At 38.6% G+C, this 144,179-nt stretch overlaps 1 protein-coding gene and 3 non-coding genes across 4 annotated transcripts; 3 read left to right on the top strand and 1 right to left on the bottom strand.

Moving 5' to 3' along the window:
- Positions 1–99,321: 99,321 nt before the first annotated feature.
- On the bottom strand, positions 99,322–99,440 carry LOC120611521 (5S ribosomal RNA). The gene has a single exon (XR_005655219.1). It is a non-coding gene; the product is annotated as a 5S ribosomal RNA (ribosomal RNA).
- Positions 99,441–99,642: 202 nt separating this feature from the next.
- On the top strand, positions 99,643–99,749 carry LOC120611523 (U6 spliceosomal RNA). Its single transcript, XR_005655221.1, has one exon. It is a non-coding gene; the product is annotated as a U6 spliceosomal RNA (small nuclear RNA).
- Positions 99,750–112,334: 12,585 nt separating this feature from the next.
- Positions 112,335–129,536, top strand: PASD1 (PAS domain containing repressor 1). Its single transcript, XM_039873956.1, has 6 exons — positions 112,335–112,406; positions 114,502–114,591; positions 120,143–120,242; positions 120,669–120,779; positions 122,695–122,825; positions 129,450–129,536. The coding sequence occupies exons 1-6, from the start codon at positions 112,335–112,337 to the stop codon at positions 129,534–129,536; spliced, it is 591 nt and encodes a 196-aa protein (XP_039729890.1).
- Positions 129,537–143,066: 13,530 nt separating this feature from the next.
- LOC120611522 (U6 spliceosomal RNA) lies at positions 143,067–143,173 on the top strand. Its single transcript, XR_005655220.1, has one exon. It is a non-coding gene; the product is annotated as a U6 spliceosomal RNA (small nuclear RNA).
- The last annotated feature ends 1,006 nt before the right edge of the window (positions 143,174–144,179 follow it).

The raw sequence follows: 144,179 nt of genomic DNA, 5'->3' as shown, positions 1-144,179 counted from the left end.
AGTATGATGGCTTTGGGGCTTCAGCTGGTTCTCTAGCTATATATGCGTGGCTGCCATATCTCTGCCATATCTATGGCTGCTATAGTTCTAAGCACATGACAACGTCCAAACGTTGTGGTAGGGCCGGGGTGTGCGGGAAGGCAAAGGTTTACTTGCCTCGTGTGTCTCTCACTTTATAACAGGGAGGATATTCTTTCTCAGGAACTGTCAGCAGATTCCACCTTAAATCCCAATGGTCAGAAGTGGATCACAAGGCCATTCTGGGGCTGATTAATAGCCAGATTTGCTGAGTCCGGGGAAGGCTTCAGTTAGGAGAAAGGAAAGGATAGAGCAGCAGATGAATAGGCAACAGTACTTGCCCCAAGTATAAACTTAAAAATGAAAAGATTGGCTTGGAAGGGGTGAAAATGGATGTGGGGAGACCACTGGGGAGACCCAGCGGCCAGGGCCATCCATCATCCAGGAAAGAAATGATGAAATGATGGGGTCTTGGATGAGGGGCATTTCACGGAGTGGAGGTGGTTGCACTCTGGGTATATTTTGAAGGATGAGTCAGTGGACTTGACGTTGGAGAAACGAGTTGAATCAAGCAGGATGCCAAGATTTCTGGCTTGGGCAACTGGGTGTCATCCCAGGAGATGAGCACACACAGTTTCAGTGTAGAGGTGAGGAGCAAGTCTCGAAGTCCTCAGTTTCACTGTATTTCCAAGTAATAGATAAGAAAATAAAGTAAAAGCAATATTTTTGTTTAAAAGAGTTATAACTCAGTGTTATTTTTCTACTCTGAAGAAATAGAATCATTCATGAGTAAGTGGAACGATGTCACATGTGGGTCCAGCGTTTTATACTTTACAAAGTGCTTTCATACCCACTTTTTCATTTGACCCTCAACTCTAGAAATTGGCATGACAGGATTCCTTCTCATTCTACAGGTGAGAAAACTGGGATGCAGAAGGGAAGTCCAAAGGCTGGAATGGAAACGTGTGTCTTCTAGGTCAGAAGAGGGCTGTTGAAAGTAAGCCTTGTCTTTCACAGGTACCAGTTTGCTTTCGTTTACTTGTGTACACTCAGCTAAGACTCCCTTTAAAAAAACAGTCAAACTTGGCATTATTCTTTATTTTAAAATATCTTCCAATTATTTTAATGTTTCTATACCAAGCAACCAGACAGTAATTTGAGTTGTTTGCTTATTTTTAGACAATTGTACGTAAGTGTTTTGAATCATCTCTAAAAGCGTATTTCCACAGCATATAACAAAATTAATTAAATTGCTTTTTGAAGCAAGGCTGCTTTATTTCCCACTGAACCGATGACTCATGAGGTCCGACTAAGTCTCATTTATATTCCTCCCCCAGCAAGTAATTTAAATGTGAGTTAAAACTAAGGAAAAGAAAGAACAAGGAAAACGAACATTCAAAGAAAACTATCCCATGCTTGCCTCTTTGACAAGTTACCCTGGAATTAGAGTTATGCAGTAGAAGTTTGCCACATTTCTTTCAGTATCAAGCGTTCCTATTGACAGCAGCATCGACAGCTGTCATCTCCCTGTCCCGGGTTATGTAAATGATTCAGGGAAGGTAGATGTTGGCCCAATACAAGGAAACATTTTCTGATCTTCTGAGATGGCCTGCTTTGGAACCATCTGGCTTGAGTGTCAGTGAGCTTCTTGGTACATGGATGTGATCACCTGACAGAGAAGGCTGCTTAGTGGTGATGTATATGGGAGGTGGGAGAGTAAAGGACGTTTTACTTCACAGTGCACAGTCCTGGCATAGTGAAGTAATAGGAAGGAACCTTGACATTCTGAACCGCAGGAGACCAGGGCAAGGTAAGGTTGGGCAGTAATGTGTAGCAGAAGGATGGAGCTTCCTGAGTAGAAACAGTGTCCTGAACTAAGGGCTTGCTTTGCTGATCATTTTTCATTTTATAATAAGAACCTTTTCCACAGTTAGAAACATAGCATCTAGCACACAACAGACACTGAATGAATGAATGAATGAATGAATGAATGTACTTGAGCACGACAGAGTACAGTGAAAGGAAGACCAATGGGAGGGATTCGAGATGCCCTTACATAGACTTTCGAAGATGGGTTTTGAGCTTGGAGCCTGCATTCTATGTGACCAATGTGGCTTAGCTACAATTTGTGTCTTCTGAGTTATGGGCCAAGTGAGCATTTCACCTGGTGCTGCTTCTAGTGGCATTTGGAGTCAGGAGACTGTCCAAGCAGCCTTTCGATTTTTTAGTTTGTTTTTTCCAGAAAGCCAGCAAAACAGGTATACCGAAACATAGTACCATTCCCTTCTATCTGTCCCACCACCCCAAGTCCCTCAGCTCCCCCACCACCAACACACACATTGGGATTTGATGCCCACATCTGAAATGCAGTCAGTTCATTTTCTTGCTTTTTGTTGAGACATACTTAGCTCCTTGCTCCAATGATTTTGCTAGCAATTTCACTGATAGGGAAAAAGATGGACGGGTGATTCATAGGGGTGGGCACAGATAGCTCAATTTGTTTCAAAAAGCAATAGACATAAACAAACTCCTACTTAAAGATGTGATTCTCCTTCTTGATTGTCAGAAATACAAGAGTGGGTAGCGCCCAGGGACTAAAGCCTGATGGAGACAATTTGGGTACATTTCTTTTTTTCATTTTCAAGAGGCATGTCTCATGGAAAAGCAATAATATTAGGGAAAGTATATTACAAGTTTTGAGAGATGCTTTTGGCTCATTTCCATAAACACTCTGTGCCTTAATATCCACATAGGTGAGTAGAGACAATACCCACCTGTTGCACACAGATTTGAGCAAAGGCCAGCCAGATGACACTTATAAGTCGTTTTTACACTGCAGGAGTGAATTCAAGGTGCCCTTATTTAGATTATTACTCCTATTTCCTGAGTAATAGTGCTTACTTTAAAATTGATTCTGAAAAAAAAAATACTCAAACAAAATGAAAATCCACTCTGGTTGCTAGCATGGTCCACTTTGTGAAATCACAGATTTCACTCAAAGGCTACATTTTATAGAAAGTAACTACAATTTAAAAATATGAGCCTCCAATAGAACCGCCTTGGAGCCTGTACCAGCTTCGTTACCCTTCCAGCCACAGCACAATACCTCCTGAGCAGTTTAGTAACGTTTATTAATTGCAGGCCTAGGAACAGACAGATGCATACATGCAAGTCAGAATGTTCCTTACCAGGCCAAACACTCAGATGGTGAGTTGAAACCTTATTCTTATGGTTTATATTTGTCACTGCTCAAGCAAATTCTAAAAGAAACCCAACGTTTTCTGTTTCCACAGAAAACATTTCTTCCTAAGAGAGCCTTCTGAGCTTTCCTCCCATCTGTGTCTTCTGGCTAACAGCAACCCCTCTGTCTTCCCTGCCTGCATTTTCTTCTGCATAGCTACTGAGTTCCAGTGGGCCTGACATTGGTCTTTACCTAGTGAACCTGAGATGTGAATCCCATCACCACTCCAGGCCAAGTCGGGATACAAAACTGCCACCAAATATTAGGGATGAACTACAAAAGTTCCAGAAAGACCTTCTCATCTTTCAAAGCCCAACTATTTTTTCATACCAATTACCTACAAACAGTAAATAAAAGAATGATTCATAATATAATAACTACTCCCTCATTATTCCTTAATCTTTTATTAATCTCCCGATTATGAATTAGGGGAATATGCTAAAAAAGAAGATATTGTTCTTTTTGCCTCCATAATAAACAACAGTAATTATCTGGTGGAATGTATCCCCCTTCTCTACAGGGAATAACTATTTGCTCCAAGACCGAACAGAATGAGAAATTATGACATCACTGAATCCACTTTTAAAATTAATATAAACTGCTTGTCACAAAAATATGGATCTTCCCAATGGGCAAAAATGTGACTAATGTCAAGTGAATCAGAAATATGAAAGTGTCAGGCTGTCATTTACCTGAGCAGTTTGTTTGGGTTCTATACAAGGGAGCCTTGGAGCCAAGTGGCAGCTGTGAAAAGAAACAAGACCAAAAATCGAAAGAAAAAACAAACCGAAGAACAGTTGCCACCCAAATTCTTATTAGCTGACCATATTTACACTGACTTTTTATCTGAGCATGGAACCAACAAAGCTGCAGAAGAGATCCTAGAATCTTTGAGCTCAATGAGTCTAGAAGTTTCTTAATGTTCTTTAAAAAAAAAAAAACATTTTAAACAGAACATCTTTTCCTACCAAAATGTATTGTGGGAGGTCATTATAAAAAAAAGTGGTGAGCACAGCTACTCTGGTTGCAGTGTATGTGCGTGTGTGCGTGTGTACATGCACACATACACATATATATGAGATGGGGATCGAGAGATGTTCTCTTACCCCCACTACACCCACGTGTAGCCCCTGAGCGCCTGTTCTGGAAGCTCATGGCCTTGATGAGCTTCAAAAAAAGAGTGGCCTGTTCCAAATTCTGCTGGCGATGGAGGGCTCAGAGTCTCAGAGCTGGCTCAGGACAGGCCTGAGGTCACCGAGGCAAACCTGAGCCACAGCAGAGCTGAGCCCTCTAAGGCAGGCCCATGCAATCCAGGCAGGGCTCCTAAGCTGATCTGTGGCAATGTCCTTACGCTCACCTTTTTTCTTGGCCACTTTGCCTGAGGAAAATTTTCCTGGCCACTAAAGAGTATTGCTATCATTAGCCAGCCCCTCTTTCAGATGTTAAGAAATTTCTTTGCTCTAGTGTGCATGTGGATCCTGTCAGAATTAAGTCTTAGGTATGAACAAGCTATGATCTTTTTGTCCTTCATTAATTTTGTGACAGTTATTCTAGAGGGGAAACTTAAAAACTTGAAACATTCTTCCTCATTAATAAATTTTTCCTTTTAGAAATATAAACATAATTCAAGACTTGATTAAAATGTCCCAATTTTTTTCAGTAAGGAAAAGAACATTGATAATTCAACTTCGCCATATGTTCTTGTCCTAAATGGCTATCATCTCAATTAAATTGCTCATAGCCGTTTGGAATGTAGAAACTTTGGCCAAGTTGGGCAATCGTATTTCAAATCAGCATTATCTGATCTGTTTGTGTGGGTGCTGGTTAAAGAGCCAACTTAGATACTGGATCATGTGCTATTTTTAGTACATTTCTGAAACATTATTAATTGAAATCAGTCGATCTCTGCTTCGATTCAAGTGCTTAGCCTGCCAGTATTTAATTGATGAAACTTGGGACAGAACTGAAGCCTATCAAAATAAAGCTCAGGTTAAATTTGTAGGTCAGTCTACTGTCTTGAAACCAAACAGCAGGATTAATAACAACCCACCAATTCATTTCTCTTGCTAAGAGAACCACTAAAAAGGTACTGTGCAATGGCCTCTCCTTGATTCTGGGCCATTCCAAAGGAAGGTACCAGAGTCTGGTCCGGAAGCACAGCTGACTCACCCCACACCATCTGCAACGGCCTCGCTTCTCCCAGGACAGCCTTGAAGAATCATAATGGAACCTAGCCCATACACACCAGCTGGCTTGGCTGTAGGTGAGCAGTGCCTCAGTTCCATTAACAGACCACACTGAGTGCCTATGGTTTGCCAGACCCTATACAGCAACAGGGATATGCAGATAGAGACAAGATGCACTATCTGAGTCTAGTGAAAAGGGAAGGACAGAGGCATAGACAAGCAAGCCAATAATATGTACCACAGGAAGAATGGACAGGGCACTTTGGGTCCATGAAGGAAGCTAACTCAAGCTGGAGGGTAAGGGCAGCAAAATCGGGGATTGGGGAAGCTTCTGGGAGGTGGTGATGCCTGTGCTGAATCTTTTAGAAAAAAAAAAAAATATATAGTTTTTTTCTCATTATCACAGAATTACTATTTCCAAAAAGCACTACTTACATCTGAAGTATATCCTTTGTGTATCTATCATCTATATATACACATAAACGCTTTTGAAATATTCTTAATAGTGAGCGATTTATTGCTTCCTTTTTTAAAAAAAATCTAACTGTACGCAATGAATATTTTTTCATGTCATTAAGTATTCTTCTACATAATATTCTGTGGTACGGGTACCTTAATTTACTTAACTGATTTCTCTACTACAAAAATTTAAATTGCTGAAAAATTTTCACAATTATTAACTATGATGAATATCCTTACACAAATTTTTTGCATACCTCTAATTATTTTCTTAGGACAGATTCCTAGGATGAAAATTGCTGGGTTAGAGGTTATGTACATTTTAAGGCTAAATACCAGCTAGCAGTGTGTGAGAACTTCCATTTTCTCCCACCCTCACTGATACAAAGTAATTTCAAAGTATTGGCCATGTAAAACTATCTCTGGTAGCCAGACTGCAAGAAAGCCCCAGTGATCCTCACTGCTTGATGTCAAGCTGTGTGTGCCCTTTGTATGGTCCCCTCTCATAATAAATAGTGCTGTCCTGTAAGACCAATGCGATGTTGCAGAAGTGACAGGTATATACTTTCTTTTAAAGAATGAAATTAAATTAATTTTTTGGACATTTTTTTCTTTCTGGCTGTATCAAGGTAGAGTTAACAAATAGAAAATGCATGTCTTTAAGGTGTACAATTTGATGTTTGGATATACGTATACGTTGTATGTATCACTGTGTGATCATCACATGCAAGCTAATTAACACCTTCATCACCTCACATAGTTAGCTTTTTGTGTGTGTATGGTGAGATCACTTAAGACCTACCCTCTTAGCGAATTTTAAATATACAAGATAGTATTGTGAACTATAGCCACATTGCTGTACTTTAGATATCCAGAACTTGTTTGTCTTTCATAACCGAAATTGCACACTTTGACCCAGCATCTTCCCATCTCCCCCACACCCCAGCCTCTGGCAGCCACCATTATAGTCTCTGCTTCTTTAAGTTCAACATATAGATTCCGCATATACGTCAGATATTGTAGTATTTGTCTTTCTATGTCTAGCTTATTTTACTTAGCATAGTGTCCTCCTGGTTCATCCATGTTGTCACAAATGGCTGGAGTTCCTCCTTTTTCAAGGCTGCATCATATTCCATTGTATATATAAGGTATGTACTTCTGAGACTAGGTCATAAACAGCATTGCCACTTCTTTCTTGCTCTCTTCGGTTACTTGTTCTGGAGGCAGCCAACACCATGTCATAGGGACACTCAAACAACCCTATGGGTATCTATATGGTATGAAATTGAGGCCTCCTGCCAACCATCAGCACCAACTTGCCAGCCATGTGAGTGAATCACCTTGGAAGCAGGTCTTTTGGTTTCATTTAAGCCTTAAGATGACTGCAGTCCCAGCAGACATCTTGACACAGAGACCCTGAGCCAGAGCCACCCACATGAGCCACTCTCAAATTCCCGACCCACGGACACTAGTAGATAAACAATATATGTCTGTGAAAGTCAGTCAATTTGGGAGTATTTTGTTATGCGGCAATAGATAACTAATGCAATATATCACTTTTGCTGTAATTTTTCTTTGATTTTTTGTGAGGTTTATGTTCTTTTTTTCAAATATCTATTATCACTTTATTTTTCTTCTCTAGTTTATGTTCTTTGAACGTTTTTAGAGTATTGGCCATTTTTTCTATTGATTTGACAATCTTTGTATGTTAAGAATATTAACTTCAAATGCCAATTCAGTAGGTCAGGCCTGAAGTCCCCAGGTGATGCAGCTGCTGCCGCCCTGGGGACCACACTTTTTACAGCAAGGATTTAGAGGGATGGTTAGGGATAGTTTGTGGAGGAAATCTTGGAAAACAGCAAAAAGCAAAAGTTAAAATCACCTCTAGTGCCGTGATCCAGAGACAACAACTCTATGTTATATGAAATAGCTGGACCTCTGTCCTGAAGAGGGCAGGGAAGCATGGATATCTTAATTTATATTTTTTGAAAGTGATGCTAACAAGATTTGTTGCTGACTTGACTGCACTATGAAAGTGAGGGAAAGGAGGAACTGAGAGTTTTTGGTGTGGGCAACTGAGATTGTGATGACTAGGGGAAAAACAAGTGTTTCTAGGGGATGGGGGAGAGAATTCATTCTGCTTTAGACATTCACTAAACCTGAGGCATTTGCCAAGATATTGAGGAGGTGGGAAGATGCCCAGGAGGTCGTTGGCGGCTCTGGAGGTCAGGGGATAGGACAAACCTAGAAGTATAAATTTTGGCATCAAGAGCATAAGCTATGGTGGAGAGGTAAAGCTTGGGCGTTTGTGAACTCCCAGGATGACTGTGTAGACGGTGAGAGAAGAGGATCCAGGACAGGGCACCCGGCTTCAAGGGGCAGGTAAAGGCAGAAGAGTCCAGAAAGAAGTCCAAAAGGGATGAGAACCAGACCGTGTGCCTTCAAATATGTGTCCAACAATGTTTCAAGAGCTTTTAGGAGCAGGGCTAGAAAGTGGTCATTCCTCTGCACTCGGCTGGGATTAGGGTTGGAAGTCTGACTGGGAGAGAGACCAGCAGGATGAAATGCAGCTAGCTGGGTTGTAGAGGTGGGAGAGGGATGAGCAAGAAGCAGCAGGGGCTGAGGACCGGAAGTGGGAAATTCCATGTATCTTAGAAGTCGAGGACGTAGCTTAAATTTATTTTTCTCTGAGCTTCCATAATGTAAAGGTGACACAACTGATTTATCAGATAATAGACTAAATTTTATTACTTCTTATGAGAGAGCAGCTAATTAAATCAGACACTCTGAGCTGTTACTCCGTGCCAAGCGAAGTGTGCATAGATGCTCATTTTTACTCTCCCAACACACTGGGCGGTATGGCCTATTTTAAAAATGAAGAAATTAAGGGTCAAAGAAGAAGTCAAGCAGTTTGTCCAAGGTCACACAGCCAGTATGTGGCAGAGCTGAGGTTTGGGCCAAGGTATGGCTGACTAGAAATCCCTGCTCAAATTTTTAGCTATAGTATTCCTGGGAGCGCTCAGTAGTGCGAAACAGCCAGGGGTGGCAGCGGAACTGAACCGTACACTTAGAAATGCTTAAAATGGTAAATTTCATATTATGTGTATTTTAGTACAATTAGGGGGGAAAAAGGGAAAAAGGGAGTAACAGACTGATCTGTAGACCTCAGAGAGAGAAAACTGCATGAAATTGAGTGATAAATTTGACCTTTCATTTTATTATTAAAAGAGAAAGCTCAGTATATGTCCAAGTTATTATAATTTTCAATCACATTTTGTAATGGATGAGTTACCTCTCCTGATTTCCTCCTTCTATGTTTCTCTTTTAGTTTTGAAATGGATTTAAAGTGCACTTGGATTGGTGAAAGAACCTGTTTCAGTTGAACTCACTCTCAGATCTCATGGGTACCAGGAGTGGACGAGGGCAGGATGCAGGACATGGGGGAGGAAGGATGACCATTGAGCAATGTGGCCAGGAGTGCCCTCACCATAAGAGCAAAACTGTGGAGAGGCTCTTGCCCTGTGGCTTAGTCCTTGGGAAAGAATATTCCTTTTGCCATCTTCCCCATGGCCTCTGCCTCAGCCTTCTGGCACTTCCTAATAACAAGGTGGTGGCTGCAACTGAACCACTGACTTGTAAATTTGGACCAGTCTCTTGTGGAACTATATGGTCTCTAGGGGCCACTGTGATCCTGCAGTGTGGGAATGGTGCTTTCTCCAGGGACAAGATTACAGTTTGACAGATGTTATGGGTTGAATTGTGTCTCCCCAAAACAGATATGTTGAAGTCCAAGCTCCTGGTACCTCAGAATGTGACCTCATTTGGAGATAGAGTTTTAATAGAAGTAATCAAGTTAAAATGAAGTCTTTAGTGTAGGCCCTAATGCAATAAAAAAGGGAGAAACTGGACACAGACATGCACACTAGGAGAATATCATGTGAAGACACAGAGAGAAGGTGACTGTCCACAAGCCTAGGAGGCCTGAAACAGGTCCTTCCCTCACAGCCCTCAGAAGGAAGCAAACCTGCCCACACCTTGATATCGGACTTCTAACCTCCAGAACTGAGACAGAAGATTTCTGTTGTTTAAACCAGGGGGCCCTCACCTCCAGGCCGCAGACCAGTACCAGTCCGTGGCCTATTAGGAACTGGGCCTCACAGTAGAAGATGAGTGGCTGGCGAGTGAGCAAAGCTTCGTCTGTATTTGTGGCCACTCCCCAGCACTAGCGTCGCCGCCTCAGCTCCACCTCAGATCATCAGGCATTAGATTCTCATAGGAGCAGCGGTCTCTGGTGCCAAAGATCAGGGACCACTGGTAAACCATCCAGCTTGTAGTACTTTTAAATTTACAACACTCCAGAAAAATAATACAGCAGGTAAAGCAAATTTCCCCCAAATTTCCTTTACTAGGAGCTGACAGTGTGACCTATGGCTGTTCTTAGATACTGAGATCCCCTCTCCCAAAATTCCTTTCAGTTTCACCTCTGAGTCCCCCACGTAGCAAGCATTAGAGAGAGACTCCACAGAGTGTGAGTCATTCTACAGAGGAGACCTTCATCTCTGTGGTCATTCCTGTCTGTTTCTAACAGGCAAGTGCTAGAAATGGAAGAAGGAGAAAGAGAAGGCTGGTGACAAAGGGTTTCTTTATTAAAAGGCTTTAAACACCTTTCTTGGAACAGGGACCACATCAAGTGTCCTCACCTCAGTGATTCATCACCAGAGCCTACTTGGGAGAGGGTAACTTCTGAATTAAACAACCCCCGCCTTAATGCATTCTTGTCACTTACAAAGAGACGGAAAATTCAGTGCCGAGATGGAGGGGCTATTCTAAGGAACTTTAAGTGCTGAAGACTTAGTCATATGGACACTCAATGCTCCTTAATCAGTATCACTTAGCTACTGCTAAGGTTTTAGTAAGTCCATCAACAGCCTCTCACCTCATCTTAGATTATTATTTCATGCACTTAGAGTGCCTATTCTGGGAAATGTTACTGTCATTAGCAGCTTAAACATAAAATTATGCTTGGTAGATAGTTGGTGAAAGCACCTCCACTCATCTCATCATAATTTTTCAACTAGGACCAAGGAAATTACTGTCTGATTATTCTCTTCAGCCTCATCAGTTACAGAGCCCTTTCCAATCCAGTGTCTAAAGACTTTACAAAAATAAGTTTTTGTCTAAAAAGGTTGATCCTGACAAATAAGACGAAGAGCTGTTTAAAGTGGTTTAGAGAACAAACTTCATTTCGTCAAAGTACAGCATCTGCCTCACAAATCCTTTTTGGTTTAATTTTTCTCCAGGAAATTCTACTGCCTGAATTGGTGCAAAATGTATAGCAATTGTTGTAGCAAAGATGTCGTATTGGAAATTAAATCAAACGTGTTGATTTTCTACTGGGATCCTGGCATTTTTTCACAAAGATTTTTGCCCATTTTTATATATAAGAACTGTTACAGGGAAGCAGCAAGGAAGTGCTCTGTTTCCTAAGTTATCCTGTCCTCAGTGGCTAAGTCTTCCGTCTTTAAACTCACTCTGTCCTAGGCCATCATCTATACCTCAGTTACCATCTTTGTGCTGGTAATGCCCAAAGACTTTTCTCCAGTCCAGACCTCTCCTCTCAATGCCAGACCTGTAGAGCCACCTGCCTTTTGGACACCTCTACTCAATTGTCCCCCAAACTCCTCAAACTGATCCTGATCAGGCAAGTAAAAATGAAGACCATCGTCATCTTTTCCCCATCCAAATTTGCTTCCTCTTCACTACCTAGCATCTCAGGAAATGGCACCCACTGATTTGCCATAGTCTGCAACTCCTTTAATTCCTATCCTCAGTGATTTTCTCTTCCTCTCCATATTAGTAGCCAAACCTGTTAACTCAATCTTCTAAATCTCTTCTACTCACTCTGTCCTCACTATCTCCGGTTATGTAGTGTTGTCTGAACAAAGAGTTACCCATCTGAGATTCAAATTTGCTGTGGAAGATTTGCATAATGGCCCCATTCATGACTGGGTCTCCCTAAGTTTCTGTGGGAAGGCATCCCCCAGTGCTGTTCCTGGCATTTGTGAGGAATGGGCTTCTCTTCTGAAAGGGAGGTCTGGGGCAAAAGGCAGGGGAGAAGCTCTGCCATACAGCATGGAAGCGAGGTGGATGGTGTTGGTACACTGTACCTCTCCACCCCCAGAGCCTGGAACTCCACCAGGGGAAGATAGGGTAGGGGCCAAAATCCACTCTTCCTGCTTGGGAGGCATTTCCCATCTGCTATCTGGGAGAAAGTGTAGGAGGAAGGACAGGGCCTGAGCCTAAATTAGGAAGTAAATGGGATTTGTGTTTGGTGCCTCCCACCTTCCTTTCTTTATTCTCTTCTGAAGTCCTCTAGGTACTCAGTACCCTCATACTGGCTTTAGGTGCCCATGACCATTGATTGCTGCCTGAGCCACCTCTTCAAAGTAGTCCTGGATCCAAAATCAACTCCTTCACCTTCTCCATTATTCATTCCCTCAGTGGGATGGTGAGTGACCTCAGCTAGGCAATGGAGATCCACAGTGTGAGTACACCCAAGAACGGTCGTGGCAAAAGTCTGATTACTCACAGCGCTAGCAGGGGATGGTTCTTATTCAGAGGATAAGGGATATCACTTTTTTTGCTTACTCCTTCCCCAGCCTTAGTCTCCAGAGTTTGGGCTGTACTAGAGAAATGTTTGTGGTCAATGATGATGGTAATCGCACTGATGGACTTTGTTTCCAGGGATCTGTGTTCTGGTCTCAGCTCTACCCCAAGAGAATGCCAACAAGAAGGAGTTTGTCTCTTAAGTGGGGTGAGAAGATCTGGGCTGTCACCTGAGCTTACTTCTATTCAAGGCCCTAATGAAATGTAGTCCCAAGGGCTCAGCATTCCTATGGCATATTGTCAGTCTTCTATGCACATTGTCAGTCAAGCTTATTGGCAGATACCCAGGCTGGGTAGAGAGCAAGAATGGCGTGCCCCTCCCTCTCACTTGTTCTCAAACTCAGAGCTTTTGTACTGCCCTTCTCTTTTCTATCCCACCTGGTAATTTATTAATACTTTGGATTATTATTTTTTATTATATGATATGTCAGACATACGAATGAGCAGGAAAAAAAGATTAATACTGTACAGTCAATGCTTATACACTCACCACTCAGCTTAAGTAATTAAACATATAAATGCAATTGAAGTCCCTCCCCATCCCACCCTGACTTCATTCTGCTGCCTCGCTCCTTCCTTTGGTAATTGCTATTCTGAATTTAGTGGTTTTCATTCCCATGCCTTTCTCTATTCTTTTACTCAATATGTACATACCCATAAAAAATATGTAATCTTGTTTCACATTTTGAAGTTTCACAAAATGGTATCACAGTGTAAATTATGCTTTCTTCATTATCCATTCTTGAGATCCGTCCATTCTTGTATATGCGCTTTTGATTTATGTATTTTAACTACTGTTTAGTATTCCATTGTACGAATATAGCACAGCATATTTATCCATTCTCCTATTGATGGACATTTTGGTGTTTCCAGTTTTTTACTTTTACAAACATTGTGGCTCTGAACATTCTCATACATGTCTCCTGATGCAATATTTTCTCTAGGGCAGGTTTTTTTTTTTTCCTTTTAAGAACATTTTTATTTTGAAATAATTTTGGACTTACAGAAAACTTGCAAAAATAGTACAGAGTTCCCATATAATATTCACCCAGTCTCCCCTAATATCACATAACTATAGTACAATAATCCCCCCCACACACACACACACAAAATAACATTGGCAAAATAGTATTGACTAACCTACAGACTTTATAGAATTACAGCACTTAGAGCAGTGTTTTTCAAACTTCATGCTGTGTCAGATTAATGTAGCAGTTTTCAATTTTGGCTACACATTGAGATCGCCTGGGAACTTTAAAAACTGTTGATGCTGGGGCCTCACTCCCCAGATATTCTAATTGTTTGGGTTGTGGCCTTGGCAATGGAGATTTAAAAGCTCCCCAGATGATTGTATTATGTCACCAAAATTGAGAAAACTGCATTAGTGGATAATAAAATCAGTTAAATTAATCTTTGAGCATTAAAAAACAAAATGGAATAAAATAGAAAATGTCACAGGGCTTTGCATGCAGGATAAAAATTCTTGCAGAAAATTTTTGCTTCAATATAAGTATCCATTGTGATGCAATGTAAAATTATTTCATAGTGTGACTCATGACCAAAAAATATTTCAAGCTGCTATCTAGGTTATAAATCTGAGAGTGAAATTGTGTTAACTTTACTAGATGTTGCCAATTGCTTCCTAAGGTGTTTGCACTAAATGGCACACTACTAGCAGTGTATGAAACCTCAATTGTCCCATTTCCTTGCTAACATCTGATATTGTCAGACCTTTGAAATTTTTGCCAATTTGATGGGTGTGAAATGGTGTCTTGTGGTGTTCAGGCAGCTCTCAGATAACTAGGCTGGTTAAGTACCTTTTTACATGTCCATGGGTCAGGTTGTCTCTTTATATCTTTTGCCCATTTAAAAATATCTTTTTTAAAAAACATATCAACATATTATATATTCTGTATATCGATCCTTTGTCAGATACCTGTGCCGCGCATGTCTTTACACTTTTTAAAATGGTATTTGCTGCACAGAATTTTTATTTCAATGCAGTCGCATGTATATTAATCTCTATGGTCTGTGCTCCTTCTGTCTTTTTAATCTAAATCTTTCCTTACTTTGAGGTCATAAAGATATTCTCCTTTGTTTTCTTCCAAAAGCTTTAAAATTGTGTTTCTCACGGTCTTTAATGCCCCCTAGAACTTTAATTTTTAAAGAGATCATTGTAGATTCCCATGCAATTTTGGGAAATAATACAGAGGTCTTGTATTTGGGATCTGTCCAGAAATGCTGTCCATTTTCCCCAGTAGTAAAACTTTGCAAAATTATAGTATAACTTTACAACAAGGATATTGACACTCATGGGTGGAGTTCTGTATGAACATTAAAGTCTGTGGAAAAAATGTCCAAGAGGGCAGTTGCTGGGTTGTATGGAAGTTGCATGTTTAGTTTTATAAGAATCTGCCAACTTGCTTTGCAGAGTGGCTGTGGCGTTTTACATTCCCATCAGCAAGGTATGGGTGATCCAGTTTCTTGACATCCTCCCCAATATTTGATGGTGTCACTATTTTTATTCTAGACATTCTGATAGGTGTGCACTGATATCTCATTATGATTATAATTTGCATTCCTTGATGGCTAATGTTGTTGAGCATCTTTTCACATGCTTTTTGCAATCTGTATAACCTCTTTTGTGAAATTGATCTTCATGTCTTTTACCCGTTTTCTAATTGGTTTGTTATTTTTTTACTGTTTGACATTTGAGAGCTCTTCACATATGCCAGATATAAGTATTTTATTGGATATATGCTTTTAAAATATGTTCTTCCAGGCTGCAGCTTGTCTTTCAATCCTCTTCACATGGGCTTTTGCAGAGCAAAAGTTTTATCAAGTCCAATTTATTGATTTTTTTCTTTTACAGAACGTCTTTCTGGTGTCAAGTCTAAGAATTCTTTGCCTACTCCTAATTCTCAAAGATTTTGTCCTGTTATTTTTTTCTAAAATTTTTATAGTTTATTTTATGTTTTACCTTTAAATTCATGATCCATTTGGAGTTAATTTTTGTATAAGGTGTGAGGTTTTGGTCTATGTTCATTTTTTGCCTAATGTCCAATTTTTCCAACACTGTTTGTTGAAAGGGTTATCTTTCCTCCATTGGATTTATTTTGCACATTTGTCTAAACTCAATTGTGTGAGCCTCCTTAGGTTTTAACCCTTTGGGGGCTTTAACTGGCTCTAGGCCCCAATATGCATTGCTTTGATTTCCTTTGAGATATATAATAAGTGAATCATCATTTTGTAATGATACCAACATTATAATTAACAAGGATTTTGCAATAATATCTAATTAAACACTAATCGAGTTACCTTCTGCCTTGAAGATTTTACCTGCAATTTATCAAGCACACTAGGACAGCTGCTGTGTTAAGCACTTTACATTTTTCACTTCCTTTAATCCTCACAGTAACCTTGTGAGATAAGAGCGAATATCATCCCCATTTTATAAATGTGGAAACTAAGGCTTTGAGAGGTTAAGTAGCTTGGACAAGGTCACACCCTTGGTGTCTCTTTACCATCACATTACATTAATGGACATCTGTTTGAAAGACAGAATTCAGGTGATCAGAGGATCTTTCTTTGTTCTGGGCATTATATAACAGAGGATCATAATCCAATAGGATCAAGGGTACCATTTTGACAGGCAGAAGGAGGAACAGAAGCTAGATATACTTGTTAGCACTTTAGAGATGGAAAAGCTGAAGTTTAGAGAAGTTATATAACTTGCCCAAAGTCACAAGATAGTCCAGCACTCAAATCCATTTCATGAATAAGTCCAGTTGGAGACTCATCGATTATTGAGGATCTCAATTTTTTTTATTATTATTATTTGGGTTATATCTATTGCTACTTAACATAATAGAAATTGAAGCCGAGAAATTTTAAACATTTCTTTGTTCATTTAGAAATAACATTTTAATGAAAAAGCTATTTTCCAGAACAAAAATAATTTAGAAGAGTGGCATTGTTTTATATCTTTACAAATCTCTTTAACATTTGGCTTAATAGAAGACATCTGGATTTTCTCACCTTTTTCTCCACTCTATTGTGATATCATATGCCATGTAGCTTCTTGAAAACTCCACTATACACTCATAACAGAAAAAGAAAACAAATAATGCTTCAGTGCTATTGAGAAAGTAGTCTTGACCTAGTAGATTTCCTTAAAGGCTCTCAGGAACCCCCAGCAGTCTGGGGATTGCTGCTCTAGGGTATATATCTAACAAAGTAATTTCTGGGTCATAGGGTATGAATGTTTCTAACCTTGCTAAATGTCTCCAAATTACTCTCCAAAGTGGTCACAGCAATTTATAGAATCAGCAGCAGTGTTTGGGAGTTCTGGTTTCTCACATTTGAGTCAAACGTGGTATTATCAGACTTTTAAAAATTTACCAATCTAAGGGGTATGTTTTAAATTTGCATTTTCTTGATTATTAGTGAGGCTGAACATATTTTCATAAGTTTATTTAGGTTCCCTCTTCTGCGAATTCTTTACTTTTATTTTTGCACAATTTTTAATATATTTGTTTTTTCAGTATTAATTAATGAGTTTTTAATGTATTTGTTATATATTCTACTCCTTTGTCAGGAATAAGTGTCCTAAATACTTCCTCCATAATATTGCTTGACATTCATTTTTTCCCAAGATGACTTTTGATGCACAGAAATTTTCAATTTTAATGTAATCAAAAGTATCATTCTTTTCTTTCTTTTTTTTTTTTACGGGTTACACTTTTTGTCTTACTTGTTTAGTTCTTCCTTACCCAGAAGTTATAAAAATATTTTTATAAATTTTCTTCAAAGAGTTTTAAAGATTTTATTTTCATATTTAGTTCTTCAATCTGCCTGAAAATTGACAGATTTTTGGTATGATGTTAGATAAATATATGGTTTTATATTTTTATCTTTTATATGAAGATAACCAGTTGTCCTAAGATCATATAGCAAAATGCACTATCATTTCCTCCCATATACGTGAGGAGCTGTTTCCAGATTTTCTAATTTGTTTCATTAGTCTGAGTTCCCTCACTGTTTTTTTTTTTTTCCTTCAAAATATTTTGGTTGTTCTAACCCTTTACTCTTAGAAATTTATTATGAGACACATAATATATACAAAAATATATAAATTGTTCATGTACAGTTTAAATTATACAGTGAACACCCAACTAGTACCTTGGAAGGCCCTGTAATTCTCTACCCAATCACATCATTCTTCAACCCCCAAAGACTACAAGTATACACTGTTCTTAATGTTAGCTTAGTCATTCAGTTGCTTTTCGTTTTACTGTTTGTGTACCCCCACCATATATTGTTTAGTGTTGCCTGTTCCTTATATGAATGGAACTGCATTATATGTTTTCTCCGTGTTTTCTCTTGTGACTTGTTTCTTTCACTCATTATTCCTGAAATTTAGTTTTGTGAGATGCATGCAACTATAACTGATGTTTATGACTGCATAGTATTCCATTGTATGGCTAAACCACAATGCAGTAACTCTTAATAGACACTTGAGTAATCGTTTCAAGTTTTTGCACATTTCAAACAATACTACAATGATTGTTCTTTTATATACCTCTAGCTGCACATAGGAAAGAGTTTCTCCAAACTGTCAACAGAGGTTCTTAGTGCCAATTCAGCACCAACAAGACTCTCTAATTTGGGATGTGGTGAAGAAAAAAACTTTATTCAGTGTAAACCGCTCAATTATAAAGCAGCATGGCTCTGTGGAACAGCATACTTGTGAGGTGGCCCTGGGCCGAGGGGCACTGGGGTGAGTGAGGCCCCTCTCCAGCTAGACAGCTCTGCTCTGCTCTGGTCTGGTCTGCTGAGCTCCACATGTTTTAGTCCATCCTGCTCTGCCCTGCACTGCACCAGTCTGCTCCACTCTGCTCCTGCAGAAGTCTTTTTATATTTCAGCTCCAGTCAGGGAAAACACAGTCTCTAGTCTTACGTGGAAAGGGAAAGTACACTCCCCAAGCCAGAGAGGAGCTGATTTATTCTTTAATAGAGAGAAATCCCCATCCCGGGTCCCTGGTTGGTCTGTCCCCATGCAAATGAGGACTCCAAATCCTCGCAGTTTGATTGGTCCAAAAAGCACTGTCTTGATTGGTCAGAATGAAGCTGCTCTGGTTGGTCAGCAAAGATGCTAATGAGAATATAGCTGCGCAGCTCCAATTGGACAGGGAAAGTCTCAGTCCTATTGGTTGAAATAGGATTCTAGGAACTCCTTTATTAGGGCTGGCTCAGCCCGCAAGAACAGTGCAGGGAGGCAGTTCAGTGCAGCAGGCAGACTACTCAGTGCACACTTCTCCTTGAAACACAGCATGAGAAGCCTGTGTTAAGAAATGGGTGCTAGGCTGTTGCTTTGTTTTGTTTTCAATTTGAGCACAGTTAGCCATCAGGATCTCTGTAGGTATCTTCTTTTTCAAGGTCCAAAAAAACAAAGAATATATATATATAGTTGCTGGGTAACAGGGTAAGGGCATGCCAATTTCAGCAGATAATTCCATACTTTTCCAAAGTTGTTATTACATTACTCCCAGAGGTGGATGCAAGTTCCTGCCTCCCCATATCTTGTCAAGAAATATTCTCTCACTTTTTCACCTTTGCTAATTTGGTAGGTATGAAAGATCTCTCATTTTAATTTTAATTTACATTTTTAAAATTAAAATGATCTTAAGCATATGTTTATATGCTTATGAACCCCATGCAGTTTATTTCCTACAAAATGTGTGTTTCATCCAGTTTTTTTAAAAATTAGATTGTAATTTTCTTATTGATTTTGGAAATTCTTTATGTAGTCTAGATATTAATTCTTTGTTAACTTTATATACTTAATATCTTATTCCAGCATGTGACTTGTCTTTGTTACTTTTTTAGGGGTTCTTTTCATGAACAGAAGTCTTAATTTTAACACAGTCAAGCCTTCTATTATTAATATCTGCCTCCCCTAGACTGTAAGCTCCATGAGGACAAGGACTTTTCTTGCTCTCTCTTCTATTGCCTGTGACTAGCACAATGCCTGGTACATAATTGGTTCTTAATGAGTGTCCACTGAGTGAATGAATAGCACAATGGTCTTCTTGATGTAGAAAGAGTGAGAGAGAAACAGAGAAAGAAAAAGAAGGTGTAGTAGGGGTATAGATAAGTGGAAGGAGCAAAAATAAACAATGATCTAACATTAGAGTTAATAGAATTGATGTGAGTTATTACTTGATTGATGAAGAATAATAAAAACAGCATGGATACGCTTTATGGTGTACTTATTGTGATGGTCAGGCATAAAAACTTTAGTAGGGAAATCATGGATGTGTGTGGATGTGTGTGATTTTGTCCTGATAATCAAATGCTTGTTTTCTCTTTTAGTTCTAAGTTAAGTCAATTATTCACTTAATGAATAACCAGATTGAATTTTAGTCTAAATGCTGATTCTGGTTAATAATTCTTTTTTTAAATTGAGATAAAATCGACATATAACATCATATTAGTTTTAGGTATATAACAATGATTTGATAAATATATATCAAAATGATTAATACAGTTAAGTTTAATTTAAAAATATAGTTGAACTTATCATTTTTTTTATTTTGTGCTTTTTTTCGAGTTTGCCCTTCCTTCTCTAATCCAAGGTCATAAATTTGTACCCCTGTATGTGGTCTTCTAAATATTTTATAGTTTTGCATTATACATTTAAATCTTCAGTCCATGCATATGTGATTTTCATATGGTGTGAGGTAAGCATTTCTTTTCTTTTTTTCAATGCAGATAAACTGTTCTCCCAGAACCATTTGTATTATAGTCCATTCTCTTCGATGATCTGCAATTCCTTCACTGTCATCAATTAAGATACTGTGTGTGTGTGTGCATTTCTGGACTCTATTCCAATGGAGTTTCTGATTACTCATGAATTAAAACCACAGGGTCTTAATTACTATAGTTTTTTTCTCTTGGATTACTTTTATTAAGAAGATGTAAAAGAAACAAAATTATTTTTAGGCATCAGCGTAACATCAGGGAGCAATTTTCTCATCTTATAATTCTATTATTATGCTTTAATTGTTACCAGAAGTCAATCATAAACACACTGTTTATAGCACGTTATTTCTGTTGATTACTATGAATCTTGATATCTGGCAGTTTATTTTCCTATCTGGATCACTTTCTTTTGGACTGTCTTGGCTACTTTTGGCCCTTTGATTTTCAGCATCAATTTTAGAATTAACTTGTTAAATTCCACAAAGTAAAACAAAACAAAACAGAAACAACAATGACAACACAAAAACTTTTGGGAACTTTATTATATTTGAATTTAATATATAGATCCGTTTGGGAGAAAAATGATATTTTTAAAATATTGAATCTTCCTATCCAAGATCATGATATGTTTCTCCATTTTTTATGTACTTTAAAAGAGTTTTAATAAAGTTTTAAAATTTACTTCATAAAAGACTTGCACATAATTTGTTAGATTTATTACTAAGAGTTTTATTCTTTGAAATAATTTAAATGATATTTTTAACATATTAGAATTTATTTTTTAGAGCAGATTTAGGTTTATAGAAAAATTGAGTGGAAAGTACAGAGAGTACCTGTATGTGTTCTAACCTATCTCTCCCAAGCCCTCTAGTTTCCCCTATTATTAATATCTTTCATTAGTGTGGTACATTGGTTATGACTGATGAGCCAATATTAAAACATTATTATTAACTAAAGCCCATAGTTTACATTAGGGTTTACACTTTGTGTTGGACAGTCTGTGAGTTTTGACAAATGTACAATGAAATGTATTCACTATGGCAGTACCATATAGAATGATTTCACTGCCCTAAAAATCCCCTGGGCTCCGCCTATTAATTCCTGCCTCCTTCCCCCGTGAACCTCTGGCAACCACTGATCTTTCTGCTGTCTCCATTGTTTTGCCTTCTCCAGTAAATAATCTTTTCAGATTGGCTTCTTTCACTTAGCAATATGCATTGAAGATTCTTCCATGTCTCTTCATGGCTTGATAGCTCATTTCTTTTTAGCACTGAATAATATTTCATTGTACCACTGTTTGATGTACCACTGTTTTTTATTCACTCACTTGTTGAAGGGCATCTTGGTTGCTTCCACATTTTGGCAATTATGAATAAAGCTATAAACATCCCTGTGCAGGTTTTTGTGTGGACATAGTTTTTTACTCCTATGGTTATATTCCAAGGCATGTGACTGCTGGATCATATGGTAGGAGTGTTTAGTTTTGTAAGAAACTGTCAAACTGTCTTCCAAAGGTGCTGTACCATTTTGCATTCCCATCAGCAATGAATGAGAGTTCCTGTCGCTCCACATCCTTGGCAGCACTTGGTGTTGTCAGTTTGGATTTTGGTCATTCTAATAGATGTGTAGTGGTATCTTATTGTTGTTTTAATTGGCAATTCTTTAATGACATATGATGTGGAACATCTTCTCATATGGTTATTTGCTATCTGTATGTCTTCTGTGATGACGTGTCTGTTAAAATCCTTAGCTCAGTTTTTAATTCGGTCGTTTGTTTTCTTATTGCTGGGTTTTAAAAGATTTTTTTTGCATATTTTAAATAACAGTCCTTTATCACATATGTGTTTCATGACTACTTCCTCCCAGTCTGTGACTTGTCTTTTCTGCTATGGGTTTTTTATAGACGCCCTTTATTAGATGAAGAAGTTCCCTTTTGTTCCTAGTTTAAGTGTTTTTTATCATAAAAGGGTGTTGGATTTTGTCTGATGTTTTAATAAATCTACTGAGATTATTATGTAATTTTTGTTTTTTATTCTATTGATATGACGCATAACACAATTGCTTTTTCAACTTCGACTCCTGAGCAACCCCCACAATCCAGTGTGTGTGTGTGTGTGTGTGTGTGTGTGTGTGTGTGTGTGTGTGTTTCTGGATTCAGTTGCCTGTATTTTGTTAATTGTGCTGGTTATTTTTACATTCTTCCTGAACATTTTTTCCCGGTATGCAATTAGGTTACTTGGAATAGTTCGACCTTTTTTGGCCTTTCTTTAAACCTTTAGGAGGAAACAGAGCAGCATTTGTTCCAGTTAGTTATTTCCTACCACTGAGGCAAGACACTTCTGAATACTCTACCCTATGTTCTGTGAATTATGAAGTTTCCAGTGTGCTAATGGGGAGTGGTTCTATCCCCAGCCCTATTAGAATTCTACGAACAGATTCTCTCAAATTTGTGGACTAACCTTGGCTAGTTTTCTCATATGTATGTGCTGACAAGTATTCTACTGAATACTTGATAGGGTTCCTTGCGAATCTCCATAATTTTCTCTTTGTGTAGGTCTTTCCTCTTTGGTACTCTGCCCTAGCTAATTCTAGGTGCCTTGGTCTCTGCAGACTCTCAGCATCTTTCCTCATTTTCAGGGAAACGCCAAACAGTGGTGGTGTAACGGAAAGAGAACTATGTTGTGAGTCAAGAGGCCCAGTTTCTATCTAGACTCTGCCATAACATTGCCTCACTGTGTGACCCTGATCATGTATTTGCCCCTCTATGAGCCTCAAGATCTCACTATCTTTTTAACAAGAGAATCGTCTAGATGACTCTGCAGTTCTAAAGTACATAACAACATACATGTGTCCCACGCTTCACAATTTACAAATAACTCTCATATTCATTTTCTCATCTATTCCTCCACTAGATAACTCTGCATGGTAGTCAGGGCAAGAATCGTTATGCTATTTTCCAGGTGAGGAAACTGAATCTCAAGGATGTGATATTACAAGGCTAATAATAGTAGTATTTGGACTCAAACTCAGGCTTCGTTTCTCTAAATCCAGTGCCATTTCCACTTCGTATTTTAAATTCAATAATCCTAGAGTTTCATTTGCTCACTCAACCAATACTAATTGATTATGTGTTCCAGGCTCTGTATTTTAGGGGAAGCAGACAATTTCAAGAACATCCTAGTATTTACCAGAAAGCATCGCCAACCACATAAGTCATTTTTTAATATACGTTTTTTTATTTTTCAATTATGGTTGGCATACAATGTTATATTAGCTTCAGGTGCATGACATAGCGATTATACATTTACATAACTTATGAAGTGATCACCTGTAAGTCATTTTTTCTTGAAAAATTCTTTTGTATGAATTGACACATGGTCAGAAGTATTCATTCAGTGTGGTGGAAGGCTTCTCATATTTTTGCCATTTCGACTAAGATATCCATTGGATTAGCCTAGTCCAAGTGTTTATTTGGTTATTTGCAAGTTCTGGGCTGGTTGGCTCAGTGTGGTATTTACCTTGTCCCCTTGGAGGCACTGTACATACTGAATAGTTTTCTTCTTTTACAATTATTACTTGGAATACATTTGACATTGCAGTTCAAAAACGTCACTGGTACTAAAGATAGGTGCTATTTGCAGCATGGAGGCTAGACCTCGATGTAGATCAACCAGATGTCGCAGGGCCTGCCACTATGACAGTCAGAGACCTCTCTGATGTTCCCTCATAAGCTTAGTAGCAGTAGATTCTTGGCAGTGCCTTTCTCCAACTATCCAAATTGCACAGTTACTCTTCACATGATACTCAGGATGCTGCAGCTCATGAAAAACTTTATAAAGACCAGCTTGGAACTGAGTATTAGGAAACCGCTCACAGAGGACTGTTCTCGAGGAAGTTGTTTTGGTCACCCAGCAAATATTTGTCGAGTGCCTATTTTGTACCAGGCAGTGTGCTAGGTAGTTGAAATACATCGGTGAATAAAGCAAAGTTTCTTCCTTCCTGGAACATACATTCTTGCAGGGGAAGACAGATAAACATGATCCACACATGAATTTTATGATAATTTATTGGAAGGTGATAAATGTTTATAAAAATGAAAAAAATAGAACAGAGTAAGATCAAGAGTACAACGTACGTGTGTGGGAGATGTGGTGAGGTTGGGGCAGGATGCTGTATTAGTTTGGATGGTCTGGATAGGCCTCCCTGAGAAAGTGACATTTAAGCAAAGACTTGAAGGAGGTGAAGGAGTTTACCTTATGAAATTCTGGGGAAAGAACACTCTAGGAAGAGGGAACCATCAATTAAAGGCACTGACGCAGGAGTCAGAAACACATGTTTGAAGAACAGCAAGGAGACCAGTGTGGATGGAACAAAGAAAGTAGCAGAAGAGCAAAGAAAGTAGAAGAAGATCAGATGGGTAACAGGAGAAGGGACCAGATAGTATAGGGCCTTATAGGACATTTTAAGGAATTGGAGTTTTCTTCTGAGTGAGAGGGAGCAAAGGAGTGACTTGATCTGATTTAACATGTTAGAAGGATTTTTTTGACTGCTGGGTTGAGAATACACTATAAGGGTCAAGAACCAAAGCAGGGAGACCATTTAGAAGGCTAATGCAGTAATCCAGGTAAGAGATGAGGTTTACTGGATCAGGTTAGTAGCAGTGGATGTGGTGAGAAGTGGTAGGATTTGGGACGTATTCTGAAGGTAGAGCCATCAGAATTTGCAGAAAGATTGTTGTGGTATGAGAGAAGTGACAAGTTTGATGCAGATATTTTTGGCATGATCCACTTGAAGGATAGAATTGCCATCTATTAAGAAGGGGAAAGTCATGGATGGACAGATTGGAGAAAAAGATCAATACTTTAGTTTTAGACATGTTAAGTTTGAAATATCTTATGTTCACATAAAGCCCCATGTGTGAATGTGTGTAAAGACTTTATTCATAACTTTCAAAACTGGAAACAACTCAAATGGCCTTCACCAGATGAAAGGATAAACACATTGTAGTGTATCCATACAATGGAATACTATACAGCAATTAAAGAGAATAAACTATTGATACACACAACCACACTGATGAATTTCAAATGAATTACACTAAGTGGAAAAAAAAAACAGACTCAAATGGCTACATATTGCATAATTTCATTTATATAACTTTCTGCAAGAAGCATAACTAAAGGAACAGAAAACAGATCAATAGTTGTCAAGAAATGGGGTTGTGGGTAGGGACTGACTACACAAGGGCACAAAGGAATTTTTAGGGGTATTGAGAATGTTCTGTATCCTGATCGTAGTGATAGTTACACAAGTCTTATGTTCATCAAATCTTATAGAACTGTATACTAAAAGGGTGAATTTTATTGTATGTAAATTATACTTCAATAAATCTAAGTTAAAATATTATATAGTCCATTCTTCAGGTTGCTAGGGTAGAACACATATTAGTTGAATGAAAATAAATGAATCAATAAACATGAGGCAGTGTTTGTAGTAAGGAAGAGCAATTGTCTTTTGTGAATCAAGTTTCTGTTCCTAGGTCTCTTATAAAGTAGTAAAGACCTTTATTTTGATTCCAAATGCTAGTACCTAAAAGTGGTGACCAGTCTTGGCCACTACTGTCAAATGCACAATATGTGATCATGATAGACTCTTAGTGAAAAAAGAGCATGTGGATGAAAACAGTCACACAGAGCATTTGGCAGTAGGGGTATAATCAATGTTTCTTGGGTCTTTTCCTTCCTGCTGTGGGGTTTGTAGTTGCATTTCATGTGTAGAAGAGGACAGCTTTGAGCTGTGCCTGAATGGGAAATGGAAAATGAAAATCACTGGAAAGATTTTTTTTTTTAATTTGCCAATTGTACAGATTTAGCCAAACAGACTTTTCTTGATTTTTCTAAATAGTTTGCTCCAGTTTGCATCTGTGGGTTTTTGTTTAGAGAGTAGCTGTAGAGAATTATAGCTCCCAGCCTCAGACTTCCAGATTCTATCTTTGCACATTCTAAAATCAGTCACTGTTATTTTAGCGTCTTGCAGTTTGAGGGTTCCCCCAGAGCTCTTATGGACCCCATCAAAAGGAAACACCCTGCCTTGGCCTCTGCTCTCCTGCTCTGTTTTGGTTTTGCAAAATTTCAAGCAAATAAGAATTATGGTACCTTGTCAGACACAGAGAAAAGCTCCACATCTGTCCCAGGTCTTTAGAGCTCCCCGTTCTCATTATTAGCTTTGATAGAAACTTCCAGTGGGGCCTAGCTAGACGATAGCCCATACGCCATTGCCATTATATGGATTACAGTCACAAAAATCAGCCTTGGACTACGAGCTGCCTGTAGCTTATCTTAATACCACAGGGGCATTGAAACGAGTGCCTCTAATTAGCCAGCCATACGGCTTTGCTGCATACATGAGCCCTACCAAATACCGTAAATCAAAGTTTATGGGCATATTTCCATTCAGTCCCCAGTCTCATCTGCCCTTTCCCACCTCTGTACTATTGTTGTTGCTGCTCCCTCCACCTGGAATATTCTCTTGCTCTCAGCCCTCTCAGGTATGCCTCCTGAAATTCTCCCATTTTTATAAGGCCAAGTTCCCATCCTCTCTCCTCTGGGATGCCCTCCTGAAACTCTGCCTTGAAACAATTCTTCCCTCCATTGACCGTCTTGAGTGACACTTGTGTCCCTGTCTTAATACTCTTTCTAGACCACAAGTGATGGAAAGATAAAGACAGGGTTTAGTCATACCTATATCAGTCCCCCCTTCTCCCTTCCATACCCTCTACTCCACATCTCATCTCTGGATCTACCACAGTGCCCTGCTCAGAATGGGCTATCAGAAAATGTTTGCTATGGTGAACAGCCAGAAGTCAAAATGAGCAAATGATTGAAAGCTGCTCTCTGCAGTAGCCCCTGGGAAATCAGACAAGTTTTGAGTGTATGCCATGCAGCATCCAAATCTAATATTTTCTTTAACGGTTTAGAATTTCAATATATAAACCTCAGTTACAGTTAAGACTTCAAAACTCTATAGATTTCTTCCACCTCCACATGGAAATTTTTTTAAAAAAAACAACACTTCAACAAACAAACATGAATGTCTGCTTGAATTTGAGAAACTTGTGGATTCTGATTGTTTAAAGAAAATGTCAAAGCAGGAGGGAACTGAGCAGTATTTAATTTAAAGAGTTCACTTAATTACAGGTGAGACACACTATTCCCTATATAGATGACAACAAAAGGCTGCATTGTCAATTAGAGAAAGAAATACAAATCTGGAAGTTGAATTCATTCCTTATCTGATTTGAAACCTGAATTATTTACTGTTGAGATTTATATAATATTAAATCTCCCTGCTTAAACACTAAATCAAAGTTAACAGGAGGAGATATTGCAAATAAACAATGTTCTCTCAAATGGCGTTTTTAATACTTTCATCAAAAAGGAAATCTAGCTGAGCTTTTTATTGCAGATGTTGATGGCTCAATAAATTTTGATGAGCCATGTGCTAGAATTCATATACCTTTAATAAGAGAAAGTGCTCCTTGCCGATTTATGGATTCATCAGGGATTACAAAGCACTGGCTTAGTGTCCAAGAGGGTCTGGGTTCCAGTCTCATTTCTGCTACAGACTTGGGCAAGTTCCTGCTCCACCTGGGGCCTTAGTTCTCACCTCTAGAGAGAATTAAATTATGGTTTTATTTTCTGACAATGAACCTTGGACAATGAAGATAGTTAAGTTGCAGTTCTCCTACTGTTTTATGTCCTTGTTCGTTATTGAGTTTATTTGTAACCACACCTTATAGTTTTTAAGAACTTAACAACTTAAAAGTCTGACATGGTGTCAATATTTTTAAAATGTCTCTGGCATTTCATATCTCTGGATGCATTAACCTTATCATTGTGATGACTCAATGTTAAAGTCAAACGAGAAAATGTCAAACTTCTATCAGTTTCCTCATTTGCATTGAATGTATTATATTAAAACAATATCCCTTAGCTTCACTTCCTTATTCTTCATTTGAACCAGCATCTACTATTTAATGAATGCCTCTGCCACATTGTGGCAGTGAGAAGTCAAGAAGATGTAGTCCTTAACATACTGGGAAGCTGGGTTTCCAGCACTCAGAATCAGGCCATTATACCACTAATTTGAGCATTACTCCAAGCATGGATGCCTACAAGAGATCCATTTGCGGACCTCGACAAAATATGTGACACTCCCCTATTTTGGGATTTATCCAAGCGTGGCACGGTCACTGGGACTAGAAACAAGATCCTGGTTTGGGCAAATAAACAAGTAATCCAGCTGTCAGAGGAAATTACCTATCTCTTATCCAGATGTTTTGACTTTCTGTATTGGGCCTTATTAAAGTGGGATTTATTCATACTGCAAGGGCCCATTTTCTTGTTCCATATCAACTGACTGTCCAGAGACAGTTACCTTCTGAGGGATTGAGAATGTTAAGCTACCTGATGTCCAAGGTCCCATCCAGGAGAGAATCTCAGTACATATGGCCCGTAGAAACATAAATCTCCTGTCTGATGAATTAGCTCTGCTGTTCAAAGTCATACTTCTCCATCTCTCTCCCTAAGCATTTACATTATTACATATATAGGATTTCACTGGCTCTCCAAACTGCTTCAAGAAGGGAGGTAGAAGTGAAATAATTAAAAAAAAAAAACAAACCTGGCTACTGCTCTGCAAAGCAGTCGAGTGTAGACTGACACTGTTAGAAATTTTGACTGCAAAAATAAGTAATGAAATTTTCTTACTGCCTAGAATTATATTGACTTTAGTGATAAGGAATATTTTCTTTGCAAATATATTTTTTGCAGTTTTGGACTTTTTCTTCAGAGCTTCGCTTAATGCTATATATATATATATATATATATATATGTATATATATATATATATATATATATATTACACACACACACACACACACACACACACACATATTTTAATCAATGCTATTCTTTGAGGAACTCTCAGTAAAATTATAGAAAAAATGAAGGAATATTTTCTACCTTCTCCATTTTAAAAGAGATTATGATGATAAGGATAAGATTTCCATGATAAAACTGTTTTCGTCAGTACAACTGAATTGCTCAGTGAAGTATTGCTATGATTATTCTTTTATTATGAAACAAAATCCAAACGTTATCTACTTTTATGGCAGAACGTTATTCAAACTTTCTTCTGTTTTGAACTATATATACTGCTTTAAAAATAAAATTATATTTCTTTAGTAATCTTGATATCTCTAAGCTTCAAATCATCTTGAATATTTTCAACTTTGAAAATGTGAATGCAAAGTGATATTACTGTTGGTGCTATTACCCTTTTCATTGAATTCAACAAATATTTGTATCATTAGCAAGATATGAGGCGCCTTGTGTGTATTCAGCGGTCGATGACTATATCGGCCTTAAAAAGCAGGCAGGCTCTATGAAGCCCAGGTATACTGAGCAAAGGGCATGATTCTATAAAGTGGAACACACTTACTAAATGGCAAGTCCAAAGAAACACCTCTAAAGCACTCTCAGGGAGCCTACCCACTGAATAGCTGAGTTTATAAACAGATGAACATGCACGTGGTTTTACTCTTTAAGGAATGCCGGCTCCATTCATGTCTGCCCTATTCACTGCTGTGTTCTCCGGTGCCTAGAGCTGTGCCTGGTACTTAGTAGATGCACAATAAATATCTCTTGAGTGTGCTAATTATGGAAAGAACCTCCTCAGAATGAGTTGCTGTAGGCTCTTTTCAATAATATAGTCTCCCATCACATTTAAATGGAATCCAATTAAACAGAAATGCGTATTCAACCATTGTATTAAGGCTCATGTCTCAGGTAAAAAGACATACCTTTAAAATGTATGACTACTCGAGACCTTTCTCAGAATGAAGAGGTTACCTAGGTCACTGTTCTGTTCAAGAACTGCTATAAGTCCTTGACATCTGTCACTTCGATTTCTAGCGCTTACCATCCTTGGCATTTGAGTATCTCCATCAGCTGATCTTCCCTGCCTTTTTAAAGACTCAGGAACTCTCTGGTTTGGATTACCATGAAGGTTATCTACAGCAACCTTCCATGTGATGCCCGAATCTTCTCTCCAACATCCCCTCAAAATGTTCAGGCAACCTCTATGAATGACGTGTAGGGGAACCAGTGGGCCTGAGCTGTGCAGTCAAAGAGGCCTTCAGGTGAATCAGGGACAGGTCATTTCACCTGTCTGAACATCAGTAAAATAGGGACAATAAAACCTCGATTCCAAGGTTGCCACAATGATTAAATTCAGTGACATTTGTGAAAATAATGCACATGATCAAGACAACTCTGAGCAAAGAGTCAGGGGCCCCAGCGACAATGCTGAATTCTATTCTGCCTAGAGAACAGTCTTCCTCTCCTCCCAGTTGAAGCCACTGGTTCCCAGATGCTGAGACCCAACGTGCGACTCAGGAAGACTAGAACAACCTCCGGCCAGGATCTCAGGATGCTCAGCTACTAATTGCTCTGGCTGAGGCTCCCTCCCTTACCTTTCAGGACCTGCTTTTGTCGTTTTAACTTGCCTGGCATTTCAGTGCCTCCCTCTCGGTGGTCCAACCCCTATCCTGTCCTGGGGCTGAGGAGCTTCATCTCACCCTGATTCCCTCACACAATGACCCACTGGCCTCCATCTTCCCCTTGCGTTAGCCTTCAGATGTCAGGGGAAAGATGCCTCACCAGCTCCCCAGATACCCAGATTCATTAGCCCGATGTAGCGACTCTCCGCTGCCACCCAGCTCCTGTTCTACAGCAACCGTACCTTGGGAGGGAAAGGTCAGAGCCAAATTCCTTATTTCTCTCCCTATTCCAATACTGTAGTCTTCCTGAACTTTATGTAATGTTGCTGCAATATTTCTCAGGAGGATTAAGTTTGGGAAATGACTTCACGTCTTCACAGGGAAACAGGAAAATTTTTGAAAGTGAAATTGATCATTATAAAGCAATGAGAATTTTTTCCCCAAGGCTGAAAAATATCTGATTTCTCTTTTGTTTGATCTACAATTCAGTGCGCAATCAAATGTATGATAAAGACCCAATGGAAACTTGCAGACTAGATGGCGGAATAGGTAAATGCTGTACTCACCTCCTCCCACGACCACATCAAAATTACAAATAACTTTAGAACTATCATTATTGAGAATCATCTGAAGTTTAGCTGAACGGAAGGCCTATAACTAAGGACATACCGAAGAAGGCACCTCAAGGCTGCTAGGAGGGGCAGAGACATGAAACAGGCTGGCCCAACACCCATGTGTGGTGGTTAAAAGTCAGGAGAAATATCTCAATGCAGAGTTTCCCCCTGAAGAGTGAGGGGTTCCGAGTGGCACACCAGGCACCCAGCCCGGGGTTTTGGTGTTCGAGAGAGAAGTCCCCATTACTCTGGCTATGAAAACCGGCGTAGATTGTGGCTGAGTAGACAGAGGGTGGCCGGAGTATCAGGTATTCCTCTTAAGGGGCCTGCACACAGACTTACTGGATGAGGAACTCACTTTCTCTGAGCTCCAAGCTGGGGCAGTGGCTTGAAAGGCACCAGGGACATATGGGGAGGAACTGAAATGTCTGGCTTCAGGGTGAGTGATGGAGGGGCAGCTTTCTCCCAGGCAGATGTGCTGACAGAAACAGCCAGCCCAGGGTTTCAGTGTTGGAGAGACAAGTCCCCAACATGATTAAAACATAAGCCTGGTAGTATACCTACTGAGCTGTCAAGACCCCCACATTTGAAACAAGGCTAGGATACCCAGCAGAGCAAGATTGTTCATTGAAGACAGCCTGAAGGCAGTGATTTAAGACTAGAAAATAGAAAACTGAGCAGAGGTAAATGGACACTGGGAAAACAGAAAAATGAGCAGAGATACATGGACACAGAGGTGGATGGAAAAGTTCCCTGATAGTGGCCAATAATGGAATGGTATTCAAAGTGTGTAGAGGAATGTGTAAGAGGAAAATGAGATGATTTCCATCTCCACCTATTCTTAAATATGGTCACATTACCATGGATGGACTGAAGATAAGACCAAAAAAAGCCTTAGTAATGGTGAAGAGTGAGAGAAAACCAAATGTGCCTCTAAATAGGGTGGTTGTGGGGACAGGTTTGGAGGAGACACCCTCTCTCTGCCATGTGATCTACCAGAATTGACATGAGGACATGAAGAGGATGGCAGGTGAGTTTGGAAGGCACTTTAGGGGTGCTTAGATTATTTCCCCTATCTTTCACCAGAGCCTCATGGCCTTGCCAGCCTCTCCCCTCCCCCATGGCTATGTCAGGATGGTGCTCTGTGATGTGTCAGGGCCTCCAGGGCTGCTATTGGCTGGAGGACAGGCTTGCTGAGCAAACAAAGCTGAAGGGTGTGGCCCCTCGTTGACATGGGGACAGCATATATATAAGGGAGCTTGGGTGGCCCGAGCGAGACGACTGGCAGACAGCAACATGGCCAGGGTGAGTAAAAATCCTCAAGCATCTAGCAGCCATGGAAAATCTACCCCCAAAAAACCAAGGGGTAAAGAAGAAGAAGAACACGTGTCTCTTCAGGTCCAGAGGCAAAGACCAAGTGAGTTGACCCAACCAAACTCCTGCTCTTCTTCCCCTTTGACTCCATGCCCCCTAAACTCCTTCCCTGTCCTTGCCTGGCACATACCCACTCCGCAGACTGTACCCGAATCCCCTGTTCCCACCCATAGCCCATCCTCTTTCTCCAAACTAATGTCTTTCTGTGCTCATCCTGTTTTCTTTCCAGATGCTCAGGTCAAGATTAAGGGTAAAAAGACTCCTTTGAAGGCGTTAAAGAAGAAAGTCTGCGCTAAAACTCCCAGTCCTTCGAACAAGTCTAAGAAAGCTGGAAGTGTAACCTTATGCGACCATCATCACCGGCCTAATGAGGCACCGAATAAGAACGGAAATGAGCCAGAGCAAGAGCAAGAATTCGAGGAGAAGCCCTCCACTTCAAGCGACCCCCTGGGCGGCCAGAGCTATAGAGGGAAGCCAAAGACCTCCAAACTTTCTGTGAGGTTCTCAAGGCCTGGCCGTTGAGAAATGGCCAACTGCTTAGAGGCCAGACCACACAACAGGGCACACACACGCTGATGAATACAATAAAAACCGACCTGTTGTGAAGATTTATGTGTTTCTCTGTGAATTCTCTGGTGGTAGGGAGGGAGTAAGGGAGGAGGCAGGTGTGTGAGAAGGGGGAGAGTGGGGTTTTGTGGAGTTGGGGGTCAGACCAAAAGTGTACAAGCTAGACATCGGCAATCAGGACCTGGTGAGGCCTGGGCACTAAAGACAAATTACTTTCTTCCTTGACTCTGTCACACAGGCAGAGAGGGAAAGGATCTGGTGTGTCTGCCTGTGTTGGCAGAGGGGATTGTGGCGGGCAGAAACATCGGGGTGTAGACTGCAGGAATCTATATTGGTTAAAGCGTGTGGGATGGTAGGGTCGCCCTCCTCCAAAGGCAGACCGATGCATCACCTCTAGGCCGCTTACCTCACAATGGTGTTTGTTGTATCATGCGCTATGCTGTGGGCAACTCAAGGCCCCTCAAAGGACCCAGAATTTCACCCAACTAAAAGTCAATGACAGCAACCCCAAGGGCTGAATTCGTAGTGTTTGGGGGCTACAAACCCAACACCGATTAGAACACCTTGTTAAGAAAACTTGAGATGGAACCCTTGGCTTCTAAGGATGGGGCAGTGGGAGTGGGCCACCCCTGATGCAGGGAATAAGGGGGAGCATTGTCTGCCGACAATTTTTTAATTAAAGTTTTTAGATAATCGTAGATTCGCAGGCAGTTGTAAGAAATAATACAGATAGATCTCATGTGCCCTTTACCCAATTTTCCACAACGGTAATATCTTTCTTCCAAAACTGTAATACAATATCACAACCAGGATAGTGACTCTGACACAGTCAAGATACAGAACAATTCCATCACCACGTGAAACCCCATGTTGCCCTTTCAGAGACACAGTCCCTCCTGCTATGAGCTGAATGTTTGTATCCCCTAAAAGTCATACATTAAAACCTTAATCCCCAATGTGATGGTATTTACAGGTAGGGCCTTGGGGAGGTCATTGGGTGAAGCACCACGATGGCATCGGTGCCTTATAAAGAGATAAAGAGGCCCAAGCTTGGTCTCTCTGCCATGTAAGAACTCGGCAAATCGAAAAGGGGGCCCTCTCCATTAACCAAATCATCTGGTGCCTTGATTCTGAACCTCCCGGCCTCCAGTACTAGGGGAAATAAATTTATGTTAAGCTATACAGTCTATGATATTTTGTGATAGCATATGGCACTGACTACCTCCTCCTTAACCCCTGGCAAGCACTAATCTTTTCTCCATTTTCATCATGTCACCATTTCAAAAATGTCATGTGAATAGAATAATACAGTATGTAACCTTTTGGGATTGTTTTTATCCACTGAGCATAATTCTCTGAAGTTTCCTCCGGGTTGTCGTGTGTGTCAACTGTTCATTTTTTATCACTCAGTAGTATTCCACGGTATGGCGGCACCACAACTTGTGAAACCATGACCCCGGTTCGAGGGCATCTGGGCTGTTTCCAGTGTTTGGTTATTGAGAATAAAGCTGTTATGAACATTTATATATGGGTTTTGGAGTGAACAAAAGTTTTCATTTTTCTCAGATAAATGCACCGGAGTCCAATTGGTGGCTTGTACGATAGTTGCATGTTTAGTGTTTTGATTAATAAACTTTATTTTTAGAACAGTTTTACATTTATAGAAAATTGAGCACACAGTACACAGATTTCCCACCTACGCCCTTCCCCCGAGTTTCCCATACTGTGGTACACCGTATTAATGTGGTACACCATTATTTGCATTAATGTGGTACACCGTTAAAGAACTCGTGACTGCAAACTTCCCAAATTTTAGTAAAAACATACATTTACAGATTCAGGAAGCCCAATTACTTCCAAACAGGGTAAAGTCAAAGAGAACTGTGCCTAAACACATTGTAATGAAACTGATAAAAAAAATGAGGCAAAGAAAAATCTTGAAAGTCGTCTGAGAAACATGACATAGTGTATATAGGGAAATGATCATTTGAGTGGCTGCAAATGTCTTCTTTTAAAAGAATGGTTGACCTAAAATGCTATGCTGAGTGGAAATACCCGCTAGCAGTGAAGATGAAACAAAGGCCCGAATAGATGAAGAAAAACTAAGACAAGTCATTGCCCACAGACCTGCTGTAAATGAGATACTTAAAGGGATTCCTTAAGATAACCAAAATAACATCCGAAAGGAACTTAGAGGATCAGGAATGAAGGAAGAGCAACAGAAATGGTGACTAGCTGAAAAAAATGTAGTTTATCTTCAAGTTCTTTAAAATATGAATGGCACCGAAGTGAAAATTATATCTGGGGGATTTCAATGTATGTAGATGCCATACGTGGAATAATATAGCGTAAGAAAGTGCAAAGGGGCCTATGAAATCGCATGGCTTCTACATTTTACTTGAAGAGGTGTGATATTCACTTTAAGCAGACTGTAAAAGACTACAGATGCACATTATAATCTCCACAGCCACCATTCAAAAATAACAGGGGCACCTCTGGCTTTGGTTCACAGGTAAGGAGCTTGGAAGTCACCACACTATTCTGACAACGGGTAAAAAGCTGAACACACTGAAAAATCAACTCTTCTTGAATATATATAGTTAAATAAGCACATGAAAAGATGTCCATCTGGAATGCAATTTAAAACCACAATGAGAACCGTTATACATCTATTAGAATGACTAACATTCAAACTATATTTACATATATACGAACAAAATTGAAAAGCCAAGTGCTGGTGAGATTGTAAAGCTATTAGAAGACTCATACAGTGCTGGTGGAAATGCAAAATTGTCCTGCCACTTTGGAAAACAGTTTGGCAGGGTTTTGGGTTTTTTTTTTTTAAGTTAAACATACACTTCTATAACCTGCAATCCCACTCCTAGGTATTTACCCAAGTGAAATCAAAACACATGTTCACACAAAAACCTCCACGTGAATGTTTACAGCAGGTTTCGCATAATTGTCAAACAAAAACTAGAAACAACCCAAACATCCCTCAACTGAGGAATGGATAAATAAACTGTGACACATCCGTCCAATGGAATACTACTCGGTAATAAAAAGAACGAACTACTGATACAACAACATCGATGAACCTCAAATGCATTATGCTGAGTGAAAGAAGCCTGTGTGAAAAGGCTACATACTCTATGATTTCATTCCTAGGACATTCTGGAAATGGCAAAACTGTAAGGTGAAAAACAAATCAGTGGCTGGCAGGACTTGTGTGTATGGGGCAAGAGGTTTGACTACAAAAGGGTAACACGAGATAAGTTTTTGGGGGCAGTTGTAGTACAGTTCTGTGTCTTGAATATGGTGGTGTTTGCATGACTCTTTGGTGACGGCTGTCAAAGCTCATCAAACTGTATACCAGAAGAGTGACTATTTCTGAAAGTAAATGAAAATAAATTTAACTTAAAATTACCATTGGAAAAATAATTCCTCTAGACATTTTTTTATTTTAAATTTATTTTATTATTAATGTCAAGTATACAATATATTGGTTAGACATTTATATAATTTGTTAAATGGTCCCCCTAATTCATCTTTCTGTCCTCTGGTTCTCCACCTAGCCATTCCCTTACTGCTGACTGCATTCCCTATGCTGTGCTCCTGATCCCTGTGACCATCGATCAACTACTAATTTGTACTTCTTTAACCCTTCACCCCTTCTTTCAACCACTCAAACCCCCTTCCTCTGGCTGTCACCAGATTGTCCTCTATATTTGTCTGTTTTTGATTCATTTGGTTTTTTTCCCCCTCAGATTCCACATATAAGTGAAATCATATGGTATTTATCTTTCTCAGTCTGACTTATTTCACTCAGCATAATAACCTCCAGGTCCATCCATGTTGTTGCAAATGGCAGGATTTCATTTTTTTAATAGCTGTGTAATATTCCATTGTATATAGGAACCATAACTTTTTTATCCAGTCGTCTGTTGATGGGCATTTAGGTTGCTTCCATAGCTTGGCTATTGTTAATTGTGCTGCCATGAACATAGGGATGCATAGATCTTTATGAATCATTGTTTTGGTTTTCTTTGGATAAATATCCAGAAGTGCAATTGCTGGGTCAAAAGGTAGATTCATTTGTAATTTTTTGAGAAACCTCCAGAGTGTTTTCCAAAGTGGCTGTACCCATTTGCTATCTCAGCAACAATGTATGAGGGTTCTCTTTTCTCCACATCCTTGCCAACATTTATTCTTCTTTGATTTATTAAAAACAGTCATTCTGACAGGTGTGAGGTGATTTCTCATTGTGGTTTTAATATGCATTTCTCTGATGATTAGTGACCTTAAGTGTCTTTTCACATGTCTATTGGCCATCTGTATTTCCTCTTGGAGATGTATCTGTTCAGGTCTTCTGACCATTTTTTAATTGGATTGTTTGTTTTGTTGTTGTTGAGTTGTATTAGTTGTTTATCTATTTCAGATATTAACCTTGTAACAGATGTATCATACATGAATGTCTTCTCCCATTCAGTCAATTGTCTTTTCGTTTTGTTGATGATTTCCTTTGCTGTACAAAAACATTTTAGATTGATGTGTCCCATTTGTTTATTTTTCTTTTGTTTCCCTTCCCTAAGGAGATATATCCAAAAATAAATTCCTATTAGTAATATCAGAGAGATAATGCCTATGTTTTCTTCTAGTAGTTTTATGCTTTGGGGTCTTACATTTAAGTCTTTAATCCATTTTGAGTCTCTTCTTGTATATGGTATAAGAAGGTGGTCCAGTTTCTTTTTGCATGTTTTTAAATAAAAGTTTCTGAAGAAGCAAGCACAGATGTGAATAGAGGTTATTTCAATTTTCCACACGAGAGACGACGGTGGACTGGGCCAGGGTAGTGACAGAGGAATTGGATCTGAGTGGATGGAAGGGCTAAGAGTTGGAAGAAAAATATATGTTAATTTGGGAACATGGGATAATGTGGACTAAGTTCTATCTGTAATTAGGTATCAAGATAGAGATGGTCAGCAATGACTTGGGGAATCAGGTTTGGTGCTCACGGGGGAAGTCCTAGACGATTTGTGAGCCATCATCTTGGAAATGTTGATATATGCAACATGTTCCTAAAAATAGTGACTGCAAAGTAATATTACTATTGGTGCTATTACACTTTTCATTGAATTCAACAAATATTTGTATCATTAGCAAAATATGAGACGCCTTGTGTGTATTCAGCGGTCGATGACTATATCGGCCTTAAAAAGCAGGCAGGCTCTATGAAGCCCAGGGCATGATTCTATGGCCCAGGGCATGATTCTGAGCAAAGGGCATGATTCTATAAAGTGGAACACACTTACTAAATGGCAAGTCCAAAGAAACACCTCTAAAGCACTCTCAGGGAGCCTACCCACTGAATAGCTGAGTTTATAAACAGATGAACATGCACGTGGTTTTACTCTTTAAGGAATGCCGGCTCCATTCATGTCTGCCCTATTCACTGCTGTGTTCTCCGGTGCCTAGAGCTGTGCCTGGTACTTAGTAGATGCACAATAAATATCTCTTGAGTGTGTTAATTATGGAAAGAACCTCCTCAGAATGAGTTGCTGTAGGCTCTTTTCAATAATATAGTCTCCCATCACATTTAAATGGAATCCAATTAAACAGAAATGCGTATTCAACCATTGTATTAAGGCTCATGTCTCAGGTAAAAAGGCATACCTTTAAAATGTATGACTACTCGAGACCTTTCTTGGAATGAAGAGGTTACCTAGGTCACTGTTCTGTTCAAGAACTGCTATAAGTCCTTGACATCTGTCACTTCGATTTCTAGCGCTTACCATCCTTGGCATTTGAGTATCTCCATCAGCTGATCTTCCCTGCCTTTTTAAAGACTCAGGAACTCTCTGGTTTGGATTACCATGGAGGTTATCTACAGCAACCTTCCATGTGATGCCCGAATCTTCTCTCCAACATCCCCTCAAAATGTTCAGGCAACCTCTATGAATGACGTGTAGGGGAACCAGTGGGCCTGAGCTGTGCAGTCAAAGAGGCCTTCAGGTGAATCAGGGACAGGTCATTTCACCTGTCTGAACATCAGTAAAATAGGGACAATAAAACCTCGATTCCAAGGTTGCCACAATGATTAAATTCAGTGACATTTGTGAAAATAATGCACATGATCAAGACAACTCTGAGCAAAGAGTCAGGGGCCCCAGCGACAATGCTGAATTCTATTCTGCCTAGAGAACAGTCTTCCTCTCCTCCCAGTTGAAGCCACTGGTTCCCAGATGCTGAGACCCAACGTGCGACTCAGGAAGACTAGAACAACCTCCGGCCAGGATCTCAGGATGCTCAGCTACTAATTGCTCTGGCTGAGGCTCCCTCCCTTACCTTTCAGGACCTGCTTTTGTCGTTTTAACTTGCCTGGCATTTCAGTGCCTCCCTCTCGGTGGTCCAACCCCTATCCTGTCCTGGGGCTGAGGAGCTTCATCTCACCCTGATTCCCTCACACAATGACCCACTGGCCTCCATCTTCCCCTTGCGTTAGCCTTCAGATGTCAGGGGAAAGATGCCTCACCAGCTCCCCAGATACCCAGATTCATTAGCCCGATGTAGCGACTCTCCGCTGCCACCCAGCTCCTGTTCTACAGCAACCGTACCTTGGGAGGGAAAGGTCAGAGCCAAATTCCTTATTTCTCTCCCTATTCCAATACTGTAGTCTTCCTGAACTTTATGTAATGTTGCTGCAATATTTCTCAGGAGGATTAAGTTTGGGAAATGACTTCACGTCTTCACAGGGAAACAGGAAAATTTTTGAAAGTGAAATTGATCATTATAAAGCAATGAGAATTTTTTCCCCAAGGCTGAAAAATATCTGATTTCTCTTTTGTTTGATCTACAATTCAGTGCGCAATCAAATGTATGATAAAGACCCAATGGAAACTTGCAGACTAGATGGCGGAATAGGTAAATGCTGTACTCACCTCCTCCCACGACCACATCAAAATTACAAATAACTTTAGAACTATCATTATTGAGAATCATCTGAAGTTTAGCTGAACGGAAGGCCTATAACTAAGGACATACCGAAGAAGGTACCTCAAGGCTGCTAGGAGGGGCAGAGACATGAAACAGGCTGGCCCAACAGCCATGTGTGGTGGTTAAAAGTCAGGAGAAATATCTCAATGCAGAGTTTCCCCCTGAAGAGTGAGGGGTTCCGAGTGGCACACCAGGCACCCAGCCCGGGGTTTTGGTGTTCGAGAGAGAAGTCCCCATTACTCTGGCTATGAAAACCGGCGTAGATTGTGGCTGAGTAGACAGAGGGTGGCCGGAGTATCAGGTATTCCTCTTAAGGGGCCTGCACACAGACTTACTGGATGAGGAACTCACTTTCTCTGAGCTCCAAGCTGGGGCAGTGGCTTGAAAGGCACCAGGGACATATGGGGAGGAACTGAAATGTCTGGCTTCAGGGTGAGTGATGGAGAGGCAACTTTCTCCCAGATAGATGTGCTGGCAGAAGCAGCCATTGTTCCTTTATTGACCCCTCTATTCACCCAGCCTTTAGGCACAGGGTAGTGCCAAATCAAGTCACCATCAACCTAGCTACTACTGTTCACCTTCCTGGTAATTCGCTGAGACCTCATCCCACCCAGTTCCTGGGTCTGCCCAAGCCATTCCTCAGCTTTTCTACATAAATGGTATAAATCAACTTGTACTGCATACTGAACTATAATCTATCAAAAGTTCACAATCCCCAAACAAGCAGCATCTGTCATTGGTATGCCCTGTACCTCTGGCTAAGCAACCCCAAGGCTGACACTAGTGGCAACTGGCCTTGATTCACAGCTTAGCCTCTCCTAGGTGCCTCCGAGCCCAGCACAGTAGCAACCACCTTCAGATCACTTCGTAGCTCATACTAGGTGGCTCTGGGCCAGGCATGGGCAGCAGCTCACCTTGGACTGCACCAGAGCCCCTCCCAAGAGGCCCCAGAACCAACACAGCCAGTGGCCAACTTCTAACCACACCAGTACACCACCCAACCACTTCCACAAATGACACATCCAAAGGGCAGATTGGGCAGGCACCAGAGCCCTGCTAAAGCAAATTCTTTTCCATAGGGTCTTCCCCTGCACAAGAGCTCCTCCACAGTAGTCACGGCCAGTCCTTACAACCAATCAGTCGGAGGGTCATTCCCTCCTACTTATGTGCCACCAGCAATCAAAGCTCAACTACAATAGGAGGAAATGCACAAGCCACACATGGGCCATGCCTGGAGTACTTAGCTCAGCTGACCAAAGAGACTGACTATGCCACTGAGCCCCACAGTGCACCTACTACATAAGGCCACTCTACCAAGACTGGGAGATGTAGATCTACCTAATGCATGGAAACAAACACAGAGGCAGCCAAAATGAGGAGACAAAGAAACATGTCCCAAATAAGATAACAGAACAAAGCTACAGAAAAAGAACTAAACAAAATGAAGACAAGCAAAACTGACAAATACGGTATTCAAAATATCGGTTATAAGGATGCTCAATGAACTCAGCGAGAACCTTAACAAAGTGATAGAAAACACAAAAAAGGAACTAGTCAGAAATGAAGACTACAGTAACTGAAATGAAGAATACATTGGAGGAAATCAACAGTAAATTGGATGAAGCAGAGAATAGAATCAGCGATTTGGAAGACAAGATAGCAGAGAACACCCAATCAGAACAGCAAAAAGAATAAAAATTTTAAAAAAGAAGATAGTTTAAGGGGCCTCTGAGACAACAGCAAGCATGCCAACGTTCACATCGTAGGGGCACCAGAAGAAGAGAAAGCAAGGAATTGAAAACCTACTTGAAGAAATAATGACAGAAAACTTCCCTAACCTGGCGAAGGAAACAGACACACAAGCCCAGGAAGGACAGAGAGTCCCGAACAAGAGGAAACCAAAGAGGCCACACCAAGATCCATCATAATTGAAATGCCAGAAGTTAAAAACAAAGAGAGAATCTTAAAAACAGCAAGAAAAAAGCAATCATTTATGTACAAAGGAGCCCCCCTATGACTGTCAGCTGATTCCTTAACAGAAACTTTGCAGGCCATGAGGGATTAGAATGAAATATTCAAAGTGATAGAAAGCAAGAATCTAAAACCAAGATTACTCGACCCAGCAAAGCTATCATTTAAAATTAAATGAGAAGTAAAGAGCTTCCCAGACAAGAAAAAGCTAGAGTTCATCACCACCACACTAGTATTATAAGAAATTTAAAAGGATTTCTTTAAGAAGATGAAGAAAATGATCAAAGATATGAATAATAAAATGGAAATAACTACATACCTATCAATAATTATTTTAAATATAAATGAATTAAATGCTCCAATCAAAAGACATAGAGTGACTGAATGGTAAGAAAACAAGACCCTTACATATGCTGCTTACAAGAGACTCACTTCAAATTGAAAGATACACACAGACTGAAATTAAAGTGATGGAAAACTATTTTTCATGAAAATGGAAACCAACAAACAAACAAAAAAGCTGGAGTAGCAATACCTATACCAGACCAAATAGAATTTTAAATGAAAGCTATAACAAGAAACAAAGAAGGATCCAGCAATCCCACTTCTGTGTATTTATGTGAAGGGACATGTGAATCTATATGTTCATTGCAGCATTATTTACATATAGCCAAAATATGGTGGCAACCTAGGTATTCATCAGCAGATGAATACAGAATACATAAAGAAGAAGTAGTACATGTATACAATGGAATATTATTCAGACATAAAAGGAACAAAACCTTGCCATTTGTGAAATAGTTGGACCTAGAGGGCATCATGCTAAGTGAAATAAGTCAGATAGCAGAAGACAAATACCATATATTTTTACTTATATGTAGAATCTAAAAAACAAATGAACAAGCAAAACAGAAACAAACTCATAGAGAGAACATGTTGATGGTTGCCAGATGGGAGGGGATTTAGGGAGGTGGTTGAAAAAGGGCAGGGGATTAAGGTGTACAAATTGCCACTTATAAAAGCAGTCATGGGAATGTAAATGTATAGCATAAGGAATAAAGTCAATATTTCTGTAATAACTATGGATGGTGTCAGATGAGTACTAAACTTATTGTGGTGGTCATTTCATAAGTTATATAAGTGTTCAATTTGTAGTATACTTGAAACTAACATATTGTATGTCAGCTGTAATTGGAAAATTAAAAACAACATAAAAACCTTCACCAAAAAAACAAACAAACAAAACACCTACTGGGTGCTGAGCATTGTGTCAACTGTGATAAGGTACAAAGTCAAGCAAGGCACAGGCTCTGCCCTCAAGGACCTTGAATCTGGTCAGGGGGAAGTGTGACTAGGTGGGAAAATATTCAGAAGTGTCCTACATATAGTATTAGAACTCTATCATTTGGGTAGGCAGGGAACGGTTCAAAGGAGCAAGGGGTAACTTCTTCAAGTGGGGTTCAGGAAACGTGTCACTTTGCTTGATTGCACAAGGGGTCACATCCAGTGAAATGTGACCCTAACCACACCTTAGGATCTGCTGGGCAGCTTTTGAACAACTGCAGTCTTCCTGCATCCGACTTTCCAGAGGGCTGCTGTTAAATAGAGAGCCAGGACAGTCCCTTAAATGGGGATAGCAAGTTTGCTCTTCAGAGAAACAATATGTTTTGAGAGTTGTCATTTCTGAAACACATCCTATACAAGCAAAACTTTGTTTTCTCTCTTTTGTTTCAAGATAGACACTGGAATATCAAAATGATTTTTTTTTTTTAAGAAAATCAAAACATCTAATTATGTAATGACCATACTGCTGGAATCAAGTTGTCCAGTTACAGTTGGCGAACAGAAACAGTTCTTAGGGAAAGGATGAGTATGGTCTGGATATGGGTAAGAGAGAGAAAGGCATTCTGGTAGTGGTGGGGAATAAATACAGGCATTGGAGAGATTAGAAGAGGAGATAACGCAGTGACAATGGCAATGAGCCCAGATTCAGACTTAGACTCAACTCTAGGCTCTTTACCTCTTACTATGTGACCTTGGACAAGTCTCTTAATTACTTGGAGCCTTTTCTTTAAAATGAGGGAAGAAAAATAATGGTCCTATTTTATGGGAGAAGGTACGGGGTCATATACGTGAGTCCCTGGTACAGTGCTGAGCACACAGTCAGTGCTCAATAAGTGGTGGCTTTTATAGACAAATACAAAGTGGGCTCCGGGACAGAGAAGAAACAGCCCAGATTGAAAGGAGTATTTAACCCAAGTTCTCTCTGAACATCTTGAAGTTCAGACTAGCTCACAAAGCTGGAGGCAGGCAATCTGAACAAGACACTTAATTTCTCTTTAACCTCAGTTTTCACATCTGCTAAATGTAGGTTCTTTTTAAAACTTGAGCTTTAACTCATATACTATATAAAGCCACCCTTTTCAAGTGTGCAATTCAGTGTTGATAATATATTGGCAGTTTTGAAACCATCATTACAGTCAATTTTAGGATATTTTCATCAATATATTGGCAGTTTTGAAACCATCATTACAGTCAATTTTAGGATATTTTCATCAATCTATTGGCAGTTTTGAAACCATCATTACAGTCAATTTTAGGATATTTTCATCAATCTAAAAGGAAACTCATATCCATTAGTAGTTACTCCCCATTTAAATATCACATTTTTAATAAAAAATGTGATCCCAATCAATATCTCACTAAAAAAACTAGTGAGATATTGATTGGGATTGTGTCGAATCTGTAGAACTGTTTGGGAAGATTTGGTATCTTAACAATAATGAGTCTTCTGATCCATGCGCAAAGGCTATTTCTCCATTTATTTAATCCTTCTTTAATTATCTTTGCAACATTTTATAGCTTTCAGTACATGGGAGTTTCACTAATTTTTTAAAAATTTTCTCATTTTATCTCATTTTTAGATGCTGCTGTAAATTTTTTATTTCAATATCTGATTATTAATACCATATGGACATAAAGTTAATTTCATATATTGATCTTATCATCTGCAACATTGCTAAAGCTCATCATTAGTTTTAGTAGCTTGTCATCCATGAATAAAGGTAATTTTACTTCTTCCTTTCCAATCCAGATACCTTTCATTCCTTTTTCTTGCTTAATTGCCCTGTTGAATATAAATGGTGAGATTGGGCATTCTTATCTTGTTCCTGATCTTAGAGAAAAATCATTCCATATTTCCCCATTAACTATAATGTTAACTGTGGTGTTTTTGTACATTGCTTTTATCAGTTTGAGGAATTTCTGTTTCTAGTTTGTTGAGTGTTTTTATCATGTAATGATGTTGGGTTTTGTCAAATACTCTTTCTGTGTCTATTCAGATGATCATGTTTTGTTTTTTTTTTCTTTTAACCAATTAATATGGGATATTACATTGATTGATTTTTGGATGTAAAACCAGCATTGCATTCTTGGGATAAATTGTCCTTGTTCATGGGGTATGATTTTTTTACAGGTTGCTGGTCTTGGTTTGCTAATATTTTGTTGAAGATTTTTGTGCCTATATTCATAAGGGCTATTGGTCTGTAGTTTTCTTTTCCTATGATGTCTTTGCCATTGGTTTCACAGTAATATGGGCCTGAGAATGAGTTTGAAAGTGTTCCCTCCTCTTCAGTTTTTTGAGAGAGTTTATGAAGAATTGGTATTAATTCTTTAAACATTTGTTTGAATTCACCAGCGAAGCCATCTGGGCTTGAAATTTCCTCTCTGGAATATTTTTAACTGCAAGTTCAACTTTAATAGTGTAAAAAAGTCTATTTGGGTTATTTATTTCTTCTCCTCCTTCCCCTCCTCTTCTTTCTCCTTCTTTTACTTACTATTACTGGTTTATTATAAAGATTACACGTCAGAAAAAGCCAAAATGAAGAGACGCAGAGTACATGGTATGAGGGTAGGGGCATGGAGCCTCCATGCCCTTTTCATTGCCAACCTGGAAGCTCTCCAAACTGCTTTGTTTAGGAGTTTTTATGGAGGTTCCATTATGTAGGCATGGTTGATTAAAGCATTGGTCGTTGGTAATTTACTTAATCTCTAGTCACTCACCCCTCCTCAGAAGTCAAGGATGGGCTAAAAGTTCCAACTCTCTAATCACTTGGTTGGTTCCTCTGGCCTCCTTTTTAAAGTTATTTAGGGGCCCACCAAGAGTCACCTCATTAGCATAAACTCACTCTCCAGTGAGCTTTAGTATTTTGTGTCTTTCAGAGAATTTATTTCATGCAAGTTGTCACACTTATTGGCATATGTTGTTCATAGAATTTTCTTATCATTTTATTATTTGTAGAACGTGTTATTATGTCGCATTTATTGTTTCTGATGCCAGTGTCTTTTCTTCTTTTGTCCTCATTTGTCTGGCTAGAAGTTTATCAATTTCATTCTTCTTAAAGAATTCCCTTTTGGTTTCATTGATTTTCTTTATTGTTTATCTGTTTTCTATTTCATTGATATTGTTTTGGTCTTTATTATTTTTTACATCTACATTTTTTAGTTTAATATGCTTTTTTTATAGTTTCTTAAGGGAGAAGCTGAGATCATTGCTTTGAGATATTTCTTCCTTTCAAATACAGACATTTAGTAACATAAATTTCCCTGTAAGTACTGCTTTGGTGGCATCACATAAATTCTGTTATGCTGTGTTTTCATTTTCATTCTGTTTAAAATATGTTCTAATTTCTCTTTGATCTTTTTCTTTGTCTCATGAGTTATTCAGAAATATATTATTTAGTTTTCAAATGTTTGGGGATTTTCCAGAGACATTTCTCTTATTGATTTCAAATTTAATTCCATTTTGGTCAGAGAATATACTTTGCATGACTTGGATCCTTCTAAATTTATTGAGACTTGCTTTATGACCAAAACATTATATCTATCTTGGTAAATGTCCCATTTGAAAAGAATGTGAATTCTGATGTTATTGAGATTATTTGGTAAATGTCTATTAGTTGTATTTAATTGGTAATATAGTTCAAATTTTCTATATTTTTACTGATTTTTCTGTCTACTTGTTTTTTTTTACTTATTGAGAGAAGGATATTGAAATCTCTGGCTATGATTGTGGACCTGTCTGTCTGCTTGCATTTCTGTCATTTTTGTTTCATGTTGTTTGAAGCTCTGCTATTAGGATTTAAATGTTTATGATTTTTTGTTCTCTTGATTAACTAACTTTATTATTATGAATTGATTTCTTTAGCTTTGATAATATTCTTTCCTCTGAAATCTTTTTGTCTGATATTAATATAGACATTCTGGCCTATGGTTAACTCTATCATCTCTTTCCTATGTGGATTAAACCCAGATGAGAGACCTTATACTTATAGAAATAAATAAACTAGGGAAATTAATTATAAAGTATCACCACTAAGAAGCTGGAAGCTTGTTACAATTGTTCATAAGATAGAATTCCACCAGTGTCCCTCTAGAAACTAAGGTCCATTTCTCTAGAAGGCCTCAGGAGAAAGATAGGAGTTAGGATACTAACCATGCCAGCAGTAAAATAAGTAAGCAAAGTATCTTGTGAGTGAGGATACATGTTGAGAAGAGCTTCCTGCATAAAGTGCACATGCCTCTGGTAAAGCCGGGCCCCTTCCCGGGTACATTCATCAGTTTTAGGTTGTACTTTTCTCCATTCAAATACCCAGCATAACTTGCAGCTTCTGTGTATCTGCCTCATCCACTCTATACAATTAAAACCTAAGCCTGGTAGTATACCTACTGAGCTGTCAAGACCCCCACATTTGAAACAAGACTAGGATACTCAGCAGAGAAGACTGTTCATTGAAGACAGCCTGAAGGCAGTGATTTAAGACTGGAAAACAGAAAAATGAGCAGAGGTACATGGACACTGGGAAAACAGAAAAATGAGCAGAGGTACATGGACACAGAGGTGGATGGAAAAGTTCCCTGATAGTGGCCAATAATTGAATGGTATTCAAAGTGTGTAGAGGAATGTGTAAGAGGAAAATGAGATGATTTCCATCTCCACTTATTCTTAAATATGGCCACATTACCATGGATGGACTGAAAATAAGACCAAAAAAAGCCTTAGTAATGGTGAAGAGTGAGAGAAAACCAAATGTGCCACTAAATAGGGTGATTGTGGGGACAGGTTTGGAGGAGACACCCTCTCTCTGCCATGTGATCTACCAGAATTGACATGGGGACATGAAGAGGATGGCAGGTGAGTTTGGAAGGCACTTTAGGGGTGCTTAGATTATTTCCCCTATCTTTCACCAGAGCCTCATGGCCTTGCCAGCCTCTCCCCTCCCCCATGGCTATGTCAGGATGGTGCTCTGTGATGTGTCAGGGCCTCCAGGGCTGCTATTGGCTGGAGGACAGGCTTGCTGAGCAAACAAAGCTGAAGGGTGTGGCCCCTCGTTGACATGGGGACAGCATATATATAAGGGAGCTTGGGTGGCCCGAGCGAGACGACTGGCAGACAGCAACATGGCCAGGGTGAGTAAAAATCCTCAAGCATCTAGCAGCCATGGAAAATCTACCCCCAAAAAACCAAGGGGTAAAGAAGAAGAAGAACACGTGTCTCTTCAGGTCCAGAGGCAAAGACCAAGTGAGTTGACCCAACCAAACTCCTGCTCTTCTTCCCCTTTGACTCCATGCCCCCTAAACTCCTTCCCTGTCCTTGCCTGGCACATACCCACTCCGCAGACTGTACCCGAATCCCCTGTTCCCACCCATAGCCCATCCTCTTTCTCCAAACTAATGTCTTTCTGTGCTCATCCTGTTTTCTTTCCAGATGCTCAGGTCAAGATTAAGGGTAAAAAGACTCCTTTGAAGGCGTTAAAGAAGAAAGTCTGCGCTAAAACTCCCAGTCCTTCGAACAAGTCTAAGAAAGCTGGAAGTGTAACCTTATGCGACCATCATCACCGGCCTAATGAGGCACCGAATAAGAACGGAAATGAGCCAGAGCAAGAGCAAGAATTCGAGGAGAAGCCCTCCACTTCAAGCGACCCCCTGGGCGGCCAGAGCTATAGAGGGAAGCCAAAGACCTCCAAACTTTCTGTGAGGTTCTCAAGGCCTGGCCGTTGAGAAATGGCCAACTGCTTAGAGGCCAGACCACACAACAGGGCACACACACGCTGATGAATACAATAAAAACCGACCTGTTGTGAAGATTTATGTGTTTCTCTGTGAATTCTCTGGTGGTAGGGAGGGAGTAAGGGAGGAGGCAGGTGTGTGAGAAGGGGGAGAGTGGGGTTTTGTGGAGTTGGGGGTCAGACCAAAAGTGTACAAGCTAGACATCGGCAATCAGGACCTGGTGAGGCCTGGGCACTAAAGACAAATTACTTTCTTCCTTGACTCTGTCACACAGGCAGAGAGGGAAAGGATCTGGTGTGTCTGCCTGTGTTGGCAGAGGGGATTGTGGCGGGCAGAAACATCGGGGTGTAGACTGCAGGAATCTATATTGGTTAAAGCGTGTGGGATGGTAGGGTCGCCCTCCTCCAAAGGCAGACCGATGCATCACCTCTAGGCCGCTTACCTCACAATGGTGTTTGTTGTATCATGCGCTATGCTGTGGGCAACTCAAGGCCCCTCAAAGGACCCAGAATTTCACCCAACTAAAAGTCAATGACAGCAACCCCAAGGGCTGAATTCGTAGTGTTTGGGGGCTACAAACCCAACACCGATTAGAACACCTTGTTAAGAAAACTTGAGATGGAACCCTTGGCTTCTAAGGATGGGGCAGTGGGAGTGGGCCACCCCTGATGCAGGGAATAAGGGGGAGCATTGTCTGCCGACAATTTTTTAATTAAAGTTTTTAGATAATCGTAGATTCGCAGGCAGTTGTAAGAAATAATACAGATAGATCTCATGTGCCCTTTACCCAATTTTCCACAACGGTAATATCTTTCTTCCAAAACTGTAATACAATATCACAACCAGGATAGTGACTCTGACACAGTCAAGATACAGAACAATTCCATCACCACGTGAAACCCATGTTGCCCTTTCAGAGACACAGTCCCTCCTGCTATGAGCTGAATGTTTGTATCCCCTAAAAGTCATACATTAAAACCTTAATCCCCAATGCGATGGTATTTACAGGTAGGGCCTTGGGGAGGTCATTGGGTGAAGCACCACGATGGCATCGGTGCCTTATAAAGAGATAAAGAGGCCCAAGCTTGGTCTCTCTGCCATGTAAGAACTCGGCAAATCGAAAAGGGGGCCCTCTCCATTAACCAAATCATCTGGTGCCTTGATTCTGAACCTCCCGGCCTCCAGTACTAGGGGAAATAAATTTATGTTAAGCTATACAGTCTATGATATTTTGTGATAGCATATGGCACTGACTACCTCCTCCTTAACCCCTGGCAAGCACTAATCTTTTCTCCATTTTCATCATGTCACCATTTCAAAAATGTCATGTGAATAGAATAATACAGTATGTAACCTTTTGGGATTGTTTTTATCCACTGAGCATAATTCTCCGAAGCTTCCTTCGGGTTGTCGTGTGTGTCAACTGTTCATTTTTTATCACTCAGTAGTATTCCACGGTATGGCGGCACCACAACTTGTGAAACCATGACCCCGGTTCGAGGGCATCTGGGCTGTTTCCAGTGTTTGGTTATTGAGAATAAAGCTGTTATGAACATTTATATATGGGTTTTGGAGTGAACAAAAGTTTTCATTTTTCTCAGATAAATGCACCGGAGTCCAATTGGTGGCTTGTACGATAGTTGCATGTTTAGTGTTTTGATTAATAAACTTTATTTTTAGAACAGTTTTACATTTATAGAAAATTGAGCACACAGTACACAGATTTCCCACCTACGCCCTTCCCCCGAGTTTCCCATACTGTGGTACACCGTATTAATGTGGTACACCATTATTTGCATTAATGTGGTACACCGTTAAAGAACTCGTGACTGCAAACTTCCCAAATTTTAGTAAAAACATACATTTACAGATTCAGGAAGCCCAATTACTTCCAAACAGGGTAAAGTCAAAGAGAACTGTGCCTAAACACATTGTAATGAAACTGATAAAAAAAATGAGGCAAAGAAAAATCTTGAAAGTCGTCTGAGAAACATGACATAGTGTATATAGGGAAATGATCATTTGAGTGGCTGCAAATGTCTTCTTTTAAAAGAATGGTTGACCTAAAATGCTATGCTGAGTGGAAATACCCGCTAGCAGTGAAGATGAAACAAAGGCCCGAATAGATGAAGAAAAACTAAGACAAGTCATTGCCCACAGACCTGCTGTAAATGAGATACTTAAAGGGATTCCTTAAGATAACCAAAATAACATCCGAAAGGAACTTAGAGGATCAGGAATGCAGGAAGAGCAACAGAAATGGTGACTAGCTGAAAAAAATGTAGTTTATCTTCAAGTTCTTTAAAATATGAATGGCACCGAAGTGAAAATTATATCTGGGGGACTTCAATGTATGTAGATGCCATACGTGGAATAATATAACGTAAGAAAGTGCAAAGGGGCCTATGAAATCGCATGGCTTCTACATTTTACTTGAAGAGGTGTGATATTCACTTTAAGCAGACTGTAAAAGACTACAGATGCACATTATAATCTCCACAGCCACCATTCAAAAATAACAGGGGCACCTCTGGTTTTGGTTCACAGGTAAGGAGCTTGGAAGTCACCACACTATTCTGACAACGGGTAAAAAGCTGAACACTTTGAAAAATCAACTCTTCTTGAATATATATAGTTAAATAAGCACATGAAAAGATGTTCATCTGGAATGCAATTTAAAACCACAATGAGAACCGTTATACATCTATTAGAATGACTAACATTCAAACTATATTTACATATATACGAACAAAATTGAAAAGCCAAGTGCTGGTGAGATTGTAAAGCTATTAGAAGACTCATACAGTGCTGGTGGAAATGCAAAATTGTCCTGCCACTTTGGAAAACAGTTTGGCAGGGTTTTGGGTTTTTTTTTTTTAAGTTAAACATACACTTCTATAACCTGCAATCCCACTCCTAGGTATTTACCCAAGTGAAATCAAAACACATGTTCACACAAAAACCTCCACGTGAATGTTTACAGCAGGTTTCGCATAATTGTCAAACAAAAACTAGAAACAACCCAAACATCCCTCAACTGAGGAATGGATAAATAAACTGTGACACATCCGTCCAATGGAATACTACTCGGTAATAAAAAGAACGAACTACTGATACAACAACATCGATGAACCTCAAATGCATTACGCTGAGTGAAAGAAGCCTGTGTGAAAAGGCTACATACTCTATGATTTCATTCCTAGGACATTCTGGAAATGGCAAAACTGTAAGGTGAAGAACAAATCAGTGGCTGGCAGGACTTGTATGTATGGGGCAAGAGGGTAACACGAGATAAGTTTTTGGGGGCAGTTGTAGTACAGTTCTGTGTCTTGGATATGGTGATGTTTGCATGACTCTTTGGTGACGGCTGTCAAAGCTCATCAAACTGTATACCAGAAGAGTGACTATTTCTGAAAGTAAATAAAAATAAATTTAACTTAAAATTACAATCGAAAAAAAAATCCCTTTGACTGGTTTTTAAATAAATACAGTTTTCTGTGGAAGCAATTGCACATATGAATAGAAGTTCTTTCAATTTTCCACACGAGAGACAATGGCGAACTGGGCCAAGATAATGACAGGAATTGGATCTGAGTGGACAGGAGGGCTCAGAGTTGGAAGAAAAATAGCTGTTCATTGGAAACATGGGGTAATGTGGAATAAGTTCTATCTGTATTTAGGTATTGTGACAGAGATGGTCAGCAATGACTTGGGGATTCAGGTTCGGTGCTTATGGGTCAATTTCCAGGCGGTATGTGGACCATCATCTTGGAATTGTCTCATCGATATATAAAACACGTTCCTGACCTTGTCTGGCCTTCTGTTGCATTGACAGTTCACTCTGCCTCCTTTTTGAAGCCCTCTGTTCTCTTAACTTTTTGGCATTGCACCATCCTGGTTTCTCCTCACATTTCAGTCTTTTTTCCCAGTATTCTTTGTGGATCTTCTTTTCCATCCAATAAATATTTCTCGAGAATCTATTATGTGCAAGGTATAATACTAGGTGTTGAGAATGCAATAGTAAATAGAGCCAGTCCCTGCCCCGATGGAATGTACAGCCTAGTGAACTTCCCTGGCCTGTCATTTAAATGATGGCCTTCCTGGGCTGCACCCTACTGGTCTTCCTAGAGTTCTTATACTCTCTGTCCTGTCTGAGCCCAGATTAATAATCCTCCATGTTCACCCTCTGGCTTCTCTTTAGTCTTGGACCAAGTGAACCATATTTATCTTGAGAATACTTGAACCTATGCTCAAGTGGTAGCTCTTACAACAACCAGTTGTAAGGCCCACTGTAGAGTCATCCCTTGGCCAAAGTCAGTTCTTTCCTTGAGGAAGGTGTTAGAGCCCCTTCTTTACTATTGCATCAATGAGGACCCATTGAGCCCCTGATGGTGACCAACCTGAAACATGCCTGCCTAGCCCTGCCTACCTCCTGTCTGCTTCCTGTCTATCCTTATCCTGTTCCAGGAATACAGAGGTACCATTGGTAAGGCAGCCCCATTTATCAGCAACGCTGATATTTCTGCTTCTGTCATACCTCAGCCCAGGCCAGGTACAGCCATCCAGCCTAAGCTGGAGCTTTTAGCCAGTTAGGTACAAATATCTTTGACTATGTGCTGCTATGTCCATATGGCATTTGGCTTTTGTAACGCCAGCTTTAATGCTCTACAAACCATGTCTGCCTTTTCAGTCAAGGTTCCCCAGGCTTCCACAATTTTCTAACAAGGACTTAAGATTTCTATTTTTGTGGAAATCCAGCTGACTTGGTCCAGGGTTTGAGGCTGTCACCTCGAGTAGCTCCACCGTCAATTCTAGAGAATTAAAAGAAGGTGCTCATTTTCTCAAACAGGGATGGAGAAATCGTACTAATTTATTGACCAAGTGGTTTAGGTTCCCATCTGTGGACCACATTATCAGCACTACTCAGTGGCCTCAGTCAGAAAGTATTTGCAATGTAGCCCTGTTCCAAATGTATTCAGATCATCCAGTGGCGAGAGGCAAGCTAATGGACACATTATTTCCCCCATCATTAAGTTGTTTATTTTTTCTGCATTAAGCTCAGACATCAGAGAAGAGAGGAACTAAACTTTGTTATCTCCCCAGCTTGCAGAAATATCCCTGCCCTCCTCTTCCCACAAGGTGCAGTCCAAATTCCCAAGCTTAATGGAGCCATGGGCAGAGGTAGAGTTGCTGTTCATTTGGGGAAACACTCGCTGAAGACGTAGTGCTGTTATTTAGGTCCCAAGTGAAGACTTCTCCATTCAGTTGGCTTTAATTTTAATTTTTGTTGCCAGAGAACAAACACCACAAAACCCAATAAGTTTCCCTTTATGTCTTCGCTGCCAGGAAGCTTGCCAGCCCAAGTCAATGCCTCATGCAATCCCCAACCCTCTGTCTCTGTAGCAAGGAACACTCTGTCTGCCTTTTTTAGCCCTAATTGCCCCACTGGGCACTGTGTCTTGGCCTCTAGGTGGCCCCAGAGCATCTAAGTTGAAAGGGAAGGGGCCTGAATAATAAATCCATAAGCATTCTAATGATCCTCAGATGTCTCAGTCTCAGTCAAGTACATTCAAAGCAGGCTGAAAAGGAGGTCGTCCCTGGACTTTATGATCGGACCTCTGTTCACCTTCCAGGTCCATCTTTCTCCAATTTCCCCTTTAGTCATTGCACTCTGGTCACTCTAACACAGCAAGCTTTGTCTTGTCCTAGGCCCTTCATACACACTGCTGCATTTGCTTAGTACACCCCTCATCCCTGCTGCCCGACCATCCTCAAGCAACTCTTCTGTGACTCCTATTCCATCCTTTAGGTTTCAACTTATTAAATATGCTTTCATTAGAGAGGCCTTCTCTGACCTTCCCAAACTGGATGAGATTCCCTTTTTACTCTGTTTCATAGCACCCTAGACTTTTCCTTCGTAATATCTATCACAATTTGTAATTATTTTGGTAACTTTCTGTTCAGGGGATCTCGCCTATGCTAAGCTCTAGGAAGTCAGCAATTGTGTTGTTTTTTTTTTTTACTCAGACTCCCTAGGTACTCAGGGCTCTTGTAGTTTCATTTCAGCCAGATCTGGCTCAGAGGTCAGAAATCCTAGATTCTTCCAGTTCTTTTACTTACTAGTTTTGTGATCCTAAACAAGCTTTTCGTCTCTCTGGGCCTCAGTTGCCTCCTGTGGCAAATGGGAATAGTAATCCTGGTCCTGCTTACCTCACAGTACTGTGATGATAATCAAGTGAGACAAGATATCCTTTGACCCCTTTGTAAATAATGATGTGCATTCATAAACAATGTGCGTATATAAAGAACAGCTATCATTATTAATATCTCATCTCAATTGTCACTGTCATTCTCATAAAAGATTTCTTCAATGCTCCCCAACATCAAGCATGTACAATGCTCTGGGCCTCTGGAGTGAGTTGTTTGCTTCCTGTGCAGCCCAAAGAGGTGCTTGTTAGAGAAAGCACACATACCAGCAGCCCAACCCTGCCCCCTAGAGCAGATTACACTGTTTTTATTTTTTGAAATGCTAGATTACGGCAGTTTAACAGTAAAGGATGGGACATTCTGAAGCCAAAACTCATTGTTTCAATGTCAGCATGCTTATAATGGACCCAGGGATGGCCCAGATGGACTAATAGTTCACCCTTAATATGCAGAAAGTTTGCTGTGGTCAAATTCTAAGGATGGGTCATGTCATAAGGGGAGTAGGTGTTCATTTGTAATGCAGCAGACACCCAATCCAGGAAATGCTACACTCAACCACCCCACACAGTAAAGAGTGTAAGGAGAATAAACCTAGCAGTTTTAAAGGAATTAAAATCCCCTTGCCCAGACACAATCCATTCTCTGGGCTTAAATCACTTTTAGATGGAATAACAAACACACTGTTTGTAACAGCAGCACCTGTTTGGCTCATGATGATCATTTAAATATTTGTTGAACAAAAAACAAATTTCTTTGCACTATCATGAAGAGTGAGATTTAAAAGAGATAAAAGTTATTCTGATTTTCCATAAACAAAGAGACAAATTCCAGAAACGAAAGACTAGATGATTTTTGAAAGCTGGTTGGACGTCTGTTCCCAAAATGAGTTGATTACAAATTGCTGTCAGACTGGAAGAATATCTTTTAATGACATGTGCCACACAGGACTGTTTCTGGCATTGCTCTTGTCACAGTTTCTATCAATATCATAGGTGAAGACGTAGGGGAGAAAAACTTTTTCCTTCTTTTCTTCTAGGTTATTTGGCTGGTCTAATACTTAAATTGATATAAGATAGATTAACATAAGAAAAACAAAGAAATTTCATACCTATGGGGAGCCCATAAAAATATGAGAAACAAAGGCGGTCAAGGAATTAAGGCTTATATGACATCCTGAGCTAAAGAAAAGAGTAAGTATCTGGGAATACAAAAGAGAGGAAGATCATTCACAGGAATGTGAGAAAAGATGTTTGAAAAACAAAAGTTGGCCTGCTAAGCAGATAAGTTTCTTAGGAATCTCTGGTAATAGCTCTCTTCCTGGTACAAGTCCCCTTCCTATGTAAATTTAGTCAGTTGAGGGGGGAGGTAAACAGCTTTTCCGGAATCTCCTGGGTTTTGATTGCTTTTAGCTTAAAATAATCCTTATGCCCAAAAGACATTTTGGGATCACATATTCTGCTCCCCCTCAAAGACGTACAAACCACTGGGTGACATTTGAATGTTCACCACCTGCCCTCATGGAAATAGGCCTACCCTGCTCTGAGGACATATCTACTTCTAAGAAAAATTCTAGGCAGTTTAAAGAGTTACTTTGAATAAGAGAGGAAGAATATTCAAATAAGCGGAGCTGTGAGCAAGAGCACAGCCATGGTGAGCAGGTGAAATAATGCAGAGCACTTTTGAGGATAAGGGAGCAGATTAGGCTGGAATGGAGAGTCCATGCGGGGAAGAAGAATTCCAGGAGATAATATTGGGAGGACAGTTGAGCAGGGGCCAGATCAGCAGAGCCCTGAAAGGCTGGCTAAGAAGTTTGGATTTTATGATTCTGACAGTGTGCACCAATTCATCCAGTCAGTCAGCATACATTTATAGAGATTACTTTCTGCTAGATCCTACACCTGCTTCTGGCTAGGCATCCAGAGTGAGGAAGATTGGATGCCATTTTCAAGATGCTTACTGTCTTGTATGGTAGTCCAACTCACTAGTAAACATTTGATTATAAGAATGTGCTAGAGAGCAGGGAAGACTGGGTGTTAGGAGAGTCATGCGTGGTACAGTCGCTGAGGTGGGGGTCGGGACAGGGGTTGAGGGTACAGATGTGTTTGTTCTTTACCAAATTGCATTCCCACGAACCATTGTTTGTTGTGCGAATGTCTGCCATGGGACGATGTAGAGAGATTTTTATAAGTAAGATGTATTCAAAATGCTTTATTCTAAGATTTTGAAGTCTTCCTACTTTTCTGATAACAAATATCCATCCTTTTTTTGAAATAGTGGTGATTAAATAGCTGGTAACTGTACTTTTATATGTCCTACTTGGCAAGAAGTTACAGCTCATTTCACTACGTTCCCAACTGATGTCTTATGCTCATTGGGTGCCTTCTGCAGTGTAGCAGATGCCACCTTAGAAAACAAGAAGAATGAAAGTGAGGGAGGACAGAGACCCTAGAAAAAGGCAGAAGGAAATAAAACCAAATTAGAACAAAAATCAAGTTGACAGGAATAAGCCTGGGGCTCTCCTGGCACATGCCTCCACGACACACACTCGCACAGAGCTAGAGCAGCGTAGAGAGGGCCCAGCACAAGAAAGGGGGCTCGTTTAAAATGGAAGGGATTCATCTGGGTATCAAAAGGAAAGCCAGGCTGCAGAGGCAATTTACAGAGTAGTGACATCAGAGCTCCATGTTCCCTCTTCCCAGCAAGATAACCATAAATAGTGAATATTATGAATAACAACCGTTCAGTCTCTGGAAATGCAGAAAATATTCAGCAAATGGGGAAATATTTCTTTAAAAAAAATCTACTACGTCTCAGTAAGAACAATGACCTGCTCCCCTACCCAACCCCCAGCTTAGCATGTTGGAAGCTCAACTCATCCCACCTGCAGCTCAGGACCGCAGGATTCCTACGCCCCCAGCTTCCAGGCTAGGGCTAAGATGTCTCCCCAGGAGAAGCAGGCTGCCAACATTCATCATCCACTCCCCGGCTCCCTGTGACAGAGATTTGGAGCTCAGATGTGGGGGAGGGGGAAAACTATTCAAAGAAGCTGGTTCTTTGAAAAGATCACAAAAATTGACAAACTTTTACAAAGGTAGACCAAGAAAAATGTGAGAAGACTCAAATTACTAAAATCAGGAATGAAAGAGAACATCACTACTTATCTGACAAATAAAAAGGATTATAAAAGAATACTATGAATAATTGTGCACTAGCAAATTAGATAACCAAGAGGAAATGAAAAACTTTCCAGAAAGGCACAAAATATCAAAACTTCAAGAAGAGATAAGAAACCTAACTAGACCTATAAACAATAAAGAGATCAAATTTAATAATTCACAACTTCCCACAATAAATAGACTAGGCCCTCATGGCTTCATGGCTGAATTCCACCAAACGTTTAAAAAAAGAATTAACCCCAATCCTTCTCAAACTTCTAAAAATAAAAGAGGAAAGAACACTTCCCAATATTTTCTTTGAGGCCAGTACTACTCTAATATTAAAACTAGACAAATATATTATAAGGAAAGAAAACTACAATCTAATATTCCTAATAAAATTGAATCCAGAAATATATAAAAAGGATTATATACTATGACCAAATGGCCCAGGAGTGCAATGTTGGGGTGTGTGATGTGATGTGATGATGTGATGATGTGTGTATTATTGTGTGCGTATTTTCTACACTACCTTAATTTTCTCTATGGAGTACTTCACAGACTTTATTAGACTTAATTATCATGAAACACTGATTTAAAGGTCAGCAAACCGTGACCTACATGCGACCAAATCCAGCCTTCAGTTGCTTGTTTTTGTTAATTAAGTTTTAGTGAGACACGTGGAAAATGGCCACACTCATTATTTACATATTGCCTGTCCTACTGTTGTGCTACAGTGGCAGAGTGGAGTGGTTGAGACAGAGACTGCAGTAGTCACCCCTTATCCACAGGGGATACATTCCAAGACCGGAAGAGGATGCCTAAAACCTAGATAGCACAGAACTTTCACCTTTTTGCTTAAAAGAAACACTTTACAGCCTCTCTTTGGCATATTCAAATAGTCAGCATCTACTCATGCCTTTTGGAGCCATTATTAGATAAATTAAGGTCACTTTAACACAAGCGCTGTGGATAGTCCCTCTGATAAACAAGATAGCTACAAAGTAACCATCTTTCGGAGGGGAGCATAGAGCATAGATAGTGTGGAGACACTGGACAAAAGGATGATTCATGTCCTGGGTGAGGGGGAGTGGAATGATGCCAGATTTCTTCATGCTACTCTGAACGGTGCACGATTTAAAACTTATAAATTGTTTCTTTCTGGAATTTTCCATTTAATAATTTTGGATCACAATTGACAAGGGGTAACTGAAATTGCAGGTAGCTTAAAGCACAGATAAGGGGGAAGCTACTGTTTATGTAGCCCACAAAGCCTAAAATATTTACTATCTGGCCCTTTACAGAGAATATTTGCTAAACTGATCTTTTCCAGATAAGAAAACTAAATTTCCAGGAAGTTCAATAACCTGCTCTACTTCATACCACCATGAATGTGACAGACTTGACATTTGAATGCAAGCCACCTGATACTAGCCCATGGTTATAACACAGATCACACAGCCTCATCATTTGAGGGTGCTGTTGTCACCCCACCACTCTCAACAATGGTTCTCCAGATTTAATGAGGATTTTCCCCAATATAATGGCAATTTTATTTTATTTTATTTTCACTTTTTAAATGATAAAAAATATTAAAAGGCACTTATTTACCTCTGAAAACTTCTTTAGATATACTTTGTAGATTTAGTATTAACTATATTGCTTTCATCATTTTATAGTCTATGATTTGTCCTTTATTGTTTCTTCAATGTAATTCTTGTTATACTTTCTTTCTGCTTCAATTTACATGTGGATGCAATTATTTCTTAATTAAAATATAGAACATGGAATACTTTATTTTCTGGCCTGTATATAGACAGTTGTCCGTGCATGCAGATTAGAGAATACTTTTTGTATCATACTTAATCTATTGAGTTGGAGATTTCTTGCTTCTATATAATATACGATTTTTAAATGTATTCAGGTATAAAGTACTTAGATAAAAGTGCACAAACCATAAGTACAGTTCAAAAAAAGGACCAGAAAGTGAACAATCATGTATATTCATTTCAAACCCCTTGTTGTATGAAATCTTTGGTTAATAGTAATAAAAGTATCTAGCTTGCTATTTTGAAATAGAGTGGTATAAATGGGCTGGTTTATTCAAGGTTTAAAATAAAATTATAGGAAATTTTAATATTTTTTAAAACCCTCCAATATAGTACAGTACAGTCAGAAGAATGCAGGGTTGTGATTCTGGAGACTTACTGCTTGATCTCAGCTGTGCCAAGATTTCTGAGTCACCCTGGGGCACGTCCCATGCCCTCTTTGCTCTTCAAGTCCCCTTCTGTAAAAAGAGTTGGAACAAGACGCTCACCAAGATGCCTCCAAGCTCTAAATGTAGAATTCTAGAAATACTTTCATATGTATTAAGTTATTGGTTATTTGATATCAGAAAATTTAAGACTAAAAGATGAAAACAAAGCTAAATTGTAAGTAAATATGGCCCCTTTTTAAAGTTATTCAAGTTCTATTCTATTTCAGAACTGGTCCAAGAATAATCTAACTGAAGAATTTAGTCATTACAAAAGGTAATTTTTTAGCTGTCTTTAAACAATTTTAAATGTATATCAAGGACCATGACATTTTTCTTGATGTTACAATTAATTCTATTTCTCTGACTCTAAGAAAATAGTTTTATGTACACTATTTTTTGACATTATTCTAAAGCAAAAGCTTTATGTACTAAGATGATTATCACATTGTAATAGGGAAAAGTAGAAACAACTTAGATGTCCAATAGTATGAGATATGTTTAAATAAATTATGGTATCCCATATGTTATTATGCAACCATTAAAATAAGGTTGTAGAATGAACAAGAAACTTATTATAATGTGAATTTCTAACAACAGAATATAAAACTATATGCACAATGTGGTCTTGATTATGGAAAATAAATATATGTGAAAGGGAATGTACCAAGATAGTATCATGATTGCTTCTGCCTGATGAAATTATGTTCTTTTACATTTGCTCTTCACACTTTTTATTTTTCTACAAAAACACACATTGCCTTTATAATTATTAAGAGACAAAGATGATGTATGTTTAGTCATTCCAAAATGATTAAAGTACTTGACAAATAATAATGAAAAATACTGCGTTTTCTTTGTAATGCATTTTTATAGGGAAAACAATTCCTATTAGTCCCTGTTTTCCAAAAGCACCATATATAGTCTTCACATAGCTGCCAATATAACGCCAGAGTAATATTGGTAAAAAGCACAAATGATAACCCAGAGTCTAGAATCCCTGTGTTGACTAAGTGACCCTTTGAAATTACTACATGAAAAGGTCATTTACTCTCCAGCAAAAATAACATTTTGTCCATGTCCTCTAATTTTGCACAATGGGTAGTTTAAATATATACATTTTGGAAATTTTCAATTTAGTTTGAGGAGGTATTATGTAAATATTTTGAAAATTCAATTTAAAGTTCAACATAATGGGCAGGTACTTATTTAACAACCATACTATTCCCCAAAGGAACAAAGACAACATTCACAAGTTTTAATCGGCAGGGACCTTTTTGCACAGAACAGTTACCTTCATTTGAACACTCTCGATATTTATATGGTCCTAAGTGCCTTAATAGCTCATGAATCAGCTGATGGATCATCTGTGCCTGTTTGACAAATACATCTCTCAGGTGCAGATCAACCTATTTTGAAACGAACAAAGGGGTAAGGGTCCTTTTTGAGCTATTCCATAGGAGATGAGCATGGAAATGAATGCTCAGAGGGCCCTGTATGCACCAAGGTACTGCTGACTCAAAGGCAGTAGGTGCTGTTTGTCCAGCTCTATGGATAGATGGAGGTACATTCAGTCTTGCCCATTCCCTTCTCAACTTGTTTTTGTGATCAAGGATATGAATTTCCAAAATGTAGGCAGACAGTGTCTGGGTAGCAATGATTGGCAGAAAAATAGTAAACACATCCTACTTCCTGTACCTCACTGTCATTGAAAGTACCAATTAACTATCAACCTTGGTCTGGCCCTGTTCTCAGCCTATCCATACACTTTGTTGTTTTAGCATCTCCTTGTTCTTTGCCCCCAGCTACTCAGTCCTTACCTTCTTGAATCATCTCCTCCATCTATATTCTAACTCTCTATGTGACATCTTTCTTTCTCAGTTCCCAGGACCAGACCCTGGCCTATGTCTGGTTTGATTCTGCTTTCTCTCCTTGGAAGCTGATGCTGATTTACCTATGACCCTGACCTCCAGTCTCTTCCCCCTCATTCCACACAGGGATCCTGTGTGGAGGCTCACTGCTGAGTTCTCAGCAGAGCTGGCTTCAAACATCTGCTGAAATTAGCCCTTCACATTTCACCCCTGACCATGGCTAAGATTGGTTCAAATAAACAAAGAATTAGAGTTGAAAAGAGATACGTGGATGTCCAACAACAAACCAACATGCAACATTATCCAGAGGGCCATCTAAATGAGAGCTTGTTTTACCACATTGGTACGGAAGTATACAATTTGAAAAAATTCAAAAGGAATCATTTTCCACTCTTTCGCCTGACACCGAACATTATCCAGTCCCCCAGTCCAATGCTACAGATTAGCCCATTTTCAAGTATTACGTGTGAATAAATAGCGAATTCATATAGGCCAAGGACAAAACTCAGTTGTCCGACAAGATGAAGCACATTGCCTTCCACAGAATGAAAAGCCCTGAGTGTTTAGGAAATCAGCCCCTAAAGGAGACTCTTTTGAAGGGTTCTATTCTTCATATGCACTGAGCAGCTTGTGGCTTTTGAGATACTTGTTAAAATCGAATGTTCTGTCTGTGTCTCATAGACCACCAAGTGATTTTTTTTTTTTACTCCTGGAATCCAGAAGTGCTGAAACAACATGACTGAGAGTTTGCACCCCACATAATGCCTCTGTGGGGGCTGGGAAATCTGCTAATTCCTCAACAGGCAGTGAATATTATCAAGTTCATTAACTATTTTCAACTAGCGCCTAATTCCAAGATGCTAATTGCTTGTTTGCCAGGCATGGTGGGCCTTATTCTCTAGGTTTTAGTGACTGAGACAACTGCAACTCGTTCGTGTTTTCCAGCCAGAAACTATTCCATTTAATGCTTTCAATATGGAAACATTCTGTTTAAGGCATTGAGCAGAATTTAGAGGAATTGTTGAGTCTCCATAATTAAAGTATAAACAGAGGGTAATTTCAAAAATTTGCAAATCCTTCTTCCTGGTTCTGAAGTCTCTCCCTGTTTTCCCTGGGGCCAACATGAAGCAGGGTTTTGTCATTTTCCTTCAGGGGAGAAACACTAAGTTTAGCTCCCCAGGAGATTTTTTTTGACTTAACCAACCATGAACTCCTCTACAGTCAAATATTACAAATTATTAATTTAGACATTCTGAATTTATAATGAATTGGACCAAGAAAGACTGAAATTTCATATTTGGTAACTCTAGGGGTGATTTTTGCTAAGTAATATATGTGCATGAATTTAAGGGAGTGGGTAGGGAAGGGACGTAGGTGAACACTATGAAAAAGTAAATTTAAAATCATCCATTTCCAAGTGAGTAGCATCCTGTTTGTATATCATTTTTATCAGGTTCCTGGTAGATTTTAATTTTCCCACATTCATGTGTGTTGCTAGTAAACATGAAAATTAGGAAAGTGTCTGTCTTTTAAAACATATTTTAATTTTTGAATGTTGTAGGACAACTCGTGGCCTCTGCTAGGATTTCTGAGACTTGACCGCATTTTTGAATGACCGATTGATTACTGCTTTTCCCGAATTCTAAGGAGTTAATATGTGTATCAGCTACTTACAGTTTATTTGCAGATAATACCACAGAGATATCAAGCAATCAATCTACATTTTGTGTTCTCACAGCATGCCCAACAGTAAAAAAGCATTGAAATAGCAGCACTGGTCTCCATTTCCTGCAAAATTCCCATCTGGCTGGAGAACAAAGTCTTAAAGAAAGTTTATAATCATAAATAGAGAATTTCAAAGCAAAAACACATATACAATAGAGAATTGGTATTAAAAATAGTCCGAGAAGAGCGAAAATCAGTGCAGGGCAAAATGAATGGGGGTGTTAATTAAGGAGGTAAAATGAATTGAAAGTTGAGAATGTGAACACAAAAAGAAGAGTTATATCAAGCACCTGGGAAAATGATACTTCCTCCAATTTAAAAAATAGCTTATTTTGACTAGAAACTGGAGGGGGGAGTTGTTGAAGAATGGTGCATTTCATTTGATTAATATGTAAATACCAACTTGTGAAACCTAAATACCATTCTTAGTAAAGAGGCAATTCTAATGTTAACAACCTTGCATTTCTCTGAGGAAATAGCTCTGCAATGTGGCTGCTGAAATACTTCTGATGAAATGTCCTAATAAAAATATATTGCTTTGTGTATAGTAGTCAATATGTGTTTATAGAATCGAACTGAATTGAGAATTCAAGCCACTAGCTTAATTTATATTGTTGTGAATAAATCAGTGGAGAAGAAAGAGACTCAGCTTCACAAATATTCAGTAAACGATATGAGAGCATGACTTTACAAATAGGAGTAAGGTTTTTGCTTTTCAGTCGCTAATAGATATAAATATAGATAATATATATAGAGTGATTTTCTAAAATCTCTATAAATTTTTTAAAAATTTGGATGCCTTTGGCAGGAAAACCGTGCCCAAATACACGATTTACCTAAAACATAACAGGATTTAAAAGAATTATCTGCATACTTGTGTTAAAAAAATCAAAGATTCATACAATGTAAATATATATATGCCTTACTTTTAAAATGTACAGCTGAAACTTATCGAATTTCGTTAATCAATGTCACCATAAAAAATAAATTAATTAAAAAAATAACCTTAAAATTAAATAAATAAAATCAAAGATTTACAAATATTTTGGTTCGATTTCATTCAAAATACTGAAAACTACATCATTGAATTAATGCCAATTAGGACATTTATTGACCATAAACAATAAAGTCACCATAACCAAAAAAAATTGCCAAACATATGCCTTTTCTCTAAACAAGATGTTCATTAACTCTTGTTTCTCTTATGTCATAAGAAAAGGATTCAGTATCAGAAATGACATTTTTAAACTTTTAAATTGGCTTTACTTATTTTCTGAAAACACCTGGAACGTGATATTAAATTAAGCAGCCTTTTTATTTTCTCTATTATTAAAATCTCTGTAACATCATCTATTTATTTGGCAATAATCATTTTACCATGCTTTATTCATTCCTGGAACCATTTGTATAGTGTGTAAAACAACAAGAGTAGCTTTATGCCTGGATTTTTTTCCCCTTTGGAGATTATGATCAGGAAGGAGATGACTGTCAAAGACTGCTCACTGTGAAGCTTAATGGATAGAAACTTCATTTAAATTGGAATTGGGAGAGACTTAGGGGGAGCTCTCACACCCTATGTTGATTGGGAAGCTTAATTGGAAGAACCCTGTTTATTATATGTCTCTCAACTTCTTTTTCTCCTCTACATGAAAGTTTCCTCTCCTTTGTTTCTCAGGATTTATGCATGGTTCACAAATGTCCAGAATTGCAGTTTTTTATTATTCCTGAATAAACTCAATTTTGCTGGAGAAATATCTAGCTGTCTATTTGTTTAAGATCTACATCACACATGCCATCATATTGTTTTCCAAGGATGGCCCGACTTGCTAGCAGAATGAGTCATCCAATGGTTAGCTACAAAACAGAGGGAAAGCAAGATGTTTTATTTCCCCCAACATTGCATACCTGGGATTCCCCAAGTCTTACTCTAGTTACAGAGTTTTCTTTAGCACCCTTTACTAACCTGTTTTTGTTTTGGTCCTTCTTCATTGTGCCCCTAGAATATAAAGAACTCTTGGGCATGCGTTCATTTACTTCGCATTGTTTTTTTTTTACTTTCTGTGAATGTTTTTATATCTTTTCCCATTAGATTTTGTCAATCTTATAGAATCTGTTAACTACAACAATGAACACAGCCCTAAACTCCATTTCATGTACACTCAATGGTACATTAATTTGTGTTTTGATTACATTTCATTCCACGTAGTATTCTTCTGCGTGTTTTACAAAATCGTGTTATAACCTCTCACTAATATGTACTCTTCTTTTAAATTTAGAGCAATTTTTTTTAGCGTCAACAGGAACGTTTATTAGAAAAGGGATAACATTCACAGAGTGTGGTCTCCTCTCAGAGGCAGAGAGTGAGAGGAACAGTGAGAGACAGAGTAAAGGTACTCCAGAACAATTCTTTAATTAAGAAATATGTAATTTATTTTAAATATAAAACAAGTCCAGAAGTTGCTAAACTTATAATTAGGTCATTGTGAGCACAATTAGTTACCAGCTGTTCATTCTAAAGTAATGAAAGTTTATCTGTCATTAATTATTTGCATATAAAAACTTGCACTTTTGCATTTTGGCAATTAATTAAATCATGCAGTTAATTTACTCATGATAATTGGCATGAAAGAATGAAATGCAAATAAAGAAAACTTAGAAAAAGTAACCCTCATGAAAAGTGTATTTTCTGGCCACATAGGAAGGTGATCCTATTGAGAAGCCTCCTGAAATGCCTTTATAGGGAACTAGTTTTGCAGTTAAGGTGAGAGATGTTCTGAGAACTCTTTCACCCTTTGCTGCATGCTCAGACTTCCTCCAGGAATTCTGGGGTGCCCAGGACAGGTTTGGGGCTCTGTGAATGCCCATCCGTTTCTCTCTGACTGATGAGAACTCCCTCTTTTCTGCTTCAAATTACAGAAGTTTCTGGGAAGTGACTTGTCATCTCTTCAAATATCCACTTTTCTTATCTGGCTGTAAGTGCCAGGCACTGTTATAGGTACCAGAGAGACAGCAGTGAATGAAACAAAGTCCCTATCCTCATAGAACTGACTTTCTAGAGGGAAGAGATAGAACAAATACACAAGTAAGTACATATAATTTTAAGTGGTAGTAAGTCCTATCACGAAAAAAATGGGAAAAAGGAATAGAGATAGACAATTAAGGCCTATCTTCGTGGTTGTTAGTAAAGGCCTCTGAGGAGGTGATGTTTGAATAGAGACCTAAAGGAAGCGATGTAGTGAGTGAGTCATGCAGATGTCTTCAGAGAAGAGCTTCCTAAATGCAGAAAGGAAAGGGTGAAGCCCCCAGAGTGAAAACATGTTTGATTCAGTGACCAGTAAGGACACCAGTGTGGCTGGAGCAGAGAGGGTAGAGAGTAGGATGAATCCAGAAGGGCAGTAGGGATCAGATCATGGAGGGTCTTTAGGCTTTTATTTTGAATTTTACCCTAAGGGTTCTTGAAAGTCAAGGAAGAGTTTTGAACTCTATAATAATTTTGAACTTTATAAGAATTTATTTTGAATTTTACCCTAAGGTTCTTGAAAGTCAAGGAAGAGTTTTGAACTCTATAAAGAAATAAATCCCAGATCACAACAAGACCAAGCTGCTGTCTGGGATGGGCCCACAGATCCCCCAAATCCACCCAGGTTCATGTTGGCAGCAGTAATCTTCCTGACCCTCTCTCAGAAATGCAGCTCACAGCGCTGGCCGCCAGCTGTGAATGTTTGGCCCTGCATAGGTGCAGGGCGTGGCAGACATCCAGCAACAAAAGCCCCTCGGAGATCTGCAGGTAGGGTGGGGCGGGCCGATCCTCTCAGGTCAGCACTTCTTAATGGCCCTGTGGGAGGGGTCTGCACAATCAAGCTGGTGCAGTCTATAGATTGCCAGGTAGGGGGCTGGGCTAAGACACAATGGTGGCTGCCCTTTCAGCCCTCGTTCTGGCGCCAGGTAATGCAGACTTTCTCGGTATGGATCCCATGCGAGCCTCTGACCCTTCGCCGGTGTCCGGGTGAGTGTCCACAGGTCAGAGACCCTGTGCGTGGGTCCTTCAAAGGGGCGTCTAGGGTTTCAGTCTCCTTCCGTCTCACCCCTCTATTACAGTCAGAGTTATTGGAATCTCCTCTTCCCTGGGCTGGGACTCTGGGCTGGGGAGCCCTTGAATGAGGCCAGGACGCCCCTCTCCTTCAGGGGAGCCTCTGCAGCTCCCTCCCGGTGATCCTCCACCAAGCATGGGTGCGGGTCCAGCACGATTCGCGAATTTTTCCCTCCCACTGGCTTCAATGTGGCTCCTTTTTATATCATCAGATGTAGGTGTTAAGATCAGCTGGACTTCAGGTGGGTGATTCTCCACATTGATTATTTTATAATTTGGTTATAATTTCAACGCGGACCTAGTAGGAGGCGAATCCTGCTTTTACCTAGTCTGCCATCTTCTTTCCAATCCCCTGTGTCTTCCACTTTCTGTGTATATAAATTTGACTACTACTCAAGGTACATCATATAAGTGGAATGATAAGGTATGTGTCTTTTTGTGACCAGTTTATTTCACTTAGCATAATGTTTTCCAGCTTCATCCATACTATAGCAACAATCAGTAGTTTGCTCATTGTTATGAGCGAATAGCATTCTATTGTATGGATACACCACATTTTGTTTATTCGTTCATCAGTTGATTAACATTGGGCTGTTTCCACTTTTTGGTTCTTATGAATAATGCTGTATGAGCATTCCTGTACCAGTTTTTGTATAGACATATATTAAATTCTCTTGGACATATACCGAGGAATGCAATTTCTACATCCTATGGTAAATTTGTTTCATCTTTTGAGGAACTGCCAGAATGTTTTTCAGTGTGGCTGCATCACTTTACATTACCACCAGCCGTGTATGAAGGCTCCAATTGTACCACATCTGTTACAATACTTCTTATCTGTTATTTTGATGGCCATCTTAGTGGGTTGCAGCAGGGATCCCCTACCACTGCCCATCCTCATAATTTCTGATCTGACGATGGGGGCAGAATGAGCCAGATCACAGGGAACTATATTCTCACAGTATACTGACAAGAAGGCCAGTAACTGAATCAATTTTTCATAAGCAAAAACTGTTTATTTTCTTTTTCTAAAGAAAGTTCATTCTGAACCTTCAGTTTTTGACTGATTATAATCAGGTGACTGGACTGCTTGAATAAACTATTGTGGTAGGCTAGGTGGATCCAGTCCACCTTGGGTTTGAACCCCATTTCTGTCTCTTTGGACTAGTTATTTAACTTTCCCTGGGTCTGCTTCTCTCTTCTGTAAAATGAGGTAAAATCACAATCGGATGTATACAAAAGAATCTACACACATCCGGTGCAGTACATTTCCATTTGTTTGTTCTTTGGTTCTTACTAACCTTTTTAAAAAATCAAACTGTTACTAAAACTTCCTTTGATTTCAGTCTTTGGGCATTTTTTGTTGAGATCTGCTGGCTTTTCATGACCGATAACACAGAAAGTGGAGAATATTTGGGTGGCTTTTCTGGGGAGAAGAATATTTGATTGAATTTTTTAAAGGAAGGATATTAAAACCCTACACATGTCAGTGTTTTTGAAACTTCACAGTCTGAGACAAGCTGAGCACCTTATATTGTCACAGTTGTCACGGCAACTGGTGTTTTATTTCCATAGCAACTGAAGCCACCAATTACACAAATGCTGAGAAAATAATGACCAGAGGACAAAAACATGACTTGCCCACAGTATTTAGGTGAAGATATTGTCTCTTATAAAAGCATCTTAAGGTTCTGTGTGCTTTTGGTTTTAGCTGCCCCAAGATTGCTTAGGCAGTACTAACTGTTTCAGAATAGAAAGGAGTGGAGTCCGGGGGCTCTTAACTTGAGGTGGTGTAATCAACTGTAGGGGCTTATACCAACCAGCTTAAAGAGATGGAAAAGGTCAGGGATGGCCCAACTTGCCCGAGATCTCACATAGAAAAAGAAATCTACCAACAAGGCTGGAACTAGGGTGAGGCAAGTAAGGTGCCTAGGGCACAAAATTTAGGGAGACACTCACTTTCATTGCCATGCAAGGCTACATGGGTTGTTTGAAAATATAAAAGGTGGGATTCTGATGCAGCTCAGAGGAGAAATTTATTTGACCTACTGTAGTATCAAATCATGAAATTTAATTCACCTCCACACCCCGCCCCGCTCCAGTCCACCACTACACTTGGGTCTGATGGCGAAAAACCCCCGTATGGACCCTCCCCTCTGGGAGCTGTCAGACAGTTGTAGACATAACTGCACCCAACCAGGAGAGTCATGGAAGAGGGTCAGAGTCGAGAAGCCTTAAGCAGGTGAGAAATATGACTAGTACAAGATGGTACCACTGCAGGAGGCCGGAGACATGAAGTTGGAAAGGAGACCTTGGATTAGATTGTGGAGGCAAAGAGGAACTAGTATCTATCAAGTCCACTATTTGCCAAGCAAAGGGAAACAACAACCCCTTTGCCACAGTCTAGCCTAGAGGCCTATACCACGGGTTCAGGTCAAGGACAGGGACCCCCAACTGAAACTGACTGGAATGCACTGTTTATAAGGGAAGATTCTTGTGCCTAGTATATTTATTTCCTTATCTAAGAACTTACCTAAGAATTGCTTACAGTTTGGGAGGCAGAAACACTAACCACCTGGCTATGCGTGGGCATGCACACATCACGTACCCACGGGAAAGACCACTTAGATTCCAACAAGAGGAAAATCTTCAATGGCACAGAGCCAGGGGACTTTGTGGTCAACTTGAACCAGGGTGTTACCTGTTGCAGATGTCCCAGGAGCATGACCTTCTAGTCTTTCTTCTTTTTTAAACTATTTTACTGGTTTATTATAAAAGGATATAACTCAGGAACAGCCACATGAAAGGGATGCATAGGGCAAGGTATGGGGGAAAAGGGACCTCCTTGGTTATGTTTCTTACTATTTTATTCTTTTTGATGCTATTTTAAATGAATTGTTTTCTGTTATCTTCTTGAATTGATTTTTTTTATTATTATGAGATGTTACTCTTAATTTGTGATATTACTTACTCTGTAGTCTACTTTGTCTGCATAATATCTAGTTTTCCATTCTTTTACTTTTAACTTCTTTTCATCTTTATATTTAAATGCATTTCCCGCAGACAAGAGTAAAGTTTAGCCTTGCTTTATTTCTCCAGTTTGACAATTCTTATCTTGTGATTGAGGTTTTTGCACTGTTTTTCATTTAATGTAATTATTGATATGCTTTAGTTTAAGTCTATTTTTCTATTTTGGGGGTACTTAGGAAAAGTATTAAGAACCTGTTCGCTCCTTGTTTCAAAGCAAGCTTTTTGTGGGGGAAAAACAATATGTGGGCGTGATAAAGTGATAGTGGCCAGGGCTTCTAATCTGGTTATAACTGTGCTCTAGCCCTCAGGTCCTAGACAATCCGCCCACAGGACTCAATAGGTGTCAGTGTCCTCAGAGAGTGAGGAATTACATTACCTGGCTACACATCACTCTTTCATCACCCTGGTGATAACTCTGAGATGCCATCCCACGCAATTCATGTGCTCAGGCTGGACCTCTTTCAGAGGCTAAGCCACACAAGCAACTGGCCTAAGCCTGTGCTGAAGAAATTAATAAACTCTCTCAAAGGTCCATGAACCCCAAACAAGCAGTTACTGGCCACAGCGTGTGCCCTGTACCTCTTGATAAGTGGCCCCAAGCCTGGCACTAGTTGCAGGCTGCCTCAGTTTGCAACACAGCTTTTCCCGGGTGCCTCCAACCCTAGCACAGGTAGCAACCAACCACAGGTCACTTTGTAGGCCCTTGGCCTACACGGACAGTGGCTGAAACTGGCCTGCAGCAGAACCTCTCTCAAGAAGTTCCAAACCAACACAACTGGTTGCTGGCTTTAGATCACACCAGAGCACCACCCAATTAGTGCCACAAATGACACACCCAGAGGGTGGACTCTGCAGGCACCAGAGCCCTGACAAAGTGAATCCCACTCCATGGGGTCAGGTTCCACACAACAGCTCATCCACTGTAGTCATGGCCAGTCCTCACAACCAGTCAGTCTGAGGGTCAATACCACCCACCAAGTGTCAACAGCAATCAAGGCTCAAGTACAATAGGAGAGCACACATGTCGCACACAAGGGACACCCCTGGAGCACCTGGCTCAGGTGACCAAGGAGACTGTGCCACTGGGCCACACAGGACACCTACTACATAAGGCCACTCTTCCAAGACTGAGAGATGTAGCAGATCTACCTAACACATAGGAACAAACACAGGGAAGCAGCCAAAATAAGGAGACATAGAAACATGTCCCACATGAAAGAATGGGACAAAACTTCAGAAAAAAAAAAACTAAACAAAATGGAGGCAAGCAATATACCAGATGCAGAGTTCAAAACACTAGTTATAAGGATGCTCAATGAACTTAGGAGAATAAACAATGTCGGTGAGAACTTCAACAGAGATAGAAAACAAAAAAGAACCAGTCAGAAATAAAAAATACAATTACTGAAATGAAGAATATATTGTATGGAATGAACAGCAGATTAGATGAAGTAGAGGACTGAATATGCAAATTGGAAAACAAAGTAGCAGAAAACACCCAATCAGAACAACAAAAAGAAAAAAGAATTTAAAAAAATGAGGATAGTTTAAGTGGCCTCTGGGACAATACCATGTATAATACCATTCAGGGGTACCAGAAGGAAAAGAGAGAGAGCATGGGACTGAAAACCTATTTGAAGAGATAATGACGGAAAACTTCCCTAACTTGGTGAAAGAAATAGACATACAAGCCCAGGAAGTGCAGAGAATCCCAAACAAAAGAAACCCAAAGAGGCCACACCAAGACACATCATAATTAAAATGCCAAAGGTTAAAGACAACGAGAAAATCTTAAAAGCAGCAAGAGAAAAACATCTGCCTACAAGAGAGCTTCCATAAAACTGGCAGCCAATTTCTCCAAAGAAACTTTGCAGGACAGAAGGGCTTGGCACAAAATATTCAAAGTGATGGTAACTAAGGACCTACAAGCAAGATTGTTTTACCCAGCAAGACTATAATTTAGAATTGAAGGATAGATAAAGAGCTTCCCAGACAAGGAAAAGCTTAAGGAGTTAATTGCCAGCAAACTAATGTTATAAAAAATGTTAAAGGGACTTCTTTAAGGAGATGAAGAAAAAAATAAAAAAATATGAATACTATATAAATGTCTAACCAATGCATTGTATACTTGAAACTAATAAAATAAAATGCTAAAATATATGAATAAAAAAATCTCAAAAAAAGTGACTGACAAAGGCGAACATATAACAAAAGCAGTGAGTTAACCAACATTAAAGCTAGTACAAAGGTTAAAAGGCAAAAGTAGGATGGTCATGAGAATTTACAACAGTAAATTAAGGGATGTGCGCACACACACAAAAGAAATAAAAAATAATGACAAAATCATAAACTTGGAGCTGGTGAATAAAAGTGGTAGTGATTTTAGAATGTGTTCCAACTTAAGCGACCATCAACTTAAGACAGACTGCTGTAAACATAGCTTGGTATGTGTGAAGCACATGGTAACCACAAACCAAAAATCTACAAGAGATATACAAGAAATAAAGAAAAAGAATGCAAACACTGTAGAAAATCATCAAGAGAAGAGAGGAAGCGAATAAGAAAGGAACAAAGAACTGCAAAAACAATTAGAAAACAATAAAATAACGATAACTACATATCTATTAATAATTACTTTAAATGTAAGTAGATTAAATGCTCCAATCAAAAAACAAATGGATAAAGAGGTGGTTCATATATACAATGCATATATATACAATACTACTCAAACCATAAAAAAGAATGAAATCTTACCATTTGCAACAACGTGGATGGACCTAGTGGGTATTTTGCTAAGTGAAATGAGTCATACAAAGACAAATACCACATGATTTCACTTATATGTGAAATCTAAAAATCAAAACAAATGAACAAACAAGATAGAAACATATTCATAGATACAGAGAACTGAGGATTGCCAGATGGGAGGGAGGTTGGGGAGCAGGGTGAAAAAAGTAAAGGGATTAAGAAGCATGAATTGAATGCTTCAAAATAGTCACAGGAAAGTAAAGTACAGTTTGGGTAGTATAGTTGATAATATTGTAATAACTGATGTCAGGTGGATAGAAGACTTATTGGGGGGATCACTTTATACATTATGTAAATGTCTAACAACTTGCTGTACACCTTAAACTAATGTAATATTGAATGTCAACTATAATTGAAAAATAAAAAAAAATAAAATCAAAAGACTTAAAAAATTTTTTTTAAAGCAAGGGGTTTGGGCCAGACCATCTAGAAGAGTCAGCTTAGATATGGCAAGATCACTAAGGCAGGACTACCAGCAAGTTCCCTACTCTCACCCCTCTCTCATCCTTCAGGGGTCACTAACTTATTTTTATTTAGTTGAGAGTAGAGGAAGAAGAAACCATAGGTGTTTAGGTTCTCAGAACACATTTTAACATTATTTTTTTTTCTTTTTAGTTAATGACCTCCCAGAAAGGAACATTATTTTTTTTTCTGGGTTCTAATGCCAGAACAAATCTCTTTCATAGTTTGTCACAGCAAAATATTTAATAAAAGCTATGGCAAAGTTATATCTACCTATCTATCTTCCATCTGTCGTGGGGTGAGGAGAGCAGTCATTACAATTGAGAGGGGTATTAGAGGAGGTGAAAGTGGGATTGGGTCTTCCTCAACAGCCAGAAATAGTAGAGGTGGGGAGGAGGGAGCTGACAGTATTCCTGCTGTGGCAATGATGTGACATGAACTTCATTTTAGAGGCTACTCTGGCTGCTGGAGACAAGAGTGGGTAGCAAGAACTCCAGCCAGGAGTAGCGGCTAGAGCTGATGCGATGTGGACCAAAACTGTGCCAGTGATGAGAGAGGACAGTTTACATACCTTTTTTGCTTAAAAGGGCATTTTTAGCACCAAATACCCTGAGTTTGTTTCTGGGATTTTTACTAGGGAGGAAGAATTGTGCTATATAGGAGAGGCTTGGCTAGAAGTAGATCTTTTTTTCAGGCACTTATTCCTGGGTTAATGGAGATTGTGGTAGATAACAAAATAGAGGCTATCCACATTCTACTTGATGGATAGAGCTGAAAAGTATATAGACATAAAGGAGACCCCTAGAATTCATTTATTGTTTTTTTAAAATTCAAAATGAATTAAAATAGCACTCCTTAAATTCCTTTCATGTATTTATCATTGAATTTTTCAACAAGTAAAATAAACCACAGTTTAATAAAGTAGACCACTATATACTAATATCGTACCAGAAAAAAATGGAGGATTTTTCAAGGAAACAGAAATCACACATTGATCAGTGTATTTCAGATATAGTAGAAATGTTACCAGAACTCCACAAAATGGCGTGGAACTGGAGTTGCACAAGGATGTGAGTGTCCTTACAAGCCAGTAGTGACTTGATGTTGATTTGATGCAAGTGTGTTCTCTTTTCCTTGAAGAAATGTGGAAAGGAGGTCACTTATCTTTCTTGGAGACTCATCAAACAACGGGCAGTTTGATGACCACACAGAGGGAAAACCTTGCATCACTTGGATTTTTGTCTTTCCAGGAATTTCTTTGGAGATTTTCATGGAATTTGGAGGCTTGCTACTCGTGACCTTTCTTTGCTGAAGAGTGCTCTAGTCTCTGATATTGGCTGGTCCCTTTTGAGAAAGACCAGAGGTAAGATGATACCTTTAAGAGAGACCAGAAAAGTCTCAGGTGGAAGTCTCTCAACTCCTGCATGCTGTGTTACAGAGGGATGGACATCTGGAAGCCTCCTCTGCCTTTGGTGAGTATTCCACTGTGGTTCCTGATGGTGATTACAGCCTCAATGACCAGGGGTTTCTTTGCCAGGTCCCGTGCCAGGCACTTTGTAGGCATCATTTCCCTGAATCTTCCCAAATCTGGGAGGCAAGTACTGTTTATTATTGGGCCCATTGTCTAGAGGAAACATGGCTTCAGAGATGTTAATTACATTCTCCAAGGCAGGCCAGGATTTAAGCCAAAGCTCTTTCTGCCTTGCTCCACTGCTGCTAGTCTCTCTGCTTTCGAGAGTGAGTCATGCCTTGTTTCTGTGGAATTTTGGCTGATCATTATTAGGATTAACGTATTTAATAATCCTTCCCTCTTGAATATTGTCTGTGACAATGCACTATTAATTACATAATTAAAGTTAATTAATGCTAATGATATTCTCAACAAATGACAAGCATTACATATGTACGTCCTATTACTACTCCTTTGCAGGTAATCTGGCACTGAAAGAACCGATTTGTTTAAGGATAAGAACATGAGAGCTGGGGAAGACGGGACCTGGCTTTCCGCCCCTTATGCCATATCATGCTTTAGGATTTTGGAAGTGTTACATAAATCTCTGCCTCATCAAACAACTTTTTTCTTTATCATTTCCTGGTTCTTTCAGATATTATGCCATGTTGAAGCGTTTAAACATCATAATTAAAATTTGTGGTGCCTGAAGGCTGTAATATAGCTACAAAGCCAAATGGTCTATTTAAAATGCACTTTGGAAAGGATCATGACATTTTAAAATGAATCCCTACTGAAACTGGGTTTAAGGGCTTCTCTCTAAACTCTGTAAACATTTAGAATTTCCTCTTTAATTTTAGTATGGAGAAAAGAATATATCGAGTATCCCTCAGAGTGATCCACTCCTGCTCCCCCAGCTTTATTGAGGTATGATCAACAAGTAATATGTTTAAGGTGTACAACATGCTTTTTTGATATACGTATACATTGTGAAATTATTAGGTGGTCCAGTTTTGAAATCAGAAGGATTGTGTAGGAGATGAAAGTTCCGGAGTCCTTTATGTGACATGTCCTCCTTGTCTGAGGGGCAAGGGTTTTTATTATTATGAATATAGTTTAATATTAATGATCTTATTAAATTAATATTTACTGTGTTCATCCGTCATTGAGTGGGGTACAGAATTAAAGCTGGTTTTAGATCTTTCGACGCATCGAAAGTCTTGTTACAAAGTTGGCATGAGAAAAACCAGCACGTAGGATTAAATCTATTCTGCAGTGAGGATTATTTAATTCTGCAGCGAGTGACTGAGGGAAATCGTGGAATTAATTCTCTTCCCAGAGAGTGTTTAGAAAAAGACTTGAGAAGTCAAATGGTGTAAGGTAGGGCAATTTTGCAAAAAGCTCTGCTGGATGTCTTTCCAGGAAGAGGCAGAAGGGGAGGGCAGATTGGAAAGTGAAAGAAAGGTGGACTTGTGGTTGGGTTGGTATCGCTATGCTGGATGAGATGGCGGGGCAAAGGGAACACCCCGTAGTTGCCCTCCGTTTGATCTCTGGGGTTGCGGGCGCCACTGAGTCCGCCCTGCTGAGCCCAACGGCAGGACTTTATAGTCAACTAGACAATTAACCACGCACGAGATTTCCGTTGCCGTCCGGCTACAACGGTCGTTCCGAAGACGATGAGATCTGAGCTTCTGCAGTTTTACAGTGGAACTCAGATCGGACTCAATATACTCTGACGTTCTGGCTGCGCGCGCCTCATTGGGTGTTGTTTGGATAGTTTTCCGGGGTCCAGTAACGGCAGAGGTGTCCGCATTGTAGCGGAACGTTATCACTCAGCCGGCTGAGTGCTGCGAGGAAGGAGCTCCCCGCGACCTTAGAACTGGAAGGAGTCTGGGAGAACCGACCACTTCCCGGTCCAGGAGAAATACTTCGTTCTTCCGCTAGGAGTCTCTATCTCCTGGGCGTTCGTTCGATCGTTTGAGGAGTCAGTCAGAAGCAACTCTCCGCTCGAAAACCCTCGGGGCTCTGGTGTGGACTTGGGGCCAAGGAGGAACCTCGAGACCCCCAACCCGCCCGCACCAGGCCCTCCTCTAAGGCCCTGGCCTCAGGCTCTCAACTCCCAGTGGACTTTCTGAGAGGGTGAGTAGGGTTGGGCTGGGCAACGGCAGATGAGGGCTTCTCTAAGGTAAAAGGCCTTGAGAGCTGTGGAGTCGTTTTGTCTCTTACTGCTGGTGAGGTGCCGGCAGTATCCCTTTAGAAAGACATCTTCTGGAGCCTTCGTTTTCCAGAGCACCCCGGGGGGACACTTGGTTCCGAGGACCGTGAGGTGTGTGCCGGCAGGGGGAGGGGAACCCTGCATTTGGATGCCGTCCTCCATGAGGCCGCCATCTGCAGGAGGCACCCGTTGACTCTTCTTCAGAAAATATGGGAAAGTTGCCAACAGTAGACTAAACCTCAGAAACAGATTTTCGACGGGAGTGAGTAGCAGAGGCAGAGGCTGTTCTGGGCAGACGCGAGGGTGGCCATTAGGACGGTTGAGGTGGGACATTTACCTGACGTTAGTAGACCGAGCAGCGGTTGGTGCACTGTGAAATCCCAGATTTTCCAGTTTTGAAGGCCATGTCGCAAGGGTGGATTTTCAAAAGATCCACTTGAGGTCCTTCTGCCCCCAGTGATAGGGCTTTGGCGATGTGTATCTGAGAGTGAAAGAAAAAATTTTTACGGTCGGTAGAACAATTTATGTTTGTGTTGAAATCGATATTTCTGAAACTGTTCTTTCTTTGAGGAATGTGGCCAAGTTGGGTGAGAAGGGGAAGGAACTCATGAAGTTTTGAATTTTTTGTCAGTGAAAGATAGAATGGCATGTTCTGAACCTAATGGTTAGGGAAAGGCAGCAGCGGCTTTTAAGAAATGGGGTTTTTATTTCATAATTGGACTACATAAACACAATGTATAGCTACAGGAAGTTAATGAGTTATTTTACCGTTGGTCCTTAATTTTACTTTGTTATCAACAAACATGTACTGCCTTTATCCTATAAATTCAAATTCTGCTTCAAAATAGTGACATCGTTTATAACTCTGAAAGTAAAACTACCGGGAAGCCATGAGCTAGGAATTTGAAAATAGAAATATTAAAAAGAAAAAAAAAACATAGCCGTAAAATCTGGTCAGCTCTTAAATATTTGAAAACAATGCTTAGATGACCCTCTGCATGTGGTGATAGTGAGGTTAGTGGCTAGCAAACTAGGGAAGCAGATTAAAGGCGTCAAGTGATTTGAAGGTTGTAAGCAAAGTAGGAAATAATTAAAATTTCAAGAAATTTTGCTCTTTCTCTGGTGGAAGCAAAACCTGAAACAGAAGAGGATACCTGTGAGATCTGGTAAAGACTGGAGAGAAAAAAGAGGAAACAGAAAAAGGAGAGAGCAAGGTCTGTGTAGTTTTCCTGCCATTTTTCTGGAGCTTATTCAGCTGTAAATCACTAATTTCTCTGAACCCACACATGAAGAAGGAATATGAAAGCAAAAATACTTTTCACTGCATTAATTAGGGAAATTTTGCATTGTTATTTTTCAACTTATTTCTTTAAGTAAAATAAAATAAGAGAATCAACTTTTTACATAGTGATTAACCCTTCAAAGTAGTGCATTTTTCCCCCCTTTTTCAAATTTTAGATGGCAGATGAGGAGCCCCGGAGTACTAACAGCTTGATAGTGGGAGAGCAGTGTGAGCAGGGAGGCCAGTGAATCATCCAGGGTTCTGGCTTAGGCAACTGGGGTTATTACATGTGTAACTGAATTAAAATGAAGATGTCCCTTTGATTGTATACCTCAGTGGCTTAAAATGTGGTTCCCTCCGACATGGGGACCTTGGGTGGTGGATAAGGCCACTGGGGGGTTGTGATGATCCAGGGAAGGACACTTGGCTTTTCTCATCTTGGCTGGTTATTTTACTACTAAATGATTCTCTTTTGGATCCTTGCCTTCTTGGTGTTATTATTTCTAACAGGAAAATCCGTTTTTAAAAAGTTCTGGGAAAGGTTTCTGTGTATAGTATATCTTCATAGATAAATAAAATAGCTGACTGCATCTCCTATGCTGTGCTCCCCATCCCCATGACCATTTATCAACTACTAATTTGTACTTCTTTAACCCTTCACCCCTTTCTCCTAGCCCCTCAACTCTCCTCTGGTTGTCACCAGATTGTCATCTATATTTGTAAGTCTAACAGGTTTTTTTTTTGATTACAGAGTGTTCATGACCACTAATTAATGTACTCTATATTTAAATATATGAGTTATATCTCTGGGAAAGCAGGGAGCTAAGGGCAGTCAGACCTTTCATATTGCCGATACCTGCGATCAAAACATTCAATCAAACTAATATTTAGCTTTGCAAATTAAAGCATAAATTTATGTATTGGATTAGTGTAGTTCTCTCTGCATGAATATTTAACTATAATATATGTATGCACCCATGTTCCAAGATTTTTCTTTTTTGTTTTTATTTTTTTTGACAATGTGTTTTACTTGTTGCAATATTTGTCCAATTCATGAATGCTGTTGTTTTTCAAGAGATGGCCACTTAAGGAGGTGTTGAACTCCCAGTGTGTTATCCTGCTGCTTGTCTCCTTCTTAATTTGAACCTTATCATTCAAAGTTAAGGTGAACTTTATTATTTGAGATACCAAATACGTGGATGTGCAATGCGCCTTAGACTTTCCATCACAGTTCTTTCCTTTATGGTGTCTGATCTTCGTGAGAGTGACCATATGGGGTTCAGAGGTCAGGGATTAGCACAATTTAACAGGTGCTCAGAGAGGCCAGGTGGTTTGCTTAAGGTCACATAGCTAGTGCAGAGCTGAGACTGGATCCCAAGCATTTTGCCTTCAAGAATATTGTTGATATCCAGTAGTTTTGCAACCTCCCCTAGTTAAGCTACTGGATTGATAATTTTTAAAGGGCGACTTAAAGGGAGAAAAAATATGTTTATATATGGTTTTGTTTTTTGATTTGCTAGCCTCTAACTTCAGGTCCTCCATTTGGGAGAATGGACTTGTAAGTTAGTTGTTTCCTCATAGAAAGCAATAGGTATAGCCCTTAGAATAGGCAGTAAATTGTGGGAGCTTCCTTCTCTTCCTGAGACTGGGTTAAGAGAACTTTGAAACATCTCTGGATACTCTGCAGACAGGGCTTAGGCTGTTTACTCTTTTGCATTCTCTAGTATCAGCTCTATTTGCTGATCTTCTCAAGAAAAGTAGGTGTGAGCTGTCCTGCATGGCATGGACCGCACAGTGCTTTGAAATGATAAAGGTTTAAAGTAACAAGCAGGAGTTTGACCAGTAAATTGAAAAGCCTGTCTGCACAAAACAATTATACTTTGAGGTGAAATTCACAAACAAAGTCAATCACCGGGAAGAATCTGGAAACTCTCAGTGAGAGCTATTTCATTTTTCTATGCATTCCCCAGGAACAAGTTGGAACTTTTTGAATCAAGTGCCAACATATGTGATCATAGAAGGTATCTAAAGTGTACTGAGCTTTCAGCTAGGGCGTTTGCAGAGCCTCACTTTAATGTGGCTATGTCTTAACCATAAGCATTGAGTAAAGGAATTGTGTGGGAGTTGGGGCTGAGGTGGAGTGGTGAGCAGGGGGTCTGACATGGGTGCGACCAAGAATCAGCAACAATTAGTGAGATCATTTTAGGTGAGGAGGTCTACAGTGTTTCATTTTGTAAATGGAGGTTTCTTTGGCCTCTATTTCTAATTTGAGAACTGTGGCTAATAAATAGCGAACCTTTTTACTAAAGTGATGTATATTTTTTTAATCTTTTATTTGATATTGGCACATAATTCATTTATTGAACTTAAATTATTTTTATTACACATGGGTTTTTATTAGTGGATGTAGTTCCCTTTAAAAATATTCAAGAGATTCTGGGAAAGAATTTCCCTGCTTTTTTGGATAAGGTAGTCTAGGGTATGTGGAAGAGTGGAATAGGATTCAGGAGAACTGGGGGGTAGGCTGGGGAATTACCTGAAGGCTAGGGGGCTAAAATAAATTAGGAGGAACCACCTAATTTCTAAAAGGCTTGTTCCTAACCCTTAGTTGAAAAATGGGGATTAGTTCGACTTGCCCTGTGAACAAGTTGGATTTACAGAGTTTTCACAGTTACATAAAAAAAAAAAACTAGAAAGAAATCGTCTGAAATGTTGATATTTTCCTCTGAGTGGTAGAATTATTCTCGGTTCTATTTTGTAAATTTAACACTCTCAAAAACAGAAAAACGAAAATAATTTGTTATAAAAAATGAAATTGCAAAAGAAACAAGCCTGGCTCTTCCTCAGCATTCTAATGGGAAATGATTATAGAGTTCTCCAGAACTGTTGAGGGGGCATCATAGTGTTGAAAGGTTTTTGATCTCTTTAGGAAGTATTCTAGGGAAAGGCTTCGTGGGAGCTCGCAGCTCCCAGAGCCTCTTTCCTACGTGGAGGTTGGTCTCCAGGACCTGTGTCTTGAACACCTAGCATGCAGCCAGGAGCACAAGCCGTGGGCACTTTCTTATGGAGCACTTTTTGGATCTGAGGCTGACAATTGTCCTGCCTCTAATTCAGTAAGCTATCAGGCCTGTGGGCTAACAGCTGCCTTAGCTATACCAAAAGGAGGCGGCTCATTCATTCTTTTACTGTGGATTGTCAGCAGAATAAAGCAGCCCCACCACTACCTCGGGGACCAGTGGTCTCCATTAGTGCCAGGTTGGAGAATGGCCTTTTCAGTGCTGTACAGCCTTAAAATGGGGCTGTACTCAGCCGACCACCTTTATGCAAATCCGTCTTCTTTGTCCAGAGGCCCCCCTTGTGACAGAAGCCAGCTAAGTCTTTCTGGGCAGATAGGCTTTGTGCAGGGCTGGGAGGGAGATCACCCAGGTTAGGTGTTTCTAGGAGGAAAAGTGGATCGTAAATGCCATTGCTGATAAATTGAACACTGGCAAAACCTTGTGCTTAAGGTATTATTGACAATGGACAAATTATTCCTCAAATGGAACCACCGAAGTGGCATAGAGTTCAGTATTGCTGAAATTGTTATTCGACATTGTGAAAAATGTATAGCATTTTTATCTGTTGCTTCCGCTTACTTCCAGTTTCCTTTTTGATGCTGGGATTTCTATTTTTTATCCAGAATGGGGAAGCTACTCTTTCTGCGCTCACCTCCTCACTTGGTTTGGCTCTCTTCTCTCTCCTTGCTTCTCTTTGCTCCCTCCATCCTTCTAAGGGAATATTTTCAAGGTTCTATCTTCTCCTTCTCAGGTCACTGCCACAGGGCACTCTGGCGTTTAGTTGAATTTCATATTTTCTTTGTGCACATGTCTTATATAATCATGGATTCTTCAAACTGGAAGAGATCTCCAAGTCATCTGTCCAACTATCTGTCATGTCTGTGGGGTGAAATTGATAATTCTTGTCAAGTACAGGGTAGGTTTCATTTATGCCTAAACATGCAAGAGAACCCAAATCTGGTGAATTCTCTCTCCAGACTCTTCCATAACCCAGTTTCCTTTTAATAATGAACACCTCTGGCCTTTTTACCTTCAGCCACTTCAGTTTCCACTGTCCCCAGCCCGTAATGGTAGTATCGCATCTGCCTCTTACTTTACTTGTTGTCCTCTCATATTAGTTGGTCTCTTTCATAGCATGTCTGAAATCCATCTTCTCCTGCAACTTTCTTTTCTTCCATCCGTGATAACTACCTTCTAAACTCAAACCTAAAAAATAAATAATAAATAAATAAATAAATAAATAAATAAATAAATATAAACTGAAGCCTTTCCTCAGCCTGTCTGCTTGAGCTCCCTGGATCATCTGCCTCAAAATTGGTCTGATCTTGTTAGTTCCTCCTCAGAAATTTGCAGTAGTGCCCAGCTATCTTACACCTTAAATAAAAGTCCTAATGTCTTCAGTTAGGGAACCCAGTCTGCCTGACCACGTTGATTTTCCTATTTGATTCTTATACTTCTCAACATTCCCGATACTCAACTTTTAGAGAATTCTTTTGATAATGAAGTAACTCTTCTTTGAAATAATAATTATTATTATTTCTCTGTAGGTCTTTTAACTTTAAGGCGTAATGACAAAGGCAACAGCAGCAGCAATAATAAACAGCTGGCACAGTGCCTTGCCCATACTAGATAAGTATTTTGGACATGAATAACCGAATAAATAAATGGAAGCACTCGAAATCACTGTAGACACCTTGATTTGCCTGGAAACCTGAAGCGTAGGACTCAACGTCCTGAAAACAGAATTCTTGTTTCCTTGGCAACTTCCTATGGAGTCAAGTACAGTAAGTCCTCACTTAATGTCATCGATAGGTCCCATGACTTGAAGAAACGACGTATAACAAAACCAATTTTACCATAGACTAATTGTAAAAACAAGACTTAAGTTCCTACGAAATGGCGTTGAATGAAATGACGTTATCTGAGGTCCTGCTGTAGAGTGAACTTTAATAAATATGGACTAAAAGTGGCCTAAACTACTCCAAGATAATCTGTAATACCTTCAGTTTCTTGATTCAAATTAGATATTTCTGTGAGTTTATGTATATGAATCTTCCAGCATCATTTTCTTTGGTTTGTTTCACCAATCAGCTCTCAATATTTTAAACTGAAAATGAACTGAAGACAGAGAAAACTTACCTAATTAGGTTCCTAATTAAGTGATTCACTAAGAGCTCTTTAAATGGCTTGCTTAAAGTATATCTTTATGTAAAGAGAGATGCTATCCACATATTAGGTTATTGCTCTTACATTTTTTTCTCACATCTTTTTCTGCGTCTTAGGTCATTTTTTTCTGAATCCTAGGGTCTCTGGAGAAAGAGCAGGCTCTTGTCACAATTGTCAACCAGCTGAATGTGATTTACAGGCTAAGTTCATACAGTCATGTGTTGTAGACAGGAACTAACCCTGTTCCCCTGCCCTGACGGGAGAAACTGTCAGCACATGACTTTCATACAGTGCCAAGTAGGGCAGGTGTCATCAAGGGTACAGGAAAAAGGATCAGAAAAGGCTTCTTGGAAAAGGTACTTTGGGGAATGTGCCTTGAAGGACAGATATGGCTGCAATCAGTGAATATATAGGGAAAGGCATTCTAGGCAGGATGACTATCATGAGCAAAGGCTGGATGGGGGAACGAAGAACTTGTGTCTGGGTAATGGCGAGTACTTTTTGGAATTCAGAAGACGAGCAGTGGTGCAGCTGAAAAGGTGAGTCGTGTCATTTGTAGAGGGCCTTGGGTAACAGGCTGAAACAGTTTCGCTATGATGTTGCTTAAAAGCTAGCTGCAAAGAGGACAACACATGTGACCATGACATGAGAGCACATTCGATATATATTTGTTGAGTAGTCACAAATCGATCCTTTTATATTCTTTTAAAAACATGATCTTACCTGCAATGAGGTAACGACATAGAATCAGCTTAGGAAACTAAACCAAATCCAAACCTGTCGAACTGTGCGGGTGCCAAAGTCCTTATCACCACTCTTGCTTGATTCGTCATGGTTTCAAGTGACAAATCTTGTCAGAGGATCTTCCTCAAGATCAGAACTGTACCAAACAAGTAGTCCTGCGTGCCAGTCACCAGTGGAATGAACATTGTGCGTGAGTGTCACCGCACAATGTTCATTCCACTGGTGACTGGCACGCAGGACTGGCACCCATTGTCACAGCTGGGTTTTTGCAAATGCTCTTGGGCTAATGTGAACCAAGGTCATCTATTGAATAGCCCTGATTCCCTTCAGTGGATGCTTCTTGAGCTTTTAGTTTGTGTTGGGGTCTGAGGACAGGGAATAATGGGACCAGATTCTGGCCTTGTGTCATGTTCCAATGGGGGAGACTGACAAGGGTTTGAATAGTGACCAGGCATTCTAGAAAATGACAAGCGCCCTGAGAGAGTGGTACACAATGAGCTCTAAAGGGCTCGAGTAGGAGGAATCTTAGGAGCGCATGCATGAGAGAGCATTCTAGACGAATCTGGAAAAATTTGGAAAAATGATATTTTTGGGGGACCAAACCCATAGATCCAGATCCTTAGATACCTTCAGGCCTCATAGATACTATGGGGGTATGCTTGACAGATATCAGAAACAGATTTCTATTTGGGGACATTGCTATTTGTCTTTAGCCTTGATACTATCCAGATAGTGCAAGGATTGTATGTCCCTCAAAAGAGGCAAGAATATTCCATGCCTAATGTGAACTAAGTCCATAGCACCTGTGAGAAGAAATTGATGAACATCAACGTTCACTTCTATATCTATAAACCAAGTTAATGGTTACAAGTAAAAGCTTTTGTTTAATTGCACAAAAAGGAGAGTTTGTATGGAGAAAAAGTTTAACATCACCTCTAGGGCTTGGATCAAGGCCGCTGGACAAGACAGCATAAGAAAGCTCATCTCCTTTTGTCAAGTAGAATGATATGGTGATTGAAGGGAACCAGAATTAGGAGGAGACTAAGGAAATTCACCTTCATGCAGAAGCACTTTAAGAGCATTCTCGGGTGAGGAGCAATCCCTGGTTCTCCACTCCCTGTCATTGCTATGAGAATCATAGTGCTGTATGGAAAGGTCAGTTCTAACCTAGAAAGTCTTGGTAGTTGAAAAAGGTTCTCTTATCTTTATTTTAAATGTGTGGTTACATGATTATTGACTTCCGTTCTGTTTCTAGCAGGGCTATTTTTGATTTAGAAACATCTATTTCTTCATAGGTCATCTGGATAGACTCTCTAGTGTCCAAGGTAACACTCATTGATTTCTTCATCTCATTCTTGCGTAAAAAAAATGCTTTTTATCTTTTATGTTTTTCTTTTATACTTAACTTTTATATATTACTGTGCGCTTGTGATCTAAAGTAAGAGACCTCTGTGTTTTAAAACTGATTGGCAAGCTGTAAGTGATTGAGGAAAATCTAAGTCATGAGCTGCATTTTTAAATAACACCTGAATTAATCAACAGTTCATACAATTGAGACATGCTCAGTTAGATTTAAAGCACAGCTTAAAACATTCAAGTAGTCACAATCTATTCTTAACACTTGTGAATTAAATACATGTGGAATTGTATAGCATGAATAAAAAAAACTGTACAGATGTCCTCGATTTTCGCCAGTTACAGATTTCAAATACAAATTATGTTTTATCTTAATAGAGTCTACTTGGTCACTCTAAATGTAACACTCTACCCTCTAGATCCATCCATGTTATCACAAATTGCAAGATTTTATTTTTTATTGCTGTATAATATTCCTTTGTATATATACATACCATATCCTCTTTATCCATTCATCTATTGATGGACACCTAGCTTACTTCCATATTCTTACATAATTCTTGAAAGTCAGCATGTGTCGATATTGCATATAAAATAGATCTGATGTGGACAATTTCATCGTAAATTGTCCACATTAGATCTATGTCTTATGAGCCAGTAAAAGCTCGTAAGTGAAAAACTTCAAAGTTTAACATAAGCCTCTTATCTAGTTGTGGTGTATTTTGGTCATTTTAATTGAATGTTTAAATTGGGTGAGTGACTAGAATAACCTTTAGTTCCTATAAATTCGAATATAATGTACAATAAGATTTTACCTGTACATAATTAATAATGGAAGAGTTTTTAAACTGTTACACAGATGTCAAGGATAAATTAGTGGTAAGCTTTTGTAAGGAGTGAAGGACTAACTGCAGGAAGCCTGAAAGCCATGGACATTTTAGGGAAGGAAACATACTAAAATGGACATGAGAGTAACATGGAGATAATCTTGATTTAGCTCCATTTTTTTACATAGTCATTTGCAAATTCCTGTGCTTTAAATAATATGAAAGCATGGTTACTTCATTTACTCACTTATTCACTCATTTAATAACAATTTTGGGGTGAAAGTGAGGATGAGGAGTCCAGGGAAGATGTGTAGGCAAGAAAGAGCTTCTTGATTAGCATTTCAGTTTAGGAGCAGTATGGACCCTGGCAGCCTGGAGTGACCCCTGGAAGTCCCTGCTTGTGTTTTTGGCCTATCCTTATACTCCACCATCACACATGCTGTCAGGCACCCAGGACCTCTAGGCGTGTTTAGACAGGGGCCATTCTTTAGCAGCAGGCCACTTTCCTGGGGCCAGTGGTTCCCCACACAGAAAAAAAGGTAAGAAAGAAAGAAAGAAAAGAAAGAATGTCTTTTCTTCTAGAATGTCAGAGGCTATATTGTAGTGCTTTACATTATTTTGATTGGTAGACAGGATTATGCATGTTGGTTTACCTCAGTGGATTGAAATTGAACTTCCATTGAAATATAATGGATTAAAAGAGTGTGTCTTTGATAACAGTTTGCTCTCCTCTTCCCTGTAGCGATTTCAAGTCTACTTTCTCTGTGATCCTAAGAATGACTGTCTGAGCTTCCCACTAGCCAAGGAAACCTGAGCTTCACCGTGGCAGAAGGGAGTGGCATTAAGAAAAAGTAAGATCACTTTATTCTGAGTTCTTACCTGCCTGTAACATCAGATTCTGCTTTCTGTGCCTCTGTTCCTGTGTTCTGTCTGTGCTTCTCCTCTCTCTTCTCTCCTCCCAGCTTTCAGAACACTTTCTGTGAATTTAAATTTCACCAATTTTGACCTTGTATTCTAGTTAGTTATCTATTTACAAGTCTGATCTCTCAAAGGGCAGTCAATATCAACTTGATCCCTTTATGTCCCAGAGTCTACCATAGAGTCTGCACTAGAAAATGACTCTTAAATGTCGAACGAATAAGTGGGATTTGACTTACAACTCTTCAGGAAAGATGCTTTCTGATGAGGGGAGGCATTCCTTTACTTACACAATTAAATGTCTACCTTTTACATAAGGGCTATCTGATAAAGAGAACCAGGATATTAAGATATAAGATTTTCTCCTGTTGACTTTTTCTCTTTAATATCTTCCCTTTACTCCTTTTTTTTTTTTTAACAGATGAATTATTGAGTACACTTCGGAGTTTCTTGTTCTTCATTTTTGATAAATTCTTGGGTTGATTCTTTAGAGATGAACCAATATTGGAACATGGTGAATAAATGATGAAAAAAGGGGAGAGAAAATGAGCAGGGTAGAGGAAGAAAATGTCCATTGTCTAAGCCTGGAGAGAGAGGCAATGCACAGCCAGCTTTGTTAGCTCAGTGTTGTGCAGTATCAATGAGTAGCTGAAATGGATAGGACAAAGTTATGATGTATGAAGGATACACAGGAAAAATTTTCTGTGTAAATATCTGACTCGAGGAAATTTCAGGGGTAGTATTTTCAACGATGTGTTCTTGAGTCTTGAGTGAGCCTAAGAGTATTAGCCTTGGTTTGAATGTCACAGCCCACTTTGATGATGACAGCAATAAATACCCAAAGGGGATCTGGGAGAGCTCTTGGGTGGTAGAGAGGTGTAGCATGGGCTTGGAACCCATCATCTCCAACCACTGGAGGGAGGAGAGTTGGGAAAAAGTTGATTGAATGCACCTCACATTTTTACCACCTGCAAAGCTAGAGTGCTGTTGCACTTCAGCCTTGATGCTGTCTAGTCTCAAAGTATACTGGACTGTCTGTCACTCCTTGCTATGGAGCAGATTCCAAATGCTCAAATCTTGTGTCTCACAAATCACTGTCAAGGGACTGGGCCCTCATGAAGATGGAAACCAAATTCCCTTATGTTTTTCAGCGAAGGACATTGGTGTGTTTAGACAGCTTCTCAGCATATTTATGATTTTTGGTGAGTTTGCAAGGACATGGTCAATTGCAGAAAGGTTATTGGACATAAATGTGGTTGCTACAGAACTTCAAAGTAGTTTGTCGATGGGCTGGGGAACCAGAATTGGGAGAAACATGAGATATTTGTGCATACTCCTAGTCTGCTGAAAGGTCACAGATGGAGAATGGAGGGGGGTGGGCGGAGGGAGGGTAGGTGAGAGACAACACATGGCATTAGCAGATGGGCAAGAGTGTCGAAAGAAGGCCAGTGCTAAGTCATGGAGAGCAGTACATTAGGGAGTAAATGCTCAGGCTCTGCCACTGACTCTCAGGATAGTCTTGGGAAAGTTAGCTAACCTCTCTGTGCCCCCTTTTCCTCATATGTAAGAAGATAATAATAGAGCCTGGGATGTAGTAAGTGCTTAATTAATGTCACCTAATATTATTATGTTAAATTTTTCAAAAAATCTTCTATCTTCCTAGTACTAGAAAGCTGAATCTAGTAAATTTGCTTGAGTCTCCGCCCCATCCCAAGGGAGGTTTATTGCTTAAATATAAAAATAACATTATAATGAGGATGTTTTCATCTCCAAGAAACTCTTACAGCAAAGGGCCTGAAGACGGATTCTTAGTAATTCCCACCCTAATTTCTTTGTGATTTCAAAGAGGAAGGATAGCAACATACTCCTGGTAATTAAATTGAGAAGTTTGCAATATTTTTCAGTTTTACACGTCTTTGGAAATTCACAGACTGATTGATTTCTGTTTTTAGTACTAGGACGTGCTTTGGGAATAATGAAAAACATTAAGTTCTACCAGCTGATTGAATTCTATTTAAAATCTTTAAAATCTTTTTTGTCACCTGGATATATATAGGGTTCATATGCAAGGTTTTGTCATCCGGCTATTGTGGCTAGCAAATATAATGGGCACATCAGAGCAGCAGAGACTTTGGATTAATTCTATGTTTCCAGGAAGTGAAGTCTGGAAGAGAGACCTGTTCTTTTAGTGGAAATCAGCCTAATGCTGAACTTCCTTTTACCTGTCTGGAGTGAAGGTAGCACTGGACAACTGAAGATAGTACTATACAGCACTTTAAGCATTAGATGCCAGAAAATTGGAATCCATTTATCTTGTAAATGCTTCTATAGGCCATTACCCACCCTCTAACCCTTTGAAATGGCTTAAGACATGATAGGGTTCATAAGCCTCACACAAAATTCACTTTGGACATCTGGATTTCTCTGGAAACATTTCTTCTCTGAAATCCTAGGATTTCTGGTGACCACATCCCTTTGATTTTTTTTGACATTCTAAATTCCTGTTTCCTCCCTTCTGTTATCTGGGTTTATAGGACCATATTCAGTCACTGAACTTTACAAAGAGAAGGGAGATATGTTAAGGTGAAATAGTTTGCTCCAGCACTCTCATGATAGGTAACATCAATTCTCTATATCATCTTTTGTACTTATGCATATTAAATTGGACTAAATAAATATCCAGTAATTTGAGAATGGTTAGGTACTTTAAGATATAGAAAGTACAGTCAGATTTATCTGCCCTAAGGAACTTTACATTCTAATGTATGCAGGGCACAGTTTGTATAGGGGTCTTCAAAGGAAAGACTTAGGGGAAATCTGGGAAGACTTCTTAGAAATAGTGACGTAGGGGTGGAAGGCAGTCTAGCATAGATTTTAACTCCAATATCAGACTCTCTGGATTCAAATATACCATTTACTAGCTGGATTATCTTGAGCTACCTTTCTGTGCCTCAGTCTTCTGAGAATCTGAGATGATAACATCAGAGCATACTTTATAGAAATGTGAGAATCAAACAAGCTGCAGAGATCAGGGCCTCTCTGTAACTCTGGGATAGTGGGGGATCCAAGGGAGGGCCTTAGAAGGGGAGACAGGATTAGGTTGGTGTATTGGATCATGTTGGCTGCTAGATGAGGGTGGACTGGAGCAGGGCAAGAGTGGAGACCCACCATGAGGAATTGAAGTTAAAGGCCTGAGCTTGAGGTCTGTCATGGAGGATAGGAGCAGGCAGGTGTGAGCCGCAGTGCTGAGGTAGTATTCATAGTCAGGCTGTGGATGCTGATCAAATGGGCCCAGATGAGGGCAGAGAAGGGAGGGAGAGTTATGAAAGGTAACTTGGCAACCTTCATTTGCCAGGGATAGGTCGATGATGCTTATGCTTGAGTTCTATCATATAACTGGGATTTTCTCTGCTAATACCTTGGTAAAGATGAAGAATTTGACTTTCTACTCCTTTTGGAGGATTATTGTACAATGTCATGGAAATTTAGTTCTGGTGAATTTCTGTTGTTACAACCAACGGAAGGCAATGTTGAGTTCTGTTGATAAATAAGGAAGGGAAAGGAAAAAAGCATTAAATATCAGCTGAATTCCTGCATAGCCTTGGGATTATGGAGGACAGAGATGTGGAAGGGATGTTCAGTTTGACCATGGCTGAGAAAGCAGATTACTTAGAGGCTTCATGTATAACCCAGGCAAAGGCTGGGGGATAGGAAGTAGAAGATTACATCTGAGTGGAAAGCTGGAGAGCTCAGAAGTTTCCCATTTATTTATATGTAGTTGGGCCTCCAAAATAGTTTAGAGAGTTTCCAGAGTAATTATCTCAGAGTTTAATAACAGAGAAAGTGTGTAAAGTAGCAAGACAGGGAAAGCTCCTTTTCCCTGAGGTTTGAAAAGCAGTACAGAGGAGATGATGAAGCAAATGTTTACAGACTGATTCAAATCCCAGTTCTCTCAGGTACTAGCAGTGTAATCTCAGACAAGTTACTTTAACTCAAATCTAAAATATTTTTCTAGTTTTGGCACATAACATTGTGATATAATTGACATACAATGTTGTATAAGCTTCAGGTGTACAACATAATGATTTGACATCTGTATATATTGCAAAATGATCACAATAACTTTAGTTAACATCCGTCAAAACACAGTTACAAAAATTTATTTCCTTGTGTGAGAAATTTTAAGACTACTCTTAGCAACTTTCAAATATACAATACAGTATTTTTAACTATAGTCACCATGCTGTATATCCTCAGGACTTATTTATTTTATTACTGGAACTTTGTACTTTTTGACCCCTTCACCCATTTTCCCCACCTCTGACAACCACCGATCTGCTCTCTGTTTCCATTAGTTTTTTTTTAATTACTTAAGTTCCACATGTAACTGAGATCACACAGTATTTGTCCTTCTCCATTTGATTTATTTCACTTAGCATAATGCTCTCAAGATCTATCCATGTTCTTGCCAGTGACAGGCAAGATTTTCTTTGCCATAGCTGAATAGTATTCCATGTGGGAAATGAGAATAAATAGCACATATCGTCCAGGGCTGTAATGAGGATTAAATGGTGATGTTTGAAATATACAGAACCTAGCTTGTAGGTAGTAAGTTCCATAAATGTTGATTATGACTCCATCTCTGTTACTACTGTCCCACCGCAAGTCCTCAGTCTCTCTCAGTTGGACTCTTCGGGTCTTTGATCCCAGTGCTTCTCAAAGTTTCATGTGCATGGGCATTACCTGGAGATCTTGTACCACAGGGATTCTGATTCACCAGGTCTGCGCAGGCTGAGAATTTGCTTTCAGGTAAGACAAATCCTGCTGGGCTGGGGGGCACACACTTTGCAGAAGCCTAACTGGCATCCCTTCTCGCAGCTTCAACTTCTTTCTAACCATCTAATCTAGCCTCAGGGTGATCTTTATAAAAATCAGTATCAATTATATCTTTGTAAAATACTAATTCAAGTCATAGTACTTCCAAGTGTCCCCATGGGGCACTAGGATAGATCAAGTTCACACGTTTCCTCAACCTGAGAGTTAAAGGTCTTTACTTCTAGCCCCAACCTGCTTTTCTGAGTATTCTTATACTGTGCTGTTTGCTGAGCAGGCCTTGAACTGTAGTTTTGTTTTTGTTTTGCATTTTTATTGTCATCTTAAAATATAGATAAGATAACATAAAATTGACCACTTAACCATTTTAAAGCAATTTTAATACAATCAAGTGACATTAAGTACATTGACAGTGCTGTGCAGCCATCACCACTCTCCATCTCCAAACTTTTTCATCATCTCAAGCTGAAACTTTATCTTCATTAAATAATATCTCCCCAAACCCTGCTCCCTCAAGCCCCTGGTAACCACTCTTTCACTGTCTGTTATCACACTTGGTTTAAAAATATTTATTGAGGCCTTACTTTATATCTGGCACTAGGCTGGGCACTTCGCTATCTATTATTTCGGTGAATCTTCATAACAGCCCTGTGTAAAATAGTGCTATTATTATTCCCATTTTATAGATGACGAAACAGGCCCAGAAAGCGCAAGTAACTTGCCCGAGTTCACACACTAGGAAGCAGTAAGAACAGTTCAGTGTCACAATACCCTGATGTTTTCTGCCTGCTATGTCCTTTCCTCTCTGTTCACCGGTAGATAACTTCTGGATCCATTATGCAGTTATCTCAGATGCCATCTACTGTGAAATTTCTAGTCCAGTAGTGATAATCTCCCTGCCTTGAATCGGTGGATTTATGTAGGTGTCGTTCTTCCCGGTAAGCCCGTGTGCTGCCAAGGTGTAGAGGGGACAGGGATTGAAGAAATTGCTGAAATTTCAGAAGTGGCAGGACCTTGGAAGGGTTTTATGGAAGATCCAGAGACTTAATTGGAATAAGACTCGGACAACGAATTTAATGGACTGCTGATCTCCTTCAGGGCCAGGTTCAGCCTTTACTGTGCCCTATAGAAACTTGAAATATTTGGCCAGAATGTTGAAGCTTGTAAAAAACCTTTTGCCTCTTAGTATTCGTTATTGCCTCAGGCTAAGAGAACAGGCCATGCAGAATTCTCAAAAGGTCAAAACCAATAAGATGCACTTTTAGATAGGACTGTTTCTCTGTGGATCTGGGTTTGCCTTTTTTCCCCCTATCCTTTTGGAAGAGGATTAGCTGGGTGAGAGGTGTTCAGCAACCTTTGGCTGCTTGCTACCATTTTACCAGGTAAAACTCAGTGTTTCTTTCTTCATTTATTCATTCAACAAACATTTATTCAGCATGGGTTTTTGCTAGAGACAGTTTGAGGTGCTGGGACTACAACAGTGGACCCAACTGACCTGACTGTCCTCAGAATGACCACAGAATGAGTACAGAATGAGCCTCAGCCTTGGTCCAGTGAACAGTGAACACTTAACCTATGTAAGTATGCGTACTCCCGCGCAAATGGGCTCATTTCCTTCATTGCCTGCTTTGCTCATCACTTCCCCCAGGCCAGGGCCCATGCCTGTGCAGTGAGAGTTTGTTGAAAGGACTCAAGATTCAAGAAAAGAAAAACCACTGGGTAAGGATACTCTAAAGGAAATCAAGAAGCCTGATCCTGCTTCTGGATATTCTTTGAAGCTGAATTGGCCATTTACCCTTTCGTGGCTTACTTGGCATGATATGTGGCACACATATTATATATAGTCTTGTCTAGGTTAATTTTTGTTCTTGATTTAATCCATTGAAAAATGATGTTCCCTTAAGATGGATGAGTGAATGGTGAAATATAGTCTTATGAGTTACAATTTTTGAAGAAGTTTTGATTGAAAATGAATTAGAAAATTCCACGGACTTGGTTGATATATTTATGCCATACACATTTAACTTCATTACTATCTACATCAGAATAGTAAATACTTCATTCTCTTGCTGATTAAATATCTTTCATAAATGTGGTATGAGTTAGAGAAGATGACTTCATTCAAATTGATGGATGCCATCATGCATTTTCCCCTATAAACTTAAAAAAAATTCTCAATCATATTGAGACTTGAAAAACCACTTTCCTTGATCAATTGTTTATAAAAACTATGTGTGTCTCTCTTTCTTTGTATAAAGTGCTGATCCCTGGTAATGCACAGCACATTTTATAACTACAAATATATGGCATGACTATTCCACAATGGCATGTTAAATACTTAGAAGTTTTTAGTTTAAAATAAACAAGTATCATAACCAGAATGATAGTCAAAGATGTATCCACCTCTACATTTCGCTTTTCTTCAGACCCTCTCTGGTTATCTTTAAAATTCTACATAAACATTTTAAATGATATTTACATGAGCCAAACGTTTTCTGGCCATTATTGCACTGCGGAGGCCACAGTGGTTTCCTTCCCTCTGTCAGTATGGCCGAGCTGACTGACAGACTGGCAGAGGGAGGCACGGAGGATAGGCTGATATGCAGAACACTTTTCTGGTTGCTACTGACAAGGACTAAATCTGCCCAACAGCTCTTTAGGCCTCCCAGTGACTGCCCGGGATTCAGGCGGCCACATCGAAATGACGATTGTCCCTGGTTGTGGAGCACTACCTAGTTAACTTCAGCCTCCTCAGATGTGGAAGGGTGAAGATGTGCTCTCTTTCTCGCTCTTTCTTTTTGAAAGGATATTTTTCATGATCGTACTTGGTATCACCAGAAACTACCAGTGACATTTTCAACTGAATTCTCCCCAGTTATGCCTCCTATTCTTCCATTGCTCTTTCTATGATATTTTTAATGCCCTTGCTCTTTGTCCTCAAATTTATTCCAGCCCTTTGATTGCTGTACTTTTTTCTCAGTGAACTTCTCCCATCCCTGCCCATAACTTTTTGACTTAGTTTATCTTTACACTATAGTAGTCCAAAACTTCAACTACATTTTCTAGCCAATATCTTTAGTGCTTAATGTCCTCCTTTGTTCCCAGAAAAACTCCGATCAAGGGTCAGTCTGATCTCCTTCCTCTTCCATTCTTACGTGTGGGCTGCTGAATGCTGCTGGAGATAAATGTTGCTTCTATGCAGCTCAGTACCACTACAAGGTCATTCTCTTCTACCGCATGTTGCCCATGACCTTAGCTCTCTACCCAAACCTGATATATGACTTATTCATGACATGTTAGATTTACCCAGCTCCCATTGCATGAAGACTGACTTCGAGGTTCTCTCATTATTGCTACAAGTGGCATCAAAAGACCCCTCTCTATTGCCAGAGAGGTCTTTTTTGCCATCGCTTCCCTCTCTGAGAAGAATGCATCTTCCTTACAGTCCTTTAGATTTTGTGCTGCTGTTAATATTAATATCCCTAATTAAAGCTACTATTAATTTGACAGCTACTATGTGCCATAAACAGTGCTAGCCACTTTGTATATATTAACTTAATTCTCACAAAAACCTTGACATGTAAGTATTATAACCCAGATTTTATGGTTGAGATCATTGAGAATCAGAAAGGTGAAGGAACTCACCGAAGGTCATACAACTGTAAAGAGGTAGAGTTGGGATTTGAACCCAGGTCTAGTTGATTCGAAAGCCCAGACTCTTCACTGTTCAACACTGGCTTTCATATTATTTTTGAGAAGTGTTTCTCAATTTTGAATATCACACAGTAATTATAGCAAACTTAAAAATGCAAAAAATAATTATCACCCAAGTTCCATCACCCAAAAACATCTTTGAATTTTTCCCCTCTAGTCCTATTTTCTACCTAGTATTTTATTTGTTCCTTTGTGTTTTACATGATTGAGCTGATACAGCACATCCAACCAATATCATGACCTTATTTTTTAGCTAATATTATAACTATTTCTTCATACTACAGATTTTTTTTTCCAAACATGCTTTCCAGTGGCCTGTATTGATTAAGAAAAACATGAAAATTCCTATGGAGGGTGTCACAAATGCTGAGACTTTCCATGAAATAAGAAATGTAATCTCCGAAGGAGGGATTAAGGGAACATGGACTCTTAGTCCCAGGCAAATGTTGCTTTTTCAAATTGAAGAATGTGACAAATATAGACATTTCACACAGAGCTTCATTAACTTCATATTCAAACAGAAAAGGCAGTGGTGGATGAGTCCAAGTATTTATCTGAATTTGTAGAGAATTTGTTGGAAAGGTCATCAGCATACAAATATGTAAGTAAATTCCTTGAAATTGCAATGCTGTAGCCTTTATTCTAAGACTTTTCTAACCCTAGATCTGCATCCAGAGACAGGCGTAATCTTGCTTTTCTGTTTCTCTTCGGCCTTTTCTCTCCCCTTCCTCAGCTGCGGGGTGTAGTAACTCGGAGACGCTTTAAAGCAGTCGAGGGTTGATGGAAGATTGAACAACTTAGGTCTGAGTCCTGGAATAGTCCTCGGGAATAGCTCTCAAAAGTGTTCACTTTGATTCTAAATCAGTATTAAAACTTTAGTGTAATTTAGTTCTGAACTATTTGTACTGGGAGATGGTGGCACATATTATGTGTGTCACACAGGCCTCAGATATGGCCCCTGAAAATGTTTCAAGAACATTAGCAGTGGGAGCCCAGATTTGATCTGCAAGTCAGTAGTTCTCTTCAGAGAAGATTGATATTGCCATGGAGCCTGACCAGATAACTAATTGGGTTCTGGCAGTTTTGAGACTGAGAGATTAAGAGTGAAGGTTCCTGTGACTGTGAATCCTATCCCAACTGACCACTGATGACCTATGTCATCATACTTATCACACTAGAAACTATCTGCATAACTGATTCTCAACCAAAGAGAGAAAGTGATTAATTACAGAAATCAAATCATATTATAGTGCCATAATCCACCTTGTGTAATAAATATATCTATATCTATATTTATATCTATCTATATCTATCTATATTTCTTTACACACCAGAAAATTGAAAGTGGATAGAGCAACACACCACCGCCCAGCCTCCCAAAAAGAAGAAAACTTTGCAAGCATGACCTTCTTGACCTTTATATTTATACTTTAGTAATAAAATTTGATGAGATTTTAGATTTTTTTCCCCATTGAATTGGGTAAAAGGCACTCAGTGCAGACTCTGCTCTTCTAAACTAATTATTACTTTGAATAGGAAGGCTGGCTACTCTTGCCCTGAGAATTTTTATTTTTATTTATTATTTTTTTATTTTTTTATTTTTTAGGCAAGGCAAGCCTTGGTTGACCTCACAGATTGCAAGGACTTTGTCAGTTTATAATCCCTTATTTTTTTTATGCCTACAGCACCTGGTCTTCCTAGGTGGTCTCCCATCCAAGTACTAACCAGGCCTGACCCTGCTTAGAGTCCGAGATCAGACGGGATCAGGCTTGTTCAGGGTAATATGGCCATATGCTGGCCTGAGAATTTTTAATTGGCCTTAATCTTTCTTTAGTCTTTGTGTGTTCTTTCACTGGTATAAGTTTATGTCTTTGTTTTAGAATGGATTACTGAGTGGAAAAGACTCAAAGTACATTAAGTTATATGTCTTGTCCAGTGGATAAGTAGAGTGGTCAGATATTTAGCAGAGCTGGATGCTGTTAGAAATATCAAAAATAGTGCTCTCTTTGGCAGCACATATGCTAAAGTTGGGACGATACACAGAAGATTAGCATGGTCCTTGCGCAAGGATGACACGCAAATTCATGAAGGTTCCACATTTTGCTTTTCTGATATTTGCAGTGGGGAAAATGAGGCTGGATAAGGAAGTGCCTTACCCAATCAAGGGCCCTTCCAGCCTCAAACCCAGTCCTCAACTCCTTCTCAAAAAAATATAAATAATATATAAAGTATAGCCCCTGTATTTAAAGAACTTGCAAACAAATTTTGTTGCCTCAATACACAGAAGGGCTATATTAACAAACACCTCTCTCTCTCTCCCTCTCTCTGTCTCTCTCTGTCTCTGTCTCTCTCTCCTGTCTCTCTGTCTCTGTCTCTGTCTCTCTCTCTCTCTCTCTCTCTCTCTCTCTCGTAGAAACTTCAGAAGCTCATAACTATAATGCTTCTTTTGTCATAAATCAAATTTCAGTTCATGCACTGATCTGTTCCTTAATGAGTCTCTTCTGTCGCATTATTCTATGCCTATGTGTTGCTCCATCATCCATTTACCTGAATACTATAACTTTATAATAAGCCTCAATGTCTAAGAGGGCACATCCTTTAAACATTGTTGTTATCTTTCAAAAGTTTTGTGGATATTTCTGACTCGTTGCTTTCCATGGCAATTGTGTAATTAACTTGTGAGGTTGTATAGAAAACCAAACCAAAACAAAATGCTACTGGGTTTTGATCAGAATTACATTAATTTGTAGGTTAGTTGGGGAGATTTGATAAATTTATGATATTGGGACTTCCCGTCCAGCGGTATGGCATATCTTTCCATTTATTTAGATCTTCTTTTATATGCTTTGATAAAGCCATTATTGAATATAATGTTTTTGCACATTTTTGTTAATTAACTACTAAACACTGTATAGTTTTCTTTTCTTTATAAAGAATAAATGTTATTTAAAAACATGAAAAGGTGATTTGAATAATTAGAGAGACATAACTTTTCTTGATGGAACTATATAACACCATAAATATATATAATGCAATTTTAATAAATTATAACCATATTACTGAAGTTTTTGTAATTAAAAATTATTTTTTGTAATCATTCAGTTAGAAATATTGTCTGATTTCTTTTGTTTAACTCTATTCCAAAGGTTTATTCTTTGACCCAGAGATTATTTAGAAGCATGTTATTTTGAGATTTTCCCAGATGTTTATTAATGGTTTATAATTTAATTTTATTTTAATCAGAGAATATAGTCTATATGATTTTAATGCTTTAAATGTACTGAATCTGGTTTTATGGTCGACCAATCTTGAATTTCTGTGATTGTTACATATGATATGACATACGTGTGTTCTGTGGTTGCTGAGAGCAATATTCTGTAAACAAACAGGGCCAAGTGTTTTGGCAGCATACTAAGACCTGGATGCCTTGAGGTATATACTTACTTGCTCTATTGATAACTGATAGAAGAGTGTAAATATGGGTTTGTTTATTTCTTCTTTCAGTCTTTACTTCATTTTAAAGCTTTATAATTAGGTGTATACCGATTTAGGATTGTTATGTCTTCTTGATTGACTCTTTTATCATTATGAAATGTCCCTCTTTTTCAAACCTGGTACTATTCCTTACCTGGACTCTACTTTGATATTAATTAGCCACTTAAGCTTTTTATCATTAGGGTTACATACTTTATATGTTTTTATCCTTTTACTTGTAACCTGTGTCTTTATTTTTTAATTAAATTTATTGGGGTAACTGATTAATAACATTATATGAATTTCAGATGTACGACTTAATTTTTTTAAATGCCAGTTTAGTTTTTTCATACTATATATACATAATTTTTTAACATTTTATTTTTTTATTTTCTCCCTCCCCCTTCCCTCCCTCCTCCCTTCTGGTAACCACTAGTCCATTGCCCATTGTCCATGTCTATAAGTCTCTGTTTGTTTGTCCTGTTCATTTGTTGCTTTTAAGTTGATATCCCACATACAAGTGATTTCATGTGATTTTCAACCTTTCTGTCTGGCTTATTTTGCTTAGTATGATTATCTCGAGGTCCATCCGTGTTTTCGCAAATGGCAGTATTTCATCTCTTCTTATGGCTGAATAATATTCCATTGTATATATGTACCACAGCTTCTTTAGACAATCATCTGTCATAGGACACTTCAGTGTTTCCATGTCCTGGCCACTGTGAATAATGCTGCTATGAACACCGGTGTGCAAATATCTTTTTGGAAAGGGGTTTTCAAGCTTTTGGGGTAAATACCCAATAGAGAGATTGCTGGATCATATGGTAGATCAATTCTTAGTTTTTTGAGGAAACTACATACCGCTTTCCATAGCAGCTGTACCAATTTGTAGTCCCACCAGCAGTGTATGAGGGTTCCTGTTTCTCTGCATCCTCTCCAACATCTGTTATTATTTGTCCTGTTGATGATAGCTATTCTAACGGGTGTGAGATGCTATCTCATTGTGGTTTTGATTAGCATTTCCCTAATAGCTAGCGATGTTGAGCATCTTTTTATATATTTGTTGGCCATTTGTATGTCCTCTAGGGAGAAGTATCTGTTCAGGACTTCTGCCCATTTTTGGATTGGATCGTTTGGGTTTTTTTGTTGTTATTATTGTGTTGTATGAGTTCTTTGTATAATTTGGATATTAGGCCCTTATCCAAGGCATTGCTTGCAAAATATATTTTCCCATTTGGATGGTTGTCTCTTTACCTTGTTGATGGTTTCTTTTGCCGAGCAGAAGCTTTTTAGTTTGATGTAGTCCCATTTATTTATTTCTGCTCTTACTTCCCTTGCCTTTGAGGCAAAATTCATAAAATCTTCTTTAAGTCCAAGGTCCTTGAGTTTAGTTCCTATGTTTTCTTCTATTCATTTTATTGTTTCAAGTCTTATATTCCGGTTCTTTATCCATTTTGAGTTAATTTTGTTGTATGGTGATAGACAACAGTCTAGTTTCAGTTTCTGAGATGCCTTGTCACCTTGGTTGTTCATGGTGTTTAATGGACTTCTTCTCTGCCTGGGCATTAATGGAAGTGTTCTGCTTTTTTTTTTTTTCCAGAAAGATTTATTATATAATGGTCCCTAGCCTGTTGCAAATAAGGTATTTTTCTTTTGGTTTTCAGTAGGTGGCATCTAAGCCTCTTGGATCTCTGCTTTATATAAAGTCTTAATGTTGTCTTTTTTTTCTTTATAGATATTTAACCACGCTCGCCATCCTCATTCTCAGTTCCTGTCAGTGTCAGCGACAGTTTGGGTAGTGTTTGCTCAGATTCCCTTGGGGCCCCGCGGCATTCCATCTGGGAAGGTATGGGTGGAGAGGCCCTCTGGGTTGGGGGTTGGAGGATGCGGCCCAGCCTCAGTTTTGCAACTGGGGCTGGTAAAAATCAACTGTTGTTTCTCTGCTGTCCCCGCTTTTCTGCCGTCCCTGTTTCTGTGCCTTCTGCCCTGATGAGTGGGCAATGCCACAGGCCTTGTGGAGCTCATAGCACTCCCAGGCAGGGCTGTTTAGGGAACTCGCCGCTTCTTTTCCTCTCCCCCTCCTCCTACAGGGAGCTCTCGCTGTGAGAGGCAGCTGCTTTATTTCTTCAAGTTCACCACCTGATACCCGGGGTTCTGACCTATGGTAGCTCTTATATGCAGATCCCATGCTCAGACGTGCTGGTGTGAAGTTTGGGTGTTTTTTGTTGAGTTTTAGATGTTCAGCTTATTGTTGTTTCAAGGGGAGACATCTGGGGACATCTCTCACTCCATCATGTTTAATCCAATCCTACAACTTTATAATATAACATTTGTACGTGTCTGTAATTAAAGTGAGTATCCCGTAGATAACACATAGTTTGGTCTTACTTTTTTCTCCAGTTTCGACAATCCCAGACTTTACATCCCAGCCATGTGTAAGCTGTGATTATTATTTAGTTTTGAATTCATTGTATTTGTTCTTTCCCTGGTAGTTCTTTGGTTTGTGTAGAGTGTCACCTTGCACAGGCAAAGCTTAGTATTCAGCCAAAGATTCAAGAGAACCTGTATTCAGATTTTTGGATGTGTGTTTTGTTTTGTTTTGTTTTGTTTTGTTTTGTTTTGTTTTGTTTTGTTTTGCCATAGCTCTTTTCTTTCTGGTATTCTGTTAAACGAATTTCAGCCATCTTGGCCTTTCTGAACTCTTCTTTCTGTCTGTTAATCTTAGCGAGACCTCTGTACTCTGCTTGGGATTCTGCTCCCTGAACCATGCTCTGGAAGTAACTTCAGTTAGAAAACTGGGATTATTGTAATTTCTCTTCTTTTTTCTTTTATCTCAGGGATCACAGGCATATGCTGCCTGCTGTATAATTCACCCAAACAGGTATTTCCTATAATTTTTCCAGTTTCCTAGTTGTTCATGGTAAGTGGGCTATTCCCATATTAGTTATTATTTCATGGCTATAAGCAGTAGTCACTATACATTTTTCTTGCTATTGTATATTTTAAAAAAGCTTTCTAATTTTGGTTGCTAGCATATAGGAACAAAATTAATTTATAAATATTAATCTTGTATACAACGACCTGCTGAAATATTTTATTATTTTTAGTAAACTGCAAACTCTCTTGGATTTTCTATGAAGATAACCATAGTGTTCATGACTGAGGACAGTTACGTTTTTCCTTTCCAAGAGTTATTTATTTTATTTATTTTTCCTATCTTAATGCATTGATTAATATACCTTTATCACTATATATTAAATGTTTTAGTAGCCACTCTTGTTTTTTTTTTCTCTGAATCTAAATAATTCCTTCACTGTTACACCTTTTAAGTATATTGTTTGTGTGTTTTTGGTTGATTCCTTTTATCAGGTTAAAGTTCTTGTCTATATCTAGTCAGTTAAGAATATTTTTTTAAAATTATATATGTGTATTGAATTATGTCAAATGCATTTTCTTCATCTACTGAGATGATCACATTTTTTTTCTATTTTTGTCCAATATGTTGAATTATATTTTTCTAATGTGAAATTCCTGGTATTTCTGGAATTAGCACAAATTTTTAAATACTCAGCTGGTTTGGATTTGATAATTATATTTGGGATTTAGAATCTAGATCATAAATAAAATTGCCATATAAAATTTTCCCTTCTGATGCTGACCTTTCTGGTTTAGTATAAGGAATATACTAGCATTATAAAATGAGTTGGGTGGGTGGCTTCTCTATCTGTTTTCTGGCATAAATTGTATGAAATAATATGAGATACCTGTTATTTAAATGTTTGGAAGCATCTAGTCATGAAAACATCAGGGCTGTTTTATTTAGGTTTGTTTAGGTTGTTTTTCTGTGAATAAAATTTTAATCACTGAATTAATTAATTTACATTTTCAGGATTTATTCAAATTTTATTTGTATTTAAAGTAAGTTTGGGTAAAAAAGATTCTGTTTTGTCTCTTTTAAAATTTATGGGTACAGAGTTAATCATACTGCTTTCTTCCATCTCTTTTATTGATAGGTACACACTTTTCATTCCAAAATGTGTTTTCTCCCTTATTTCATGATCAATCTGGTAAAATGGTATTTTATTTTATTTTATTTTTTTAAGAAACAGATTTTTTAATCTGTTCTATTATATTCTTATTTTTATTGCATCATTTTCTGGTCTTTATTATTTCCTTGCTTTACTTTTCTTTAGTTTTATTACTGTTTTAACAATTTTTTTATTGACTGCTTAGCTCATTTCTTTCCTTTTCTAATAAGTGTTTAAGGGTATAAATTCTTTGGTACTGCTTTAGTTACATATTACAGGTTGTTATATGCAGTATTCTTATAATACTTCAGTTCTGAATATTTTCTGATTTCCAGAGCTATTTTGAAGATTTTGTTGTTGTTGCTATTGTTTTAAGTATCCAAGTCTAAAGGGTTTTTTATATTATCCTTTTGTTCTTGACTTCTAATTCATTCGCATTAGGGCCAGAATATATGGCCTATGTGATACTAGTCTTTGATATTTGTTGATCTCTTGTATTGCACAGAATGGCCTAGCTGTCTTTCTGTCCTGAAATTTCACTCTGATATTTCTAGATGTGGTTTTATTTGAATTTAATCAGATTGGATCACATTTTCCGTTATGGAAAAATTTCAGTTATTAGCTCTATACTGCTTGTCTTTCATTGTTGCTATTCATTTTATCTAGAATTCCTATCAGACATATATTAGGTCTTCCCATTCTATCCTTCATGTTTCATAACCTTTTATTTCATATTTTCCATTTCATTATCTCTGTAAAGGTAATATGGTAAATTTACTCATACCTGTATTCCATTTACTAATTTTCATATCTAGTGTGTCTTAATACATTGTTTATTCCCTCTTTTTGGAATTAATTTCATTGACTATGTCTTTTTTTACAGAATTTCTCTTTTGTTCTATGTCTACCTGGTCTTTCCTCATATCTTAAGTTTCATCTACTTTGTCTTTATTATTTCTAAAAACAGTTAATTTATTATGGCGCTCAGATATTTGAATTATCTGAAGTTCTTAGAGATCTCATACTGCTGGGTGTGTGGGGTGCAGTTGGGTGTGGGTGTCTGTGTCCTAATTTTGGCATATGGTGGATTGTTTTCTTATATACTTTCTACTTTTGAATGGTGAACTCATCTTCACTGGTGCTTTATCTGTGAAAATTCTGTGGAACCTGGAACCCTAAGGTTGATTCAATCTAGTAGTACCCTTTTTTTCCTACCTAGAGAACATGGTGAGGCAGAAAAACTTCTTTATTTTCTTCCTTTGTTGACGGGACAATTTTTGAATGAAATTATAGCCCCTGAAGTCTTGGCTATACCTAGGGAAGAGAAAATGGGCTTTAGTTTCAATTCCTTGCTTAGATTCTCCTTTACCCAAGAGAGTACTCAAGCTCCTTTGTTGCGTAGCCATGCACCCCATCCCCACAGCAGCGTACACTGGTGTTCTAACTGGCTTTGGTTTTCATCGTCTTTCCAGTATTTGACTCCAGAGCTTTCCCCTACTTTCTTGAGCATGTTTAAAGGATGTTTGTTATATTTTAACTCATTTTCTTGTTTACCACATATGTATTTGGATGTCATTGACTTCTTCCTTCAGGCTTTGACCTTGAGGAGATATGTGAATCTAATTATATAGTTCAAAGCAGAGGACTCTGTGATTTTAGGGCCATTTTTTGTATGCCTGAGATCTCTATGATATCAACGATAAATGCAGACTTTGTCTATTGTGTCATGGTATTGTGTGCAGCTAGATACAAATCTTTCAATTCACATTCGTCTGTGTTTCATTAAATGATCTTGAAATTAGTGGAAGTTAAAGGAATTTAAGGGTATGGTGTTAAAACTAAAAATACTTGACTTTTGAATTAAGTTGTGTAACTTCATAGAATGTTGTAACTTTTTCAAATAAATCCATTTACAAAGTTATGACAAATATTCATTAGGGATCACACAATAAAGCAAGTCTTCAGCATCTACATAACGTATGAGAGGGTTATTGGTACTTAATGAAATTCTATCTTTAAAAGAAGTAGGTGTTCCTTGATGTAAAGGTGCCATGCAATCGAGATTTTTTATTAATCTTATTGCTTTACCGTGATGCATCATAGACTGATTTCTTAGTAAAATGTTGTTCTACTTTGATTTCAGAATTCTTTGTTAAATCACTGAATAATGCGTAAAAACGCGAGAAAGAAAAAGAAGAGGTATGAATTTATAACTCACCGATATTTTTGTCAGAACCCTCTTTCATTTTCTGTTTCAATTTCACACCTAGCAAAATTCTACTTTTTTGAGCATGTCTGACCCACTCAGGGAAATTTAGTTTCTCTAGTGAGTTTTCCATAACCCCTGGCCCCATCTCTATTATAATACTAATCACATTACCTATGTACTTGATATCTCCCTCATCATATTTTATCCTCCATGCCTTGCACAGCGGCTGCCCAGAGCTAACACTAAGTAAATGGTTTGCAGTCCCTGATAGGTTTAGAAGCCTGTTTTAGGGCTTTTGGCTTGCCTAGAGCTTAACTTCATTTGTGTTTGAGAGGATAAATTACCTTATTTTTTTCAGTTCAAACATCAGAAGTAGTGCACTAATGAAAATGTTTTTGTCAAAAATTTTCAGTGTGATCTTTTTTTAAAATTTTATTAAATTTATCAGGGTGGCATTGGTTAATAAAATTATATAGGTTTCAAGTGTACAACTGTATAATACATCATCTGTATATTGCATTATGTATTTGCCACCCAAAGTCAAATTACCTTCCATCACCATATATTTGACCTCCGTTACCCTTTTCTATGATCTAGGTTTTCTAAAGGTTAAAAAAAAGGCTCAAAAAGTATTGTTATTGTTCAGCCTTCTCTCTGAGGAGCAATGATTACGAGAGAACCTCTTGAGTAATTATAAATGATTCAGAAAGAATTTTCTTTAATAAGTAAATTTCTTTAACCTGTAAAAGTAGGTAAGAATATATGGTAGAACCAAGACCCACTATTAAATCCAAATTAATCTGGACTTAATTTGTTGTATATAATTATTAAGCTACAGTTCTAGATACTCTGCTAGGCTCTGCTATGGAAGACATAGGGACAGATCTGGTCCCTACCCTCAAGGGCCTTAGTCTAAGGAAGGTGAGATTGGGTTTCATTTCCTTATTTTAATATTGACAGTTACTATTGTCCTATGAGTGATGAAAGGGTTAGATTTTTGCTCAAATATTGACATTAACATCTCCCTTTCTCTCCTTTTTTATCCCTATCCATTGTTGCACTATCTGAATTTCCAGCCCTACCCTTACCATCAATAACCCTGATTGTTTTTTGTCAATTAGGGATGCACCTAATATACGTGAAAGTAAGAAGAAGGACTGTTCCAATACCTTTTTCACTGCATTGCGTACCATGATACAAACTAAAGGTTATCCTGTAAAAGGAGACAGAGCTAAAAAATTGCAGAGCACTAAAGCTGTTTCACTAAAGGAAGAAGGTTTGATCTGAGTACCTTAACTCATTCTTACAGTTTTTTTTTTAATTTTATTTTAATTAGTTTTAGGTATACAGTACATTGGTTAGACATTTATATAGCTTATAAAACGATCCCCCTAATTGCTCTTTCTCTCCTCTGGCTTTCTACTTAGCCAATACATTAATGCTGACTGCATTCCCTATGCCATGCTCCCCATCCCTGTGATCCTTATAGTTTTTGATTACCCATATCGAAAATTAGTGGTGGATGGGATAGCTAGGTCTCTCCCTTTACCTCAGACAGACACCTTTGGTAGGGATTAATGACTAAAAGATCTCTTGAAGCACCTTCTAATACAGTTTTCTCTCCATTTGTAAGTTTGTGGTCAATGCTGAAAATACTATTGAAGTTCATGAAAAAGTGGAACAAGGAAATGAGAATTAATAGACGTATACTAGGCAATAATAATGCACATTTCTGTATCTTAAGCACTTGAAGGCATATGGTGAATGTTGCTAAGGGAAACATAGCTCTGAAAGTGTAAAATGGAATTTAAAATAGTATTTATAATATTTAAGTATGTTTAACTCAAAATATCTGAGCAGGTTATGTTCATAAGCATATAATCGTGCTGTAAAAATCTCTTTCCTTAAAAAGAATAGTTTATTGACCCCATAATACTTCTGTGTCCCCTTCCTTCACAGCAAATGTTACTGAAATGTTTGTATAGACCTTGTCTCCACTTCCTCATGCCCCATTCTTTCCTCAACTCACTTCACTGAAGCTGGAGCAAATTTACAGTCCAGTACAACTCTTTTTGTTTGGAATAACAGATACCTCCATATCGCTGAATTCTTCTGTCCCTTAAATGTCCTCATCTTTCCTGACTTTTCAAAAACATGGGACAGGTGACCACTCCCTTTTGTGACACACTTTTCTCTTGGCTTCCAGGATAACACACTCACCTGGTTTCTCTCCTAGCTCATTGGGCACTCTTTTATTTCTTTTTTCTTTTTTCTTTTTGCATTCCCTACTTTCCCTTTCAACTTCTAAACATTGGTGTGGCCCAGGGCCCAGTCCTTGGACCCTTTTCTATATCTAACCTAATTTCCTAGGTAATCTCATCTGGTCCCTTAATTTGAAGTGCTATCTGGATGTCAGTGACCCTCACCTTTTAAATTTATCTCCAGTCCTGACCTCTTACTTGAGTTCCATACTTGAGAATCATACTCTTTATTAAACTAGTAAGAGAGTTTCTTACATTACTTCATTTGGGTATTTAATAGGAAATTTGACATGGTCATAAAGGAACTCTTAATTCCTCTCCATTCCATTGGTTCTTACACACCCCAACCCCAGTCTCCCCATTTTGGTAGCTGGTACTACCAATCATTCTTCTAGCTACTGTAGCTAAAAATCTAGAAGTCATTCTTGTGTCTTCCATTTCTGTCACTCCATCACACAATCCATCAACAAATCCTTTTGACTTTACCTCTAAAATATACCTCACATCCACTCACTTTTTCCCATTTCCATAGCCTTGGTGTACTGACCTAATTTAGTCTACCATCATCTGTTACTTTGAAGAAGCTTACTAGCTAGACTCTCTGCTTCTACTCTTGCTCCTCAATTTAATATTTTTTTCACAAACAGTCATAGTGATCTTTTTTTTTCCCACAAGGACCAGTTCTCAGGTTTATTGTTCTGTAGCAAATTCACATGCTAAAACCAACAAACCAACCAACCAAACAAAAATCGTCTTACTCATAATGATTTTTTAAAAACATATGTCACTTTCCTGCTTAAAGGACTTATGTTCCACTCAGAATAATGCCAGCTCCTTACCATATACCCTGTATGATCTGGCCCTGACTGTCTGGTAGACTTCATTTTCTACTACTCTATTCCTTGGTCACCCTAGTGTGGCTCCCTTGGCCTCCTGTCTGTTATTTAAATAGACCATATTCTTTTCTGCCTCACTTTGTACTTAACTGCTTCCTCTGCCTGAGGTGCTTTGATCCCAGGTCTTCACATGGCTGTCTTCCTGCCATTCAGATCTTGATTCAGATGTTACCTTCTCAGTAAGGCTTTTCTTGATCACCCAGTCTAAATTATTTTACTTAATGATGTATGAAATTACTAGTTCCATTATCTAAGTGTTGATTATCTGCCCCCCACCCCCAACTAGTCTATATGGTACAAAAGATAGTCATCTTATTTGCCTTGTTCATACTGTATCCTGAGCCTTGAAAAGAGAATAGGACGCATAAGAGAAGCTCAGTAAAGACTAATTAAATAAATGAATGAATAAGATTCAGTTTAATAGGATTTACTGAACCCCTATTGTGAATTAAATATAATGCTGGTCACTGGAGTTTTAGTGAAGAATTGGATATGATACCTACACTAGAAACAAAACAAGTTCAAGGGTAATAATAGGGTAGAAAAGCTCTTTATGATTGATTGATAAAATACACTGGTTTTCTTTCCTTGGAAATATACGGACTCTTTTCCGTCTTTTTTATTTCCTTGGAAAAAGTATAGGAGATGAAAGTCACTAGATACAGCTGAAAGTCAATGGGGAAATAACTTCAGAAATCAGCTGTGGGAGAGTGTCATGGGTTGTTAACTGAGTTTGAAGAGCTGTGACCAGAATTGAGTTTGCAGGCTGGGGGCAGTGGTCAGGAACACTGATCTTGAGGCAGTTGTGCAATTGGAGAGGTTTATTTTTCATATTGTTTCTACTTCCCATGTAGTTATATACCTTCTTCTCATTCTCTCTTTCGTGAAGTGTCTGGAACTCTTCTGTATATTGCCTGGCCTCCTTCTTATCCAAATTTATTCATAGGAAAAGATCTGAGACTCATACCCACTAAGGAAGCAAGTATTGCTATCAGAATTATCCTAATTGGGCAGGGATTTACCATTTTTAATAAGGATCAAAGTTGTATGCCATGGGTCTCTAATATTTCTGCAAGGAGAATAAACTACTATTTATTGACATGTATTACAATAACTGGAGATTGGAAGGCTATGTTAGTGAAGTCCCTAAGTTAGTGAAGTTGATGGAGTAAGTGGAATTGGGGGAGGTAAAAAAAAGGCATTCAATGTTGATAGTAGAGGTTCTGAGTGAGCACAGGAGCAGAAGCACTGCTCATTGGGAAAACCAGAAAACCTTGAAGAATGGAGAAGGATGGATAGGAGATAGAATGGTGTTGACAGCTTCGAAGAGATATAAGATGGGGCTTAAAGATCCTCTAGTTAAAGGCCGTTGCTACAAGCTTAACTATTAGATGAAATTAAATTGTGGAATTCCTTATGTTAGCCAGGGGTAGAGGAGATTTTAGGTGTCTGGATACACCTAGAGCCCTTGACACAGGTTATATCTTATCTGGCATATTATGAATAATGTTTTGGTAGAATTCAGAAGACTTAAAGAAGTCAAGAAAAGGAAAGAACTAGTGGCAAAAAAAATAAAGTTGTTGGAGAGGTCATAATGTGTATAGTAGAAATTGAGTTGGATGATCTTTAAGGTCTTTTTCAATTCCAATCCCTTCTGTTTATGATAATTTATAAACAGTCTACATCGGATTCTTCATTAGTACTCAGCATTTTCTCACGAGTCTTTTCTATAAAGTTAATTAAAACTTTGAAAAATCTAATACCCAGAGCTAATTTTCTATCCTTTCTTTTGTTTTTAAAAAAGACAAAATCAGTCCAGAAATGTCTAGACAGAACTCTGATTGGATTCCATCACTTCGTAGCTTTGAAGACTTCCAACGTATGGCACTGCAAGTAAGAGTCGGTTTGTTCTTTGATTACTTCATATGTAGAATACGTGCAATTGAGGATAAAGAATAGTATTTTTCAAATTACGGCTAGCAAACCATGCATATCAGAATTACCTAGGGAGCTTGGTACGAATACAGAGTCCTGAGACCCACCATAACCTGTCTGAATCAATCTCAATCCTGGTAGGGCCAGGAACCTGCATTTCTAACAGGTTCCCCCAACACTTCTTATGCCAACTGAGTTCTGAAAGCCACTGATCTTGAGTGACAAACAAATAAAAAAAATCTTTGCATAGGAAAGTGACAAGTTAAGTAATTATCTAGTAGACTCATTCAACACAGACTGTTAGACTCTAAAAAATAAACCTTCAAGTCTTAATTTTTCCCTTAAGGGCATGAGATGTTTATGGTTTCTATCTCCAAGGGAACTAGTTAGTTTGACTAAGTTCAAAGGCCACAAGCTAAAGCCTGAATGACCATGGTCTTTTGAGTCACAGCTAGGGATATAAATTGTGCCTTTCTCACTTACTTGCTATATGTCCTTGAGAGAGTTACCTTTCTCCAGCCTTGATTTCTTTCCTCTGAGATGGGTAAAAAAATATTTATTTTGCTGAGTCATTTTGAGAATAAAGTAAGGTGAACGTGTGTAAAATGTCTTGTACACATTCTCACTCTTTTCTCCGTGTCATTTGATTTCTCTTATTTTCAATTCTTATGTCTCTTTGTGTTGCAGTATGAGTTACTTCTTTAGCTCTATCTTCCAGTTCAAAAAATCTTTCCAGTTATGTTCTGACATACTGTTGTTTAACCTATACATTGAGGGTTTTTTTTTTGATGATAATATCATTTCTAGACATTTTATTTTTCACATATGCCTGGTTTCAAGTCTTTTTTTGCTCCTTCATCAGATTTTCAAAACCCTTTTTAAAGCATATTAAACATACTTATTTTATAGTCTACCTTGGGTAATTCCAGTATCTGCTTTTGTTTGAATATGATTCTGTGTTTTATTACTTGCACTGCCTCATTCACAGTTTTATTTTTTCCTGTGTTTATTAATATTTTATTATAAACTTATGTTTTTGGAACTTTATCTGCATGAATTGTTTGAGCTCTGGTTTTAAAAGAATTCTCTGGAGCTGATTTCAATTTCTTTTTACTAGCTATCTGCAGTCAGGACCATTTTAAACTAAATAATAGGATCAAAGTGTTAAGGGCTACATAGGTAGTTTGTGAATTCCAGCTCCAAATTTATGGGAGTGTGGGCTTCCTTTTAGCAATGACCAGTTGAGACTGGTTCTTTTCCTTCTTTAGCCAGAGCTGAGGCTTAGGCAGGCATGTACATTCCTCTTCTCCCTTTGCTGGATAAGGTCTGTTTTGCCTGCTGTGAGTGTCACCCTTTGGGAGGCCTGGCTTTATGCAAGAGTCTCTGATTTCACTTCTACTTTGTACAGGCCCTGGCTTTGCTTTTTGTCCCCCAGGCGCTATGTCGTAAGTGCTGTGCAGTATTCCCAAGGCAAAAATAGGCTCCAGTATCTCCTTACATCTTCATTCCCATTTTCTACTCGTTTCTGATATCAGATTGTTTCTCTTACTTTACCATATGCTTGGTCCTGTTTTGAAATATAAGTTTTTATATATTTTAGGTGTTCTCTACCAGAAGGCATTTGTCTGGATATCGAATCCATTGTATAGCAAGACAGTGATGACAATGTCCATATTTATAAGTAGATGACTAAATTAACCACAAATGAAAATGTCCTCTAAAATACTCTTTTGAAATTAATTTTAAATTAGATGTGAAACAGCCTAAACATGGAAATGAATCTTCCTAGCTTGTATTGGAGAGTTTTGTGTTAATTAGGTGTACATTGAAATTTGTTTAAGTGACACATTTGATAAATATATCATGTTTAAGGTTAAGTAGATTCTGTGTAGGAGGCAAAATAATATAATTTTAATTAAGTTTGTGCCTGCTTCATTGATATTTAAAGACAAGGATACATTTTTAGTGTGCTATTATGATTATTTATGCATTTAGAAATAAAGCTATCATTTTATTGTTCCACTATTTAATTACATTATTCTCTCTTTATTAGTTATTAGATGGCTTTATGATAATACTGAGCACAGATGGAGTGATAATTTTTGTGGGCGAAAATGTCTCCTCTCTCCTTGGCTATTCACCAGTAAGTTCTTTTAGATTTTGGAAAGAGTATCATTCGGTTTGTTGTTTAAGAGTTCATTATTTGTTTTCAGGAACATATAACTCATCAAGACATCCTCAGTGTTGTCTAAATGTGTACTATTGTCATCTCCATTGGTTTAAGTTTTAAATCTATAAAAACAAACTCTAATATGAGGTAATGAAACATTGTGCGTGTGTGTGTGTGCATGCATGCGTGTATGTGTGTGTGTGTGTGATTTGTAAACTGCCCCTGAAGGCAGTCTTTCAAATAAGAATGTGCTTTTTGAAATGGCAATTTCCTTAGAGTTAGTGGATGGTCCCCAGGGTGACTGTTTTGTGAGGCAGCTTTCACTGTGATAGATATGTTCGACTTTGTCCATTTCTTTAGAGTCCACCACATACTGATTAAACATTAAATGTCATGATTTGTTCATGCTGGTTCATGGCATCCATTTCCAGGTTTACTTTGCTTTTTGTTTCTATATATTGAAGAACAAATTATGACCTCATTTAGGTAAACATATAAAAACGATTCACAGCTTAGCAATTTGTAAGTATTGCTGGAGACACCTACACATGAGTTGTTGTCAGGGTCTCTGGTGTCCAAAATGGTCACTCGTCCTGAGCCCTTTGGTGTTACTATGGCCCCCTCAGAAAAGCTTTTTATATCTTCTTAGTACCATTGATTTAGAATATATGATTTCCTAAATTTTTTTCTGGATCTTCAGGCTGCACACCTAATAACTATATCACTTAAATATGAAAATACTACATACCTTCACATTCCCCTCCTGCATGTATGTGAAGAGGGGCTGTGTAGAATACATCTACCACCACAATGACTCCTGAAATCTCTGTCATTTAGCTGCTTGTTAATCATATCTGGATTGTTGTGTTCCTTGTGTATTCCTCACTCCACAAAGTTGTTTCAGGAACTTGACAAACCCTGACCTAGAGACCATAGTACTTAAATTTGGAACATGCACATTAATAGAAGTTTTGTTAAATTATCCTTAAGTTAGAAGTAGTTTAGAAGCTTATTCCAGTAGTTATATTGTTTTGATTGGCATGTCCCATGACCCCTTAGGAACTCAGAGAGCTTTTCTACTCTTTTCTCTTTATTTACAGATACTGTGATCCATTTCCTTGTCTGTCATTCTCTTCCTTTCTTTTAGAAAACAGTTTTCATTTTCAAATTCAGACACCAAAACTGCTGAATAAAATACATATATTAGAGATATTCATTGAATTGGACTTTAGAGTACATATATCATGGAAGGGGAATGATCTTATTAAATTTATATTGAAAGAAAGAATTTATGAATGTGCTACATTACGGATTAAATTTTGTTATAGTGAAGACTAGAAAACTACCCAGATTCTTGTGGTGTTAGATATTACTTAAACCAAATCGATCATTGAATGAGACTGGTGACTATTTCCTGTTACTTGAGAATTTTTCACAATCATAGTATTAATTATAACATTATGTTTGTTTCTTTATGTATTTTGGTTTGAAGTTTTCACTCTCGAGACTCTCACCCTTCAAAATTTGAGGTACCACGCACACACACAGTCACCCTAAGGTGTTTGGGACATGGGTTTGAATGACTAATTTGAAACCATGGACTTAATTACTTGAGACTGGTGTACTTAAAAATAAAGCTATACTTATTATGCTTGTACATAAACATTAAATGATAATGAAGTTATTCTTATAAAACAGGGTTAAAAAGGATTATAACAAAGACACAATTTTTTGCTAGCAAAAAGATGCTTGTTGCTTGGATTCTCAGTAAATGTCATGGAGTGTAGTAAATTCCTTTATTCTTTTTTTTTTTTTTTTTTTGGCATGACTGAGACTCTCCATACTAATATTTGTGGGACAATTAAATAGATACTCTCAAACTTGGCTTTTGAAAAATCTCAATTTTTCACTGGTATTTATCTTCGCTTCATTATACTCTAAGTACCTTGATCTTTCTGCCTTGTGTAATAAGAAGAGCAAATGCCAAAGATTTACAAAGATGATATGGTGTTGCTAATGCTTTCAGGTCTCTACCTTTATCTAACTATGGAGCAGGATCACTAGAATGATCGTTAGCTTTACTGTTTTTAGTGAGTAGTCAATTATAAGACATTCATTGTCACTGTTACCTTCTTTGAAGAATATAGTTAATTAGTAAGAAACCCATTGCCACTATTTCCATCCAAGGGAATGTACACTATCAGAAGACTACTCCCTTTGCATTGTTTTAAGTGACAATGCTATCACATTTTTCTACTAATGAGAGAACTGGTGAGCCACAGCACTTTGTATTATTTTTATACTTTGCATCACATAATTGTTTGTGTATGTCTCGCTTGCCCTACTGAACTATGTGTTCATTGAAACTAGAATTCATATCAGGTTCATCTTTTTTAACTCTCATAAGTATTCAGTAAAAAAAAAAATAAAATAAAATAATGAATTACTTTAAATAGAATGTCCAAAATGCAGAAACTGATGCAGTAGCAAATCGGCTACTCCTGGTGCAAATTGAACTCAAGGCCGCTATGGTGTAGTGAAAGGAGCAATGGACATTGAGTTGGACGCTGCTGCATATGAATCTCATCTCTGAACTTGTGACCTCTTAATAATTGGACAAGCCTTAATTTCCTTGTGAATAAAATAGGGGGTAATTGTTCCTCTCACAGAGTATAAAGTGAGCTAGTTTGTATGAACATACCCAGTACAATGTCTGGCATGAAACAGCTGTTGATTGTGTGTCAGATGAATGAATGAGTGGTCTCTACTGAGCAGAGATAATTCAATTTAGTACCTAAAGTTTATTTTATAACTAAACCAATGAAAACATTTTTCTTGAAAAAAATTGTTTACTGAAAAATATCTATATTTCTTTTGGGAAGTCAGTTTCTTACCGTGTGACTTTCATTGTCAAAATTTATTGCTTGTTAATTTCATAATGTTTTGTTTGCTAAATTAAGATAATTTTCTGCCCTGAATCAAGCCAAGCTTTTTTTTTTTTACTATTATTGAGACAAGATCTATTTGCTAATTTGAGCATTGGCCAACTCAAGGTGGCTTCTACAAATGAACCATAAAAATATATTTTTGAGTTTTGACTGTAGATTATTAATATTAATCAGTTAAAAAATCATTTGAATTTGTGGGTCATCACCCTAGGCCATTATTCAGCTACCAGGAATACTTTATTGCTTTGTTCCTGTCACATCAAAAACTCATTACTTAACTTAATGTCTGATATTCTATTTATCCATGTGTCACCATATTTTAACTACATGATACAGCATTATTAATTCATCCCACTAATATTTATTAAGTGCTCACTTGTGCCAAGCTGTGTTCCAGGTGTTGAGGATGTAGCAGTGAATAAGACAGTGAAGGTCTCTGTTCTAAAGCAATTTACATTTTACTGAGGGAGACAGATAATAAATAGATAAACATATACATGTGACTATAATGTCAGGTAGTAAGTACTATGAAAAAAAAAGGCAGAGTTCAAAACACTGGTTATAAAGATATTCAATGATCTTAGGGGAAGAGTAGATGAAACCAGTCAGAACTTATACAAAGAGATAGAAACTATAAAAAATAACCAGTCAGAAATGAAGACTACAATAACTAAAATGAAGAGTGCATTAGAAGGAATCAACAGTAGGTTAGATGAAGCATCTTGACCAGAATTCTGACTTATGTTTTTTATGGATTATTCCAACTGCTCTGTGGAGGGTGGAGTGGGATCAGGGGTGTGGCAACAGATGCAGGGAGACTAGTTAAGACTATTGCAGTAATCCAAGTAAGAAAGGATGGCTTAGACCAAGTGGTGAGAAGTATCCTGATCCTGTATATATTTTGAAGATAGAACCAACAGAGTTTGCTGATGGACTGGATTTGGGGTTTGAGAGAAAAAAAAGGCAAGTCAAGGACAAACAAGTGGGTAAATAGTAGTGCCATTTACTGAAATGAAGAAGACTGAGGGAGGAGCATGTTTTGTGAGGGAAAAGATGTTTTGCATTGTTTTGGATATCTTAAAATTGAAATCCTATTAGACATTCAAGTTGAGTTATTGAGAATTCAGGGCGAAGTGTGGACTGAAGATGAAATGCAGAGAGGTGGTATTTGATGATGTGGAACTGGAAGAGAATACCCAGGGAGATAGTATAGTAAGAAAAGAGGTCCAATGAGTAGGCCCTGAGCATTCCAATGCCAAGTAGTCAGGTAGAGAATAAGCCAGGAAAGAGAACTGCAAAGGTGAAGGGTATCCATATGTGTATGGTGTCCAAAAGCCAAGTAAAGTGTTTCAAGGAAGAAGGAAGAATCAGTTGTATGAAATGCTGACATGTTAGGTAAGATGAGGGTTGAGAATTGACTATTGGAATTGGCAATGTAGAGGTCATTAGTGACCCTGACAAGAGTGTCATGGTTAGGATACAAATCTGATTAGAGTGGTTTCAAGGGAGAGTGAGAGGTGAAGAAATGAGAGACCACATTGTATAGTTCCTTTCAAGGATTTTTGTTCTAAAGTGGACCAGAGAAATAGAGCTGGTGGAAAGGATATAGTGTCAAGGAAGGTTTGGGATTTTTGGAATTTGGTGTTGTTTTTGATATGACAAATATTATAGCATCTCTGATGTAACATTTGCATACCATGGGAAAGAATCAGTAGAGAGGAATAGCTTAATGATGTAGGGGTGAGGGAAATTTTCTGGAATGATATCCTTGAATAGTTGAGAAAGGATGAGAGGCAGTCCACTAGACTTAGGTAGAACCTTATTCATTGAAATGGGAGGGAAAGCAGGTCTCTGACCACAGGAACAGATAAGTTGGTAGATTTAGTGGCAGGGTGATATGGACATTTTCTTATCCCTTTGTTTTTCATTGAAATAAGAAATGAGATACCCAGCCAAATTGGGGTTGGAGACTTGAAGAAGGAGGAAAAGGCAAGAGATAGTTACATTGAGGAGTAGGAGAGTGAATTGTCTAGGGAAATGTAGAATGATTTCTAGGCAGAGCTGAGTGCCCATTTTAAATAATACACAGCATGGTTGGTTTTTCGTCATACATACACAGCTTGGGTGAAGATATACGGTATATGAAGAGTTGGAATTAACCAGAGTTGGTATTTTTCCAGGAAAAATATGTCAGAGAGAAAGAGTGCATGGGAGTGATTATAACGATTGACCATGGAATCTGAGTGATTATAATGATTGACCATGGAATCTAAGGAGGAATGTGACAATTTGAAGGAGATAATACACAGTGAAAATGAGATAGGAATGCACTGGAGGTCTCAGTTGTACAATTGTTGGAGAGGGTGGTACTTGCATGAGTGCACTAGAAAGTAGGGGTGATGGTCACAGAGTGGGGTAATGTGAATTGGGACTTTAACAGTTACAACAGTTATGATCATAAGATGGCTGGGGCAAGCAGATGATAAGCTTACTGGAGGTAAGGAGATAGATAAAGTGAACAGTAGTAGTATATATAACAACATTTGTTCTCTCTCTCCTTCTCTTTCCTTCTCGAGGATGAAATCGTGGGTAAAAAATTACTAAGCCTTCTGCCTGATAAAGAGAAGAGAGGAATCTGTGGAAAGATTACCATCAAGCTTCCTGCATCAAATTTAGGTATAGATTGTGTTTTCTAAATAGTAAGTTCTTGGATTTTAATAGACAGATAACAATCACTCAGGAGTAGTAAAAATAAAGACATTCAAGCCAGTATTGCTGCTGCTTATATATTAATTTTACTTACTATAATTTCACAAATTATATTTCTAGTGTTAAAAAAATCTCCATTAAATCTCATTCTTTATCATGAATCCTGATCGCTTCAGCTTTTGTATGATTGCATTAATGTGACATAAATAACGTTCTAGCTGGTAACCCATTCTACAGATACAACATAGGTAGCTATGCGAGTGCTAATTAATGTTCATGAAAAGAAAATAATATTTTCGGAAAATCTAGTCTAAGGCAATAGTTATTTGAAATAATCCCAAAGAATCTGGTAAAGTACAAATGTAAACTTGTTTTGTATCTGCTTTCTTTTAGTGGGAAAGCACACTAATTTTTGTTGTCATTTAAGAAGAGGAGATATTAAACCCGAAGGCCCTACTTATGAATATGTGAAATTTCTCATGAGTATAAAAGATTTTTTGAATGGTAAGCAATTCAGTTTTTAATTTGATCTAGATAAAGTTCATGAGTTATGCAGCCTTTCGTTGCTAACATAAATGTCCTTCTTTTGTTGGTACTGTCAGTCTCTGATAGCCCTGTGACCACAGGTTTCTGTTACAGACATTAATTGGACTTTAAAAAAATTAATAATGAAATTTTTAAGGTGGGGTCATATGGTAACATGGTGGATTGAGCTGTTAAGGATGGTTCTTTCCTTCTAAGACAACAAGGAAATGATTGTTAAAACATAACAAAAGTTTAATGCATAGCCAAACTTAAAAGAAAGGGAAGTCCGTGGGTGTCAGAAATTAAAGGGTAAAGTACAGAACCATGGTGATAAGAGGAAGATGATTTTGTGGCAGCCTAGGTAGGTTTTAAATCAGACATAGGTACTGTTGGCTTGGGTCAGGAGTTCTAACACTCATTCAAGGACCAACACATAAAACCTAGAAACTTAAAACGATCAATTAAATTCTCTCCACTGGCCTAGAGGAAGTATAAGGTTGCCATCTCTTTCAGAATTTGAATGGGAAAAAGTGTGCCATCTATAGGAACTCAAAAACCAAACTTGCATCCTATGAATATGGTTCCAAATTTAATTTTAAGATTTCTGGAACTGCAAGCTGAGAAATTAACATAAACACTGATTTGGGGCCATTAAAAAATGTGGGGCTTGAATTAGAGCTAAATAGCCCAAGAAATATGTGAAAGATGCTCAAACCCACTAGTAAGCAAAGAATGAAAAATTTAAAAATCAGTGAGAGACCACTGTATGTATACCCATCAGAATGGCAACAATTGGAAGTGTGAATGATACCAAATGTTGATATGGATGTGAGAAATAAAAAAAAAAAAAATAATGCAGTGTTGAGAGCAATGTAAACTCATAAGCCATCCTGAAAAACAGTGAATTTAAGTTATGTTGATTATGCTATGACTCAGCAATCCCATCACTGGGTGGAAATACCCCAGAGATAAACTTGCAGAGAGATCTTTGTCTGGTTGACTGTACTTTGCATGCCATTGCGGAGTTTCTGATAAGAGGGAGTTGAAAACAACTTAGGTGCGTATCATTAGGGATATGGACAAGTAAAATCTGGGAAACATATAACATGGAAAATTTTGTAATAGTTAGAAGCAGTGAACTCTAGATATACATACTATAACATAGTTAAATCTTAAAACCATGTTGTTGATTAAAAAATAAGAAGTGGAATGAGATCTGTGGCTCTGTGCCACTTTGTAAGTTAATAAACACACACACACACACACACACACACACACACAAAACCAGACTACATATTTTACAAGAATATATATTAAAGGTGGCAGATGACTGTGTCTGGATGGGAAAGGGATAGAGCGAAAAAAATAAAAAGAGCAGAGACTTTATCTGTGTTCATAATATGCCATGAACTGAGAGTATAATTAACTCAGTTCTTTGCTACTAGGGTCTAAAAACATAATAAACTAACGAGTTAATGAGTAAATAAACAATAAAAATTAACTAACAATGATTCATATGCTCGTGTGTTAGAATGTAAAAATCAGATACCTCTTTAAAAAAATCTTACTTGACTACATACAAACACAAATTACACACATTTAATACCCATGTGATATCTTTAAAGAGGGGAGCTAATTTTTTTAAAGACTAAAACATCAGCAACAGATTAAGAACACAGGACCGAAAATCACCCTGAACTCACAACAATTATTTCTCAGTAACAACTTCTTTACGTTTTAGTGGATACCAGAATGGGGAGGGTGGCTGGAACAGAAGGAAGACAGGAAAAATCTATGGCTCAGAATCCTGAAAGTTGTGTAACTTTTCCATCTTCTTGTATAATTGATCTGCCTTTTTATTAGTTTGTCACATGCGTGTCTATGTCTCCCTTAGAGCCTTTGACGCTTTTGAATAACTTCTTACCCAGCCAATCCTGGGCTGAGTCACTTGTTAAACAACTTCCTTTGGAGGATCGGTTTTATATGGTGGGAACCGTTTGTGTCCTCACGGCTCAGACCCTACGGGTGAGTATGTTGTGTGTATGCCTTCCCCATTGTGACAATGTGGGCTTCCTTTGAAGGGCCATGTCCCTTTTGGTCATTCAGCCGCTGGGCTCAGTGGCTAATACACCCAATTTGTGGATGTGTGCGGAGGGTTGTATTAGGATGTGTGAATGAGGAAAGAACAGCTCCTGCATTTCTAAAGGTGAGCACTTGAGTAGAGATCTGAACACTTGAAAGAGATGCACAGTCATTTATAAGTGTTTTTGATATAATATAAAAGTAGTATATGGGGGCTGGTTGCTAGGCTATAGCATAAGAACGGACCATTTTGGCAGGTGGATAAAGGAAGGCTCCTATCACAGGGTGAGATTTTTTTTTATTAGTTTCAAGTATACAGTACATTGGTTAGACAGTTACATAGTTTATGAAACAATCCCCCGATTACTCTATCTTCCCTCTGGCTTTCCACCTAGCCATTACAGTAGTGCTAACTGCATTCCCTATGTTGTGCTCCCCATCCCTGTGACCGTCTATCAATTACTGATTTGTTTTTCTTTAACCCTTTACCATTTTCCCCCAGCCCCAACCCCTCCTGGCGTCACCAGATTGCCTCTATATTTGTGGGTCTGTTTTCGATTCTGCATATCAATGAAATCATATGGTATTTACCTTTCTCCGTCTGACTTATTTCACTCAGCATAATAATCTCTAGGTCCATCCATGTTGTTGCAAATGATAGCATTTCATTGTTTATGGGTGAGTAATATTCCATTGTATATATGAACCATAATTTTTTTATCCAATTGTCTGTTGATGGGCAATTAGATTGCTTCCATATTTTGGCTATTGTGAATAGTGCTGCCATGAGCATAGGGGTGCATAGATCTTTACGAATTATTGTTTTGGTTTTCTTTGGGTAAATACCCAGAAGTGCAATTGCTGGGTCAAAAGGTAGATCCATTTTTAATTTTTTGAGGAACCTCCAGAGTGTTTTCCATAGTGGCTGGACCAATTTGCAATCCTGCCAACAATGTATGAGGGTTCCTTTTTCTCCACGTCCTCGCCAACACTTGTTCTTTGATTTATTGATGATAGCCATTCTGACAGGTGTGAGGTGATATCGCGTCGTGGTTTTAATATGCATTTCTCTGATGATTAGTGACCTTGAGCATCTTTTCATGTGCCTATTTGCCATCTGTGTTTCCTCTTTGGAAAAATCTCTATTCGGGTCTTCTGCCTATTTTTTAATTGGATCGTTTATTTTTGTTGTTGTGTTTAGTTGATGAGTTGTTTGTGTATTTTGAATATTAACCCCTTATCCCATTTATCTACCCACATATCTTCTCCCATTCAGCAGTTTTGTTGATGGTTTCCTTTGCTGTGCAAAAACTTTTTAGTTTGATGTAGTCTTATTTGTCTATTTTTTTCTTTTGTTTCCCTTGCCTGGGAAGATATATCCAAAAAGAAATTCCTAGTAGTAATATTGGAGAGATTACTGCCTATGTTTTCTTCTAAAAGTTTTATGGTTTCGGGTCTTATATTTAAGTCTTTAATCCATTTGAGTCTGTTCTTGTATATGGTGTAAGAAGGTTTGTCCAGTTTCGTTGTTTTTGCATGTATCTGTCCAATTTTCCCAACAACAAGGTGAGTTTTGAGGCAGCCTCCCCACCATTGATCACTTAGTATTTTCCTAATATAGCACTCACAGATTCTGTCTGTAAAACAAAAAAAAAAAGCCATCTTTAGAATTCATCTGATAGATTCAGGCTCAATGAATTTATTCACTAAGTAACACATTTAATAAGCACCTACTGTGTGCCAGGCCGTGTGCAAGGTGCTGGAAAAATAGACCATAGATAAGTGTCATGGAGATGATAAAACATCTATGCTAATGATTGGTGGGGGTACAAAAGTCACAGTGTCAGGGAAGGTCTCTCTCTCTCTGATAACTTGTCTTTTAAATAGAGGTCCCCCACCCCTAGTGATGATAAGGTACCAACCCAGCAAAGAAAGGAAAGCAATACACGTAGAGGGTTCAGCAGCTGTAAAAGTCCTTAGGTTGTAATGAGCTTGGAGAGTTCCAGTGAACAAAGACCATTCTGAAAGAGGGAAGGCGTAGTAGAAAATAAGGTACAAGAAGTAGGCAGGGGCCAGATTAAGTATGAAAACCACAATAATGAGTTTGGGTTTTATTCCAAGTGTGGTGGAAAGGAGGAGGATAGCCTGATTTTTTTCAAATTAAGTTTTCATTTACAGTTGACACTCAATATTATATTAGTTTCAGGTATACAGCATAGTGGTTAGACATTTATATAATTTATGGAGTGATACCCCTGATAAGTCTTGCCACCCACCTGACACCATATGTAGTTATTACAATATTATTGATTATATTCTCTATGCTGTACTCTACATCTCCATGACTATTTTGTAACTACCAATTCATACTTCTTAATCCCCTCACCTTTTTCAAACAGTCCCCCAACCACCCTCCCATCTGGCAACCGTCAGTTTGTTCTCTGGATCTATAAGTTTGTTTCTGTTTTGTTTGTTCATTTATTTTGTTTTTTAGAATCCATGTATAAGTGAGATCATATGGTATTTGTCTTTCTCTGTCAGGCTTGTTTCACTTAGCACAATAGCTTCTAGGTTCACCTGTGTTGTTGCAAATGATGAGTTTTCGTGCTTTTTTATGGTCAAGTAATATTCCATTGTATATTTGTATCGCCTCTTCTTTATCTACTTGTCTTTTGATTGGAGCATTTAATCCATTTGCATTTAAAATAATTGATAAGTATGTGGTTATTGCCATTTTAGTGTTTTCTGATTGTTTTTATAGCTCTTCTCTGTTCCTTCCTTATTTTGTTGTCCTCTTCTCTGGATGATTTTCTATAGTGTTGTGTTTGGATTCCTTTCTCCTATTTCTTGTATATCTCTTGTAGACTTTTGGTTTGTGGTTACCATGTGCTTCATACATACCAAGCTATGTTTATAGCAGTCTATTTTAAGTCAGTTATGGTCACTTAAGTTAAAACACATTCTAAAATCACTACCCTTTTTTATCACCTGCTCCAAGTTTATGTTTTTGTCATTATTTTTTGCTTTTTTTTGTGTGTATCCCTTAATTTACTGTTGTAATTGTAATTACACATGATCATTCTGCTTTTATTTTTAATCTACTAGCTTTAGTGTTGGTTGACCCATTCTGCTTTTATTTTTAATCTACTAGCTTTAGTGTTGGTTGACCCACTGCTTTTATTACGTGTTTGCCTTTGTCAGCGAAAAATTTTTTCTTTGCAATATTTCCTTATTCATATTTTTATTTTTTTTCTTCATCTCCTTAAAGAAATTCCTCTAACATTTCTTGTAATACTGGTTTGGTGGTCATGAATTCCTTCAGCTTTTTCTTATCTGGGTAGTTCTTTATCTTCGATTCTAAATGATAGTCTTGCTGGTAGAGTAATCTTAGTGGTAGGTCCTTGCTTTTCATTATTTTGAATATTTTATGCCAGGCCTTTCCAGCCTGAAAAATGAGCTGTTGAGAAATCAGCCTACAGTCTTAGAGGAGCTCCCTTGTAAGTAACTACTTATCTCTTGCTGCTTTTAAGATTCTCTCTTTGTCTTAAACATTGAGCATTTTAATTATAATATGTCTTGGTGTGGGTTTCTTTGGGTTCCTCTTGTTGGGGACACTCTGCACTTCGGGGGTTCTATGTCTGTTTCCTTCACCAGGTTAGGGAAGTTTTCCACCATTATTTTTTCAAATAGATTTTTCAATCCCTTGCTCTCTCTCTTCTTCTGGTACCCCTATGATGTGAATGTTGCTACAATTGATGTTGTCCCAGAGATCCCTTAAACAATCCTCATTTTTTTTTAAATTCTGTTTTTCTTTTTGTTATTCTGATTGAGTGTTTTTTGCTACCTTGTCTTCCAAATCACTGATTTGATTCTCTGCTTCATCTCATTTGCTGTTGATTCCATCTAATGTATTCTTCATTTCTGACTAGTTCTTTTCCATGTTTTCTATTTCTTTGTTTCCTATCTCTTTGTTGAAGTTCTCATTGAGATCATCTATTCTTCTCCTATGTTCATTAACTGTCCTTATAACCAGTATTTTGAACTCTGCATCTAGTAGATTGCTTGTGCCCATTTTCTTTAGTTTTTTTTTTTTCCGGAGTTTCATCTCGTTCTTTCATGTGGGACATGTTTCTATGTCTCCTCATTTTGGCTGCCTCCCTGTGTTTGTTCCTATGTGTTAAGTAGATATGCTACATCTCTGTCTTGAAAGACTGGCCTTATATAATAGGTGTACTGCGTGGCTCAGTGTCTCAGCCTCCCTGGTCACCTGAGCCAGGTGCTCCAGGGGTGTCCTTTGTGTGTGATGTGTGTGCTCTCCTGTTGTACTTGAGCCTTGATTGCTGTTGACACTTAGTGGGTGGTATTGACCCTCAGGCTGTCTGGTTGGGAGGACTGGCCATGACTACAGTGGAGGAGCTTTTGTGCAGAGCCTGACCCTGTGGAGTGGGATTCACTTTGTCAGGGCTCTGGTGCCTGCAGAGTCCACTCTCTGGGTGTGTCATTTGTGGCACTAATTGGGTGGTGCTCTGGTGTGGTCTGAAGCCAGCAACCAGGTATGTTGGTTCTGGGGCTCCTTGGGAGTGGTTCGGTGCAGGTCCAGGTCAGCCACTGCCTGTGCATGACCCAGGGCCACCTAGTTGGAGCTACAAAGTGACCTGTGGTTGGTAACTGCCTGTGCTGGGTTTTCAGATACCTGGGAGAGGCTGTACTGTGAACCAAGGCCAGCTGTCACTAGTGCCGGGCTTGGGGTTGCTTAGCAAGAGGTGCAGGGCACACTGAGGCCAGCTGCTGCTTGTTTGGAGTTTGTGGACCTTTGGGAGATTTTAGAAAAGTCCACAACACAGGCAGCTATTTGTATGAATTAGTCTCTGAAAGAGGTTCAGGCTGACCTATGAATTGGGTGTGGCAGGTTCTCAGAGAATAACCAACGTGGAGTAAGAGCAGTGTTAGCTAGGTTAATGGAGACTCAGATTTGGTGCTGGCCTGTGCCTGCAGGCTGTAAGGAATGTGGGAGGGCTCGCCAAAGGAACAATTGCACTTGCCGCCATTTTAGTTCCTGAGAGAGCTGCCCCTTTAGCCGTTGCCCTGAAGCTGGACAATTTAGTTCCTACTCGTAGGTTACAGGCACTTTCTGAGCTGCTGTCCTTCCCTGGAGCTTAGGGTAAGTGTTTTTGAGCGAGCGAGTCTGTGTTCGGGCCCTTTAAACCCATTTCTGTTTAGAAAAAAGCTCAACTTGCTGCCAGTGTTAATTTAATTTTACCTAAACTTGCTCTTTAAGGTTGAAGGAAATCTGACTAGTTTTCGATGTGAAAATAAAACATAAAAACTGTTCTTGGAGTTATTTCTAAACAGAACTTGTTTCTAATCCTAATGTAACAGAAATGTATACATAATTTAGATTCATCAAATGAATCTTCAGCTAACAACTGTTCATGAATGATGTTGATGTCATGTGTAGGAATATTACGTTTTCTAGGATTTGACATATTTGGCAATTGAGAATTACTATATTTTGTAAATGGAAATACCACTACTAAAAACAGAATGCCATAAATAGAATGATGTCATTTGTTTCCAAAGACTGTTGCTATACTAGAGTGATACAAAAATAATAATAAAAGTGAGATATTTCGTGGCAAACTTTGGGGGTAGATTAGGACTGTAATCCACCAGTATTCTTAGGGCAAACGGGAAATGGATTAAGAGGACACTTGGGTCAACAGCAGCCTTCCAACTCATCCAGACTGAGTCGCTGCTGATTTACACAGCCAGATTTCGTGGGTAATTCACTTCCCGGCATTAGTGCTCCAGGCTGAGATAGAGTCCAAATGCCTCGCCGATGTATTGGAAATTGGTAGGAGAAACTCAAAGATATCTCTTATCTTTTAGGGCAGTGATAGATGTCATCGTTTTTCCAAATTTAAGATGGTGAGACAAGTGGTAGAGAGAAAAGCAAGTGAAGGAAGGTGCTTGGTCTGATTGCCTCGTTCATTGTCCCTTTCTGGCAGCTCTCTGGGATCTGAGCTCTCGCATCTGAAGGCAGGCATCCTATCTTGGGGTTCACCCCCCTAAATCTACTTCCTCCTCTGAGAAAGAGCAAAATCTCATTTGACACACCACCCACACCCTAGTCTCCCTCATAGCGCAAGGATCTCTATTTGCGATTTAATCTAGTTTTTCTCTAGGTTTCTAGGATATTTATTCCAGATTAGTGTTAATTTTGGAAAACATATCTTGTGAGTACAGAGGGCTTTTTGGATGAAGATTTTTTTTCAGTGTGGCTGTGTAGCACAGTGGAAAGAGCAGCGAACTTAGAGTTCAACTTTGAAATGGATCTACTTTGACCCTAGAACTGCTAGCTGTGTGTCTTGGGCAAAATCATTATTTCTCTGTTAACCCTCAGTTTCCCATCTGTAAAATCCAGTGCCTTTCTGACATTGCTACGTGGATTAATTGTGACATTGGATATGAGGCTGCTTCTGAATTTACTACATGCTATACAAATGTGTCAGGTATTTTTACTCTATAAGAACACTTTAAGTATCTAAAATGCCAGTTTTTCTGCAGGAACTTTTCGGCATGAGGGAACCCGACGACAACATTGTGCTGATAGAAGATTCAGATGACGAAGGTACATCTGTGGACTATCGGTAAGAGGCTAATGTTGATATAAGTAATAGAGACCTAGAACACACTTTTATTAAGTAAAACTAAAACAAGAGAAATAACATCTCAAATATTTTCGTCCATCAGAATGAAAACAAACCAACCATCGAATCCAGACGAGCAATCTACTAGTCTGAATTCCCTTTCCCAGCTAATATAATTCATATTTTTCCAACTGAATATAAATACAAATGCTTGGCTTTTTATTTAAAAAAAAACAATTAATAGAGCAAAATTAACTGACAGATTTAATGACTTTCAAGTTAAGACAGTACATTTAAAAATAGTGCTTGATTCTTTTTTCTTGAAACACTTTTAAATGGTAGAAGAAAAAGTATGCATTGTGGTAACTTCTATATACAGATTATCCCTCTTTTTGCAAATCTAATCTGTTCTTTAACACTTGGTTAGTAACAAATTTTCAGAGAACAGCCAGCATTCCATTATTTTGAGTGGGAAAAACAAAAATGCATTCTTAACCCACAGGAAAATGCCAATTTGTCAAATATCACTAAAACCCCTTTATACACCTATTTAACAATCCACTAAGGATTTCTGTAAAACAGAAATTACTTGTAATCTTATCTACTTATTTAATACTTGACAAATTCATTAGTAAATTTGTGTGTATGTACTAAGCCATAATATTATCCTCTACTCAGTGTATAGTATTGGGAATGGGTTACGTTTTCTTTCCACATCACAGTGTACATGTACATGTAAATAAATAACAATACATTAAAGATGTGCATTACCTGCCAGTAATACTTAGCAAAATAAAATAAACATGATAGTTTTTCAAGAGGTTTCTTATGATTGAAGACATGTTTGTGTGAGGTCTGGTGGTGACAGGAGGGAGCTGGAGGCTGTGGTCACTGTTACTATTTGGTGGTGGGAGGAGGTAAGGTAGAAAGAGCTGGTGAAGAAACGAGTTAAACAGGAAATGTCTGAGATACATCTGTGTTTGGATCTAAGGAACCAGGGGAGAATCTTTCTTTCCTGGAGGAGAGTTAAGAGGTGTTTGGCTGTGAACCATTGTCTAAAGTTACACACAGGGCAATGCGATGAAAAGCAGAGCTCACAGTGGCACTCTGTTTGCATTCCCTTTGCTTGGTGTTCTACAGTTCTCACTAACAGAAGACTGCATTTGTACATTGAATGTGACAGGTCTGCTCATACCATGATCACACTCACTTGCACAAGCAAAATTTTTTTTTACAAGGATTTTAAATTTCTTGTAAATATTCAGCATTTGTATTTGTGGTTCATAGGCATTGGGGACACGTGCATGGCCAACCTTAAGACTAATTGCCATTCGACTTTCCTTTTTATTTGTTTGTCCCAGCTGTATTGAAGTATAATAGACAATTAGTAGCTCATATTTACATTGTACAATTCAATGAGTTTTTAAAAATTATAGTTGGCATACAATAATATATTAGTTTCAGTTGTAGAATAATGATTAGATATCTATATGACTCATGAAGTAAATCAGGTACCCCTCTTCTCCCTCACATATTTTTTTACAACACCGTTGGCTATTTTCCTTATGCTACACTTCATATCATCATAACTATTTTGTATCTATCCATTTGTACTTCTTAATCCCTTTGCCTTTTTTCACTGTTCCCCCAACCTCCCCTCCTGTCTAGTACCCCTCAAAATATTCTCTGTATCTATAAGTTTGTTTCCATTGTTGTTGTTGTTGTTGATTTTGTTCTCTAGATTCCACACGTACGTGAAGTCATATGGTATTTGTCTTTCTCTATATGACTTACTTCATTCAGCACAATACCCTCTGTGTCCATCAAAGCAATACTTTCTCCATCCTTTTCCTTTTAGTCTTTTTGTGTCTTTTAATCTGAAGTGAGTCTCTTATAGGCAACATATGTAGGGGTCTTGTTTTCTTATCCATTCAGCTTCCTTATCTTTTGGTTGGAGCACTTAATTCTTTTCCATTTCAGGTACTTGTTGATAAATATGTAGTTATTACCATTCTTTATTCATGTTTTTGATACATGTTTTTTTTTCTTCTTAAAGAAGTCCCTCCAACATTTCCTGTACCACTCACTGGCTTGGTGCTGATGAATTCCTTTAGTTTATTTTTTGTCTGGGAAGCTTTTTAGCTGTCCTTCAACTCTAAATGATAGTTTTGCTGGATAAAGTATTCCTAGTTATAGATCCAGGATTTTCAACACTTTGAATATTTTGTGCCAAGCCCTTCTGTCTTGCTTAGTTTCTTTTGAGAAATTGGCTGCCAGTCTTATGGGTGCTCCCTTGTAGGTAACTAACTTCTTTTCCCTTGCTGCTTTTAAGATTCTCTCTTTGTACTTAACCTTTGGCATTTTAATTATGATGAGTCTTGCTGTGGGACTCTTTGGGTTCATCTTTTTGGGGACTCTCTGAGCTTCCTGGGGTTGTATGTCTATTTCTTTCACTAGGTTAAGGAAGCTATTTCTCCAAATAGCTCTTTAACCATTGTTCCCTTTCAGGTACCCTATGACCCAGATGTTTTTACATTTAATTTTGTCCTATAGGCTCCTTAAATTATTATTATACTCTTGTCTTCTTTTTCCTTGCATTCTGATTGAGTGTTCTTGGCTTCCCCATCCTCTATATCAGTGGTTCGATCCTCTTCTTTATCCACTGTGTTGATTCCCTCTAATATACTCTTCATCTCAGATAATGTGTTCTTCATTTCTGACTGGTTCCCTTTTATAGTTTCCATTTCCGTTTTTATGGATTTTTTCCCTTTGTTAAAGTTCTCACTGAATTCATCTACACTTCCCATAAGTTCTTTGAGCTTCTTTAGAACCAGTATTTTGAACTCTGCATCTGTTAAATAACTGGACTCCATTATTCCTGGATCTGTTCTGTTTTCTCATATGGTTTCTGCTTCTTTGTCTTCCCATTTTGGCTGCCTTTCTGTGTCTACTTCTATGTACTAAGCAAAGCTCCTAAGTCTCCCGGTTTTATTAGTGTGGTTTCGTGTAGTAGGTGTCTAGTGGCACAGTCCTGAGAGGGGTTCAGCTGCAGGCCAAGTTTAGCCCCCAGCCTGTGCCCCTCCGGGGCCACCTCTTAAGATTGAGCAAGCAATCCATAGATGTTGTGCTTATAGTTGCCTCAAGAAGCGACGCCAGAAACTGACGTCAAGTGCCACCAGTGTGGGTCTTTGTGCTGCTCAGCAAGGGGCACCTGACTAAGTGAGGACACACCTGGATGTGGCTTGGGTGGGGTCGTGAGTTGGGGGAGGCGAAGTTTCAGGGAATCCTCTGGGTGGGGCGACCTCTGTTACCCAGTTTGATGATCTCTCAACTTTGTTGGTGCTGTGTTTGCACACTGGAAGTGGAGAGGGCTCAGTACAGGAACAATAGATACTGCCACCTCTTCTGTCCAGGAGAGAGCCTCACCCTGGCCCTGATTCTGACAACTCGGTGTCCCCCTGTCAGTCCCTGTTGCTCACTTGCGCGCCCCACCCCCCCCCCACCGCAGCAGCAGCTAACCTGGCATTGAACTCAGAGGGAGCAGGTCTGTCACCGCGAAAGTCCACTCACAGACACGGCCCCTTTAAGAGGCGTCAGCACCTGCCACTGCTATGGCCTCTGTCCCACTCAGCCTCTGGGGACTGGGCAGTCTCGCATCTTCACCCCCTCCTACCTTCTTCCATTGCAGAGTGATTTCTTAATTCTCTCCCTAGTTGTTGGGCTTCTGTTCATCTAGGGCCCCAGGCGATTCTGCTTGCTGTTTGCTCTGTTTCCATTCCAACTTTGATGTGATTGCAAGAGGGATAACAGAGCCTCTATCATCTACGCCATTTTGCCCGGTCTCCATTCAACTCTCTTAATGTGTTTTATCCCTCTCAACTTTTCTTGTAATGCATGTGCTTATTTAGTCCTCTTAGGCTTGCCCATTTCCTTCATTAGTTTCTCTACTTTATTAGAAGACCTTTTCCTGACAATGTAGAGAAGAAAATATCATAAAACATAACATGTTTAAAAATGTGAACTCTCAGGAGAATAGCTGAGATACAATAACAGCAAACCATATTCTTTTGCTTAGGAGCACATGACTTAAACATTTTCTTGCATGCAACCTATAGATTTATATAGTAGGTTTGAGTAGTGAATTTTTGTGTTTATTATCATATCATTATAGCAGATATTCAGATAGTGAGAGCTCAGAGTGAGGAGGTCTGCATTTTATTTTTAAGTAGAGCTTAATTGAATGAAAAACATTCCGATGCAGAAATGAGCCAATTATTACATCTATGCCACAGATCTCCACAGAATATAAGAAAAGTGTTTACTTGAAGCCTAAAATCATATCCTTTCTAATATTGCAAGAAATTGTCACTCCAGTGTAGATGAATGCACTATAGTTTTATATATTCTATACTTTCATAAAATATTACTAAATTTCTTTCAAAAATTAGGCAATGGATTGTTTACCATGTAGGCAGTAAGATGGAAAAATGGCACTTAGGAAAGCAGTGATGGATTTGATGAAGAAAATTCTGTCCATTTCAGTTCCCTATCCCTCGTATCTCTCCCCTCTCTTTCAACGGCCACTGTTCTGGCTTCAACCACCTCGGCTCTCACATGATGGATCGTTGGTGGACATAGTTCATCCACTAGCCTGAGGTCTGTAAGGGAGGCACTGTCAGCCTCATTTTTTTCTAGCACAGAGCCTGACATTGAATAGGCAGAAACGAACATTTGCTCAGGGACTGACTGATTAAATGATCTTATCAAAGTGGTAATCCATTCCATGCCATGAGACCTTTCAAACATAACACAGTATTGTTATAAATTTGTACAAACCAGTATTGCCTTAATTTTTCATAGATGTCTTCCTTGTCCTCAGGATATTTTCAAATAAAAAGAAGAAGAGATTATGGCATGTCAGGGTTGTAGTTTGCAGGCACGCCGAACACTCATTGATAATCTGGCTCCCACTTTGTAGTGTAAGGGATGGTTAGAAAAGTAATCAGGTGCAAAGGTCATAGGGACCAAAAGCTCCCAAAATACTTGTGGAACCTCTCTTGGACATTCTGCATGTTCTTTGACAGGTGAGAAGCATCCCACAAAGAGGCTTGAAAGCTTTGTGTATGCTTATGAACTGTTTAGAAGAAAAGGTCTGTTTCCATGTAGGATGTCCTGTCCTTGCATATTTCAGATTTGAGGCTAAAGAGTCTTTCATTTCAGGAAAGGGTCTCAACAGCTGGATTATCTTCTTTCAAAGCTACTGATGCACTGGAGTAGAAAGTCTTGCTTTCTTGGGCCATTGAAGATAGAAACAAGTAAGGGATAGCTGAGAGTTGGCAAGGGGCGGGCAAATACTATGTTATTACTGCTAGAGGCAGAAGGAAGCACCTAGCACGCTTTTAGTTTGGCTAATTGTATGTAGAGGTGAGATCCACATTCCTGTCGTAGCATCATCTTAATACAGATCTATCTGTATTTGATCCTTCATGATGTGATTTTATGTTTATTAACCTAGTTACTTTCCACAAATCTATAAGGTAGATTTTAGCTCCATTTAAAGATGAGAAAGTGCAGTCGATTTGTCCAAACTCACACAGTGGTTAAAGAGTACACTAGAAATTGGAACCCAGATTTTCTTGGGCTTGTTCCTGTCGGGACACCAGGTTCAGGAGCTGTGGCTGGCATGGGATTCCAAGTAGAAAATTCAAGAAGTCTTTGGGAAGTACTTTCTTGTGGATGTTACTGAGATATTTTTTTTCTTAAATTTCACCTTAAATTTAGCAGGAGAGACGAATTAGTAGGGTAGGAGGCGATACCGATTTGCCCTAACACTTATTTATGAAAATAGTATATTTTCACCCCAAGGTAGAGTAGAGAACACTGGAAAATCACATGACAGGTATTTCCCCTTGCTTGCAGTCTTTGAAAACTGCCACAGTGCTGCAGTTGCTCCCTGGGGAGACTCTACCCTGTCAGCACCCACGCCAAAAAATAATAGGCCTGCTTAATTTCCCTTTCAACTCGTTTCAGTGAAGAGTCATCTTGTACAAAGTTGTGGGGAGAATTTTGCAAAGATGTACGATGGTCCCAATTAGTGAGGTTTTGTTGTATGGAACCTTTGTCCTACATAGCACTGACTTCATTCCTTATGCCCACCCCATCTTGAGCAGGGAAAGGGGCAATTTGGTTGGGTTTCTTTGCTGCTAAGTATCTAACTTTCCCGGTCTCATCACCTCAGTCCCAATGCAACTTATTCATACAGCAAATATTTAGCATCTACTCTCTGGGCGGTTCCATTCTAAGCTCTGAGGGCACACCACTGAACAAAAATCCTTATCTCTTTGAAGCATATATTCTAGTGGGGGAGAAAGATAATAAATCAACAGATGAGAGTAGGTGAGATGGCAAGGAGGGCCAAGGGAAAACATTAAGTAATGAGAGGGATAGGGACTGTTATGGAGAAGTTAAATTTTATTAGGTTTTGCCATACACAATTGACATTTTTGTAGGTTAAAAGATGGTACAATATGAGCAACTCTGAATGGTTTAAGGTAATAGATAAGGTGACCAGCTAAGGCCTCAGAAAGCGGGCGACTTTTTAGTTACCTGAAAGGAGTGGAGGAGCAAGCCACGTGGATTTGGGAGGAAATATTCCAGAGAGAAGGAAAAACAGGTGCAAAGTTCCTGAGGTAGGAACACATTGGATATGTTTGAGAAGCCAGTGTGGCTGGAGCAGAGTCAGCAAGCAGGGGGCAACCAGTATGGAGGGAGGGCAGAGAGGAGCAGAGGACTAGAACATGCAACACATGGAGAGGACTACAACCAAAAAGGCAGGAGAATCTCTGGGAGGGGAACTGGGCCTGTGTCAGCTTGCCCATGCTCCTGTGGAATAGCCAGGAGATAGCCACTCTAGAGGCATTCAGCATTATTTCTTCCTGCTTTTCACTGCTATGTGAAGCCTCAGGCAAGGCACTCTGCTCTCCCTCTGCGAGTAACTTGGCTAATTCGACTCCACACTGTCTCCTGTCACTTTTGCAAATGCTGCGGAGGTCTTGTGGTATAGTTATAACAAAGAAACCCCCAAACAAAACAAAAAAATCCCCCACATAGGTTTGGGATATTTTAAACTACTATATTTGGATTTTATTTCTGTTTGGCCATTTATAGGTTGTGTGATCTTGGAGAAGCTTCATTAAGTCTCATGTAGAGACTGATGAAAAGAAGTCTAATAAATATCAAAGTTTGGAAAAACCTGGGATGAATTATCTGAGTATTAGCCTATTTATGAAAAGTAGTTTTGGATAAATATGCTAGCAGCTGCTTTTTCTACTGAGACAATTAACAATGGAATATTTTTTTCTCATGGTTTTCATTTGTCATCCGGTAATGAAGATGCCAGGCTGTGTATTAGGTCTCCGAAGAAGTTGGACAGGGCTTAGCTCTTTTGACGTAATGCTTTTTGCTTCACCCATTTTTTTTTCCTTTACCCATTTTTATCCCAGGATATTCTTTTGTTTTAGCTCCATTAATTTTTTTTTTTAATTTTTAACTTCTTATTTGAATTTTGGCAGGAACTACCATTTGTATTCTCCTTTGCCCATACTTAAAACTGTTTGCATTTCCGCCATTTGCTTTATCATTATTCTCTCTGTCTTTCCTCTCCATCCCCCTTCTTCCTTTTCTTCCTTCTATTTTCTCTCCTCTCCTCTGCCTCTGTGGTCTGCATTTCCTCATTTAGTATTTATTTATTGATTTGTTAATTCATTGGATTGTATTTTGCTATTACTGTTTATTTCAATGCTCAGATTGTCCCAGAATCGACCAGCCCCTTCCATTTGGCTCTTGTGTCTTTTTGATGCTTCTCACCATTCTTGGAGCGTTCCTTACTTTCTGGCACTATATAATGTTTCAGGTTCGTTTCGTACTCTCTCTGCCTCAGCCATGAAATTAGCTGGTTCTCTAAGCCTTAGTTAAAGGAACCCTGGCTTCTTTAAGTGGAGATATTTAGAAACCAATACCTGGGCACTACTTATGCTCACTGTCACTGCTTTGTTATTGCTTCTAGGTACTTTCATAACTAGGAAACGAATACACACGTATACATAGGCATAAAGATCTATATATTTATTTGCATATCTACCCATCTATATGTATATGTACTTTTGTGTGTGTTCGTATAAAATATTACAAACCATGGTTCATATTCATACTTCCTACTCTAAACCAACGCTGCAGGGCTCATTCTAGTCTTCCCATTTATACTTTTGCAGCACTCTTCTATGGTCAGAGAGGCCTAGCCTCATTATCCTCAATATATTTACTCATTTGTTCATATTTAGAATGCACAGAAAGTAGTTTTAAGGTTGCCAAGTCAAGGTCATGGTGAAAAGCAAACCTCCTCAACTGAGTACATTTTGTTCACATTTTAAGGGAAAATTTGCATATAACGAAATGCATAGATCTTAAGGGGATCATTGCATGAGTTTTGATAAATGCCTAAACCCGTGCAACCCACATTCCTATCAAGACATATAATATTTTCAACACACTAGAAAAGCATTTTGTGCCCCTTCCCTCTTATCCCTCACCTAGAGGCAACCTGTGTTCTGATGTTTTTTCACTATAGATTAAATTTTCCTTTACTATAACTTCATAAAAATGGAACTATATAACATATAGTCTCTTGAGTCTGCCCTCTTAAACTCAGTGTGATGTCTCTGAGATTCATCACGTCATAGTATCAGTAGTTCATTCTTTTTTGTTGCCGAGAAGTATTCCATTCCATGAACATACCACAATTTGTTAGGCATTTTCCTTTTAGTGGACATTTATTGCTAGTTTGGGGTTACTACAAATAAAGCTGCAATGAACATTGCTTTACAAGTCTTTTGCGGACAAATATCTTCCATTTTTAAATTATTAAGCAATTTACTTGTTAACTTATACAGCAAAATTAATTTGTTTTCTCTTGGTGTACAGTTTTGTGGTTTTTAACACATGCATAAATTTGTGTAACCATGACCGTAGTCACAATAAAGAACAGTTTAATCAACTCACAAAAAACTTCCTTGTGCTGTCCCTTTAGAATCGCCCCACCACTGTCCACCACTGATTGATCATGCATCTCTATAGTTGTGTTTTAGAGAATGTCTATAATTAGAGTCATGCAGTATATAATCTTTAGAGATTAGCTTCTTTCCCTCAGCATGATTCCTTTGAGATTCATTCGAGTTGTTGTATGCATCAGTACTTTTTATTGCTGCGTCGCATTTCATTGTATGTATATACCACACTTTATTCATTCACCTGTTGAGGGACGTCAGGGTTATTGTTGGGTTTTGGCAATTATTAATAAAGTTGCTTTATAAACATCTGCGTACAAGTTTTTGGTGGACATAAGTTTTCATTTTGTTTCGTTAGAGTAATGAATTATGGTTGCAGTTTGCATTCCCCTAATAACTAAAAATGTCAAACATCTTTTCATCATTTGAATATTTAAACATTTTGCCTACTTTTTAAATTATGTTGTGTGTTTTCTTATTATTGAGTTTTCAGAATTCTCTGTATATTCTGGATACAAGTCCTTTGTCAGAGAACTTTCTCCAGTCTGTAGCTTCTTTTTGCATTCTCTTAATAGTGTCTTTTGCAGAACAAAAGTATTTAATTGTGAAGGAGGGTAATTTTATCATTTTTTGATGTATTTTGCTTTTGGTGCCATGTCTAAGAATTCATTGCCAAACTGAAGGTTATATCAGTTTTCTCCTTTTTTTCCTATAATTTTTATAGTTCTAGGTTTACATTTGTATCTGTGATCCAGTTTCAGTTAATATTTTTTATAAAATGTGAAGTTTAGGTTGAAGTTCATGTTTTTTGCCATATGTATGTCTGATTGTTCCAGAACCATTTGTTGAAACAGATCTCGTCTCTCTTGTTCAGAAGCTTTCAGTGGCTTCCCCTTGTTCCTAGAATAAAATCCAAAATCTTTTTGTATGCTCTGTAAAGCACACATGTTCTCATGCCTACTTATTCTCAAACCTCACTTTGTGCCTCACTCTCTGTTTATCTATCATATTCCAATCGCACTGGCCTTTTTTCTTCTGTGAATTCTCAAAGCTGTCTTCCAACACAGAGCCGTTGCACATGCTTATGTCCTCAATCTGAAAACTTCCATTAGTGTTGTCACATGGTTGGCTCACCATTCTCCCTTTTGGTTCTCTTTCTATGATACCCTGCCCTTTTCCTTCATAATGCTTTTTGCAATTTGTAAATGGATAGCTATCTTTGGGCTATTCGTTCATTGTCTGGGTTCCCCATGAAACTGTAAAGTCCACGAGGCTGTGCTCTCGATATCCAGCAGTGTGCCTGCCCTCATCAAACTTCCTGCCGAGTGCAGAGGTGGACAAGTGAACAAGAAACCATAATGAAGTCACTATTCCATGTAAATGGCATCTAAGCCCTTTTACTGTACCTTTGTTTCTATTTCTGCACTGACTAAAATGTCCTGGCCCTCTATATTTTGTATGCTCAATTCCTGCTCGCCATTCAGAAACCAGTTCATTCCGCCTCCTCCCAGAAGTCCTTCCTGAGCCTGGGTTGGAAGAGCTCCCCTGTCCCTGCTTGCTACTTTCCTATTGACACTCTCCACTTAGCTTTGAGATCACAGGGTTGGACTTAACCTCTTCTAGAGAATCCAAAGGTCCAAGAGGGATGTATCTAAATTACATCCAGCTTGTGTCTTCCTCAGGACAGAGTAGCTCATCTTATTCAATTAACTCACTTTCTGATTTCTAGGATACAGGCGTGGGATTAGCCAGTGTCCATCTTGCCACGAGAAACTAAGGAGGCTGATTTGCCGAATGAAAAAGGAAAATAAGGCCAAATTTAGTGTCATCTTATATTTATACAGCCAACACTGAGGATGCAGCAAAGAACTATGAAAAGTTTTTTTCTTTTAACATAAGCTGGGACTTGATTGATTTCTGTTGCTTTATTTCCCCATCTAGTCCTATAAAAGTTGCAGAAGAAACACATAGAATGTTCCCTTTAAGAAATGATTGAGAGAGTAGATTAAAAGGAGGGAGATGGAGGTGCCAAATCAAACATGGGCTGTCTGGCAAAACCTTACCATGAACATATGTACCCATGCCAAGCCCTCTGAAACCACTGGCTGCATTAAAAAGAAGCTGGTCCTCCTCTGTTTTGCGGTGTAAAAATGTTGTGTACATTTCTTTCCTTTGAAGCGCTATGGCAAGAGAATCAATTTGACTCAACCACGATGACCTTTAATTCATAAAAAAGTTTTCAGATCGTTTCAAGCTGGAAGAACTATTTGATAATAAAGCTAAATATGAAAATAATGAAGTATGTAAGTACATATGGTACCAGATAAATTATAAAAACACATCTGAGTTGTCCGTGTAGTCCTTCAGAGACTGTCTCTTGGAGCAGGAGATGCATCCCCAAAGGACACCTCGTTTTCCGTTGGAAGGCTTGGCTTAAAAGGCTTATTAGTGGGAACAGAGTGAACTCTCTTTATATCTTACCACACACTGCTGGTCTTAGTATAGTTTCTTGTCTGATTTATGAATTTCTCCTGGAATGAATTTTACACAAATATATGATGGGGAACTGTGGAACCTTGACATTCATTCTGCCTATGAATGTCTTTAGTGTTAGCAGCTGGCATCCAGGCTGGAATCGAGGCATGTTCCAGTGACTCACCAACCAAAACTATATGTCGCTTTCTGTACTTTTGAAAAAGAGGCAGACCACAGAACACTAATCAGATTCTAAAGGTGATTTTTTTTGTTTGCTTAATATTTCTGCATTGTTCAGAAGAGGCCAATAATAGCAATATGCTTTTCGAGATTATAAAACCTTGAAGAAAAAATTTTTTTTGTTATTGATGACCTACTATATTTTCATAGCAATAGGATTTTTATTTACTTAGTGTTTGTCTGCTTTGTTTTCATTCTTTGAGATCAGGGCACTGCTTATCATAGGTTACTTGCCCTTCGAGGTACAGGGGACATCAGAGTACGATTTTTGCCATATTGATGATTTGTACAGACTTTCTTAGTGTTTATGAATATTATGCATTTCTTGTTTTTCCATTCTGGTGAGGAAATAGCACTGAGTGCCATTAGATGTTTTTCCTCTTTTAATGTGTTTGTGGAAAACTAGTGTAACCAGAAAAGTACATCGGAGAAGTTCAGACTGGCCCTTTAGAGAGGAGTGTTTTCTATGAAATGAATGGAGTAAGCCTTTGGTGGAGATTTTCCCATTTGGACTCCATGCTCTGTAAAACACCAAAATGTATGAGGGCTGGAGCCACGTGAGTTTTGATCCTTTTTAGTTGTGTATTGGTAGGGGTTGAGAGCAAGTTTGTTAACACATAACTAAGATAGAGATTGAGTTTTCTTAGCTATGTGATAAAAGTAATTACCTACCAGGTAATTTTTGAAGGGATCTCACATTTTAAATAGTTGAAGATTGACATTTTGTTTTAAATTTTCACATGCTAATTCTGAAATCATCTGAACTATTCTGTATGATATAGGTTCAATTATATACCAGCTTAGATATATTGGCTTTAGATATATCAGTTATATTTTAAATATATCTCAGCCCATGCAAAGAATATGATTTTAGAGCCACAAGAATCTATTCCTATGGTTTGAACAGGAAAAAGGGAAGATGTCATTGGCTCATTTGGTTTGCAGTCCTTAAGTCATCTTCTCATTGGCACTGATCCTCGTTGCACTTCATCCGGGGAGCAGTGAGGAGTGCGAAGAGCCAAGTATTTCCCAAGCCATCTTAATTCACTTTCTGCCTGTCTCCCAACCTTTGTGCATGTGCGCACTTACACACATGCAAACATACGCACATGTACACACACACACACGCACAGACCCCAAACTCGTCCCTGCTATATCCTTTTTGACCCTGGAGCAGTGGGTTCAGAAAACGCATACTCTTTATGCTGAAACTTGCACCTAAAAACTGCCAGGGCCTTCATTCAATATAGGATAGACGATGTTATAAATTACTCGACTGGAGAAGACGGGTAGATTCAAATAGCACACTCCTTCCATTCAGAATATCTGAATGAAATATACTTCGACCCTTCCTTAAAAAAAAAAAAAAGAAAGAAAGAAAGAAAGAAAAGAAAGGAAAAGTTTTTGAGACTGAAAATTATCATTTAAACCAAAAAATATTTCTGGAAGCAGTCACTAAGAAAGTGTTTCCATATTCATATGCTAATGTTTTAAAAAGATGAGGGTTGTTGTCCCTTTGTTAGCAAGAAACTATAATCTCAAACCACTTCATGTCCATCAAGATCCTTCCCAAGTGCAAATAGACTGGGCATCTCTTGTGGGATTCTGTTTTCCATTGACTTCCATAGTCAGTAGGGGAAAACAAGTCTTTGACCTGCTTGTGTTTTTTCAAATTTTGATGTCTATTTATTCATAGTCTTTCTTTCATTTGAGAGAAGTCATGATCAGTTTCAGGAGACGTTAAAAAATTGGAGGGGGTCTTCACTTTGGCAGCACATATAGTAAAATTGGAACAATACAGAGAGGATTAGCATGGCCTCTGCTCAAGGATGACGTGCAAATTCATGAAGCGTTCCATATTTTTAAAAATTTTTTTTTCTTGAAAAGCTTTCTCAAATGATCAATTTGTCCAGTGGCCAATTTCCCAAGAATCAATTCATGCAAAACCAATCCATTGAACGATCGGTAAATTTACAGCCTTTACCCAAATGTATTGATTTATCAAAAAACATGTCTGAAAGGGACCACATAAGTAAATACTTTAGACATTACAGACTACATAAGGTCTTTATAACATTGTTTGTTTGACAACCTTTTAAAAAACTAAAAACCATTCTTACCTCATACAAAAACAGCCTGCTGCCAATTTTGACTCACAGGCTATAGTTTGGACCCCTTATATAGTCAAATAATTCGTGTTTTTTCATATGACTAAATTATTTCTAAATTATATGCAAGGACTAATCCTTGAATTTAGTCAATGAATGTATTTTTGCTATCAGCATTTTAAGGAATTTTTTTTAGGTTATTCTAATATTCTTTTAGAATTTATTTTTTTATTTTTCAGTGATCTAGCAATTTTTTCTAATGTTGTCACCACAGATTAATATACCATGTTTACCAGTTTTATCAAAACTTGTATCTTTTAACTGATAAAGCTTAGTGATTTATAGTAGATTGAAAGGTTTTAACAGTCTTTGAAGATGCTTAGAATATTTTGGTTGGCTAGTTTTCCTGTTAGCATTTTAAGAAAGATTGCATGTGCTGTACTCCAGTTCCCTACTGCTGCAGATGGATGGAGCAGGGATAGGAGAGGAGAATTTGTACTAGAGAAAAGAAATAGAGAGCGCCATCATCTAGCACAGCCTGATTTTGGGTGAAGAGGGAACCTGGAGCTTGTGAGAGAAGATCAGGAGCCAAGTTGGTGCCGTAAAGTACTAGAACCCTGAAATTCTTTCTTTCTACTACGACCTTAAACTCTGTCAATCTAGTGTACTTTAAATTTTTAAAAAATATTTTTGTTTTTTGATTATAGTTGGCATGCAATATTATATTAGTTTCAGGTGTACGACATAGTCATTAGACATTTA

The sequence above is a fragment of the Pteropus medius genome, unplaced genomic scaffold (genome assembly GCF_902729225.1).
Source record: "Pteropus medius unplaced genomic scaffold, Ma_sr-lr_union100, whole genome shotgun sequence".
In the NCBI taxonomy this organism is placed as follows: Eukaryota; Metazoa; Chordata; class Mammalia; order Chiroptera; family Pteropodidae; genus Pteropus; species Pteropus medius.
Note: the sequence above shows the minus strand (reverse complement) of the source record. Positions and strands in the feature narration are given on the sequence as shown.

Bases quoted from the DNA above. Each gene is read 5' to 3' on its own strand.
- PASD1 (XM_039873956.1), top strand. From the start codon at position 112,335: ATGTCTAGACAGAACTCTGATTGGATTCCATCACTTCGTAGCTTTGAA. The intron at 114,592-120,142 runs GTAAGTTCTTTT...TTCCTTCTCGAG, and splicing joins CTCTCCTTGGCTATTCACCA to GATGAAATCGTGGGTAAAAA. The intron at 120,780-122,694 runs GTAAGCAATTCA...TGTCTCCCTTAG, and splicing joins TATAAAAGATTTTTTGAATG to AGCCTTTGACGCTTTTGAAT.